This window comes from Clarias gariepinus, chromosome 21, assembly GCF_024256425.1.
Source record: "Clarias gariepinus isolate MV-2021 ecotype Netherlands chromosome 21, CGAR_prim_01v2, whole genome shotgun sequence".
Lineage (NCBI taxonomy): Eukaryota > Metazoa > Chordata > Actinopteri > Siluriformes > Clariidae > Clarias > Clarias gariepinus.
In genome coordinates, this window is record NC_071120.1 from 22385656 (window position 1) to 22529834 (window position 144179).

At 39.3% G+C, this 144179-nt stretch overlaps 3 protein-coding genes and 1 long non-coding RNA gene across 5 annotated transcripts; 1 reads left to right on the plus strand and 3 right to left on the minus strand.

Moving 5' to 3' along the window:
- Window positions 1–5771: 5771 nt before the first annotated feature.
- zgc:162952 (PKc_LIMK_like_unk domain-containing protein) lies at window positions 5772–46268 on the minus strand. Its single transcript, XM_053480529.1, has 10 exons — window positions 46163–46268; window positions 43843–43933; window positions 28466–28659; window positions 20480–20601; window positions 18620–18668; window positions 16938–17087; window positions 9300–9467; window positions 9081–9164; window positions 8791–8877; window positions 5772–6450 (listed from the first exon to the last, which is right to left on the minus strand). Exons 2-10 carry the CDS (start codon window positions 43871–43873, stop codon window positions 6346–6348), a joined length of 990 nt encoding a protein of 329 aa, XP_053336504.1. The 5' UTR covers window positions 43874–43933; window positions 46163–46268; the 3' UTR covers window positions 5772–6345.
- A 1653-nt stretch (window positions 46269–47921) lies between these two features.
- b3galt8 (beta-1,3-galactosyltransferase 8) lies at window positions 47922–49458 on the minus strand. Its single transcript, XM_053480541.1, has one exon. It carries the CDS (start codon window positions 49127–49129, stop codon window positions 48125–48127), a length of 1005 nt encoding a protein of 334 aa, XP_053336516.1. The 5' UTR covers window positions 49130–49458; the 3' UTR covers window positions 47922–48124.
- A 1207-nt stretch (window positions 49459–50665) lies between these two features.
- On the minus strand, window positions 50666–98069 carry tncb (tenascin Cb). Of its 2 annotated transcripts, XM_053480669.1 has the most exons (29): window positions 97708–98069; window positions 86613–87168; window positions 84284–86527; window positions 83923–84186; window positions 83688–83803; window positions 82727–82880; window positions 80900–81169; window positions 80546–80731; window positions 78922–79011; window positions 77981–78244; window positions 73848–74123; window positions 69498–69764; window positions 68478–68600; window positions 67866–68009; window positions 67607–67729; window positions 65387–65530; window positions 65177–65299; window positions 62376–62519; window positions 62158–62280; window positions 60782–60925; window positions 60224–60343; window positions 58804–58947; window positions 57462–57592; window positions 57165–57297; window positions 56166–56317; window positions 54649–54745; window positions 54325–54486; window positions 53863–54026; window positions 50666–52251 (listed from the first exon to the last, which is right to left on the minus strand). In XM_053480669.1, exons 2-29 carry the CDS (start codon window positions 87082–87084, stop codon window positions 52141–52143), a joined length of 6885 nt encoding a protein of 2294 aa, XP_053336644.1. In that variant the 5' UTR covers window positions 87085–87168; window positions 97708–98069; the 3' UTR covers window positions 50666–52140. The 2 variants fall into 2 exon arrangements, with proteins under 2 accessions (XP_053336644.1, XP_053336645.1); XM_053480670.1 differs by lacking the exons at window positions 69498–69764; window positions 73848–74123 and having other exon boundaries at window positions 97708–98068.
- On the plus strand, window positions 97204–106027 carry LOC128509101 (uncharacterized). The gene is made up of 3 exons (XR_008355992.1): window positions 97204–97400; window positions 101239–101323; window positions 105006–106027. It is a non-coding gene; the product is annotated as an uncharacterized LOC128509101 (long non-coding RNA).
- Window positions 106028–144179: the final 38152 nt, after the last annotated feature.

Sequence of the window (144179 nt, forward strand, 5' to 3'; positions counted from 1 at the left end):
GAGCCATTCAGAGGGTGCGGTTCAATTGCAAAGCCAGATTAAGGTCATGGAGCTTTTTCCAGTGCCTCATATTTCAGCTGTTGTCACAAACCTGAATCGCTAATCATGTGTTTATGATTCATCTACGTTTTCGTGTATCTGTAGACTACTTAACTTACGTACTTGTATTAGAGGATAGATTTTTACTTTTACTCTACTACATCTTACAACAATATATCTGTACTTTTACCTTCACTACGTTTGTGCATGGTGTTCTCTTACATGACATAATATGGTGTGTAGTATTGGAAGTGGTAATCACAATTTGAAGTGGGTATCACAAACTCAACCAAAGTTTAAAAAAAGGTGGCAGAACAATTCCTTCCTAGACTTGTCCCATTCCTCTGATCTTACACCACCCGATGCCTACTTGTGGACAATGTTAAAGGAGAGTGTGTTCCACTGTTAATATTCGCCAAGTACTGTGCCTTCAGGCGGCATGGTGGTGTAGTGGTTAGCACTGTCACCTTGCACCTCCAGCGGTCCGGGTTCAATTCCTGGCCAGGCTCGATTCCCGTCTCTGTGTGCATGGAGTTTGCATGTTCTCCCCGTGCTGGATTGGCACCCTGTCCAGGGTGTACCCTGCCTTGTGCCCTAAGCCTCCTGGGATAGGCTCCAGGTCCCTGTGACCCTGAATACAGGATAAAGCAGTATAGAAGATGAGTGAGTGAGAACTGTGCTTGCATTATGTGCACAAATCCTCTCCTTTTGCAGGAGTCTGCAGCAAGTCCGGGTTGAGAATCTGCATGAGCGATATAAACACTGTCTACAGCAAGGCGGTGCACACACACTTTGAATACTTACAATATGCATACCATGATAAATCAACATGCTAATTGTGTGTGTGTGTGTTTATTTTCTTTCAGGAGAAAAAAAATTAAGATGACAAGACTAAAAATATTACCTTGTCATTTCAATACTGTATATTTTATTGCATATTGTAATTTTTCTCAATTTGAAATGTAAACAGAGCACTTCTACTTGAGTAATATTTTACCTGGGGTATCTCTACTTGTGTACTTTATCCCTCTGGTTAAATATATAACATATACACTATATGTGAAATCTATTTCTAAATTTCTGAAACACTGAATTCATAATTCATAAATTCACAATGTGTTCAGTTATAGTGAGATACTCCAGCTTCCTTATGTATCTTTGCAGATAAAATCTCTTATGCATAAAATACATTAGCTTGACTAATGGTTGGTCCAGAAATGATTTTAACATCACTTGAATTGATTCAAAACTGGTTCCTAAGAATTTTTTTTTTTTAATTGGGGCATGCAAAGTGATGTATTTGCATAAAGTTAAAATTTATAGGAATGCATTAAATTTATTAGAAGAAATAAATTAGCTTCTGGTCATTGAAAGCCTGGCAACTGGATTAACTTCTACTCTTGAAAGACACTGCCATCTTCTGGAGACATTTAAGAACAATTTGTATTCTTCACCAACTAAGAAACCATGTATCGTGTGCTGTTATTTGAATTTAGAAGGTGGCATCACTGTTGCCTTGCAACTCTAGGGTTGAGGGTTTGATTCCTGCCGCAGGTCTGTATGCGTGGAGCTTGCATGTTTTCCATGTGCTTGATGGATTTCCTTTGGGTACTCCAGTTTACTCCCACAGTCCAAGGACATGCACAGTACAGTAGGTTGATTGGCATTCCCAAACTGGCCATATTATGTTTGTGTGTGTGCCCACATAGTGGTTAATTGGCACCCTGTTCCCCAGGCTTCCCATGACCCTGTACAGAATAAGTCTTGAGAATGAATAAATGAATTTTTAAGAGTTTATCAAACAATATTAAATGCTACACTCTTATAGATAAAGTGTCATTTCTGAGGCAGCATCACAAATCTGTCATAATTAATACAGGAGGAATTGATGTAGTACACTCCTAGCACTTAAAAAAGGCCCAAATACAAAAAGCTCAGAAAGGGACTGCTTAATTATTTAGGGTTGTTGTGTAATCTCTGATTATATCTGAAGCTTTGATCTTCTGAAGCCTTTTGTGTTCTTTCAAGTCATAAGCTTTAAGAAGCAGTTTTGTGCAGCTTTAATCATTGGCTGGAATATAGGAAAATGAGCCTACTGTAATTTCCATTAATAGCAAGTGCAAAAGATTTAATTGTTTAAAGTCCCCGGAATTAGGAGAAATGTGAACTGGATAGATAGAGCCTGCTCTCAGAATAGGAATTGCATGAGATGAGAGTTAAAAAGTGAACGGGAAAAGTATCACCATGGCTTACATTTGGTCAAATGGTACTGCTCAGTCAAACCCCACAATACCTCACCTCCAACAGCAGTAACTCTACTCTGCATGCCATCTGTGCAAAAAAAGTCTTATGATATAGTGCTAAATATGGTATTTGTACATGTACAGTAAGTTGAATTCTTGTATAAGTTGAATAAAGTGATATCGCTTCTGTTGCCGAAGAGCTTTAGAAATTGAACGGAATACAAGTAAATACTTGAAGTTATAAAAGTCAGGAATAATATGAGTATGACTTGTTTGTTCATGATCAGTAATCACTAGGGAACAATGAAGAGATGTCTGTTCACTGCAGGGCACCATGCAATTTCCACTCCCCAGTCCACCTACTGGCATGTTTTTGGGATGTGGGAGGGAATCAGAGAACCTGAAGGAAATTCATATGCACAGAACATGGACAGATATTATGGACTCCGGACTGACTCAGAAACCCTGAATCTCTAAGACATACAGTAGCACTACAGTATGTTGTGTAGTTTATACTTTACCCTGGCAGTGGTGTTGGAGGAGAGGCTATTAAAGTTTTTTTTTTTCCTAGCCAAAACTAAGAGCCTGAATTCATAAACTGTGATTTTTTCCCCCTCTGTTCTTTGTGTTTAGTAAGGTAGTTTTGTGAGGGGAAAAAATGCAGAAGGCTTCAAAAATAAAATTTAAAACAGTTTGGGAAAGTTTGGCAGGTCCTTAGATCTCGATACAGTATCTACAATGGCTTCTATTAAGTTTCTTTTCAACGTGTTACAACTTCATAATGATAAACTTAATTGGTTGTCATGAAAAAAAGAAGTACATATACTTTTGAAATTAATCTGTTCTGTTTTGGAGAAAATTGAAGTGCACCTAGTGCTTAAGATCATGGAGACGTGTCCTTTCTGAGGCTTGTGGCATGGCTGGAGCAGAAAATTAATATATATATATATATATATATATATATAATATATATATATATATATATATATATATATTCTTTTTTTATCAACAGAGCAGTGAAATGTATGTTGTCATAAAATTATGTTGCCAAGTTAAATCATTTGCTATAAATCCTGAAAAGAAGAGAGCTAAGAGCAGATCCCAGAGGGACCCCATGAGTGATGGTGCAGTGAAGAATATGTTTTCCAACTGATAGACTTAAATATGGTCTTTTAATGAGAGAGAAAGTGGAGATGAAGGCCGATGGTGTCAAGAGGTGACTCAAGCCCATAAATGTCAGCATATTAGGGACATTAGAGTCAATACAAAAGTCCTTAATGATCGTTTGTCTGCGCTTTGAGACCAGGGCTAAAGTAGACTACTGAAAATTCAGTGACCTTTTCTCATGCAATATGTATAAGAATTCAAGCTAATGAGCAAAGGGGAATGTAAATAGTTTTTTTCTTTTTTCCATGTAAAGAAATGATTAGTAACTTTTTTTCTATTTAAATCCAGGAGTGGTAATTCAAATTAATTGGCAAGCCTGGGATCATGTTGCACTTTCCATAACAAGCTACAAGACCGAAACTGTCTGTAATTAAAAAGCTCGCTAGGCTGTTACCAAATTAAAGTGGCTGTAGCACTTTTCAGCCAAGGCAAAGACACAAGAGGCATAAGAGTCATTCCTCAAATGGGAAGTGGGAGCATTTGCTTAAGACATGAACGTTAAGGTCAGCTTTTTGTTTAACAAATGAACAGTATATTCACTTACTGTACTAGCCACTTCAATAAGAACCCCTTTACCTCTGTTCATTTATGCTTTTATACAGTCTGCTATGTGGAGGAAGTGCAATGCTTAAAGTGATGCAGCTACAGGTCAAGAGCTTTAGGTAAAAAAATTCTGATTCGCCAAAAAAAAGGGAATTTTAGGAGCTCGGGAATCTTTCTTGGTGCTTTGTTAATAAGATAAGAGAAGTCAGAGGAGAATTATACATCTGATTTAAGCTAAAAGAATCTCTACAGCCATGGGCAAAATTTTTAAGAATGACACAAATATTAATTTTCACAAAAACAAAAAAAGGTTTTTTTTTGTGTGTTTTTTTTTTTTTTTTTTTTTAGATCTTTTTGTTAGATGTTAAGTGTTTAAAAGGCTTTTATTGACAATTACATTAAGTTTATGCATTAAGAGTCAGAGGTATTCTTTGTCAAGACCTTCCTTTGTAATTTGTTCTTGCATGCTATGTGTTATCAGTCAACTTCTGGTCCACATCCTAACTGATGGTATCCCATTCTTACATAACCAATGCTTGGGGTTTGTCAGAATTTATGTGGTTTTGTTTGTCCATTTAACTTTTGAGGAGTGACCACAGGGATTAAGATCTGGGGATTTTCCTGGTCATGCTCCATCATGCTGCAAAAGGCATTGTTCGTCACCAAACTGTTCTTGGATGGTTGGGAGAAGTTGCTCTCAATGTTTTATCCTTTATTCATGAGTTATCCAGAAAAAGTCCAGAGAAGAAAAGGTGAGCACTACCATCAGCAATAGCAAACCATCCTGACACCATTCATTTGTGGTGTTGCTTCTCAGCCAAGGGAGTGGGCTCACTCACAGTTTTGTCGAAGAACAAAGCAATAAATAAAGAATGGTACAAAAACATCCTCCGAGAGCAATTTTCACTCAAGAACAGTTTGGTGAAGATCAATGTCTTTTCCTGCATGATAGAGCACCTTGCCATACGGCAAAAGTAAAAACAATTTTTGGGTCCATGGCCAGGAATCTCCCCAGACCTTAATCCCATTGAGAACTTGTCAATCCTCAAGATGTAGGTAGACAAAAAAATCCACAAATTCTGACAAGCATTGATTATGCAAGAATGGGCTGCCATCAGTCATGATGTAGTCCTTAAGTTGATTGACAGCATGCCAGGGCAAATTGCTAGAGGTGTTGAAGAAAAAAAACAAAAAAGGGCCACCACTGCAAATATTCTATAAACTTGATGTAAACTTGACTTATGAAATGCATGTAATTAAAATTTAGTATATCATAGTAACATCTGACAAAAAAAAAAATCTAAAAACCACCATAAGAGCAGAATTGTGAAAGTGAATATGTTTATTATTCACAAAACTTTTGGCCATGGAATGATAAAAGGGTCTTTTTTATTTAAAAACTAGATCATTATCTGGATAAAATGCAAGCCTTTCAAATAGTTTCACTCATATCAGTATATAATTTATACTTTAATTTAATATTGTGCAATATTCATTAAACAAAGACTTTCTCATTAAAAAAAAAAAAGAATATACATAACAATAAAATAGGGAGCTGGGATGATAAATAAGGTGCTATACAAACAGCAAGAGGAAGGTCTAGCACAGTTTTTGATCTTACCAAGTCTTGATTTTTGTAACACACAAGAAGTATGAGGTTTCCTGCGCTGCAAACACACACAACTAGGCAGAAAGTCATTTTTGTATATTTTCTCTTATCATATAAGAGCTGTTACAGACAACTCAGTAAGCACACTACAGTAAAAGGAAATAATAATAATAATAATAATAATAATAATAATAATACAATATGGAGGATTGTGTACCAAAATACTTATTGTGTATACTGTATATGTACAGAAATTTACAAAAATATCAAATAGATTAACCTTTGTCCCAGAATGGATATAGAAATGTTATTATTTCCATTTGCAATCCTTTATGTGTGGATTATATTAAAATAAGAGGTATAAACCTGCGCAACACAGCAGGTCCAAAAAACTGTCACTGGTTAAGGCTTGAAAAACAGTTTCCCACTAAAGAAAATATCAAATTAGAACATACTCTCCATGAAATATATAATCAAAATTTGGTGATAGATATTTTGTGTCTACTGTATCTTAGTCCATTTAGCAGCAGTTCTGATATTCCTGCATAAATGTATCGAACAGATCTCAGGTCAGCAGTGGAACTCTGAGAATATCGTACGTCTTTGTTTCATTAACGGTGCCAATCCGGTTCACAGCTCCGTCTTCTTCCGTCTGTCTGGCTGGATTCTGGAAGAGATTTTGCCCAGTCGCTCGGGTGTATGTACAGAAGCATGCAGTATTAGCACTGGTGTGCATGATGGAGCTCAGCCAGTGGTCAGCTCTGTGAGTGTAGGCGGCTCCAGCGTCTCTGCGATCTCTGACAGCTCATCTAGCACCTCAGTAAACGATGGCCTCCGGAACGCCTCGATCTGAATCAGAAATTTAACAGATATGCAACTGGTGTGAACAAATACACCCCGAAGAAAGGACAGTGATGTGTTTATTTTGCTTTGAACCTCACTACAGATCCAAACGGCCACATTTTAGATGATGACTCAATCAGATGAGTCTGATTGGTCGGGAAAGGGGTTGATTAATTTTCTATAATCTTATGTTTTTTTCTGTATGCAAATTATATTGCTAAATAAAATTTTAAAAAGCTTTATTCAACAGGAAGTTTTCTGGAAGTAGAAGTTTATTTAGCATTTTTGGAAGGACTCTTCAGTGTCAGCACTTTTGTAACAGTCAGTGGTAAGGCTGTAACTTTGTATTTTGACATGGGAAAGTCCAAGGACAGAGGCCAAGCCCATTTGTTGTTTCTCATTATTATGACTTGCAAAACTATATTTTAAAAAAGAGGCTGATGAGCAAACAACTGTTTATAACAGATGTCATCTAACCTGTTTTGCAAACATTCAACAACATCATGTGTAATTAGAGTATATATGGATAATGATGTCATCGGTGTAAAATTGCTGTACTGTAGTCAGATTAAAACAGTGGATGTTCTTTTATCGGAAAATAATCAACTTCAACGTGGGAATAGTATTTTCTCAATTACTCAAACACTTAACTCAATAACGTGTAGGCTACTATGTGGATCAGAGATCAGAGATATAAAGGTTGTTATTGGTCTATACATAAAGATCATTACAGTTCTTTACTTATTCATGTAAAAAGTCACACATACAACATATAATCTTTTTATGAGTTTAAAAACAAAATAACAAAAACCAAATAACAAAACCCAAAACTTTTTTTTTTTTTGGGGGGGGGGGGGGGGGGGGGGGAGGGGCAGTTTTGTTGTTTTGTTTTTGTTATTTTGTTTTCGGATTTGTTAATTTGTTAATTTGGTTTTGAATTTGTTATTTTGTTTTGCGTTTTGTTAATTTGTATTGCACTTCTCGGCCACTCAGATACAAACTGGAAAAGGTAGGTATAGTTTGCGAATAAAATTCTTACCCCTGATTGGACGAGACATCTGTCACTCAAGATATAAAGGAAGTAATAACTTGTTTCTTTATCTTTGTTTCTTGTGTGTTCTGCTTGACTTTAACTATGATGGCCGTGAAGTGCAAAAAAAAATTAACAAAACTGACTTCAGGGCCACCGTAAGAACGCCATATCAGAAACAACAATAATGTTTGCACATTCATACACAAACGAATCTACCGCTACTTCCTGTATATCTTGAGTGACAGATGTCTCGTCCAATTAGCGGTAAGCATTTAATTCGCAAACTATACCTACCTTTTCCGGTTTGTATCGGACTGGCCGAGAAGTGCAAATTAAATTAACAAAACGGTTAAAGAAATTAACAAATTCAAAACCAAATTAACAAATCCAAAAACAAAACAACAAACCTCCCTAAAAATAGTTTTGGGTTTTGTTATTTGGTTTTTAATTAGTTTTCCATTTTGTTAATTTGTATTGCACTTCTCGGCCAGTCAGATATTAGTTATTTTGTTTTCAGTTTTGTTAATTTGTTTTGCACTTCAGGGCCACCGTAACATTCGTTTATTTTGCTATTTATATATACAGTATATGACATATTTTCATGGCATAAGTACCAGGGTACTCTGATGGTACCAGTACCGTCATATATAGTACCATGATATTTTTGACAGTATCATAGTACTTATTTGCTGATGTGGTGTGGTACATTGTTCTATTATGGTACATACTTTGGTACAATAGTACCTGTACTGTAGTATAGTTCTACAACATTCTTCTAGAACAGTACTATAGACCACATACGAGTATACTGTCAAAAACATTTTTATGCATGTGTATATACTTCAAATATATAATTTTGGTAATATTTATTTAGAAACCTCTGGGTACTGTGGTAGTACTACAGTGTATTATGTACAGTGGTGAATACTATGGTACATATTAGGTACATAATCAGGCATCTAATATTGTACTGCCTGTACTATACTATACTAGTAGTATGAGCTTACATATACTGTATAATATGTCAAAGTATGTAAAAACACACCATATTAGATACCTAATAATGGTAGTCACTGTTGTACCATCATGGTAGTCACACAAAGGTATTGCAGTAAACACCATGGCACTATCAAGGTGAACCCACTGAAATGTCACAGGACCTATCCTGGTACTCTATAAAGTCCTGTGGTGCTGACCATGGTAATGCCTGAAGTACTAGGGTTATACTATGGAATATTATGATATGCACTATAGTTGTACTATAGTAAAATGTACTGTGAGTTATGGGTGTGTTATGAAGGCCCAGTACATACCAAACAGCAGTTAACTGCCAGGTCGAGTACACGCTCTGGACATCCAGTAGTCATCTTCTTAAATGCAGAGATGTCCAAGCCATAGTCCTGAAACACACACACACACACACACACACACACACACACACACACACACACACACACACACACTGTCAGACCTAAAAAATCAATCACAAACTTTTATATAAAAAAAAAAAATAGGTTGCACTTATATATTCATTCCTTCCTATAATCCAAATTCATAATAGTGATTTGACCCTGGTAGAATTTTTAGTTATTTATATATTTACCTGAGTTCTTGGAAGTATTTCTGGATCTGCTGGGACTCTGGCCAGGATTTCACACAAAACTATCCCAAAGGAGAACACATCGACCTAAATGTATCACAAAAGGCCACATCAGCTTCAAGAACATAGTAAGTTTACATTCCCTTCTTAAAGTGATTTTTAAAATGGTCAGTGGTTCTTACAGTAAAAGCTTTATTTATGTGAGTATTTGTGTGTCATCACCTTGCGATCATAAGGTTCCCCACGCAGCATTTCTGGTGCCATCCAGAAGGCTGAACCGACTAGGGACAGCTTCCTGTCTTTGGCAGGAAGTTCGACTACTTCCCTGGCCAAACCAAAGTCTGCGACCAAAGCCTCTCTGCCTCGGGAAGTCACCCTTATCAAACAGTTCTATAGGGGAAAAGCAAATGGAAAAGTACATCAAGACAGTGTGTTTTGTTTTGCAGGATGTTGAATTAATGTTGGAAATACTTAATTTTAAGCCTTAAATTTCTCTGGTGATGATACAGTAGAGATAATATTTAGATGGCTTCTTGGAACTATATGATGGTATTGTCTTAACCAAAGAATCCCTGGTCACTTTTAACCTTAATAATTTTCAGTGCATTACTTATTTTACACCAGAAGAGGGCAATGTAAGCCAACTTCCCATCTCTAAATACTGTCAAACTCAACCATACACAGCACTTGAACTAAAGTTGTCAAAGAGGATAGCAGACATGACTTACACTTACTCTCATTCACTCATCATTTATACCACTTAGAGACTTAGGGTACAAGGCGGGGTACACCCTGCACAGGGTGCCAATCCATCCCACACACTCACATTCATTCACACACTACAAACAATTTGGGAACGTCAATTAGTAATTTACATGTCTTTGGACTGTGGGAGGAAACCGGAGTACCTGAGGAAATCCCACCAAGCACGGGGAGAACATGCAAACTCCATGCGGAAGAGGAGAGCCTGCTGGTCAGAAGGAACTGACAGGAGGTCAAGTTAGGGAGAAAATGCTTGCCTGGATGGTATACAAGGGAGTTCGAGTATAAGACACAACAAAATCTTTAAACAGCATATATCATGCATGCAAGACAAAGATAATTTGTATTAATTAACAGCACTAAGTGATGTACTTTCAGTATTCCTAATAACCCTGTTCAGGGTTGTGCTGGTTTATATTAGGCTAAAAGTCTTTCAAGAAATATCACTGTGGGAAAAAGCTTCTCCATTCCACATTAATACTGAATACAGATCTGGATATTTGGAGCATTAAACAGATCCAGCAAGAAAAACGATCAAATGTAGGTCATTTTGTCTGGCTCTGTAAATGAAATCCAGTAAAAAAAAAAAAAAAAAAAAAAAAAGCAGAACTGATGCCTAAGAGAGAAGTGCATCACTGATAGCTATTACAGAACTCCTACACACTCCCTCTGCCAGCCGGGCTCAGTGAAGTCTGCCGTCATCACTCTCTCAGCTGCATAAATTATTCAGCCCTGACCCTATATGCCTCCAGAGGGTCTCACTACCCATCACCCCTCTGGTTTATCTCTATTTCCCTGGGCTTCCCAAAGGCATATTAACATCCTCTATCCAAGCCGTGTTCCTTGCATACTCTATTAAAGGCATGTCTAGACACATGACTCATTTGAGGTTTTCGACTCACAATCAGTCGTGATGCGTCTTTCTAAGCCTGATGACTCTAAATCATGTCAAAAACAACAATAGTGTGGCAGAGACACTGGCATGGCTTAGAGGAGAACTCTGGTCCTGTCCGATAGGAAAATGGAGACCAATGGGATATGTAGGGCAACAGGTGCTGTTTAACAGGCCAGACACAAAGCACAGCATCTGGTCTGCATTAGTGTCTCCAGATCACACAGATTGCCTTATATTAGGTAAGTACTTTGGGAATCTGGCTTGTAGCCTTGCAAATGCTAAATTTAGCATAACCTTGTCAATTATTAACATAGTTTCCTGCAATATTGAACACACACATGTGAGTGAGGCAAGAAATAAATTGATTAAAGAGCCCATTCATCCATCTAGGAACCTCTAGTCCAACGAGGGAGCGTGGAGGTCAATTGTGACCATTGTATTTATTCCCATTTTTACAACCATGGTAGGACCTCCAGGCAACATTCACATGCGCATTCACACACTACAGGCAATTTGGGAACGGCAATTAGCCTAATGGCAGCATGGTGGCTTAGTGGTTAGTGTCACCATTCACCTCCAGGCTCTGGGGTTGATTCCAACGTCACATCTGTGTGCATGGAGTTTGCATGTTTTTAACGTGCTTGTTGGGTTTGCTCCAGGTTCTTCTATTTCTGTCAAAGACATGTAGATTAGGCTAATTGGTGTTTCCAAATTGCCTATAGTGTGTAAATGTCAATGTGAATGTTGACTGGATGTCCTCCCACAGTTGTACAAACTAGGAATAAATACAAAGGTCACCATAGGCCTCCGCATTCCCTAGTTGGCCTAGATGGTTCCTAGATAAATGGATGGAGTTATAATCTTTATGTCTTTGGATTATAGGAAGAAACTGGAGCACCCTGAGGAAACCCACCAAGCATAGGGAGAACATGCACACTCCATGACCCTGAAGTGGTGATACAAAACACTACATGGGCTTGGTTTGCAACTCATTCCTTGTTAATAGGATGAAGATTTTCCAGGAGCAGAAGCTTTTAATATATAATGAATCTGGTGAATACACCTACTGTACAGATGTAACCAAACACTGTTCATTATTCACAAAGAACAGATACTTAACAGGAGTTGCACTATTTATTTTTCATCTTAAGAATTCACAGGGCACCCAGAGGTTTTCATAGCTCTCGTGACAAAGACAGATGACAAGCCGATGTAAATAATATATTTACTGTAATCTATTCATTCTCTTATTCTAAGTAAATGTCTGGTGAGTGTTCAAGTGGAAATAGAAACTGATACAGTTTAGGAGCTTTTCATTACACCCCTAACATACCGGTACCCATACATTACTGTACATAAGAAAAAAACTAAACAGACACTGGGAACATGCCTAAAAACAGCAGAGATTCTATCATTATAAATCCCAATTATTTATAAAAAGAAATAAGTAGTAGCTTTCTTTTTCTCAAAAAAAGTCCCACTGGAAACACCAGCTAATAGAAGCTTTGAGGAAGAAAGTGCTGATGAATGGATTTCACTCTGAGCTCAGCATCTGGTCTGCATTTGAGCCTCCAGCCTGACTGTTATTTTACTATTTCCAGATGCAGTGGCCTTTGATTATGTGACCATGCGGGAGAACCTTCCAGTCCTTGATTCAGTAATCGGTAACCGAATGAGAGAGAATACGAGAAGAGGGGAAGGGGGGAAAACGTAGTGTTAAAATCTGATACTCAATCCATCAAACTTTTAGCCAAACTTTATAGCTGCACACATGGGCAACTGGCAGAAAAAAAAAACCTTAATACTTTATTCCTCTATTACAGTAGTTCTTTTCCAGAGTAGTAGGCTAATGCCTACTGACTGGCCTGAAGTTAATTACAGGATTTTGTTCTGCAGCCATGCGAAAGAAATTTTACACCAAATTACAGCTTATGTTTGGCTTATTGCTCCAATGTAATGCATTGCTCTTACAGCAGACCATGGTCCTGATATTGATCTGAGCTTAGTGTTAGTCTTCAACAGAACTCTAGCTCTCAGCTGTTGTTAATTATAATTATAATAGTTAAATAATGATTATAATCATTTAAAAGAGTTTACTGGTATAATATTTGGTAATGCTACACTAAATTTAACAATGACACATGAGTCCTTCTATAGAAATGATGTCATCATGACATTTAACATACTGTAACCTGGAAAAAGAAATATCTTTCATAAAGACAGTTATTTTTTATGTTAAACTGGCCTAAGAACTAAGTTGTGAAGGTTTTTGTTGTAAGAAATAAAAACACCAATAAGCATACTGTTGTCAGAAAATTATGTGCATATAAATAACAAAAGCAGGCTGTTATGACTTTAAAAACATTAATACTAATAATTAATAATGTAAAATTATATTTATTAAAAATTATACTACTAGTATTTTAATATTACTGCTGTCAATCGGTTAAAACATTATCTAGTTAATCATAGTCAGATGGTGATTTATCCTGATTAATCAAAATTTTAAAATACTCAGATTCACTAGTATTATAAATGTACAATGTTGAAATAAAGAAATGCATGTCAAACTGGTTGGACGAAACAGATTATACAGTTTTATTATATCTCAAACATTACCATTTAACAAATGTTAAATAAAAATCTTTTAAATTGTAAACCGCTTGCAGCAGCAATCATATTGTAAGCCCTTTCTGCTCCTATAGTGGGGACCATGTCTGTGATCTCCTTTTCAACTTGGCCAGTGCAATTGGCTAGTGTATGCTTTGGCAAAATACCTTTCTTTTGTTTTAAGACGCCCAGAGTGAATGGGTGCAGTTGCCATTTGTCATCGATTAGGTGTCCTTTTACACAGAGGTAGTTCTGGTTACCTACTGATGTCTAGTGGTCTACAGTAAGTGCAATAACAGTAGCCTCTGCAAACTGCCTCACTCTCAGAGCCTTTTACAATGTCTTACATTTACGTACTGTACAGTAATGCATTCTTATGAAAATGGCTCTCCTCAAAGTTAGCTCGAGCTCACAGCTTTGGTTTTATCCAAACTTCAATCTAGAAGCCGTTTAAACATGCGATGTTTCCTCAATCATCTTATTATTTGTGTTATAGTTATCATTACACGGGCGGGTAACCACACTGTGATTATGGGAAGTTATTAGGGTCAAAACTCGGTCATATGATTAATTTGCGTAAAAAATAGTAAAGCCTTAACACTTCTAGATGAATCACATGTTAACGCATGGATATTGACAGCCCTTATTAATACCCACTACATGCTTGAATTCTTGATTCTGAATGTTTTTTTATTTAATTTATTTGTTTTTGATTTTCTAGAATCCAGCTTGAACAGCAATGACAGCCATATTTTTAATCAAAGGTTTATTTTAATGCACTTATTTCGATATGTTTATGTTTCAATTATTTGTGCCACATAATACAAGATAGATAATAATAATAAATAGATAAATAAAGAGTTGCAATCGGTGATATGGTGAATGTCTTTGAGGCCATATTTTTGTGACCTTTAGGAAAGGAGTCTCCAGTGTATGTATTTTTTTCCGACATGCTTCATATTTTCTGGAGTTTATAGTGTAAAAATATAGTGGAACTTATCTAAATGTTATCATATATTGACAAAACACCCAGTATGTATTTGGAATCATTAAAAATTTGCTGTGAGAAAAAGGAAATAAAAGAAAAAAAATTCTATTGTTACAAAAACTTAATTGTTGATTTAAGCTTCTGTGGCAAAATGATAGAGATTTAAAAGTATACTGTAGCCATAGCCAGTTTATTCATTTACTGCCCTATTTTTCCTAAAAGGAAATTTAGCATTTTCACCACTTCTGTGGCTTATTTTTTACTATTTTGATGTAGAATAATTTGATTTTAATGTTTTTAACGGTGAATTAATAGCCTGAGGTTACATACAGTACTGTGTAAAAACCTTGGGACATCCCTCATGTAATATTAAATACAATCTGCCTAAAATACTTTTTCAAATTGGTTGTTTATGTAAACAGTCCCAGCAGCAACCTCATTTCCCCTCTCATCTGTTCAACCACTCAGCAATCTTCAGTATACTAATCTAATCAATAACCTGATCATCTGCACCTGTTTCTCACTGGTTCATGTCTTATATTAGATGTTTGTATAATTTGAATAATTCATAATAGCAATAATAATATGAGGCCAAAATTTTGCTTTGCATCTATACGTACTGGACCAGGTGTCTGATAATATAATGTAGTCAGTCATGAATATCACTGAATATTGGGAAAATATATCATATTTTACATTTAATATGGTTATACTGATTTATTCTCCCACAAGATGTATATTCTTTACTTACAGAGCTGGCCAGGTATTAGGGCAACACACTGTATGCCATGTGTTTTAGTTCTCCCTGTACACAAAACAGGTGATTTCACTGATTAGTTCTAGCTTATCTGTCTAAATAGTTGTGCTAATTAACTGAAATAGTGAAGAACTGGTAACGTGACAATGGTATTCAGTTTCTAGAGCCATGGCCTTGGGTTATCTTCAGGCCTAAACTCAATAGCAAGCTGTTGGACAATGCTGAAGAAGGCAGTAGAAATCATACACCAAAGTACACGAAGATGTCCAGATCCTTTGGGTTTTGAAGAATAAAGTTCTTCATAGTAAATTCTTACTATTTTCATTTTCGTCATTTAAAAAAGTGTCATTAATTTTAATTTTGTCTCAATGCTTTTGGCCACCACTACATGTAGTAGTAGTAGTAGTAGTAGTAGTATTAGTATTCTTTCAGCCTTAGGTCCTGTAGGAAATAATTAGCTTTACTTAAAGAACAATACAGCAGAATTTTTTTATTTAGTTTGTTTCGGAGGCGAGTTCAAAATGGCGAAAATCCGTATTGTGATACAGATAATGTAAATATTATCAATTTCCCAACACTAATTATATTTTGCATATAAAAACAATATAAATATTTTGAAAAGACATAAATAAAGTAAAATATGAAATATTATATGAAATAAAATCCATATATGCAAACAAAATCTGAATGGCTCCCAGGCGTACGCACAACTTAGTCAGCGTTTAGGTTATTTTTCCTACCTGATGCAATTTTCATAAAAAATTTCTAAATTTAAAGCGAAAATTCATAGGGAAGGGCATTCAACTGCTAAGGTATCAATGATGAGGTACATATTTGGCTTTGTGTAGCTTTTACATATTGAAATCATGTCAATTTTACTAAAATGATTTGCATTTGTAAATGTGCTTGATTCTACATAACATTGTGAACATATAATCAGTGTATAATCATTGCCCTTAGATGATGCATCAAATAGTTTAGTGGTATTTTGCTTAAAATCACTTAAACTGGACCTATTATTTGAAATGCAATGCATTTGAAAAAGCTTGCCTTAGCAGCTACAAGTCCTTTTTCCAACTGTTTAAACTTTTATTGCTCAGCTATTCCAAACTTTGGAAGAAAAAATGTCTGTCACTTCGAAATTCAGCCATGGAGGTGGAGACAAGCACAAGCTGAGACTATTCTACAATACACATTTGTGTGTGTGTGTGAGAGAGAGAGAGAGAGAGAGAGAGAGCACTGCCAAGGAAAACCAGAGTTCACATATTTCACAAACTGGCACAAGTTTTATGCAACTGCGCAGCGCGGTGTGTGAAAGGCACCTATTCATTGTGTTAGCTGGAGTGTTGGACAGCACAGCGCTGTGTATGAGCTCTGTGCTCAGTTTTGTTCCCCGCTGCTCAATTGTTCTTATCTAAACGGCTGACAAATGGGCCGCTGATCTCACCCGAGGGCAGCGTAAACATGAAAGGCGTGGGTGGGTGAACAGACGAGGCTGGACTATACACTCAGCAAGCCTTATGCACTTTAAGATGATGTGGGAACGGCCGTGTCCGTGTGTGTACGTGCGTGAGAGGGAGAGTTTAAAAGTAGGAGAGAGAGAGAGTGTATTAGCATAAGAATTGTGTAGCCTTGTTGCTTTAGCTCTGCTGCTCTTCACCGGAGGCTTGGTAGGCACTTGTGGGAATCCTGGCAACTAATGACCCTCAGACACAAACACATGCGCGCACACACATGCGCATCAACAAAGCTCAGATGTGAATGCTACCTCTGTTCCATGGATTTCTATATAAAGAATTATGGATGACCAAAAACAGACAGAAGGAAATAAAAAGCTCTAGGGCTTGCCTTGGAGTTGAGATCCCTGTGGTAGATGTTCTTATAGTGGAGGTAGATCATGCCTCTGGTGATGTCTGAGGAAAGGTCCACTTTCTCCCTCCAGCACAGAGGAACATCTTTCCGGGCTAGCAGCTCCTCAAGACAGCCTCCGCTTACATACTAGATAATAATACACAAATAGACGCAGACAAACATTATTTTATGGGATAATAATTCATTTGTAATAATCATAGGGAAAGAAAGCTGTATAAACCTGTGCACAGGGATTCAGATGAGCTAAATACAGAAAGTGGCACAGTTTTGCTACTGGGCTAGATAAAAAACTATATATATGGAAAAGATGGCCATGGTGTTTTTTCCTAATCAAATGTATATATGCATAAACTTTGTTCTACCAAAAAGGGGAAAAACTGACCTCAAACCACACCCACAAGTATGCTAAAAGTTTTAATTATATCCCATTAACTGTATTTATTTTGTTCCATCACACTGATGGCCTCGAGAGGAAAAATAGCTTACAACTGGTTCACCACTCTACTTTGAAGCATCTGAGTTCCCGGAGCATTTGTGGATTTTCCTTTTGCACGGTTTTCAGTTGTTGCATGACGGCTTTCCTCTGATCAGTTCACTACATGTTGCATGTTAGTTTAACAAATGGCCAAAACACAGTATTAGTGCTGATTTTATTTTGTTATACATGTAATACAGAACATGTGTGTGCTACTTCTGAATTTTATGCAACATGGAAGTGACCAATCTTGCTTCCCTAAAAATTTCAAGTTGCTAACTTCAGCCGTTTTAGAGAAATTATTTTATAGGTGCCCCCAAAATGGCTATTTTTCAGCGTTATACTGTCTCTTGCTTAATAAATAATCATTTAAAATGCCTATTATTAATATTTTTTTGAATATTGATACTAAAATTAGTGTAAGCTCGAAGCATATGACCTGTAAAAAGTTTAGCATTTTAGAATAATACACTTTTTTCAGGTTTATGTCTTTTCATGTAAAATCTAAATTGCCCAAGTTTCATCTTAATGACAATTAAGATCATTAAAAGATTTGAATTTGAAAAAGTTACTGACACTACATCCTGTTAAAGGGCATGAAATTGTATTTAGCAAATGTGTTTCTTTTTATCTAATGAAAAAAAATATAAATGTGTATGCATATTTACAAAATAAAGAAGCATGGCTCAAGAGATAAGAATCATCAAGAACTATCTAAAAATGAACTTTTTTTACCTAGGTGAGATACTTTTTAAGCACCAATACCATGTTTTGGCCTAAAGGTTTCATAAAATGAAAGCAGATAAACTGTATAAGAACGCTCTAGTTGTATAATCAGCCATCAGACAGTACAAGTGGATAGTATAAGGAAGAAGTAATATAACTTATCCTACTATCATGTGGCTTGAAAATATGCCTTTCCACATCCTGTCTAACTTAGAAAAAAGAAAATGCAATTCCGTGTGATTGGTTTAACACGGCATGGCACCTTTTGTAAGTTTACAGCGTTGCATTATGCAAACGAAAGGGCAATCAGATAAAGAGTTACATAAAAGGAAAGACATTTAAATGTACGTGACAAAATCTTTGATGCCAATCTCAGCGAAAAAACATTAGGGACATGAGTCGACAAAATGTGAAATTTGACACATTAGACGATATAAAGAGAGACGTGGACCTTTACCTCTAGAATGGGATACAGCTTGTCTTCTTTTACACAGATACCAAGATACCTGAAAGAATGACAGAAAAGGAAAAATAATATATGATCGCTGATTATACTCCTGACTATAAACTTTATGCTTTGTGTTTTGTCCATGTGCCTCAGTTTCAAAAGAACAAAATGTGGACATCAGCTACTACAGCTGTCAGGAGAGCTAGAGTAACTCAAAGAACTCTTCAACTACGGTGAGAAAAAAAGCATCGCAAAATGCACAAGACATTATACAAGAGGTAGATCCCAGGAGATCATTTCTCAAATCTCCACATCAGCATGTCTGGCAACGTGCAGTAAATTGTCTTATGCAAAAGTTTAGGCCCCCTTGATAAATAACAGATTTTAGTGATTTTTTTTATTGAAAAGATGTTAACACAGTCTCTCTTGGAAATGGAAAAAAAATGCACAATATTTTCCGCGAACGTTGAAGCATGTCATAAATTGAACAAAGATATAAAAAATAAAAAACTTATTGTGGCACTGTGCAAAAGTTTGGGCACCCTACATCAGTACTTCCTCCTCTGGCAGATATCACAGCTTGCTAATGCTTTTTATAGCCAGCTAAAAGGCTTTTATATTCTTGTCTTCTCTCATTCTTCCTTGCATAGTTCTGTAATATTCTTTGGTCATCTTGCATGCACAGTTTTTTAAAGATCTACTCACAAATTTGCAATCATGTTTAAATCAGGGGACTGTGATAGCCACTCCAAAACCTCCATCTTACTGTACCTTCTCTTGTGGTTTTTACAAATGGTGTGATGTTTGTTTCCAGAATTTGCTGGTATTTAGTGAAATCCATTCTTCCATCCATCCGTGCAATGTTTTCTGTGCCACTGGCTGCAACACAACCCCAAAGCATGATGGATCCACCCCCATGCTTAAAAGTTGGCAAGGTGTTCTTTTCATGAAATGCTGCTCTTTTTTTTCCTCTCCAGACATGCCTTTGCTGATTGTGGCCAAAGAGTTCTATTTTAACTTCATCAGTCCACAGCACTTGTTTTGAAAACGCATCAGGCTTCTGTAAATGTTCTATTGCATACTTCTGATGCTGGATTTTATGATGGGGATGAAGGTAAGGTTTTCTTCTGACTCTTCCATGAAGGTCTTGTGGACTGGTGCACCACCACTCCTAAGTCTGCTAAATCTTCCCTTTAGGTTTTTTTTCACCACTTGCATGTTTATTTTCAAGTCCTCATACAGTCTTGAACTCGCTCCAAGCCATTTCTACTGTACATGTTTGGATTATTAAAGGAGTTCCTGGGCGGCTGGCTGTTTAGACAGTCCGATCATGTCTCTGGTGCACCGAGAACTTTCTACCTTGATTGTAGTTCAAGCAATATTGAAATTGCTGTATATTGAGGAAATAACAGGAGTCCCAGTTTAAATGGCCGTAGGAAAATATATAATTCTTTTAGAATGCATTGCAACAGAAAATGCATTACAGCATGATAAGCTTTGTGCCAAGTACTCCTGGTACCAGGTAGCTTTAGAGCTGTGATAGAATTGGATAAGAGTCTTGCAGTTTCACAAGACACACGAACAGACCAGATTGCTTAGACAAATAAAATGCCCCATGACGTCATGCCCTTCAGACCCGATACTGGCAGTGCTGAATGTCACAGGCTCTGTTTGTCCACATGTATCAGTAACTTAGAGACAATGACGCCAGATAGAAAAAAAATAGGTCGTGCTGTAATGGATTGATGTAAAAATAAAAATAAAAAAAAAACTGGGCCAAGTGTTGATTAAATCAGGAAAGTTCTAATCGAATGGCTCACCTTGCGTATGAACCGTTCAGGGCAGAATGTAGTAGAGAAGAATGGTTACCTGACTATGTTGGGGTGAGAGAGTTTCTGTAAGAGACTGATTTCTCTGACGATGCTATCCTGATCCACATCATTTTTATAAATCTTCACCACCATGACCTTGCGCGTGTTGTTGTGCATCACCTGGAAGGCGGGACACACAAAACCACGACGTCAGTATACAAATAACACAATATATGCAGAAATCCCATATTCAAATGATGGATGTTTACATATATTTACATAACAGAGTTCAATCCCAAGCTTTAAAAGCCACGCCCTCAAAACGCAAATGCATAACAGCTGGATTGACCAAATTATATTAATTAATTACGCATAGTAATTAATTAGATTACTAAATAAATAATTAATAAATAGATCACATGAAGTGATCACATTTTTATTATTAAGTCTAATATATATATACTGTATGTATAAAGTCTAACTCTTATTTATTTTATAAATGTTCTATATCATAGGTCGGCAATTAGCGGCCCCCGGGCCACATGTGGCCCGCAAGCAAAAACATCTGGCCCGTGAGATTGTTTAAACTAGAGAATGAAAATAAATAAATTATATGTTTTTTTTAAATCGGACTGACAGTCTAAAAAAAACTCTTAGTTTGGAAACCTCATTTTTCAGAACAGAAATATTTCAATCTATCTAAATTCTTATTTGTTATATCTGGATACGAGGGTGAATAAGCGCATCAGCGAGGTGCAGAGCGAACGCTCAACATGCAAAAACCAATGACGTCTTGTTGTGCTTTGCGAGCACCCAGGGGTCCGTTCTTCGTCTGTCTCTAACTCAGTTAGCTGGATTTGATTGATGTGAATTTGTCCTGATCTTGGATTGTTTCGTTCTTCGATGCGCTTCTCGCATTTGCTGTCATAGCAACATATCCGTAAGCTTGAACCTGCTCGGAAGCAGGTTTATTTCATGTAAACAGGATTTAGCCCGCGCTCCTGGTGGGTTATGATTGGTTGAAATGGCGAGGTCACATCTGATTGGTTAAAGAGCACGACTGACGCGGACTGACTCACGTGGGAAAAGAAAAGGATCTTGCATATATCCTTGCATCTTGCACATTTATTTTTCAGGGGTTTGTCATGAATATGCAAATAAATAATTATATATAATAAAAATAAATATTTTATAATGATAAATTGTGGCCCCTCCTCATCTATGCTGTTCCAATTTCTACTGTTGAGATCCTAGAGAGGAAAGTCAGCAACCACCTGCGGAGATGGCTTGGGTTGCCAAAGAGCCTGAGCAGCATCGCACTTTATGGGCATAACAACATACTGCAGCTGCCCTTCAAATCCTTGGAAGAGGAATTTAAGGTAACGAAGGCTAGAGAAGTGTTGCAGTACAGGGACTCTAGTGATCCAAAGGTGGCTAAGGCTGGGATCCAAGTGAGGACAGGCAGGAAGTGGAGGGCAGAGGAGGCAGTCCAGGAGGCTGAGGCAAGGCTACGGCAGAGGAGCCTGGTGGGAGTGGTCTCAAAAGGCAGAGCTGGCTTAGGATCCTTTCTAACTTCCCAAATAAACACCAGAGGGAAGGGTAGGCGGCGTCTTGTTCAAGAGGAGGTAAGAGCAGCAGTGGAGGAGACGAGATCCTGCAAGGCTGTAGAAATGAGGCTACAGGGGGCTTGGACAAGATGGGAGAATGCGGTTGAGAGGAAAGTGACCTGGACTGAGATCTGGAAAGCCGAGCCGCACCGCATTAAATTTCTTATTCAGGCAGTGTATGATGTGCTTCCAAGTCCATCTAATCTACACACATGGGGCATTGCAGAAACACCAGCATGCCCTTTGTGTTCCAAGAGAGGCACCTTAGAGCACATACTCAGCTGCTGCAGCACGGCACTTGGAGAAGGGCGATACCGGTGGAGACATGATCAAGTCCTGAAGACCATCGCTGAAGTTATCAGCACGGGACTGGTGTGGGCGAAGCAGTTTCGTCCCTCCAAGAAAACAATCGCCTTTGTTAGAGCTGGGGAGCAGGTAACCTCAGTCAAAAGAACTCCAGTAGGGATCCTGACCTCAGCTAGGGATTGGCAGCTTTTGGTGGACCTTGAACGACAGCTGAAGTTCCCCAGCCACATTGCTGTTACCACCCTTCGACCAGACATTGTACTTTTGTCTGAGGCTACTAAGCAAGCTGTGCTGTTGGAGCTTACAGTCCCATGGGAGGACCGCTTGGAGGAAGCCTTTGAAAGGAAGCTATCCAGGTACGCGGGACTGGTCAGTGACTGTCAGCAGGCTGGGTGGAGAGCAAGGTGCCTTCCAGTGGAGGTAGGATGCAGAGGTTTTGCGGCCCGTTCCTTAGCCCGAGCTCTAAGTAGTTTAGGCATCATTGGAGAGCGAAAGAGAAGAGCTATCCGCAGTACCACCGAAGCGGCAGAGAGGGCCTCAAGATGGCTGTGGCTTAAGAGAGGCCAACCATGGAGTCATGGTAGCTAGTTAGCCATCTGGACACAAGCTAGGGTCTGATCAACCCTGGCTGGGTCACCTGGTTGAGGGTGTATGATGTTGAAAGACCCGAAACACCCAATGATTCCAGGAATATCACTGAAGATGTGTCCAGATGCATCAGCAGATGTATTTACATAGTGTACACCCTGAGACATCAGTGACAGCCAGGAAAGACTGGATGACAACCATGAATAGTGTGGTGACTACTGGAGAGACAGTGACAGCTTGGAGAGACAGCAACCGGGGCAGAGTGGGCTGGCAACCCATTCTGTGTCCACCGAGAGGAGGACACCAATCTAGCTACTACGAATTCATTAGGAAAATACCCCCAGGGGTGCCCGAGAGGGGGGGAGGATGAGCATCCCAAACTGATGGACACATTGGTAACAGACACAGGCAACGGACAAACGACAATGAGCAAACAGTGTACATGTGGTAAAGTCTGCAAGAACATCCATGGCTTAAAAATCCACCAAACAAAGATGAAGTGTTTGTTGGGAGCAGGAGCAACACAACGCACAGGTGCTCAACCTGGTGAGACGCAGGAGGAGCCTGGCCCGGAGTCACCCCACAGTGCCCGGAACCTCCAAGTGCTGTCGACTAATCCCTTAAACATCAAGTCAGATCGGAGGCGGATTAAATGGCCTGCAGCCACCATGACGTCATTGTGGAAACAGTTTGACGATGATGTTGACCAAATGCTGGAGATAACAACAAAAGGAGAGGCTGACCGGAAACTTCAAGTTATGACTACCATTATTGTCAGCATTGCAGCTGAACGGTTTGGTGAGGAGGAGAAGCGAAGCTCCGGGACTTCTTACATAAAAAATCAGAGAGCAGCGAAGATACATGACATCAGGAAGGAGATGAAAGCTCTGAAGTCCCAGTATAAGGGGGCAGGAGAGGAGGGACGCATTGGACTTGCCCAGTTAATGTGTATCCTCCGGAAGAAGATTAGGGTTCTCCGCCGGGCAGAGTGGCACAGGAGGCGACGCCGCGAGAGGGCACGCAGACGAGCAAGCTTTATTGCCAACCCTTTCAAGTTTACTAAAGAGCTGCTGGGGCAGAAGCGCAGTGGAAGACTTGGCTCTTCTCAGGAAGAAATTAACCACCACCTCACACAGATGTACAGTGACTCCTGTAGAATGCATGAGCTGGGAGAGTGTAATACTCTCATAGATCCACCAGAACCAGAGGTGCAGTTTAATACATCAGATTTGCAGCTAAAGGAAGTCAGAGAGGTTGTACACAAAGCAAGGGTGAGTTCTGCTCCGGGACCTAGTGGCACTTCATACAAAGTGTACAAGTACTGTCCCAAACTCCTACAGCGTCTGTGGAAAATTTTGCGAGTCTTCTGGAGGAAGGGAAAGATCCCAGATCAATGGCGAGTGGCAGAAGGGGTGTGGATTCCAAAGGAGGAAAACTCCACTCATTTAGATCAGTTCCGCATTATTTCCTTGCTGTGTGTGGAGGCAAAGATCTTCTTTAGTACCATTTCCAAGAGGCTGTGCACCTACCTTACAAAGAACAAATATATTGATACATCAGTGCAGAAGGGTGGCATATCAGGTATGCCTGGCTGTGTGGAGCATACTGGTGTGGTGTCACAGCTAATTCGGGAGGCCAGAGAGAACAAAGGCAACCTGTCAGTGTTATGGCTTGACCTGGCAAATGCGTTCGGCTCCATTCCACACAAGTTAGTCCAGCTCACTTTGATAAAACATCATGTTCCAAATAGGTGCAGAGACCTCATAGCTGATTACTACAACAATTTCAGAATGAGGGTCTCTTCAGGAACAACCACATCAGTTTGGCATAAGGTGGAGATAGGTATCATCACAGGTTGCACTATCTCTGTGATGCTGTTCTCCCTGGCCATGAATATGCTGACCAAGTCCGCTGAGTCAGAGTGCAGAGGGCCCCGAATGAATTCTGGACAACGGCAGCCATCCATCAGGGCGTTCATGGATGACCTAACAGTCACGACAGAATCGGTGCCAGGCTGCCGATGGATTCTAAAGGGACTTGAGAAGCTAATGGAATGGGCCCGGATGCATTTCAAACCTTCCAAATCAAGGTCTATGGTGCTGAAGAAAGGCAAGGTGGACGATAAGTTCCGGTTTTACATCAAAGGTATAGCCATACCAACAATCTCAGAGAAGCCAGTCAAGAGCTTGGGCAAGGTTTTTGACAGCTCTCTGAAAGACTCATCATCTATCCAGTCAACTTGTGCTGAGTTGGATGGCTGGCTGAAATCTGTGGACAAGTCTGGTCTACCTGGAAAGTTTAAAGCCTGGGTCTACCAGCATGGCATCCTTCCCAGAATCCTGTGGCCCCTCCTCATCTATGCTGTTCCAATTTCTACTGTTGAGATCCTAGAGAGGAAAGTCAGCAACCACCTGCGGAGATGGCTTGGGTTGCCAAAGAGCCTGAGCAGCATCGCACTTTATGGGCATAACAACATACTGCAGCTGCCCTTCAAATCCTTGGAAGAGGAATTTAAGGTAACGAAGGCTAGAGAAGTGTTGCAGTACAGGGACTCTAGTGATCCAAAGGTGGCTAAGGCTGGGATCCAAGTGAGGACAGGCAGGAAGTGGAGGGCAGAGGAGGCAGTCCAGGAGGCTGAGGCAAGGCTACGGCAGAGGAGCCTGGTGGGAGTGGTCTCAAAAGGCAGAGCTGGCTTAGGATCCTTTCTAACTTCCCAAATAAACACCAGAGGGAAGGGTAGGCGGCGTCTTGTTCAAGAGGAGGTAAGAGCAGCAGTGGAGGAGACGAGATCCTGCAAGGCTGTAGAAATGAGGCTACAGGGGGCTTGGACAAGATGGGAGAATGCGGTTGAGAGGAAAGTGACCTGGACTGAGATCTGGAAAGCCGAGCCGCACCGCATTAAATTTCTTATTCAGGCAGTGTATGATGTGCTTCCAAGTCCATCTAATCTACACACATGGGGCATTGCAGAAACACCAGCATGCCCTTTGTGTTCCAAGAGAGGCACCTTAGAGCACATACTCAGCTGCTGCAGCACGGCACTTGGAGAAGGGCGATACCGGTGGAGACATGATCAAGTCCTGAAGACCATCGCTGAAGTTATCAGCACGGAACTGGTGTGGGCGAAGCAGTTTCGTCCCTCCAAGAAAACAATCGCCTTTGTTAGAGCTGGGGAGCAGGTAACCTCAGTCAAAAGAACTCCAGTAGGGATCCTGACCTCAGCTAGGGATTGGCAGCTTTTGGTGGACCTTGAACGACAGCTGAAGTTCCCCAGCCACATTGCTGTTACCACCCTTCGACCAGACATTGTACTTTTGTCTGAGGCTACTAAGCAAGCTGTGCTGTTGGAGCTTACAGTCCCATGGGAGGACCGCTTGGAGGAAGCCTTTGAAAGGAAGCTATCCAGGTACGCGGGACTGGTCAGTGACTGTCAGCAGGCTGGGTGGAGAGCAAGGTGCCTTCCAGTGGAGGTAGGATGCAGAGGTTTTGCGGCCCGTTCCTTAGCCCGAGCTCTAAGTAGTTTAGGCATCATTGGAGAGCGAAAGAGAAGAGCTATCCGCAGTACCACCGAAGCGGCAGAGAGGGCCTCAAGATGGCTGTGGCTTAAGAGAGGCCAACCATGGAGTCATGGTAGCTAGTTAGCCATCTGGACACAAGCTAGGGTCTGATCAACCCTGGCTGGGTCACCTGGTTGAGGGTGTATGATGTTGAAAGACCCGAAACACCCAATGATTCCAGGAATATCACTGAAGATGTGTCCAGATGCATCAGCAGATGTATTTACATAGTATAAACGAAACAAATTTTATAACAAACAATATAAAAGTATACATGTATTTCAAAAATATTAATATTTCTATTTTTTCATATACAACATATTTATTTTCATATTGCTTATTTTATTTCATTGTCTCATGTAATTTGTAAAGCATTAACCTCTAAATTTATGTTATAATATAATATTTAATAGCGATTATGTGGGGGGGCAATCCACGGCAGGGGGCATTTCTGCGCATAACACGTGTTACAAAAAAAAAAAATGGAGCCACTCTTTTTCCATTTCGTCAACCAATAGCAGGGCTTGTGATCAGTGAGTAGACAACTCAATCCAGCCATACTAATCATCAACAACAGGTGTGCTCGAAGAACTAATTTAGCCGGATCGTAATTAGCACGATGATCTCATCTTAGATGCGTCAGTTTATTTCGGTTCTGTCATTTTACGAGCGCCTACCATTCATCCTCCCCTATTCATTCAATAAATTAGCCAATGTTTTGGTCGTGGCCCGCCATGTAATGGCTTGGAAAAAATCTGGCCCGAGGCCAAACTTAATTGCCGACCCCTGTTCTATATGAAATGGTATCATAATGTTAAATACCAGGTTTATCAGTGTTCTGACTCTTCTAACTAGTAAGCATTCCACCAAATATCTTCACCGGCCACTTTATTAGGAACTCATGCAGTTATCTCAGGTAGCTCATATATGAAGTTATTTAAATAGCCAAACAAGCAGCAGTGTGAAAATAAAAATAAAATGCAGGACAGGAGCCATGGTTGGTGGGTTTGAGTATGTCAGAAATTCTTGAAAAACCAGTGTATAGTTTGCCCAGAATGGTGCATAAGGTGTTAAACCCATAACGGCTACAACTAGCACGCTATAATTCCATGTCAGAGGACGGTTCATCTCAAACTGGTTTGGTGCCTTCAACTGCCCTACTGTATGTGTCGCCCGATCTGGGTCTAGTGGAGCGTTTCTGGAATGTAGTAGAACGGGAGGGTTTACAGCTTGGATATGCAGCTGACAAATTTGCAGCAACAAAGCAATGTCTCCAATACTTTGTGTAATACGTACACTGATCAGCCATAACATTATGACCACCAGCCTTTGCCATTTAAACAATAATGACCTGTGTGTTCTGACAACTTTTTAACACAACCAGCATTAACCTTTTCCCTGAATTTTAGCTACAGTAGCTTTTCTGTTGGAGCCGACTACACGGGCAAACCGCTCCCCATGTGCATCAGTGATCCTTGGCCACCCATGACCCTGTTGGCAGTTTAGTTTTTCCTTCCTTGGATAACTTTTGGTATGTCCTGACCACTGCAGACCGGGAACATCCCACAAGAGCTTCAGTTTTGGAGTTGATCCTATCCTCGAGCAATCACAATTTGGCGCTTCTCAAAATAGTTACATTTCCAATATCTGGAAATGGGTGGAATAGTTTTAGTTTTAGGCAGCAAGTGAATCTTTTTTCCTGAAGTTGATATGTTGAGCATGCATAATGATTTGTGTGACTTTGACGAGGGACAGACTGTGATGGCTAATAATTAGCTAATAATTCCTAATAAACTAATAATCAGATACCTAATAAACTGCCTTTTTTTCCTTATTTTCACATTTCTCAACTAAAGGTGGGGACATATTTTTATTATTATTAATTTATTTACTTATTCTTACTTATTTTATTATTTTTTTTAAAAAGTGCGAGCCATCTGAGAAAACACACCAAACATCACAATATCCATGACAAACCGCACTTACCTTATAGACTTTGGAGAAGAAGCCGCTCCCGATAAGTTCATGGCTGAAGTTCTCCCAGAACTCGAGTTTCCTCACGGCTGTGCGCAGCTTCTGCCAGCGGTCCACGTGGTAGTACGCATCTGATGACTCATTGTACAGTGTTGGACTGCTGGGTTCAGACGAAACGTCCACTTCACACATCCTGTGGATCTGAGCTACAACACAGATGTTGTAGAGAGAACGTTAAACATGTGCATGCTGCAAAGAAAAAAATCCTGCTCATCTGTGTGCTGCTTTTGAGCAGAGTGTAATTTTCAGCTTATACAGTAACATACTTTGACAGCTCTACTTTTCCAATACGTTTCCTGCTGTTTCCTGTAACTATCACTTAAAGTAAGTTAAGAATTGAAGGAAAGCAGCTGTAAGCTTTTATTGAAGCCAGGTCCAAAGGTAGGCATTGTTTTCATCCTTCATATTTATAAATTAAATATTGGATTTATTACATGTCAAGGTAAAAATCAATTCAATCAATTTATAATATAGCACTGCTGAGTTCTGTATTCTGATTGGTCAAATTGTGTTGTATTTTTATAACAACTCCACATAATTAAAGCATATAACAGATTTAACATTTCAGTGTGTCTTGCCATCAAATTGAATCTGTCTTATTGGAACATGTAATTTAACATTTGTGAAAGACGTTGCATGTGTCAGTATGTTTTCTCAGTCGTCATGACAGGGGACTTCTATGGTTCTAGCAATTCAGCACAGGCTTAACGTTTATATTCAAACTAATATATACCATCAGTTATCTCACTGTCTACTACATTTAAGTACACCTAGCTAGTACTGTGTTGGACCCCCTTTAGCCTTCAGAACGACATGGATTCAACAAGATTCTGCAAAGATTCCTTAGAGATTTTGTTCCATATTGACACAATAGCATTACAAAGTCTCTACAGATTTGTCAGCTGCACATCAGATCCCGTTCCACCACGTCCCAAAGGTGCTCTATTGGATTGAGATCTGGTGACTGTGGAGGCCGTTTGAATACAGTGAACTTACTGTCATGTGTCATACTCACCACTTATGTTATCCTCACTTATCATCTATACCCCTTTAATCTATATCCAGGGTCATGGAGGGCCTGGAGCCTATCCCAGGTGACTTTGGGCACGAGGCATGGTACACCCTGAACAGGGTCCCAATCCATTGCAGGGCACACACACACACTTACACACTGGTCTTTGGATTGTGGGAGGAAACCAGAGTACACGGAAGAAACCAACATACCAAGCACGGGGAGAACATGCAAACTCCATGCACACATAAAAACCTGGCCTGAATCGAACCCGGACCCTGGGGATGCAAGGCAACAGTGCTAACCACTACACCACCGTGCCCCCAGTATGTTATCCTCTGGATCATAAAGGGATGCAGATTGTCAGCAACAATAATCAGGTAGGCTGTGGCATTTAAACAGTGCTTAATTGGTACTAAGGGGACAAAATTGTGTGAAGAAAATATCCCTGACACTATTACACCGCCATCACCGGCCTGGATCATTAATACAAGACCGGATAGATCTATGCTTTCATATTTTTAAACACAAATTCTAAACCTGGGGAAATCAAGACTCACCAGACAATCAGAATATATATATTTTTTTATTATTATTTTGGTAAGTCCATGCTAATTGTAGCCTCAGTCTGATGCCATCCTCCTCTGATCTCTGGCATCAACAAGGCATTTTCACCCAAAGAACTGCCGCTCACAGGATATCTTCTCTTTTTCAGACAGTTCTCTGTAAACCATAGAGATGGTTGCATGTGAAAATCCCATGAGATCTGCAGTACTCAGACCAGCCCGTGTGGCACCAACAACCATGCCGCGTTCAAATTCACTTAAATCATCTTTTTTCCTCATTCTAATACTCTGGTGTCAGGGTGATTTAGATATTTGTGTTAAGTAGTTGAATAGGTGTACCTAATATAGGGTCATGATGAGCCTGAAGATCTCAGTGAACTAATGTCATGGATGGCATGCACACAATCACACATACAGTACATACTGTATGCTAGGGGCAATTTGGAAATTTCAACCAATCCAATGTATGTCTTTGGTCTGTGGGAGGAAACCAAAGTACCTGGATGAAACCCATCAAATATGGGGAGAACATGCAAACTCCATACACAAAGGCAAGATTCAAACCCCCAACCCCTGGAGCTACAAGGTGACAGCGCTAACCACTGAGCCATCATATGACCTGAAAAATTCTATACAAAATATAACAATTTCACCATATAAATTGTTTTCCAAGGGTGTCACGCATCAACTGGACAGTCATTAAACTCTGAAGTCATTCAAATCATTTTCATTGCTATAAGAATAGTGTGGATGATAGCAAAACATATGTGTCCTTATGAAAGGTTAACAGCTCATATTTGAGTTTTTTCGTCCCACACTACTCTGTATCATCTGAACCACTTCACATGAAAAACACAAGCCTGAATAATCATCGTATTAATAAAGCAATCCTGAAGCGTGTTCTAATCATAACCCACACACAGACACTGCATTCATGTAGGTGGGAGTGTGGGAAGATGAAAGCGAACTCGCACAGAAGCCTGATTTTGATGTCAGGAGTGCTCAATTAAATTTATTTTTTATTTTTTTGTATATACTTTTTATCGGATTTGTGTGGAACAAAATGCTGGAGGATAATGAAGTCTTAAAATGGTGAGCAGAGCTCTGAACAGGTTCACATTCAATGGGCTTTCACTACCTTTACTACATTCACTGGTACATAAAGGAAAAAAATATGATGCATTTTAGGATTGCTGTGAGAGCTGAGCAGGTATCTTAGCAGCTATCACAAGGAGATGTTGTTACAGTAATGTTTACCATAAGAATTTCATAATAGAGACATTGTTTATGGGAACATTGATGCTTTAGACTCTAGAGATGGGTCGTTCATGAACGTTTCACAGTTCGTTCTTTTTGAACAAGTCTTTAACATGACTCAGAAGAATGAGTAATCTTCCAGAGTAATTAGTTCATTTTTTCCTGGGCACGTATGTATAGTAAACAGAAATTTGTAGATTGTGTAGGTTTCATCCAAATCGTTCGTTCTTTTGTCACGTGACTCCCATAGACTGCATCACACAGAAAACAAAATTGAGCGGTTCTTTTCATGAACAAACGATTCGGACCAGAAGATATGAGAAGTGAGCTGCTCATTCTGTTTATCATAATATGTCCTTAGCTGCATTGTAATATTTTTATAACTGGAACCAAAATTTCTGTATGTAGACGTGTTGGGGGCCTGTTTATAAAAAAAAAAAAAAAAAAAATATATATATATATATATATATATATATATATATATATATATATATATAGAGCACTGGATGGACTAAATGACTAAAGTAGTGCTGCACCACTGCCTATTTGTAGAAATGAAGCAAGGGGAATTTCAGCAGATAGACAAATGACAGATAGACAAGTGGGGTATTTTGAAATTTGTTAAAAAAAAAAAAAAAAAAAAAAAAAACGGGTTAAAATTATTGGTTGACCCAATGCTTTATAGGAACCTATGATAATCAAATCTTATAATATATTGTAAATGGTAATTGTGGGGCCTTTTCCTTTAATATATATTATAAAAAAAAATAATACAATGAATGACAAGAACTGGTCAATGGTCAGTAAAACCAAAACTCAAAAAGTGCCACTCCCAAATTTATACAAGTCCATCTTTCTATTTATGTAGCATTTACGGGAGGAGTCTCCGGCACAAGTATGCTTTTTTTGACATGGGAAAGGCTTCAGGACATGGTACTCTATGGAGATTATGGTGTAAAACGTGTTTGCACAATACTGTACAAATGACTTGAGCCACTCATCATTTCTTCCAATTCAATTAAAGCAATGGGAACAAATATTTTACTGTGACCGGCTGTAAAGTGCCTTAAGATACAATTTTTAAAAATGGTTGTTTCATGTAAACTCAGCAGCAATCTCATTTCCGTCTGTTCCACACAGCATTCAGCATCACCAGTATACAGTACTAATCACCGGTCTGATCATCTGTCATAATCTACACCTGGGTCTTAAAGTTAGATGCTTTTTTTTTTTTCAACAAACTAATAAACATTAATTAGAAACTGCTTCGATACAGGGACTGGACTGAATATTAGCTCTAAAATCTTTCCAAAAATGTCCTTCAGGAATCCTGGAGATCTATTCCTCAAGACTACTGTACATTAAAAATACCAAAAAGTCTGGCTCTTATAGAACTTTAAAATTATGAAAATCATTTTTAAATGTAACATAATATATACAAAATGAAATAGCAAACAGGCATTTAACAAATCAGTTATTTATAACACTGACTTAATGTCGCTGGCTTTAGTTTGGATGATAGACTTTATTTACGCTACAAAAATAAGTAGAGAAAATAGAGTTTTGGTTACAAGTGTTATATCTACAACTCACACCAGATGGTTCATCAGCATGTTAGTTCGAGCATGTGGACAATTTTCCCACTACAACCTAGCGTGTGCAATATTACTCACACTGATTGGCAGGATAGTGCTGGTTTATACACGTGTTTACCCCACAGGTGTTGCGAGTGGAGTTATCAGTGTTATCAGGGAGGAGCTCACTGCAGAGGAAATGTCTGGACTGGCACTTTTACATGAGTGGTGTGATTTTGTGGCTGTGGATGAATAATCTACTGCGCTTCATCATAACACAACACACTTGTAGAAAACTCTTGCAAGTTCTCTCTCTCTCTCTCTCTCTCTCTGTTTCTCAATCTGTCTGCCTCTTTGTTTCCATTCTGTCGCTCGCTCAATTTTTTCTTTATTTTTCTCTCTAGCGCTCTCTCTCTCTCTTTGCATTTCTCTCTCTTCCCATCTGTCTTGTGTTTGTCTCTCCTGCTGTCTCTTTCTCTTACTTATCTTTATTTCTTCTCTCTGTCTATCAGTCAGCATCTCTTTCACTCTCTTTCTCTCTCTCATAATTCTCAGGTGCAATCCCCCCCACAAACAGACTTTACAGAAGTGTAAAAAATACCCAAAACAAAACACACAGCTTATAATAGGCTAATAAGGAAACGAGCAGTTCCTTGTTTTCTCTTGCACTAACGTTCCTTTGGCAGTACATACAGGATGACATCAGAGCTAATCTAAATGACATTTCCGGATCATTAGAATTTACTGTATATTGATTTCCTCATGAGGCGGCGCGGTAGGCCTTGCACCTCCAGGGTCCGGGTTCGATTCCCGTCTCTGTGTCCATGGAGTTTGCATGGTCTTCCTGTGCTTGATGTGCTTCCTCCCACCGTCCAAAGACATGCAGATTAGGCTAATTGGAGTTCTCAAATTGCCAATAGTGTGTGTGAGGGTGTTCCCCGCCATGTGCCCAAGTCTCCTGGAATAGGCTCCATGCGCAATGCGACCCTGTATACAGGATAAAGTGGTATAGACAATGAGTGATTTGCTCATGGAAGCACTTTCACCTTTAAACTCCAGGGTTCGGATTCGATTCCCACCTCGCGTCTCTGTGCATTTTTTTACCCATGCTTAGTGGGTTTCCTCCGGGTTCTCCGGTTTCCTCCCACAGTCCAAAGACAAACAGACAAGCAGATCCCAAATTGCCCATAGTATCTAAACACCCATGTGTATACACCTCATACCCTAAGTCTCCTGGGATAGGCTAAAAGCCCCCGGCGACCCTGTATACAAGATAAAGTGGTATAGATGATGAGTGAGAGAGTCAGTTATTTCCTTATATATGGCATGAACCAGCATTTGCAGCATCTGACTAATTTAGGCACTACAGTATGTAGAAGAGTCGGTTCACCCGCAGTTTGTTTTTAGAATGTGACAAAGCATTATTTCTGGGTTTTACTCAAATATGGTTATTTAATTAATTATTATTGACACATACTATATTATACAACACTATACTGGTACAGTTTTAGAAATAGTTTTAGAGATAATAGACGACAATGCGACTTTGTCCGCCATCAATCTGCCAGATGTTTCTCAGCATTAGTCTTCACAATAGTTTTTTTTTTTTTATACACTTGGTCCTAAACCTTCACCGTTTTGCAGGGTAAGGGCAAACATTTACTCACTCAGAGTTTACACGCAAGTGTGTAAATTCCAACTCGGTGAGACGTCTGCTTTTGCTCTGAACCCACAGTTTACTTACTAAATTTCAACTTCTTCATTCCGGGCCTTCTGAGATGTCTATCTATGTACGCTTAATGATTACAAGCCTAATCTTTGGTAAACATGAACTTCCCTATTTGTTAAGTGTGATATATGGTTTGAGACATGTTGGGCCTGTGCTGTTCTCTCTGTTAACTGTGCACTTAATTATTGAATGTTTTTAATCAGTTTCTGTTCATTTAAATATATATATATATATATATATATATATATATGTATATATATATATATATATATATATATATTATATATATACAGTATATATATATATATATATATATATATATATATATATATATATATATTTTCTGCTTATTTTATACCAACGCTCTGTTGGCTATTTGATTCTGACTGGACAGGAAGTGTTGACATAGTAACAAGTTACACATCCGCTCATTCTATGGATGTTCTACTTAAACGGCTTACAGCTACATGCATGCAATTATTGACATGATAACGTTATCAGCAATTAAATGGCTTATTTAATGTTTGGTGAAGGAGGTGTCAGTACTTAAAAGACATAGGAAATGGTTACTTTATTTTTCAGTTTGTGCCTTTTGAGGTTTGAAAAGATAAAAAAAAATGCAAATGACTGGCGTGTAATGACCGTCATAATAGATACAAAGTATGTTGTGTTTATTCTTTATTAAAAAAAAAATATCCTTGGTAATTGGTTCTTGTATAACACTTCAGGGCATAATGTTCAGAACATAATCATCCTCAGCATAGTAATCATAACTTTGCTTCATATTACTATTCAATTTTACCCTAAACATAAATGAACATCCAGTCTGAGGGACTAAATGGAAAAAACAAAACAGACGGCAGACATGCATAAGGTTTCCAAGTCAAGCCTAAGATCCAGTCATGTAAAAGCATGGTGTCATGGGAAAGATGTGCAGAATTCACATATACCTGAGAGGCAGCACTCTGACATTCCGGTAATTCACACTGAGAGAAAACCGCGTCAGCAATGACGGATTCATTTCTGCTCTAGCTCAAGGAACATGTTTGTCTAACAGTCATGTTTGCTTGAAATAATTGCTCGTACGTCACATGTGCATGAATATCTTACAAACTGTGCAAATCTTTTGATTCATGTCTTCACTCTGTGCTTCAACAGTATGTCATGTGAATTTCCTTTCATCCTGATGGAATGGGATTTGTGGATGAATCTGATGTGGGGAAACATTAGAAAGATTTTCCTTCTATCATTGGCATCGAGAGACCTAAATATCTAATGATGCACCGGCACTCAAGTCATACTCAAATCACACTTTTTTTGTTGTTGTTTTTATCCTCGAATGTCCGTTGCATATATAAAATGTGCTAATGCGCTCTATGAACTTCTGCTCATTGCTTCCTCTTTGCTGTTTTTGTACCTCTGTCTCATCCAAAGAACTTTTCTGATGTCCATCTATAGTAAGTAGTAAATAGTTGAGTAGTTTGGGTCGAATTAAGATTGTGGTTATTATTAATTAAACCTTAACTTAATCCTTGATACATTATTAGGTACAGTACACGCATGCATGCACAGCCGGTGAAGTGCATCACACAAACTCCTAATGATGTATCAACACTTAAAACAAGGATCGCAAGGTGCAAACACATTCTTGTGTGCAATGAATAAACAATCTAAATTAAACAACTGCTGAATAGGAGCTTATTAAAACTTCAGTTTGAGATTTTACAGTAAAAGTGGCCTAGAGATACCCACGCCTTCTGTTTTATACCAATACTAAAAACCTACTGTATATAAATGCCACACTCAGTGTGCAAACTGTATTAGATACCTTTACAAAACACTACGATTTAAGTTTAACTGTACAGACTATTTATTAATATATTTTTGAAATTTCTTTAATCCAAAGTCATGGCAATATTTCGTTTACCCATATTCGGACTCGGATTATGTACATGGTAAGGTCAATTTTTGCACTTTAATGCAATGGTATGTTTTGTAAAATAGCACTTGATTCAGCGCACCTGTTATTTTCTTATTTGTAAAAGCTTAATGAAGCTTTCGATTTGCCCAGTGTATTTAATTAATTTAATTTTAAGCTCTATTTTAATTTGTCAAATCGATAAAATATATGTTAATATATGAACTTGAAAAAGATTTTTTTTGGTCCTGCTCTAATATTCACTATTTTTATTACTGGTAGTGGTGATTTAAAAAAATTAATTAATTTAGAGCAGAACAATAATATTCATCACTGGAAGTGGTGATCCTGACCCAAGAAAGGATGAATGTATGTATGTATGTATGTAGATGGACGGATAAATGAATGACAAAGTTATGGTGGTAATGGAGCTTGGATTGTGTGGCATGGTTTAGCCCAGATGTGTTTGAGAAAGCTTTGGCAAAGGACTCAGTGCTCTCCCCCTCAAATTCTCTCCCACTTCAGCCCTGCAGAAAAGGTCAAACCAGTGGGCAACATGACAATCCGAATCACTGTGGCAAATTTCTGTCTCTCTTTTTTCCTGGGTATGTTTACATCAAACAGATACTCCTAGACAATGCCTTATCTGAAAACAATGTGTCATGTCATTACATAAAATAAATGAATGTCAACTATACACTGTAAACATGTAAACACAATGGCAAAGAGGAACAAAAGTCCAACATACTGTAAATTAGATGCAAACAATTGTATACGCTGCAGTTGTATGCCGTTCCCCTTTACTGGAACTAAGGGGCAAAACTAAGACTGTTCCAGCATGATGTAACAAAATCCCTTTGCACAAAGTGATTCATAAAAATATGGTTTGCCGTGGGCTTTCCAGATGAGTCCAGGTTATTATATCAGCAAACATGGGGACTTACCCTGGAGTGGGATGTTTAAAAAGCACACATGGGCATGAGGGTAAAGTGCTTCACAAACATTGTTTCATAAATAAAATTTAGAGCTTATTTCAGAATAAACAAATGACACAATGTGTATGTAAGAAGGCCGTTCAAGTCAAACTGGGACTATGTCTCGTATTACTACATGCTCACACTCATTTTTCAGGCCATGAGAATTGCATGTTAAGCAAAATGGGATGCAAATGTTTTTATTATTATTATTATTATTATTATTATTATTATTACTCATTATTATTAGGCAATCAGAACAAACTGAAAGGAACTGGTAAATGATGTAATCAGTAAACGTAAAAAGTGCATAGTATTCTGGTGATAGACCTCTGGTGGTGTGGGGTGGAACTGTCAAATAAAATGTTGCTATTACAAAATCACGACTTTGCCATGCCTAAGCATGAGACTAATCGTAATTAGAAATTATAAGGGGCTCCATACAGTCAATAAATCGGATAAAGGCAGACATTTTGCAGTAGATAATTTAGTTAAAGATAAGGACAGCTGTAGAGCTGCACTATATTGTTGGTATTGTTAGCATGTTGCTAACGGTGCAGGTAACTGTTTTTTATATTTAGAAGTTTTTTACAGGTAGACATGAGTGGCATTTCAGTGCCAAGGCCTGAATTGTCTTTTACATACAGTATTCTGTCTTAGTTATTTAATAGTAGCCAGAACTGTCTTTTTTAAACACTTCCCAAAATACACTTGTAGGCGGATTGGCTAAACTAGGTGTGAATGTGCCTTTAGTTCCTGCAACAGACTAGCATCCCTGCAAGGGTGTATTCCTGCTTCATACTCAGCGTTTCCAGGATAGACTTCAGATCCACCATGATTCTGACCAATTTACTTAGCAAACAAATTAATTTAAAGCTACCGGCCATCGGTTATCTTTGAGGTTATTCCTTGAGATCCCAACCTCCCCTAACCAGTTTCTCACCATCATGACCAGACAAAAATGTTAAATAGAAAATGATAAGTTCTTCACATAGTTAACAAACTTAACACCAGTCTAAATTAGACTTAGCCATCATGGATGAGGTACCACTTACTGTCACTCACTCATTGTCTATACCGCTTTATCCTGTATACAGGGTCGCGGGGGGGCCAGGAGCCTATCTCAGGAGACTTAGGGCATGAGGCAGGGTGCACCCTGGACAGCGTGCCAACCCATCGCGGAGCACACACTTACATAATTTGGGAACGCCAATTAGCTTAACCTGCATGTCTTTGGACTGTTAGAGGAAATCAGAGTATCCGGAGGAAACCCGCCAAGCATGGGGAGAACATGCAAACTCCATGCACACAGGCTCGAGGCAGGAACCGAACCCGAACCATGGAGGAGCAAGGCAACACTAAGCCACCATGTCGCATAGAGGTAGTACCAAAATAAAAAAATAAAAAATAAATAAATAAACTCTTACATTTTTGAGTGTGGATCTACTTAAAAACATTTCCGCTCGACTTGATAAATCTCATATCAGATGCTTTTTGCAGTCCATATACTGTATATCTGAATAGCAAAAATTCCTGCGGGCTCCCCCTTCTTCTCCAGTACAAGATTAATACACTTACACTACACACACTCCCTCAATACGCTCTTGTCTGCCTATAGATTTACATCAGCCAGCTCGTAGCTCACCACTCTTTACAACACATTCCCACAAAACCTTCTTTTAAAGCTCCCTGTCCAGTTAACAACAATGTGAGCAGCTAAACATCCCCACTGGGGATCAATGGTGTGTTAAATGCTTTGTGCTCCTGAGAATCATGCAATGTGTGTGGCCCTGGAGCAAGGCCGAAGATCCTTCAATGACGAAAGGTCCTTCAATGACGTGGGAATGCAGCCTACACTTTCACTGGCTTTCAAATGAGTGGGAGCGTACTAGAAATGCGAACCGAAAAAGTTGAAGTAGTATCAGTGGAAACATACGAGTCTTCCTCTAACAGACAGAAAAAGAAAGCAAGATCTTAAGTTTTTATAACATGTTTTTTTAAATCACCTTTAAACAGTTTGTGGTTTGGTCATTATGATGCAATATACTGTACTTAATTTATAAATGAATGCTAACATATTGATAATAATAACCAGTACTGTATATTCCACTGTATGATAAATTATTAACACTTTTAATTAACTTATGCATAAGTCATGGAACGACTGTTCCGCATGATGCAATTAATTCAAGAGCTCAAACGCAGCCTTATCATGTTACAGTATCACTGATAAAGGAATGAAATAGAAGGTGTATTTGCTAAACCTTGGCTAGGCCAAGGATCTAACCCTGGGAGAATGAACACAAACCAGTTGAGAAGTTATTCGTTATACAGGAATATGGTGTGTGTGTGTGTGTGTGTTTATGGTGAGGAAAGGGAAAGTGTGCCAGTGTGATTTCCTGCAGTACAGGGACAGGCTGTCCAGGATACAGACAGGGAGGCTCTCCCACACTGACGAGTGAAATACTCCTTACTCTTTGCCTCCATTAATTACGCCTTAGAATAAAGAAATATGGCATACAGATGTTGAAAAACAAACAAAGAAGGAATGAGAGAGAATTAAGGAGTGTGTGTAGAATACAGAATCACTGGCACTGACTGAATTAAGTCGCTAGCTTGGTCTCAGTGATGAGGTGAAAGTCTCTTAAGTCCTGCTCATTTAAAACCTATTATGTTACATAACAGTGGTTTTTGAATAGCTGTGTAAAGTTAACATAACAGAGGGTGTTAAAAAAAAAAAAAACAGTCCTGTCTTTAAAAAAATGCCTAGGGACATAAATTTGGAGCTTTGAAGTAACTATGTAAATTTTGTAAAGTAATATATTTATTTTTTTTATTTCTTCTTTATTAGCTCATTTTAATTACGTACAGTCCTGTGTAAAGGTTGGTGCAGGTCTTTGTATTAGGCAAATACAACCTCAGATGAACAACAAAATAAAGTATAACTTTTTTTTCCATCTTGACTCATCATCTATACCGCTTAATCCTGTACAGTATACAGCGTCACGTGGGGCCTGGAGCCTATCCCAGGAAACTTGGGGCACGAGGTGGGGTACACCCTACATATCCTTCACAGTGCCAATCCTTCGCAGGGCACGCACACACACATGAACACAAACACACACTCGAACACTCATTTACACTCTATAGGCATGGAATGTTTCATTTTATTCATATTTATAAAAAACATTTTGACTTTTAACTTATTTTACATTTTGCTTTGTAACCTAACAAAGCGTCTTTAATCAGTTTATTATTAGATTTACATTATGTAAAGTGTCTAGCATACACTTCAATGAGAATAAGCTAGTAATACAGGGAAAAAATGCCTAATATTTTACAATGAGCATATTAATATAAATCTGTAACTTGATTGACAGGTGGCACTACTGTCAGCGCTGCTTCTACAGAAAGTGAATCAGCCCCATTTTGCCCAATCAGAATTAAAATTCATATATAAAACCATATTAAACAATTACCTATGCTATATACAGTACATACTGTGCAAAAGTACAAATTGGTTATTTGTCAATCTGAGCAGCAACCTGTTCCAAACACTCATCATCACCAGTGTACTTGCAGTATAACCGGCCTGATTATTTGTCATCATCTTGGTCATGCTCACTGGTTCATGCCTTAAGTTAGATGGGTTTTATGCTTGAATGAGTCATAGGTCACTGTGCGGCTTAACAAACAAAAACATTCCTCTGAAACTGGTCAGGTACAGGGACTGGACTAAAAATGGGAGAAAAACTTGCCAGTCTTGTCATTCCAACAGTAAAGTATCCTGAGGCCATTTATGTGTGGGGTCGCTTCTCAGCCAAGATAGTCAACTCACTCACACTTTTGCCTAAGTGTACAGCCATGAATAAAGAATGGTACAAAAATATCCTCCGAGAACAACTTCTCATAACCACCCAAGAACAGTTTGGTGATGATCGATGCCTTTTCCAGCATAAGGCAAAGGTGATAACTAGTGGGCTCGGGGAACAAACCATTGAAATTTTGGGCTGAAAAATCCCCAGAACTTAATCCCACTGAGAATTTGTGGTCAATCCTCTGTAACTGGGTGGACAAACAAAACCCCACAAATTCTGACCAACACAATACTTAAAACACAAATACATTCAATGACTAGAAGGTGCTATAACAATAATTAGGGATTCAACAGAGACTTGTTATAGTGCTTGTAGGTGTTTTTAATGGTGTTTTTCTTTCCACATTGTCTTCTCCCTGCTGTCTCAATATGAAAGCACCTTGCAGACATCACTGCCTTTGTATACAGAGCAGATATTGCTGTTTTATATCCTACACTACAGTGGCAATCATCTGCCCTTTTGCTCTTATAGCTGTTCGTCAATATTTCCATCCACAGCATGACACTGATACGCTTCCTGGCCTTTTATTAAAGGTGATGCAGGCGACAAACCACATAGGATATGATACTCGCAAACCTACTGAGACAACACTTCCGAGTAACATTAGAACAGAGCAGCGCTGACTGTGCTTTTACCTGTACCATGCCAGAATGACACCTACTGTAGCCTGTCTAAAGAGATACACACACACACACACACACACACACACACTAAATTATGTTCAAAAATCTTGATCCATAGGCATTTTTCCTTGTTTTCAATTTTCAATTTTCTTTTTTATTAAAGGCTTGGAAACTAACAATAGAAGATCTAACAGAACTTATTCTTATGTCCCTAAGATATGATTCTTTACATACCTGCTGTCATGTTTACAACATTTTCTTGTCTGCCTGTGGATCCAGACTTTAGGACTACTCTGTGTAAATATGTACATCTTGTAGAGACAGGTTTATGTGGTGTGCTTAGCTTACAATATGTAATTGGAAATGGAAATACTATAATTAAATACAAACTACAATTCTGGAAATTATTTATCATTGGAAAAGTTTCTGCATTATAAGAGAAATAAAAAAATTTAAATAGAAAAACAGGAAATGCAACCTTGCATTTTTAATTACTTTTCCCATAACACTATGCCAGGTTACATATATTAATATTATGATATATAAAATTATAATAATATATAAATTATACATAATTTTCCTGAAAACCTTGCTGTGTCTGAAAACATAAAGTTACATGTTTAGCCTTTGACTGGAGACTCCTTCTAAAAAATGCTAAATTAAAATTTCTAACAGAAAAACATTTTTTTTTTAATCTATCGATGCAACGCCATAGAAGTCCCTGTGTAAATGGTTACCAAAGAAACATCAACATTCTACAATGTGTGCATGAATATAAACCTTGCTACTGTCCGAGCCAGTGTTATACAAAAGCCATTCAAGTCAAAACAGGCAAACTGATTGGCATTCAAGCACTGTACGCTGATGAGACTCTTAGTCGCAGTAAAACATCTGAATAGTGAAAACATTTTTAAAGAAGGCCAAACGTTCGTGAATGACCATCCCGGCCAGGGTGGCTTGAAGCTCACAGTCATTTCCGTAAACATTCAGCGAGTAGAATGCCTGATCCTTAAACATCTGCAGATAACTTGTTACCAACTTGCAGAAGAGTTGCATCTGTCTGTCGGAACTCTACACACAATCATTCACCAACTCTATCACCGGAACTCAGCTGGAAGTTTTTGCCACATCCCCCGTACAGTCCTGACCTCGCTCTAAGCCTTTTCTTACACATGTTTGAGCAATTAAAGGAGTTCCTGCTAGGCCAGTGTTGCAAACATGAAGCAGGCAGTCCGATCATGGGTTCAGTCTACTGAGAAAACGTTTTACCTTGATGGTATCCAAGCACTAGTGAAACACTGGGATAAGTGCATTAGGCATGTAGCAGGGGATTATATAAAGAAATAAAGGGAGCTTTAACTCTCAGAACTGTGACCTGGTATTGTGCACAAGCAAGAGTCACTGTTGATCTTGAACATCCCTTGTAGAAACCTATTTACGATCTTCTGACCAATCAGAATACAGAATTTAATAGAGATGGGATATAAGGATAAAAAATACTTCGATTATGCTGCAGTAGACAAGTCAAATAATGAACAAATATTTGGTTAAATGTTACTTTAGGATAGCAGTAAACCATGAAATTTCTAAATTGGTATTTATAAAATGTTGTACTATTTAATGCATTTATAAAAAATTAAAATAAAATAGGTCAACTTCTGTAAGCAAAACTGCAAATGCCATTAAACGTGCATCAATCATTAGTCAATTATTGAGCAAATTACAAGGATTGAAGCCTAAAATCAAACTGATCAGCAATCAACTTCAGTTGTGAGCGATTCAAGTGTTTATTACTTACTCCATTTGTTTAATAAGCTATGCACATTCATCTCGAGGCTGGATGGTGAAATAGTCTGTCAGTGCATTACAGTGTAGGATCTGATGGAGTCCTAATGAGAGAGCGCAAAGGAAAAGAAGACGTATCCAACAATGAACATGTACACATACTCACAAACACAATGCGCAAGCAAAACAATTGGACACAACAATAGAACACAAGGATGAAAAAGGAGCAAAAGAAGCAATAAAACCCGACTACATGAGAATATGACTATAGCATAAAAGGTGAGATTGATGTTGATGTTGAAAATGTGACCATTTGTGCTTTACACATTTGCTGTTAAACTTAATTCTGAAAGGATGAATAGATAGAAGAAGAAGAATGTCCAATGCAAGCAGGAGTTTTATTCCAGATGATAAAGAGCACACAATTATCATGTCTACTCAACTATCCTGGAGCAGGTGGAACTTAACTCATTTAATCCCCCTGGGCACAATTATAAGAGCTACAGTAAGGGAGTGGCGAAAGCTCTAAGAGTTGTTGATGTATTTTTATACCCAGCGGTTGTTAAATATAATATTAATTAAATGCACTGCAAGGTTTATTGATTTTATTTCAACATTATATTGTAGTGTAACTGGTCACATGACCAGAACCATTTACTTCATGCATGCACTCGAGAAAGAAGAAGAAATGAACATAATTAGTGCATACAAGGGTCTTTAAAGGGTGTGTTATAGATAATAAACCTTGCACTGCCAGATTTATAGCTTCTTTCTTTATATAGAAAACTAAAACAAGAATAGAGACAGGTCCCACTGGGAGAACATATAGCTTGTTGAAATACCTACAACAAGAGTAATACTTTTAAAATAGTATTATTCTTATTGAAATTTTTATCAGCACAAATTATTCACTTTTTTATTTTAACAGTAAAAAGAAACATGATCTTACTATATGGAAATTGAGATCAGCTGTCGTTCGAGTTACTCAGACAGATAAGACTGGCTAACTTTTTTGTTTTGCCAGTGCTGTTTTTCCACAACGATTTTATTAATGTTAACAATTTTTGTTTTTTAAAGAACGACATACTGTGCTTTTTTTTTTTAATTAGTTGATAGATATGTTTCATGTTGTGAAACATAAGGAAGGCAATTTTGTTCTTTTCATCGTTGTTATACTCATAGCTATAACCAGTTTCCGCACTTCATTTCAATTTTTTTTTTTTTTTTTTTTTTTTGCTTGATGGATATGTAAATTAACAATTGACTGTCTTACTAGTTATGGTATGTATTATTATTATTATTTTTTTTTTGGTTCTATAGTTTTTTTTACATGCCAATGTAATTTTTTCTTTAATTATTAAAATGTATGAAAGTTTTTCATTTATATTAATCCATTTATCATTTTTTAATATTGTGTTACAATGAAACAATTACATTTCTAAAATAAATGATGTTTAAACCCTTAAAACGGTTAAAAACCGGGAGGCTTCTATAACATATAAATTTAGCAAATTCACTACCGGAATATGGAAGTTAAGTCTCAAAAATTTGAATTTGTATTATAAATATTATTATTATAATATTTTCAGTCACAGAAACAACAGAAAAAAGGAAGAAAAAAACGTTCTCTTTTGTTGTTGTTCAGTCATGTTTGAATATATAGGTTTTTTTTTTACAGCAATTTCTCAATGGTGGCTTTTTCATTGGACAATAATAAGTCATACTTCTTTTTCTTTCCTGCTTCTTGTTTAACTCATTTCAAGTTGTTTACAGTCTTGTCATGAAACAACTTGGGTAATGTTAGAACTTTACAATGAAGTCTCTCCTTGTTTTATGGCAGAATATCTCAGATTTGTTTTCAGAGTAAAGAAGAAAAAAACATTCCATATATATTTATAGTCAACCTGCCATCAAATAAGTAAAGTTATGGCTCTTATCAGTTAGGTTTATTTACTCTTGTATTATTATTATTGTTGTTGTTGTTTATCTTTTTCCCAATGCTGACTTTTTCAACGGACAATGATAACACACTTTTTTTTAGTTATTTTAAATTGTATACAGTCTCATGGCATGACCATGAAACAACTTCGGTAATATAAAAGTTTATCAAATCAAGAATTCTTTCCTTGTTTTCTATTGCTGCCTAGTAAACATTTTTATATTAACTCAGTAAAATTGATCAACTGAGGAACTTTTTTAAGTCTCTTTTACCAGTGTGATCAAGACCACCACCTAAACATTCACTACTTACATAAAAGCATGCCTTAATAGAATCATGCTCCTTATACATACAGAAAAGAAAACATTTGGGATCAAAGCAAGCTGTCACTTACCTTAAAATACAGGTTAAGTGTGAAGTACCGTGTTTAGATGAAAGATACACAGTGGTTAAAGCAGCATCGCTTCAGCGCAGCAGCTCACACACACTGCCTCTGTCTTCCTCTCTCTCCCCCTCACACACACACACACCACTGCGGAGGTGGGGACAAATATGCTAATGAACATGCGCTTTTGATTGGTTGTCATAGAAACCAGTGGAGAGAGAGCTGAGTTTAGAGTATTTCTTTCAAAAATGGATTTAATTCCATCATTTTCAACTAATTTTTAAATGGGCATGACACACAGACGGGGGGATAATTTTGAATATGTTTTAAAACAAACAAATAAATACATGAACTGATAAATAATTAGTGCATAAATAGCACATTCTCGTTTGGCTTGTGTTTCCTTGCTGTGATGCATCGCAGTGTTATAGCCACCTGTTCGGATTGACACATACACTGCAGTGCTAATGATTCATCATGCTATTTCTGCCATTTCTAACATTCAGGAAGCAAAAGTATAAAGAGACATGCTTTTATCATTACAATCTTGCCTGAGGGTTTCTACCCATGTGTGCGTACTCATATATAGGGCAACATTATACATGCATGCATCATAAACAATCCTAAACGTTCACCATTGCTTACAGGAGATAAATAAACAACACTCGTAACAGTAGCAGCAGCAATAGTATATGATAGACTTAATTTACTCCAGGATCTTTAAGTTCATTAGAGCCGCAGCCAAACCATAGACTTGAGGCACTAAAGGAAAGAAGATGCTTTTCTAATTGTTGGATAGCAGTGCACAGAGATGTGAGCTCTCCTAAGAAGTGTAATGAGGTACACCATTTCTATAGTGCTTCAATGACAACTGGGATAGTGTCAGTTTAATACAATGTGTTTGGCTAATTCTTATTTCCAAGTTTTTGAAAACTTTGTAGAAGGTGTAATAAGATGAATCGAAGTGTAGCATACAGTACATATTATTATTATTATTATTAGTAGTAGTAGTGGCGGCACGGTGACCTAGTGGCTTAGTGGGTGACTAACTGTCACGTAGCACATCCAGGGTCCGGGTTCGATTCTCACCTCGGGGTCTGTGCATGGAGTTTGCAAACTCTTCTCGTGATTGTTAGGTTATCTCTAGGTTTCCTCCCACAGTCCAAAGACATGCAGATTAGTCTAATTAGCGTCCTCAAATTGCCGTAATGTGTGAATGAACATGTGAATGTTGACTGGAGTGTGATGTCTTGTCATGGTTGTAAAATAGGAATAAATACATTGGTCACCATTCACCTCCACGGTTCCAAAATGTATGGGTGAAGTAGTAGTACTAATAGTATTTAGAAATCAATAAAAAGGAAGTATAACAAACCAACAGTAAAAACAAAAAAAAAATCCAGAAACATTGAAAGAAAAATAATTTCTTATTAGATAAGGCTAAGCATCCTTGTGATAGAGTGCATTTTAATGCTTAAAAGCACTTGTAAATTGTATCAACTAATTTTATATAATAAAAAGAATCATTATTTAAAAATTAATAATACAAAAAATTGATTGTTGAGATTTGTTTATATTATTATTTTAGTGCAGTTGTATTTCACTACAGTTCATGTACAGTAATACATACCACTGAGGCATTTGAAAGAGAAAGAGCGCCCTCATGTGGTGGACAGCTGCAATGTTTCATAAGTTTTATGTTTTTGTTGTTACAGAAATAAATAAATAATAATAATAAACACAAAAAAAAACGAAATATTCCCTAGAATCCAGTATAAATAACTATATATTTAATAAGGCACATAAACATTTACTAATAATAACTTATCCTGATATTCTCTTAAGAGCACAGTGATTCTCCATGATGTTTCAATATTGTGGTTAACAAATTAACTCTATATACTTTTAGAAAGGCCACTTTTTACTAAGAGATCATTGCAAATGTCTTTGGTTAGGCTTTACATTCATAAATCAGTGCATCACTAGACTTGAGAAGTAGCAAGAAGTTGCAGCACTCTTGAAATCAGTCCAAATGTCCATGAGGTTCTTGGGGGTGAAACCTGTAACTATGATGCGCTTTGCGAAGGTGCATCTGTCATAGTGCAAACGGTAGACCTCGAACAGGTTCCTGTAAGGCATGAGCGTCCACGCAAACTCAGGCTGTATGCCTAAGAAATGTAGGCACAAGCCAACGTAAACATCCTCCAGTGGGATTGGACGCACAAACTTGGAGGCCATAGATATCTTCTTGGCCAGGTCGACTGAAAAGACATATCCAGCTCCAGACACGTACGGTGGAAACGCGTTATCCGGGTACAGTTCCTCGGAAAGGTGCCACTTGCTGTTTGGATCCCTGCGAGGCCGGCCATCAGTGATGACTGACCCGGTGATGTAGTTATGCTTCGGCTTGGTTTGGAGGTAATGTACAAGATAAGGCACGTTGAGGAAGATGTCCGCATCGATCTTCATGGCGTAGTCAGCAGAACGGCAGAAGTTGGCCACCCAGTTCATGATCATCATGGTCTTGATGGTGAGGTTGTGATAAGTGTCCAGAAAGTCCATCTGCACAATGTCTCCGTGGGTCATACCCTCTTTCTTAAAGTCCTCCTCAAGTTGTGGATCATGCTGTCCCGGTTTCCCGACAAAGAACACCCTGGCAATGTCCACATGTGGGACCAGGTTCGGTTGTCCCCATGTTTTTCTGATGGCTGTCCTGGAGTCGGAGTCGCGCATTGACACAGGGATCATAAGAACAAGAAAAGGATTCCTGTTGTTGCACAGGTCAGGCTGGTTGAGGAGATATTTATAGGTCAAGGGAGAGATCTGCCTGTAGAACTCCTTCGGTAGAAGTCGGGACGGTTTTTGTGGTAAAGAGACGACATTACGTTTCTCAAAAACATAGAGGGAAAGCGCGATGAGAGCGGCCAGGACGAGGAGTCGGAGCAGCACCCCGGAGCGCAGAAACTTCGGCGGCATTTCTGGGAAATCTTCACAGACTTTGTTCGCTTCACAAACCTCATATCAGCCCACAGTTGTCTGCCTGTAAACACCGGAACATTTAATGTCCCCGTCCCGCCTTAAAGCCTTTCTACTGTCCGCACACAAACATCCCCATGCGTCTCCTTATAAATAACCAAACATCCGAAACATGGATGCCTTACTTCCCTGTTCCATGGGTGCGGCTTTTAAAGCACTTTCAAAACATCCCCGCCACATTTAACTAACATAAATAAGCAACAACGCTCGTACATGTTGTAAATACAACGAAAAAAAAATACTCACTCTGCTTATTTATTTTATATAAGCCTTTTCCTTTCTCAACCGATAGGCGGGACTTAAAAGAAGACGAGCAAGAAAGTCAACGCCTATTGGTCAGATGGACCGCACACTGGCACGCCCTTGGACGCTCTAGGCCACGCCCACTCTGCGATTCATGACAGTGATCGGAAGTTTGAATCATTTTAGTGACTCGGTTCTTTGAATCTCGTTCATCAAAATGAACGAATCTTTTTTTTTTGAGTCTTTTAGTTCATTTCGTTCTTTTGATCAGAAAAAAAAATTAATGTTGCATTTTCAATAAAAATATATAGTTCCAGTAATGAAAATATTACAATGCAGCTAAAGTCATATTATAATTAACAGAATGAGTAGCTTACCTCATATCTTCCAGTCTGAGTCGTTCGTTATTTTGAATCTATTGCACTGAATAGCGTCTATAGGAGTCACGTGACAAAAGAACAAACGACTCCGAGTAGAAGAGTCATTGAGAAAGAATCGCTCAATTTTGTTTCAAAAAATACAAATACAAAAATTGTTTTGCAGATAATTTAAATAATGATAAAGATATTTTTTTCAAGGTGTGGACAGAATTTCTTGGCTCAAAAAAATGTATTTTGTTAAAGATTTCAGTAAAGTTCAATCCTAGTTGCGTATATTTCCTTGTAGGATTACAAACAACATCTTCAATCAGTCTTTAGTAAATCTTCATTTGCACTTTCATTTCTGGTATTTTACACGCCTTCACCTCGGCTTTGTTTGGAAGTCTAATTGCAGTTGGCAGAAAAGACTTCCTGTAGAGTTTAAGCATGCTCTTATTGAAAGTGCTCGACTGTTTAGCCAGTAGGTCGTGAGGGGTGTGAGGTGGTCTCCATGATGGTTAACAGTTTGTGTAACACCCTTCTCTTCACTACAAGCTCCAAACACTTACTCATCTTCTATACCGCTTTATCCTGTATTCAGGGTCACGGCGGGCCTGGAGCCTATCCTAGGAGACTTAGGGCACAAAGCGGGTACACCGTGGACAGGATGCCAATCCATCGCAGAAGCTCCAAACACTCCTGAGATAAACAGATACAGTAGTAGGATGTACAACTATACAAAATATGTAGAATTTAAAACATTGTGTTTGAATTCCAAATCTAGGCCAAGCCACTTAAACTTTGTATGCAACCGTTGCATGTACAAGTAAAAAAAAAAAAAGGTAAAATAATCACTATGCACACTATTTTTTTAAAAACAAAATCCATTTTATTGTAATATGGGTTACAGAGAAACACCCGTTGTTCACCCAATTAAAAAAAAAAACGAACAAACGAACAAACAAATCATATTCAAATACCAAACAAGAGACTTTAATTTACACAGGTATTTTATAGGGTCAGTGGTTTAGTCTATAGCAGGAAAAAAGTTAGGGTTAGGGTCAGGGGAGGGGCGTAAAGGGAAGGTGGCATGGTCGTAGTGGGGCGGGGCGGGTGGGGGATGGCGGGTATGGGGGTTGTAGACACAGGGACTCAATCTGTATATTAATTCATTTTGTGTACAATACCTTTTATATAAATGTACAATGTTGATTACAAAATGAAAGTGGCCTTTCTTGAGTATTCATCTGCTGCACGACATTAACCTTATGGCTCTCGTTCATTTTCCTACTCATTATCATAATCTGCCTGTGTGGTCTTGAACTTACTTACATCAGCGGCGTACTGATATAGGTCCTGCCTTTACTTCTGAGCACACACGGTTGCTAAAAATCAAACGAAACTTGTCTCTGTGTGTCCAAGTGGCAGCACGCTCCAAAATCATCAGTGTGAAATGAACTCCAGGTCATCAAGGTAAAAAATTTCAGCACTGGTCATTTCAACATAGCATGCAATAGGTTAAAAAAATGACACACATACGCACACATACACACACACCACATTATGTGCTGGGACGATAATGGAGCTGTGTCTGTAGGTCTGAAAACAGAGACTTGTATACGGTATGTCTGTTGCAGTGCAACGTGCTACATGATAACATTCGTCTTGTCTGATTAGCTGAAACGATGGGGGTAAAAGGATGCGTCACACCAAGGCTAATATTTACAAAATGGGTTTAAACGACTTGATGATGGTTAATTGTGGGGTGTTTTAAAGCAATGATGAAGCACCAAACATAAAAAAAGAGATCACACATACACACACACATATATTCTACCCCTAGTTGGAACGCAAACCATACTTGAATTACCATGGCCAGATGGGATACAGAATTTTTAATCTTGGAAACTGAAAAGCTTTTCAGAGCTACCCCTCCCACCAGTGTGCTTTCTAAAAGATTTGCTAGACAATAATTTTACTTTATTTGGGTCTTTGGTGTGTGTGTGTGTGTGTGTGTGTGTGTGTGTCTTTAAGTGTAAGAGACTGTCAATGTTTCATGTATAGACAGTGTATGAGTGAAGCTGTGGACCAGCACTTAAGCTATTGGCGCCTCACGAGATCAATGGTGGGTTCTTGCCTGGAATGAGGACACATAGACGTCGGGTTATATCTGGATTATTAAATGAAGGAAGCAAAAGTGAAATGGAGAAAGACAGGGAACATAGTGTACGGCTAAACTTCTGCTTTGGTAGCTGAAAAAGGTTGAACTGATTTAGTAAGGGCAGAATGGCAGAAAGGAGGGCGTTTTTTTTCTCTCTTCATTATTTAGCCTTGTTTGTTGTTTTTTTTTTACGATCGTTTTCTTCTTCCCTCAAAGTTTCTGAAGTTGGACGGTCTGATCTTCATCTCGGCAAACTCAATGGAGTGCTCGTGACCCTTCCAGTGGAACCAATTCACACCCTGAGAAAAAAAAGGTAAGGTGTTAATTTCATAATAAAGTGGATAAAATGAGTAAATAGTTAAATATATTTGTAATCTTTTTTTTTTTTCCAGATTTTCTCCCTAATTTAGTTGTGTCCAATTCCTCCCCGTCACTAGGGGGCTTTCACATTATGGCTACTACTAACACTCAGTCGGGAGAGCCGAAGACTATCACGTGTTTCCAGGAACGCGTGACGCCAGCCGACTGCATCTTTTCAAACTGCTCGCTCACGCACCGTTCGGGACGGCGTAACACACTTGAAGGACAGCGCTATACGCTCCTTTCGCTTGTGCGAGCTCACAGATGCTCCTGATTGACTGTAGAGCCATGATTAATGTGGGAGCACTAAGTACCTCTCATTCCTTATCCCTGTTGGCTAATCAGCTCTCTCTAGACCTCTAGAGTGGTTACAGCATCACCCAGGAATCGAACTCGCAATCTCCGGATGATAGGCCAAGCATTTTACCTTTTTACAACACCTGATTGGAATTCACACACTATGGAAAATTTGGGCACGTCTTTGGACTGTGGGAGGACACCAGAGTGCTCTAACCATCCGGCTAACGCGAGCTACAAAGCTAACTAACACAAGGCTGAACCAAAAAATCCCTCTCTAACCCCTGTTTAAGGGTACAACTTGGTTTACGGAACAAGGGATTGTACCCCCACAGCACACTAGCTTCAAAGTTTTAGCTTTAAATTTGGCATTCCACTTGAAACCCCCAAGTTAGCTGATATTCCAAAGTTCCACCAGTCTTGGAAGGATATGTTTTGGTGGAGCAAAATAGCTGGTGCAAATCATGATCTGTTAAATAAATAGTGCATATGAAACTGTTGTATTACATCAGCACTCACTCTTGTGTGATATTGATGAATTATTAGAGTTATATCAGGGATTATAAGAGCCTGTGAACATGCATACAAGGACTCACTACCAACATACAAAATATTATAAGCACTAATATGAGGACTTATGAGTATGGGTAAAGTATTCAAGATAAAGTATTTTTAATGAGTAGTTATGTAGACTGTTGTGACAAATTGTTATATAGCAGGCCTGCAGGGCCAGTGTGCAGAACAGTGTGATATTTCTGCTCAAACACAGTTGATAATTGGTAGGCTTTGTGGGTGTGTATGTATACTGAGGGTGTGTATGTATACTGAGGGTGCTGTATACTGAGGACAGCCCTGTTACATATTGTATATAGGTTTATAAACACAGTGTTTTAAATGTTATGCATATTGTATAGTATAGCCTTTCTATAATGATCACATCCATAAATCATTATAAATGTGCTGTATTATTTTGTTTAAAAATGTAAAAATACTCATTAACTATAGTAGTGACATGAGACATTCATAGGAATAATGAGCTATAAATATAGCGACCATATGTTTATAATAATAATAATTTATATATATATATATATATATATATATATATATATATATATATATATATATATATATATGTTTATATAGGTTCATGTAGGTGTTTATAGCTTTTTTTACATGGTCTAAAATGCATGCATTGATCACTGTGTTATATGTGTTGTTTTAAAGAGACAATCGTCAACCAGGTGTCATACTTTGCTGTGACTGTTGTCTCCGTATCGTCCCATGATATTGACCCGGTGGCAGTTCTTATACCAGAAAGCTCCCTTGTATGAGAGGGCACAGTTGGTAACTGCTATGTCATTATCGTGATCATAAGTCGAGAAAGGACGGCCGTTGTGGTATGTCATTGAATCACCTGAAAATGAGAAAAGAGGATTTGTAAAGAATAATTATTTTAATGAGAAATTATTTATATTTAGGACACTGGAAAAGGGATAATATTCCAGAGTAGTGCATTTAGGAAGGTTGGAACACATTTGTGTCAGAAAAGATCTGGTTTATTGTTATTAAATTCACAGCACTTTCTTTATGTTTTTGTATGTAAATAAAGTGCTGTGAATTTATCAGTAACAATGAACCAAAACTTTTTGTATTATTGGCTATATAGATTTTTTTACAAGTTTTTCACGTTTTTTCATTAGAACGTCTAATACCTGCCGTGCCGCTGTAGCCCCCTACGTGCACCTTATAGCGACTACGTGGCTCAGACACTGAGAACTTGTCGTATTGAGCATATGCATGCTCGCCCTTATCACTGAGATCCACTCGCAGCTCGTATTGACCAAGGGAGGTGATCTTATGCAGGTTCGACAGGCCTGGACACAATGGCAGCAAAATGAGTCAGTACAGAAGTTTACTTTACTTCTACTAGTTCACAAAATGTGGCACATGCATTCATTTTTAATGTTGATCACTTTTTTTAGTAATTTATAATAGTGTATTGTGATGCATAGATGTTCTTTTCACACGATCCGTACCGAGCCAGAATTCATCATTCATATCCCCGAATCCTGCAGTGTAGTTCCTCCAGTTACGGAAGAAATCCACTTTACCACTCTGCCTCCTGACAAACACCTGCAGGCAAGTAGCACATTAAACCACACCACATTTCCAAATGTTCTGTTTGGTTTGTTTGAGTAAACACATTTTAAGAACATCTAACCAAGACAGAACTATAATAACATCACGCAATTTCAGTGTAATAAATACATATATATACATATATATACACTACCGTTCAAAAGTTTTAGAACACTTTCTAACTCCATGATGGTTCCTGATTTTTATTTCTTTCTACATTGTAAAGGAATGCTGAAGGCGTCCAAAAAATGCATTAATCTCCTTTAAACAGTTGATGGTGAGATGTTTCTGCTACTTCTGCTCTGTAAAGTCTTCATAACGCCGCTAATCTGAGGAGCTGTTAATTGATAATTTTTCAGGCTGATAACTCTAAATGAGTTTCTCGTCTGCGGCAGAGGTAGGTTTTGGTCTCGCCCTCCTGGGATGGCCTTCATGAGAGCCAGTTTCATTATGGTGCTTGATGGATTTTGCAAATGCACTTGACAATACTGTTCTTGCAAGAACTATTACAGAAAGGCTGACCTCTGTGTCTTAAAATAACAACTAACTGTTGTTTTTCTTGTTGTTATGTAATTACCTAATCCCATATGTGTTATTTTATAGTTTTAAAATCCCCAGTATTGTAGAATGTAGAAAATAAATCACTTAACATAAACAAAGAAATTTGCAAGTGACCCCAAACTTTTGAACGGTAGTGTGTGTGTGTGTGTGTGTGTGTGTGTGTGTGTGTATAATATTTAATGCTGATGGAAAGGATATGTCACTCTATACTGAACTGAAGTAAATGTCGAGACCAAAATCCTCAGGCCCTTACGGTTTGCTGTGCCTGGTTGCTTCGGCCTCCAAATTCCTCAGATCTCAATCAGGACAAGCATTAATAAAATGGAATGTACAAAGTCTGATCCATGCGGGTCCTTTGTAACTTTGCAATTTATAGCACGTAAAAAAAAAAAAAGATCTGCTGATAACGTCCTGGTGGCAGATACACCTGTCTGACGAGTCTGTTTAGGTGATACAATGGGAACCTTTTAATATTGGGCTTAATGTTTTAGAGTTTTAATGTTATGCTGATTAGTGCACAGTAAGGTTAAACTCTTAAATCTGATTGATTCCCATGGTCAAGATTCATCTTTATTAATGCTGACTGAAAGGTTGTAAATTAAGAGAACAGAGGTCATGTTTCCCTGTAAACCAATAAACCACACAATATGTAATTGTGTCCAAAAAAAGGAATCGTTGGCATATACTGCACTCTTTTTGGAAAATGATGAACGTTGGGCAGTACCAGTAACTCCACTTCACATGACCATGCCGTTTATTGTTTAGCTTCTGTTTTTACACGCCCAGCTATGTTATGTACTTCCTGTTCTGTTTTATTCCTTCCTTCAGAAACAGAGTATAATTAATTACGTACAATCCAGCCGCCTCCGTCTGTCGTCATATCACAGTAGACCTGCAAGGGCTGGCTCTCGTCCCCACGCATGTATATCGTGTAAAGGCCCGAGGTGGTGTCGCCGTTCAGCAGAGCCTGGGAGCAGTCTTTAGGGTGTCTATAGAGAATTCCAACTGTGCCACAAACACACAAACAAAACAAGATACAAAGGAAGATTTAACACAATTCAACACCGAAGTGAGTGGTGTGCGTGATCTACAGTAAGTCTGTCTATACAATCTGGTAATGTTTAACTGTACAAAAAATCATAAAGCATATGAAGTGGAGTTAATTAATTACAGATGGGTGCATGTCAGAGGTGAACCCATCCCCCATGTTCTGCTAACTAGTGCAGAATCATCACATTAGATTTCACAAATACCATTACATCATTATTAATCAGCGTGTGTGTGTATATATAGTTTATTTTTATTTGTATTTTCCTGATGTATCAACCATTCCTGATGCAAGTTTTCCATTTTATCCGGGCTTGGGACTAGCACTACATCCAGTAGCTGGGGTTTGGGTATTAACTTGAAATCGAACCCGGGCCTTTTACATGGTAGGCAAGAAATCTATCACTGAGCCACCAATGTACCAAATATTTATGATTGTATATTTAGAACCTTTTAGTCAGTTTAAGTGCTGACCTGAATAAAGCAGGTTCAATCCAAACCAGACATCTAACAGTGAACAGTTTAAAATGAAAAAGCTGTATAACTCCAGTGAATAGACATATCCAATCATTGTATGCCTTTACTGTAACTAATGAGTCATGTTTAAATAGTATTAATAGTAAGATAATGTGCTGAGACATTTATGGAATTTTACAGTTAGAAAAATCTTATGATTCCAAATATTATGGAAAAGTGTGCAACCTGAAAATTCTGGGTATAATAATGGACTTGCTGATCGTTTCATTATTAAATAATGCCGTAAACAAGAAGCTAATGAGACTGTTTGTACTGAGTTTGGACTCACTGGTGGTAAAAACAGTGGAGATGATGTGGCTTCTCAGGGGGCCGGAGATGGCCTGCAGGCGCGCTGTGTACTCGGTGGAGGCACTTAGCTGATTCATGTTGTATGACGTGGATGTGGGGCTGAGGATGACCTCCTGAAACGAGATACCCGGCAACAGGATGTTACAAACACTACAGTACACTTTTCTGAGACACTGCACAGCTCATTGCTGTTTTACAAACATAGACGGGAATATAAGAACTTAAATATGTACTATAGTATCATCAAACACAATATTAATGTATTTGTTCCACTGACCCGGACTATACCGTCAGCGGACTCATAGGTGAGGATGTAGCCTGTGATTTGGGCTTGTGGTGCCCTCCATGTCAGTGTGGCGCTCTCAGTCTGGATGTTACTGGCTTCCAGGTCTTGGGGAGAATCAACATCTGCAGCAGAAGAACGGCATTAAATCTGGCTTTCATGGAGGCATAACTATGCAGAAATGGGTACAGGGTTAAGCATTTAAATTATTATATTACACTCTGCACCATATTATTTTTTGTGCCAGTGTTTAATTCTTCAGCAGATACTCTTTGTTAATGTGTTGTTACAAATATAAAACTATTTAAACTAGTTAATGAGTAATATGCTTTATGAATGACTGAATAAAATGCAAATAATACTGGTCATGTTTATAATGTAATAAAGTACAGTATAACATTCACAGTATATGCAAAGAAAGGGATAATTCTGAATATGCCATAGTGAGATACAGACCTTGACTTTCACATCAGTCAAATCATTCATCAAAAAGTCAAATGATTCATAAAAGAAAACATTTTATTTATTCTTAATATACTTATAAGTTAATTGGTGTTATTATTTTGTATGAAGTTTGTTGTTGGCTAATGTTGGCTAAGGCAATAAATAATGCTCAGATGTATGTACAGAGTTTCCCATATAAATGTCACCCAGTTAATTAAATCAGGTACAGTATTAAGTCACATTTTTGTGATTTGAGTTGTGCATAATGTATGTTTAGATTCCTGGTTCAACATGCTCCATTTTGATGCCAAGTTTATTATTGTGTCATGTCCGGTTCCTGAGAGATGGCCGGTGTGAGTTTATCTACAAGGAGCACTGCTTACGAGGGAAAAAAAATTTAAAATCCTCTTTTTAGAATATATAAATGAGGATCTCATGATGGCTCATTTTGACCAGAGGATTTCCCTACTAAACCCTACAACTAAAACAATTTAGCAAGAAATGCATATTTTTCTCATTCAACCGGAGTAACCAGCTCGGGTAGTGTTCATTAAAGTGCTTTAAAACAATGCTTAGGGAATAAGGTATTTATTAACCGATTTTTCTCAAAATTTAAAAGTTGAGACATTTTACCCACTGCATTCGATTGGCCAAACTAACTAACCTACTGTACTAACGCTTAACTACTGTAACTTGTGCAACTTTAATACTTGACTTGATATGACGTTTTACCAATGCTTATGTACTGTAGGCTTTTTATGCAATGTGTATTTAAAAGCATGAACAATAGGTCTATGTGGAAAATGGAGCATGCAGATAGGTTGCATGTTTAGTGTGTGCGTGTGTGTGCGTGTGCGTGTGTGTGTGTGTGTGTGCGTGCGTGTGATTTTACCAGTAGTAAACTGTGTGGTGGTGGCAGCGCTCTTGGCAGCCTCTTTCACTGCATAGACTTTAGCAGTGTACTCAGTACCAGGGTAGAGAGAGCTCATCTCAAACTCCACAATGTTTCCAGAAACTCGCTCTGTTATTGGGGGAACTATCAGAGAGAGAGAGAGAGAGAGAGAGAGAGAGAAAAGCATTAACAAAGAACTTTATGAAGTTGGAATGTCAGTACAATTTATTTAATGTAAAACACGGGTGGACATACAGTACAGCAGTACTAGCCTGAGCCAATCAGATTTCATGTTTTTTGGATTATTGCTTTTTTATTTGTGATTGCCTGGCAGACAAATACATTATGAACAGGGAGAAAAATCCTATGTACGGTATTCATGCTCAAATGTATGGCACGATCTTTGGTGCGGCTTGATGCTGTGACTATAGTCAAATGTTTGCTATTTGTTTTCCAAATCCCACAGCCACTGCTGCTCTCCACAAACACACACACACACACACACACACACACACACACACACACACATTGGCTGAAGCACATTTATAGACGGGTGTGTACGTAATAAATAAGAAAAATATTCATAAAAATAATAAGTGATATCTTGACCTTGCACATCTATATATAAAACATATTATTTTCTGTGCAGCCTGTAATTTTAGTATGTTAATTAGGCCCGACCTCCCTTCTGTAGCACTGAGAGCTGAGATCACATGACCTGAGAGCTCATTATAACAAACATCATGGCAGACACAGAGCCAACAAAAAAAATACGCACAAAATCTTTCAAATAGTTTTGACACCTTGTCATGTGATCATTGCATTTTCGTGCCCATTTATATTAATTAGCGTCTACCAAAGATGGGCGTATATACAGGATCTGCCTTGTCTGTGTTCAATTATTCCAATGTTAATACAACATGTTGTATTTTCTATAGTGACTTTATTTCATTTTTTCTCTTAATTTTAACATACATGTGTAATATAAATTTTGAGAACTATGTGTGCTAATCTTTAATAACACAAAACTTAAAAAATAATAGAGAGTTGTTCAAACATTCTTATTTGCGTAAGAGGGAAATAATCACAAGCAGAAATCTAATTATTATTATTCATTTTTAGTTTTTTATGTCCAATACGAGTATACTGTAGGATACTAGAGCTTATACTGTAGCTGAAACACTGACATACGTTTTAAATCATTAGTTTCTTTAAATCTTTACTATTGAACTTAGCTAGCAAACCAGCTTGCTAGCATTATTCTATTATACTAACTATTACTTTTTAATCTTTTAAAATTAAGATCAAAGTATAAAGTTTGGCAGCAAATCCATTTTTTTGTTTACCCCTGCTAGACACGAACACTTCTTGAAGAAGAGCATGGGATTTAGCTTATGATTTGTGTGATGTGATTTGTTACTTGATTCTGCACTGTAGATGATCACGTATCCGTCCACCGTGGCGATGGTAGGCTGCCAGTGCAACAGCGCCGTGGTATCCGTGATATTGACTGCCACCAAACCATGAGGCTTGTCCAAAGCTAAAAAAAAATAAATAAAAAAGTCACGCTAGCTTGTTTCATAAGGAATGGAAGTTTCATCAGATATGTTCATGAGAGACACAATCTTACCGAGATTACAGAGATTATACTATTGTAGAAGCCGAAATTGTGACTACACATGGAAAATTACTCTTACAGATGAGGATTGAAGTCTGGATTGAAATGCAAGTTCATTTATGCAAGTACAAATACAAGAAACTACAGCATAGAAGACAAAGTTAAGAAAGGTGGGGCACTGATGGCCTGAATATTGAACCCTTTAGTCAAATGATTTTGCAAATGACGCTTTTTAGAGTGACGGTGTTGGACGAAACTACATAAATAAATATTATTAAAGTTTTTGAATTTTATGACATATACAGGAGTACAAACATTGAATATTGTGTTTGTTGGTGCGTGTGCATGTGTAAACTGTACCTGTTGTAACTGTATCAGACGCTGGCTCACTCTCCTCCCGACCCTTCACTGATATGACGCTCACTTGGTAGGTCACCCCCGGTGTCAGGTTGGGCAGAAGAGTCTGGGACTGGCCTCCGTCCACTGTTATCATCATAGGTCTTCCTGCAGAGAAGGAACAAAACCATGGAGGGAGTTAAATGGATTCGACTTCGTGGCAACAGTTTGTTGAAGGCCCTTTCCTATTCCAACATGACTGGGCCTCATTGCACTAAGGACTATAAAGATATGATTTCCTGAGTTCTGTGTGGAAGAACTTGACTGGCCTGCATACACAGAGCCCTGTGACCTCAACCCCATCGAGCACCTTTGGGATGAACTGAAATAGAGATTGCGAGCCGGCCTTCTAATCCAACATCAGTGCCTGACCTCATAAATGCTCTACAGAATGAATGGGCATGAATTCCTACAAAAACACTTCAAAATCTTGTGAACAGCCTTCCAAGAAGAGTGGAATCTGTTAGTACTCCATATTGAAGTATATGATGTAGCTACAGTGTCACTGCAAGTTTGGACAAAGACTTTTGTCCCTATAGTGTAAGATGAGTTGGATTGTTGGATTATGGGTTTGGTCAAGATTGTGTCTCTGCACAGACGATATCGATTAGCTTGCAGATCTACTACCTCTAGAATTTACAAAACCTACACTGCACATCAGCTGGAGATGCACGTAATACGAGGGCCATTCAAGCCAAAATAGGACTCATGAGTGAAAGCGCTACTAAGACTCTTAGTTGTCGTAAAACATTCGAACTGTGCAAACGTTTCAAGGAAGTCTGTACATCCCTGAATGATGATCCCGACCGAGGTGGCTTGGAGACCACTTGCACATTATAGGAACTCGGCTGGGAGATACCTCCATGTCCCTGTGCAATCCTGACCCCCCTTCAAGCCTTCATGTTGTGGGTCATAAATGGAGGTCATTGCTTCATCGTACTGAAAAAAACTTTCTACCTTGTTGGTATCCAAGCACTAGGATAACTGCATTAGTGTAGCAGGGGATATATAGAAAAAATAAAGAGTTTTTACTTTTATAACTTATAAAATTCCCTGTTTGACTTGAACACACCTCGCATATAAAATATGAATCTCCATAGAATGAATGTATTAGTACAGATATGGGCAGTGGTATAATCTCTTATCAGTACCAGGTATCTTAAGTGCTACTTCCGAGTGTAGTACTGATCCTGTACTCAGACCGCAATTTATACCAAGCTGATTTATGCAAAAAATTAAGGAAAAAATAATAATTCACTGTATGTACATAGGCGATGAGAAGAATTATTTTCTTTCTTTTCTTCTAATAAGTCAGATTGGAATGAGAGTGAAACACCCACCTCCATGAATGGGCACGTAGGTCACTCTGTAACTGTCGACGCGGTATCGAGGTATAGTCCAGTGAACGGTGGCAGACGTATCGGTGACATCAGAGAATCGAATACCTTTTGGTGTACCCAGACCTTGCAGGAGACAATACATAACAAGCAAAATAAAGACTCACACACATGTATGCTGAGTATTCTATTAACGTTCAGCACAGACTCACTCACTGTACCTGTCGTAAATGAATCTAATGCTGGCTCACTCTCCTCCAGACCCTTAACTGAGATGACGCTCACGTCGTAGGTCACCGCGGGTGTCAGGTTAGGCAGAAGGGTGTGGGATTCACTTCCGTCCACTGAGACTGTTATGGAACTGCCTGTAGATGGGGGTGCAGGACCAAGTTTAGACCAGAGCCATAAGCCACCACAAGAGGGCAGCATCACTTAAAGAAGACTACACATGTACAGTACACTGTACAGTTTGACTGGTTTGGAAAAAAAAAAAAGCAGATAATTTCTGTACATAAACGAACAACAACAACAACATAAAAAATTGCGTTTCAAGATTTGAATTTCTCGTTTTCTTATAATAGGTGGCTTGATGGTTAGCACTGACGCCTTGCAACTCCAGGGTCTGGGTTCAATTCCCATGTTTTTTTGAGTTTGCATGTTCTTCCTGTGCTTGGTGGGTTTCCTTTGGGTAACCCACCAAGTTGTGAGTAACTACTAACTGTGAGTAACTAATTTATTTATTTATTTTTTGTAAGCTACACACAGACTCTCTCTCTCTCTCTCTCTCACTCACTCACTCTTACTCTCCATCAAACACTACATGCATTTAGGGCACTCCTCAGCTATGTCTTTGGTACTTTGGGGGAAACTGGAGTACCTGGAGCAAATTCACAAAGCATGGGGAGAAGATGCACACCAGCGTTTGAGCTTTTAAAGTACAATGATACTGTAATTTACACATTTGGATTATAAAAAAAAAAAATTAAATAAAAAAAAAAAAAAAGGCATGACCTGCTGAAGCCAATAAAAATGCCAATGTTAATGCACAATTGTTTCCAATTAAATCAACTTTCACAGTAGAAGGAAAAAAAAAAACTAACTGTGGCATGTGCAAAAGTTTAAAGAACCTTCCATCTGGAATTCTTTATCATTTAAGTGACCTATTAGGCGTTTGTTGATTCATTAGAGCTTGTTAGGAGGTCAAGAATCATCATTAAGAACAACAATTCCAGAGCATAATAAATCCTTTGGCTCTGAAACCTTGTGCTCATGTGCATCGACAGCCATCGGCTCGACCGAACAGTTGACTGAGGATATAAAAATAAACTGAATTTATGAGTACAAAGCAGAGGAAGTACATCGAGCTCACAATTTCCACTGTCATTAAGAAATGTCAATTACAGGAAACAGTGAAAGTAACAGTAACATCTGGAAGACTAAGAAGACCTTCTGGGAGAAAGGTATGTATGCTAGCCACGAAGGCAAAGCACATCCACCATATGATATTAAGGACCTGTAGGACGGTTATATTAAACACAGGAGTGCAGAGAAGTGTTATGTTCTGTTCTGTAGCATTGCTTTAACAAATCCGGTCTGCACGGAAAAGTCATCAGAAGGTAATCTCACCTGTGACTTCATCCCAAATGTAAATGTCTGATGTATGCAAAAGAATATGTAGATAAGCCAGACGCATTGTTGCAAAGTGCTGCTGAGGAGTGATAAGGAAAATTTTTTTTTTTTTTTTCCTTTCAATTCCCGAAGTTATGTTTAAAAAAAAAAAAAAAGAATGAAGAGAGCCTGATTCATTCATTCATTTATTCATTCATTCATTCATTCATTCATTTAATTAGTATGTTTTTGGGGGTTTGCACCTGCCAGTGACGCATGAAACATTGCACATGTTAATGCACCAATGGATTGGACTTAATGTTGTAAATCCTGGAAGCAAATATAACACAGTAAGTCAAGGAACGGAAGCTAAAAGGAGACTGAACAATGATCTAAAACATACCACATAATAAAGGACATAAAATGTTCTTACAATGCCAATTGATAAGCAAAGTACCAGTCAAACAGGACCTCAGATTAGAGCCGTTATAAAGGCTCTACTGTATACAGTGTAAGTAGCAGATACATGCAAATATTAACTGTTCAAACGGTTCATGCATATTTTGGGTGTTTTACAATGTAGAAAGAAATAAAAATCAGGAAAGACCATTGACTTAGTACAGGTAGGTGTGTCCAAACTTTTGGATGGTAGTGTAGGTAGATGTTAAAGTTGCTCTGCATTCAAAAAATCTCAAGAATATCTCAGAATCAGAAGTGTGCGTGGCATGTCTATTTGGCTACAAAAAAAATTGTGTTTGCAAGCTTTAATATTTGCTTAAGTGTTTCTTACTACTGTAAGTATCAAACAGGAGGGCCGAGGACTACCACGTATTTCCTCCGAACCATGTGATGCCAGCCGATCGCATCTTTTGCTCACAGTAAGCTCACAGACGCCCCTGATTGGCTGTAGAGCCGTAATTATTGTAAAAAGCACTAAGGACCTCTCATCCCTCCCCTCTGAGAGAGCTCGGCCAATCAGATCTCTCTAGACCTCCGGCTGCGAGAGGTTGCAGCATCACCATCACAATCTTCGGATAATTTGGGGCAATGTCCAAACTTTTGTGACAAAATCTCGATTTGACCAGGTGTGCCTAAGTTTTAAATGGAATACTTAAATAATTATAAATCCCATATTCGGAAAAGACCAAAAAAGCACCGATATTCCAGTATCAATTTATAAGATCAGATAGATTGTAGAGACTCTAATTATATGGAAGGATTATGTCGAGGTTGTGTTGCTGCACAGATGATGGATGATTTGTCCAATCCAACGTGCAGATCTATATACTTTTATTATTTATGTCCTTTTATTATAGTAGTAGCATCCACTAGTATCAAATATTTAGATCTCCATTGAAGTCTGTATAGAAATTGGCATTTAGCCAGATTGTTGAATGACAAAAGCAGCACTCACCTCCGTGAGCAGGTGCATAGGTGACTTTGTAGCTGTCGATGTGGTAACGTGGGACAGTCCAGTGGACGTTGGCGGACGAATCGGTGATATCAGAGAAGCGAATACCCTTTGGTTTGCTCAGACCTTGCAGAAGCCAATAAGTAATGAGACAACACCACAAGCAGAGCAAATCAAAGAATCATGAGTAAATCATGAGTGTGTAGGTGGTACCTGTTTTAAATGATTCAGAGGCTGGCTCACTCTCCTCCAGACCCTTCACTGATATGACGCTCACTCCGTAGGTCACCCCGGGTGTCAGGTTGTGGAGGACGGTCTGGGACTCGCCTCCGCCCACTGTGACTGTTATAGGAGTGCCTGTAGTGGGGTTACAGAACCAGGTTTTGACCATGCATGTGATGGATAAGACCACAAGAGGGCAGCACTACCAGACTATGGATACCAGACTATAATGCATTGCATTAACATGCTGATTGTTCTGAGAGAAAAAAAAAAAAACTATTGTAAATATTGTGTTGGTTTTTGAATGAAAAGAGGTAAACACAGCTTTTGCAGCAAAGTATGTTAAACAAACTTAAAAGTTTAGAATAAAAATGTGAAAAAATTGGGGAAATGTTTTTGGCCATCCTTATAGCTGTAAAGTCTCAGAACTAAATAAATTATACCTTATATAATTCTTCATAAAAAGGCCTTTATTGACTCATTACTTATTAAGTGCTCATTTCCTGGCTCACTGGAAATCTGTAAATAAATATATTTGATGAGTGGTTGGGATATAATTTGCTTTTGGGGATGTGCCATCGTCGCTTAGTGGTTGGCACGGTCACCTTGCACCTCCAGGATGTGGGTTTGATTCCCATCACTGGTCTATGTGCCTGGAGTTTGCATGTTCTCCCCGTGCTTGGTGAGTTTCCTTTGGGTACTCCGGTTTGCACATGCTGATTAAGCCAACTGGCATTCTCAAATCCATAGTAGTGTGTGAATGAGTGTGTGTGCCCCGCGATGGATTGGCCCCCCCGTCTAGGGTGTACCCCAGCTCGTACCCTAAGTCTCCTGGGATAGGCTCCATGCCCTAGTGATCCTGTATACAGGATTGAGCAGAATTGACGGATTGAGTGAGTGAGGGTTGTTCCAGTGGCACAGGAAATATTTCAAAAGTAAATATGCGAACGTATTCTAGTAAATGTTAAACGATCCCGCGAGCAAATGTGACACTTTCAGGCAGGAAATTTATCCTGACAAGGGGTTGGCTTCTACAACAGGACAATGATCCAGAAACTATCACAAAATCCATCTCACAATACTGAATGAAATGCAGACTGAAGCTTTTTGATCGCTCCCTTGTGGTCCTATGTGACTTGAATGTCTTTTAAAAATATGAAGGTTTATCTTAAACACGGTGTGCCTGTAATAAGGTCCAAGAATGTCTCACAACTTGAAATGTTCCACCAGGAGAAGGGATTGACATTTAATTAAACCAGAATGGAAAAAACTTCTAGCTGGCTACAGAAAAGTATTTGCAAGCACTGATATCTGTCAACGAGGGTGTTACTAAGTACTGACTTAATATGGTGGTCAAACTTTGGGAGCAAAAATATGTCCAAATATTTGCAGACAGTTGTATAACGTACTTTCTAAATTATATATTTAGAAAATGGATGAATGATTAGACTGTGTCAGGATTGTGTTACTGAATGTATGATAGATTAGGTGAGCTCCTCCTTTGAGATCTACAGTACTGTGCAAAAGTCCTGAGCCACATCTTATTTCTTCTTATTGAAATTCCTTCCGTCCATCTAGGAACCTCTGTAATCCAACTAGGGACCGTGAAAGGAATTGGTGATTACCATTTATTCCCATTTTCACAACCTCCGGTCAACACACACTATGGGCAATTTGGGAACTTTAATTAACCTAATATGCACGTCCTACTTTAGGAGGAAACTCACCAAGCACGGGGAGAACATGCAACCTCCATGCATACAGAGCCCGAGGCGGGAATCGAACCCGGATCCTGGTGGTGCAAGTGGACAGTGCTAACCATTAAGCCACCGTGCCACCAAAATAAATGGTATAAAACATTTAAAGAAATAGAAACAAGGTATTTGTAGCCTAAATATACTATTTAAAAATTATTTGTTTACGTACGAATCTCAGCAGCAACCTCATTTCCCCTCTCATCTGTTCCAACCACTCAGCATTCAGCATAATCAGTATACTAATCACCTACTGATCAGGTCATCTGTCATCATCTGCGCCTGTTTCTCACTGGTTCATGCTTTCAATTCAGCTGCTTTTTTATGTTTATGAATGATTTATAGGTCACTGTGTGGCTTAACCAACAAAAAACATTCCTGTGAAACTGCTCAAGTACAGGGACTGATCATGTAGAAAGTGATCATGTAGAAATCAGCATTAAGTAGAAACACTTACCTTCATGAACGGGTGCGTAGGTGACTCGGTAGCTGTCAACGTGGTAGTGAGGGACAGTCCAGTGCACATTGGCAGAGGTGTCGGTGATATCAGAGAGACGGATACCTTTGGGTTTGCCCAGACCTTAAAGGAAACAACACAACAAGCAAAACAAAAATTCGGTGATAATCACATATATGGTACACTTATGGCTGAGAAATGGTGGCGTATCACTTTAAAACTCAGCATTAACATAAATGGGTATGTGTGTCAATTGTACCTGTTGTAAACGTATCAGACGATGGCTCACTCTCCTCCAGCCCCTTCACCGAAACGACGTTTACTCGGTAAGTCATTGCAGGGGTCAGGTTGGGTAGAACGGTGTGGGACGCACTTCCATCCACAGTGACTGTCAAGGGAGTGCCTGCAGGACCAGGATTTGACCACAGAGTGGACCAGAGTCATGCATGAGCAATAAAGCACCACAAGAGGGCAGCATTATCAGTGAGAAGGTGCTGATCGGAAAAACAAACGTCTCTGATGGATTGCATTCATTAACATGCGGATTGATCTAAATGCTAGAGCAGAACTTTTCAATGCCAAAAAACACATTGTGTAAGTCTGGACGCTTGAGAGGGATTTTTAGAAATAAAATTCTGTGGCTAAGAGATAAGAATTATATAGGAATTATACTGAAAAAAAGATGATTGATGATTTCTGAGATCTACGCTTGCAGATTTACTTCCTGCATTTACAATGCCCAAACTACACTGAACTTCAGCTGGAGAAGTACTTAACACACTATTATTAAGTATAACTTTCCATAGAAGGCCAGGTAGCAATAGGCAAAAAGCCAGAATATCTCTGGACTACCTTAATGTACAGTACATACCTCCATGAATGGGCACATAGGTGACACGGTAGCTGTCGACGCGGTAATGAGGGACAGTCCAGTGAACGGTGGCCGAGGTATCGGTGACATCAGAGAAGCGAACACCCTTCAGTTTGCCCAGACCTTGCAGGAGACAACACGTAACGAGACAATAAGCAAAGCAAACACAAAGTGTTAGAGGCTGTGTGAACACAAATTGGACAAGTGTCATTGATGCCAGTCCAAGATGAACCCAGTCCAGTACCCAGATGGCTTCAAAAAGACACCGGCTAGCTATTTCAGGAGAAAGCAGAAAGGAATATCAGGCATGTGAAAACGTAAAAGTTAGTATAGCGTATAGAAAGACATAGTCGAAACAACGAGATAAAAAGAGCTCAAGCCTCTCGGCCATTTTTCAATGTCAGGAATCGTAGAATCTTGTGTGACAGACATGGGGAGATTAACTTGCCCCCATTACGTGAGGACAATGGTGTGACATGCCAACGTCAGACTCAAGAGGGAAGAGAGGCCCCCTGGGACAGAGCCAGACAACCAAAGACAGACACATATTCAGTTAAAACACAGACCCAGTTGCGCTGTCCAATGAGTAAAACCGCGTGACTGGGCAGTTGGTGAAAGATGTCAGATACAAAAGAAGAAGAAAGTGTAGAAACAAAAGAAAAACGTATATATCTGTTTTTTTTCTTCCCCTGTGCAAATCTATACATCTGGATCCACTTGATTTATTTTTTAAAAGAGGTTAGTATATGATAAAAGATGTTCATTTAGAAAAGACACAGACAAGACATACCAAAGTTGAGACATTGATTTTCTGTGACTGAAAGACATAAGAACAGGCCACAGCATCCCAAAAGCATCGTGGTACAGTAAGTCCCACCATATCTGCGCCGATGCTTTCGGGAAACTCAGCTCAGCAGGTTAGTACTTAGATGAAACCTATTTACTTAAGTTCTAAAAAAAAAAAGTGCGATGAAAGACTGTGATTTCACCGGCTTGCTTGTCCAAGACATATCCAAATACCTGTTAGAGCTTTCCCTGAAATGGGCTTGAAGTTCCGTCCTGCAATTGTCCCAAAGAGCTTAATTTTATACTCTGTAGCCTCATCGAGGCCAGAGATCACTTCTGTTCTCTTGTCTCCTGATACACTCATCTGCCTTTCCTTTCCAGATCCATCAGTGATTTGGATCATAAACATTTCAAAGATTTCTTCTGGAGCCGTCCACTGCAGCGTAAAACCGTCCGGCTTGTTGTTGGTGACGAAAAGATGCTCCAGCTCAGGTTCTGCCTCTGGGTGGACAAAGGAATACAGGCATTCGTCCATCTGCGCTTTCCAAACATGCTAAAAGTCCTTTTGGCGGCAAAGTGATCACAACTGATTATTACGAGGCATGCTGTAGTTAGTTTGGCGTAAGCTATGATTTAAAAAGTTGAGGAGATGCATTTCATTAGAGGATGCTAATAAACATCATCCAGTAATAAGAACATGCAAAGAGATGAGTTTGAAAGTACTGGAGGGAAAAGTATATGGTGGTTAGATTCAACCCTGGAACTAGCCTCTAGTCAGATCAGTTATATAGTTTTTCCCATTTGGACTAAAATCAGTAAACTACAGTCAGCGTTTTTAATGTTCATCAGTTCTGCTACAGTAAACAGCAGACAACAAGTATTCGGATGGTTCAAACTAAAACTCTTTGCTGTTTACACATCTGGAGCATGTTTTGCAAGTGTTTGGACAACGTCTGATTTGGTGGTTTCTATGCAACCGTATTCTTAAGTTCAAAATTTGATGAATGAACCTCCAGATCTGTCTGCCTAACTTCGATACGCTGGCTAATCACAATCACACACACGCACAATGGAGTGTCGGAATGTTCTCTGGTTTAGTCACTGGAAAATAGCTAAATAAGTCGCAGGCCAAATACCCTGATTATACGCATCACGCACATCTGCTCCTACTGTACATCGAAGCGCATGAGATATTCGCATGTTCTATAGAAATACAGGGAACTGAGGTGGATGCTTTATAAACATCCAGGTGGGGGTTGTTGTTTAACATGGTCAAAGGAAACCATCAGAAAACACAAACAAATATAATAATCATATGTGTATTAAAAGAGGTGGATTAGTGCTCAGCACTGTCGCTTTGCACCTCCAGGATCTGGGTTCGATTCCTGTTCAGGTTCGATTCCTGTCTCTGTGTGCATGGAGTTTGCATGTTCTCCCAGTGCTTACTGGGATTCCTCCGAGTACTCCGGTTTCCTCCCACAGTCCAAAGACATGCAGATTAGGCTAATATGAGACTGTATGTGTGTGTGCCCTGCGATGGATTGGCACACTGTCCAGGCAGTACCCCGCCTCATGCCCTAAGACTTCTGGAATAGGCTCCAGGCCCCCCTCGCACAACCCTGTATACAGGACAAAGTGATATAGACGATGAGTGAGTGAGAGAGAGAGAGAGAGTGTATTATAGGAGGGAGATTTTTACATAGGGTGGGATTTAATAGGAACCGGCTCCATTCTGCACAAGAGACTGTATTGTGTTTGTTGTGCAATGCTGCTGTTGGGTTGCAATCGATATTTTAAGAAAAATATCATTAACAAAACATCATCCAACTGTACTCCTGTGGGGATGTGGGCTGTAACACTGAGAACATTTTAGAACATGGTGGGTGATTTGACCAGATATCCAACCATGTTGTTGCCAATAAAATATGGTCATTAGTGGGTTCTGTTATTTTATTTGGTCTCCATTACATCATGCAGTTACTACCACTAAGCTTGACCATCCTGCCGGGTCATACCACCGAGACTCTCCACCACATGGGAAAAGGATATAGCATTACAATTTACTACATTTACATTTATTCATTTTAAAACGAGTCGTATTTGTGCAACTGTGCAATTGATGGATAAAATCCTTAAAAATCAGATCAGTGCCGGCATCGGTCAAAAAACGGCAAAGAAATTATGCATGTGCTTATATGGAAGCCTTGCTGGTGGGTGTTAACGGGGAGGCTTTAGACTTCAAACTGTGTATTTGGGTTTTCGGATATGTCGTGTAGAACAACATTTATCATTACTTACATAATGCCTAATGTTACTACTACTGGAATGTGGGAATGATGTCATCAAAAATGTAAAACGCTCAAAATGAGATTATTATTATTATTATTATTATTATTATTATTTTTCATCATATATACAACAATAAAAACGTGTGATCGTGTGTATCTGTTTTTCTTTGCCCATGTGACTCATTTTGAAATTTTTGTCAAATGTTTGTATAATTGGCTAAAATTAACTTAAATTCAGTTCTTCATATTTCATAATTTATGCAAAAAAAAAAAGGTATATGTCACTATATACTGCACAATCTTGAGCCCAATATGAATAAAACAGCAAAACAACTAATGGCTAAAATGCCCTGAAATTTAAGGGCTACGGGTCTTGCTTCAGTTCCAATCAGTTGCAGCTTAGCAGTGCTGGGATTTGAACTCCCAACCTGCCAAACATCTTACCCACTGCCCTATTTTCTATGCATGGAGGTTTGTAAGTGTTGAGCTGCAGCGCTTTTCCATTTTGTTAATAAGAAATCAGATGCTGTGTATATATGGCTTCCAGTAGACCCAAAATGACTTGATGAATAATTAAAACAACGTGCCTTTTTTTAATGCATTATGCATCATATTAAATGCGAAAAAGATTCCTTTGTATGATGGTACTGTAGAAAGAAGTGTAACAGTAGAAGGAAGGCTGGATGGATGTAAATCCTTTATACAGTAGTTGCTGTAGCAATTATGATCACTCCAGGAAAGGGAGAGCCTCAGAACACTTGATCATACTAAACCTCTCTCTCTCTCTCTCAAGCTTGAGCTTGAGGTTCGTTCTTGTTTTTTCCCTTTTTTTTTAAAATTCCAACGAGTAGAAGTGGTTGGAAATGAACTGGAGCGGGGACAGATCCCGTGGAGCCGTCACTCTTCATTAGCATAGCGCTAGCTGGAGGGTTTGTCAGAAGGAGTATTAGAGGGGGGTGCTGTTTGTGGGCGTTGTGAGAGTGCTAAAGTGGTAACTGCAGATCACTTTCATCAAACTGGTCTCTCTTAGGCTTTGGGCTGGGACAAAGAGCCATCTGTTCGTGAAGGAGCAACAAGGCGCCAGCTAACCTGCAGAAAAGAGGAGGTCATGCTACTGAAAGGAACGCTCAGCTCAGCTCAGTAACCTGACAGGATTTGGCATTCAGATATACTGGATGCTTATGGGCTAATAGGAGGATATGTACAGTAATTTTATGTCGGCCTCGATCCCGGGTCCCTGATAGATATTTTCGCTTTATGTTCTTATATTTATGAGTTAGTTTTAGAAAATAGTCTGACTTCATCTACCTATAGTATTAGCAAGCACTTTAGAGTATCAGCACTTGCAGCCGCAGCCTGATAAATGCCAAGAAGATGTGTGAAAGTGCCGGTTCAGAATGAAGACGGCTGCAGAGTTCGAAAACCGGGTCTGCATACTGACGAGATCTTTCACAAGAAGTGACAAAAACTCCTTAGGATCACTTCCCTGGCAAACCGCTTCTGCTCAGTCGGCGTCTTTATTCGGCGAGCAATCGAGCAAAGGCCAAACTACGATTTGGAGCTAATAACCAGCAGCAGTACTATTGTGGGTGGTGGAGGTATTACAGCTCAGCGACTGAGAATTTTTTAATCTCCTGTCTTTGGGAGGCGATGTTTTCCCTGACCGTAAACGACAGTTCACTGGCATGCTTAGCATATGCATTGTATATTATGGGTGGTTAAAAATAAAAGGGTATTATTCGCCTGACTTTTCTTTGGCTCGTAAGCATTAATAAGGCTGTGATCATAGAGGGAGGTCAGTGTGTGCACCTGCAGGCTTTGTCTGTGATTAGGCAAAACAGAACGTGCAGGGCTCCATTTGACGCTACTGCAGGTGTGCTCTGAATATCAGCATGCTCGGACACGAACTGTAATTGGCAGGAAAGTGTGGAGCTTTAAAACATTAGCACCGGATCTACAAAAGCGGCTCGGACATAAAAAAATAAAAAGAAAGACTGCTCGCGGTTTACAGGGTGTGGTGTAGTATACATCAAAGAGCGGTGCAATAGCATGTTTGGGTGGAAAATTGTTCATAATTGGCACAAAAGCACTGTGTTTTATTAGAGCAGAGTAGACTTTGAGCGGGATTTAATTACTAGACAAATTTCTATTTGAAAAAGGTTAGTTGTTAGTCCTCATGTGTAGCATCCACTGTGTTACTATTAAACCTGTTAGTATTCTTTCGTTCTGCTTCCTGAGAAGATGTTAGAATTTTCGAAGGAGAGCCGATGCGCCGGCGCTCGTCGGACGGCGGTACCTGTTAAAGCTTCCCCAAACACTGGCTCTAAGAGACCTCCTTTGTACTGGCCGTAAAGAGTGACCCTGTAGAAAGTGCTAGGAGAGAGATCAGTGATGGCCAAGTTGTGCTCCAGTCCTGAAAGAGTGTGGTTCTGGCCCTTGGAGAGACCGGCAGGGTCAGCCACCTCGATCAGAAAGCCTTCAAGATCACCCCTCTTCAGCTCCCAGGATATATTGAAGCCGTCCCAGGATACCGCGGAGATGGTGATGTTGCCCAACAGGGGCTTTTCGTTGTCTGGGTGATAAAGAGAAGATTAAGCAACAGGCAGTGGAGCACTCGTTGAGCAGATAAGCAAGAGTATGAGCAAGACGACCGGAAATGGTCTTAAGAAGAGATCTTAGTGAAAAGATGAGGCACATCCATAAAGCAGTCAATACATTTAAGACACACATACTGTACTGTAGAAGAACAGAAACACTTACCAGACTGCCGAAACAACGTGATATTTTTTTATACTGTTTTCTAGAATTCTGGTTCCAAACTAGGTGAAAGGGTTCTATGCAGCCAAGCGTGGGAACCAGTCCTCTAGGCGATCTTCCACTAGTGTAGTAGTGGAAATGTCTTATAATGAATGTTGTGTTGGGAAATTTCAAAGATCTTTCTCTGACATATGCAACAGCAATTGTGTAAACCCATTTTTTAAACATCGACAACGATGTCAAACGTTTGAAGGAACAAGCACATCTCCTCTGTAAACAACACATTACAAACATCTGTCTCCGTCTCTGTTGATTTTTGGTCGAGTTCCATCTGTTCCATGCAGAACAAACATCTGCCCATGCAGTGGAAAACTGGCACATGAATTCTGCTGCAATAATAAACAGGCTCATTTGCTCAAGCATCCGTTTGGTTGAACCTCATTAATAAAAAACAAAAAAAACCATGCACCTAACTGCAGCACGGCGTGGTATTAATGGCTCAGAATGAAGCCATTAATTTTTGAAGGTTCTGCATAGCCTGCTTGAGCAGAAGTACGCAGATTGCTTCAAATAATGCAGGAAGCCATGCAGGGAAGCGCAACGCATAATTGAATATCTTTGCTCCCCATCAGCATTCATGAAGAGATGGAGAGCAAAGAGCTTGGAGATGCACCATAGGCTGCCATTATCCTCTTAATGCACAATCAAGTGGACACAAGCGTACTGCTGAATTGAGTGAAAGACAAAGAGGATGGAGTGAAAGACTTTCCCAGTTCCCAGGCATGAGAATTTAAAACTAGCATTGCTGGGAAAAATTTTACACTGTCAATTAGGGTCATTAAAGGATCCGAACGATTAATCATTCTCATGCAAGTCCATGATGATTGATGAAAACGATCATGGATTCAACCGTAACCCAAGCATACACTACAGAATGTGGGGGTGAATTTTTTTTTTTTTTGCACAAATTTCACCTTTCTAGCAAATAATAGAAATATTCATGCCAATCTTTTTCATTAGTTTTTTTGTTACAGCAAGCTTGACAGTCATTCTGGCTGTAATCCACAGGTTTATATAAATTAGATTACATATTATTATACTAATGCATTCTATTACATTATCTTTTCCATATTAAATCCATTATAATCATAATCCAAGACTGATTTTATATATATATATATATATATATATATATATATATATATATATATATACAGTGCGAAAATATATATAAAAACAGAATGATGAGGAGGCGACTGTTTATAGCTGCTGTAACATAAGTGATAACAAGAACTAGCTTGTTTCACAAAATAAAATGTGATTACCAGGTTATAATTTGATTAAGAAGAATAAAACACTTTGGAGTGGTAGCCGTGACTCTGCCGCACCGCAGGGACACATCACCATCCAGCTGATGCCTGCATGCTCTGAAGTGTTTTATTCTTTATATATTCAAATTATATGACCTACATAACTCAGTAAATTGAAAATAAATTTCTAAATAGAGCTCAATCTGATTTTTGATTGGATCATCTGGTGGTATGAGAAGGTGAACGAGTGCTACCTCCTACATGGGCATCCAAGACAAACCAGGACTGATCGACTAAAACAGAAACCAAAACTTAAAGCACAGTACAGTGATAGGAATCTTAGCCAGAGTAAAAGATTTGAACGGTGCAAACGTTTAAAAGAAGGTCATATGTACACTAAAGATGATCGGGTAGCTCCGAGCCTACTGAAGCTGTTTCAGCGAGTGGAACGTCTGATTAAAAATTACAGGAACTGCTCATTACAGAAACTCGGCTGAGTTATTTCCACATACTCTGTACGTTCCTGACCTCTCTGCAAGCCATTTCTACATGTATGGGCAATTAAAGGAGTTCCTGGGAGGCCAGCGTTTTTTAGACATGAAGCAAGCAGTCCGATCATGTCCACGGTTTACTGAACTTTCTACCTTGCACTAGTGATAAGTGCATTAGTTTATATATTAGCTATATAGTGTAGAGATTATATAGAGAAATGAAGTGTTTTTACAGTATTCTCATAACTGTGTTCTGTTATTCTGCATAATCAGAAGTCCTGGTTTGACTTGAACGCCCCTCGTATATGAAATTTTACTTTACTAATATGTAGAAAGGTACATAAAAGTGTCCTTCCATAGTCATTTGGCATGGATTATAATAATTAAAAAATCATTTTGTGTTTTTGTAATCTGTTGCACTTTTACAGACCCTGTAGTGTACAGTATGCTTAGCCTCATGTATAGCCTTCAGCCAGACGCAGCGGTGTTTTATGACCCTGACATCGGAGTCAGCCTAAGGACCTCGCAACACAGGCCTTGCAAATCCCTCGTATCAATTTCCCACCTGAATGACACTATTGTGGTAATGAGGTTCTATAAAACAGTCTGGAGAGACTTGCTCAGTGTACACTGCTCTATATTGATAGCACTATATTGGTCTCATGTGATTCTTCTAATCCCTCCATTGTACTCAACGTGTCTCTTTCAGGGGGGAAAAAGGCCTAAATCAAGAGGATTCCCTTCGCCACATCTTGTCCTCTCTCATCCTATAATGGGCCTGCGGTGAGTGTTATGCTCCATGTTTGTACTTCATGTTTGAGGCAGATAATGGCTGCAGAAATGAATCGGTGGGATTAGAGCACTGCTGATTTTTGGAGACAATGATTTAACAGTTGCCTCAGGAGGGGGGCCTATTTATTATCCCACCCCTCATTTTATCCTGGTCAAATCACACAAAACCAGAGGGAGTGGCCTCATTTTGACAATTATCACATGAATGAGGTGTGTGTGGGGGTGTGTGTATGTGTGTGCCTCTCTTCCATATACATACCCCTAAATTTAGCCAAAAATGTTCTCTTTTCCAAAACATGAATTTCCCCAAAATTGAGACATTTTTAACATAGAGAAAAATATTTATCATGTCTTCTTCTATATCCAGTAGCTACCTTATTGCTTGTTACTATCTGCCATGCTAGTTTCCCTTTCCTACTATATAAATCACACACACACACACACTTTGCCACTTTCCCCCCCAAAACTATCCTGTTACATAATAGTGTAATGAAATGTTTGGTTTGGACGTATAACCGACACTCCAACCCACAGAACCTTAAACAAAAGTCGTAATCATCTGAATTTGTCTTCCTCTTGTTGCTTTAAGAAGTCAAATAAATCCACATGTTGTTGCTGAAAAGGGACTCGAACAGGATGTAAAGCTGGAACATACAATGAATTCGATTCATGCCTGAGCTTGGCTCGGATGCCTGGAGGCAGATTGTATAGAAGGGAAAGATCTCCCTCTCTCCAAGAGGCAAGCAAACAGAAGGAACCTTAAATTAAATTTTATACAGAGCATTAAATTAAAATCTGCACACTCCAAAAGAAATATTGATACTTTTTTGATGGAAAAAGTACAGATAATTCAGGCCTCATTTCGGCTGTCATGCATGATAAAGTTACAAACCACATTAATCCGACTTTCTGTAGAAAAGAACTCAAGCCTGCAGAATCCAGAACTGCACCAATTTCAACGAAAAAAAAAAAAAAAAAAAAAACTCTACGTCTTTTAAAAGTCAGCAGGTTTTGCACAACCATCTGGAAATACTGAGAGCAATGCACTAGTTAAACAGCGGAAGTAGTGCAGAACTGACCTGTAGATGCCTGAATGCTGGCAGGCATGCTCTTTTTCCTCCCCCGCTCTGCAGTCAGGGTGATGGTGTACAGCATGCCAGGGTTCAGGTTCCTCAGCATGTAGGTGCTGACACTGTCGGGAACTTCAAACTCGGCCCTGTGGCCGTCGGCGGACACCAGCACAAGCTTGTAGACATCGATTTTAGCCACAGGTCTCCTCCAGATCAGCACCATTGTGGTTTCTGAGGTCTCGCTCACCTCCAGATCCTTTGGAGCATCAAGGTCTGGCAAAAAAAAAAAAAAAAAGTTTTAAAGAGTTTCATTTAATATATGTGGTTTTGTGTGGCATATGTGGCAATTATGTCATAGATTCCATTCTATGCCGCTTTAAACATTTAATCCTGGACCTGTCAATAATCCACATTCAATTTTAGTTCCTTTAAATGCAGCAATTATCAACGTACAAGAAATTTTATTATGGTATGTACTATGGTAAAATATAGTACATGCAATAATATACCATATTATTACTATGGTAGAAATTACCATGGTTGGCACCATATGACTTTATAGAATACCAGTGTAGGTACTATAGCACGTACAACATTACTTTGATAAATACCATAGTACTTTTTGGGTACGCCGGCATGTTTGTACATACTGTACCTTATTAGATATGTTGGTAAATACTTCTTGTATAGTATAGGTATTCATATTACAACTGATGAACTTTATGTACTGTAGTACTCATGGTATTCACCAAAGTATTATACCATACACGATAGTTTGTTACCGTACATGTTAATGTCGAACATACATTGGCACAGGTACCAATAAACTACCACGGTACATATACCTTGGTGAAAATCCCATGAAAGTCAGCTTTCTTGTAGAAAAATCAAATTTTGTTTTTTATTTATTAAAAGGAGCATATTAGAGCAGTCATATAAGAAATTCTTACCCGTGACGGCATTGGTGGTGGTAGGGGCACTTTCCTTCTCATCTTTGATTGCAGTCACTCCCATGCCGTACTCTGTCCCTGGTCTAAGACCTGCAAAATAAATAAATAAATGCAATAAAATGCTGCAATAAATAAGGTTACATTCCTAGAGCACCTGTGAGTTGTGAAAACCTTTGATGTGGTCAAAAATATGCCTATAAATGCTCATTATTATAGTTTATATTTTCATTTAATTTCAAACTCAGCCTAATACATTACCCTTAAAAAAGAATGTAAAGGTAAACTCGTATACTGTACTGTTCTGTACTGCGTCCCGCGCAGTGCTGGAATATAAAATACCTATGTTACCCCTATACTGTACGGACTGTAAATCAAACAAGTGTGTGTTCTTTAGTATACACAGGTTTCGACAAACAATTTGAGTTGGGTTCTAAGGAAAAATCTGAAAAACTCTAAACCGTGACTTTGGGATCGACTGCGAATTTATTTTTCAGAATGAAAGGGGAAAACCATTCAAAAACATAAATACAACATTATCTGTAAATTTCCAAAAGGGTTGTTTTGACTGATCAGCCCTCCCTTATGAGTTAATTTTCTATATAATTGGCATCGGTCATTTTCAATTTCATTTTTTTCAGAAATCCGAGGCTCTCACATTGGCCTAAAAGCAAAATTTTCTACCCTTCAACTGGCTCTTGAAGATGATAAAAGCCTCCAGCCCAAATTTATGTATTTATCCTCCTTATTGATTCCACTGGCCCCTATAAAGGTCAATACTCAAGAGGCTTTCAGCATGAAATTACCCCTAAAACAGAGGAATCACTTATTACCAATAAAATCACAAGCGTGACGGCAATTACAGATAATAACCGTGTAAAAGAAATGAGTTACTAGTGAAATGTGTGTGCGTGTGCGTAACGAGCTCAGTTTTTAAAATAGTCTTACTGCCTTATGTAAGACATAGAGCACCCAAGGACAATAGAGGCGACCAGACAAAGAATAGATCTATTCCTCATTTTTGATTTATACACATTTTCCTCATCCTGACTAATCTCTGTGCGCAGTAATATATGGTCTTACAGGACGAGACTGGCTCGAAGCAATGTGTCTAACAGTAATGAGATGGAACACATTTCCCATGTATAATTTTCTAACTCAAGCACATACTATTACTGTTATTTTGTTTTTGAGATTTACTCTGGATATTTTTACATAAAGATGGGCCTTCAGGCAAGCAAATATGTAATAGCGATTGCACATTTTAATCCACTTATACAACTATGTACATTTGCTGGTATTCATCGATCATATATACCACTTATCATGTATAGGATTGCAGGGGCCTGGAGCCTATTCCAGTGCACAAGGCAAGCTTTACCCTGCATTCGGATAAAGCCAATCAACTACTTGCACTGTGGGAGGAAGCCAGAATGACCTGAGGAAGCCTCCACGCACGGAAAGAATATGCAAACTCCACTCACGCAGCCCACAGGTGAGATTCGAACCCCCAACCCTCAATGTGCGAGGTGACAGTGCTATATACTTAGCCACCATACCACCTTATTTCCTAGTATTATTTTATGAATTCTTAGAATTTCTGCACAGATAATATGATATCTTTTACCTGAAATCTTGGCTTTAGTGATGTCCTGAATGCCTGACGGAAAGGTTAACTCTCCGTGTTCTCCTCCTGACAGTGGTCCGTATTTGATGCGGTAGCTAGGAACGTTGGCTTGGCTGTTCTTCCATTCCAGTGTAATGCTGTCTTCTGTCTGATCTATCGCCCGCAGGTTTGATGGTGCGTCTAGGTCTGGAGCACATTCACATCGTGGCACATTTTAATTCTTTATTAACTCTTTATGGGTGGTAATGCTTCAAAGTCAAGTCATTAGTCAAAGTTGACTGTATTAGATTAGTAGTTCGGTCCTTATTTTAATATTAAAAGTAGCTCATATGCAAAATGAAGGGATGCTCTTACCTGTGGTGAAGGTCTCAGCGACGGGTATACTGGTCATTTCCCCTCGGCGGGCCATGAGAGACACACTGTATTCCGTATCTGGGTAGAGTTCAGCAAGGTGGTACTGGGTGTCAACTGATGAAAGCTCTACTGTGTGGCTGTCTGATGAGCCGCTGGTGGGGACATAAGACATAGAGATGCTATCCACATGAGCTATGGGCTGGAACCAGGTGATCAGTGCAGTAGTGTCTGAAACGTCACGGACATCCACCTGGCTAGGAGCATCGATCACTGCATGGAGGAGGCAGAAAAGAAGCAAAGAAGTTAAATGAATGATCTTTGGAATTTTTGTCTCTTTGAGTGAATATAAAGTCACTTTTATATAGTATTACTGTATGTATTTCTATAATGAAGTGTGAAGCTCTTCACTTTTGGGGGTAAGGGGGATGGGGGAGGGGGTTGCTGTGGCTGGTGTTGGCCACATGAGGCAAAGTGGTAAAATGTGAAATGTCACTTTTTCCTTGAGCTGTAGATAAAACGGAAAATTTGCATTTGAGTTTGGAGCTTGTGGGTAAGCAAAGCTCTCATCCTCTCGAGGGAGGAACGCTTCTTGAGCAGCTTGAATAGAAGGAGGTGAAACCTTCCTTTCAAAAATCAGTGCTTCCTCTCTGGGCAGTTCCTTATTGGCACATATCTCTGAAATTGAGTGAGAGACACACTGGAAGATTTGTTCAGCTGCTATCATATGAGCACACAGTAGCCTTCTTTATTATAGCCTATGAATGGACCCTACTGTTGTATTTAATTAATTGTGTTCCTGCAGGCTCTTGTTTTTCTTAGGCACTTTCCTGAAATTTTATCCTGAAATAATATGCTACAAAAGGTTTACTGGTTGGTAGCAGTGACATTAAACGGATCACCCCAATGCAAGCATAGCATATTACCACCTAAGTATAAACCAGAAGTAGGAAAGAGAGGTTTTCCAGCCATGCTTAAGTCATTAAGGTTTATGGCAGATCCTGTGCCAGATTGGCTGGAGGACTTTAAAAAAAACAACATTTATTACTTAATTGAAAAACAATTGCACTACAATTCTGATCATCCTGTGGTAATTTATAGGATGACATAAATGCCTGTATAGTCTGTACCAAGAACACTGGGCATGAGATTGGAATATACACTGGATGTGTTGCCAGCCCATTTCAGGGCACCATAAACACCTTTTTATTCACACGCATTCACACCCAGGGGCAATTAACAGAACCAGTCCACCTACATGAAACTTTTTGAATATAAGGTAAGGTAAAATAAGGTCAGCAACAGGAATTTTTGTTTAGAATTTTTGTTTTAGTACACTTGCATGTTAGACACAGCAACACTCAACACAACATGGCAATAACAGGGGTAGCTCAGTGGTTAATGCATTGGACTACGGTTTGGAAGATTCCAGGTTCAAACCCCACAACCACCAAGTTGCCACTGTTGGGCCCTTGAGCAAGGCCCTTAACCCTCAACTGCTCAGATGTATAATGAGATAAAAATGTAAGTTGCTCTGGATAAGAGCGTCTGCCAATTGTCTAAATGTAACAAGGCAAATACTAGAAATACATACAAATTAATATTCAATTAAAACCAAACGTACATAATTGAAGTGCCAGTGGTTTGATATTCAACAGTCTAATAGCTTTAGAGAATGTGTTTCTTTTAACTTTGTAGGAGGAAGTTAGATATCCTAGAGGAAACTTGCAGTGTGAGGCAATGCTACCTTTCCCAATAAGTTACAGATTTTCAATATTCTGAAATAAAATGATTTGGAAACAAAACCAACATAAATTAAGAGCTGCTTACTTGTAACCACATTCGCATTTGCTGGGGGTCCATGAGTGTTGTTCTTCACCACCTCAAGTTTAACCTCATACTCCTGTCCAGGGCCCAGACCAGATTGTTCAAACGTGGTCTCGGGTGGAGACAAGGGATTCGAAATCTCCCCATTCTCTTCTTTCTGGAATTTCATAACACCACACAACCCATGTTAAATTGTGGCACATAATACTAATCATTTCATGCTGTCAAAGCTTGTCAAGTGAATAATGAAGACAATCTTTACTTCATTTCGTAATACGTACAGTATGTGGATTCTACGAAGCATTGTCCTGAAAGTAGTACAATGCATCTTTGTAGTACTAGATGCCAAATCCTTGCTCTATTTATGTGCAATTTTAACAAAAAGAAACCACAAATGGCACCATGGATATGACTCCAGGCTTTGTGGACTCAACAGTCCCATAAAATGCAGAGAAATTAGAGAGATCTTGAAAGTAAACACTTGGGACTTTCAATCGCATCCACTTGGATGTGAGTGCTGCACTTCAAAGTGAAGGGCTTGTTTGGCATGGACAGCCTCAAACTTGATGTATGAATAAAGCTGCCAAGTCTGAAAGAATAGCGTATAGGAAGACATGGTTAGCATGTCCTGACAGGAGCTATTTTTCTGAGTTTGCCTAAGCCCTTGAAAAAGAAAGGCATTGTGAAAACAGGGTAGTCCTGTTGCACATGGTCACCAGAGTCGCCGCCAGAAGCTTCTTAGGAGGTTTTGTGGAACAAAACCCTAGACTTTCAGACAGCAGCCTTTGCATATTGGCACCAAATAACTATTTTCCACAGGATACTCATACAGTTTCCCATCTTGAACACTTACTGGCAGGGCCCTTAATAAATGTGGTATTCCTACCACAGATTTCAGGGAAATGCTACCAAAACCATCATGCTGACATGGTTTGTGGCATACAAGAAGATGCAATGTACTCACTGTGTTTCTGAAGATGAGGTTCCACCCATCAAAGGGGACATTAAGAGGATCCCACTGAACTTCTACTGATGTCTCTCTCACGGTTTTAAACTTAAGGCCTTCAGGCTGCGGAAGATCTACCCATGTGTTCAAAGAAAGGAGGCACATGTTAGGTTTCTTTCTATTCTTTCTCAAGATGGTACAGCAGTTCCTAAATTATTTTCCAGCTTTTAAAGACCAGTAACTGAAGACTCACGTGTTGCTACTCTGGCGCTTACAGGAATGCTCATCTTATTATTTAGAACAGCATAGACACTGATTAAGTATTCCACACCAGGCTCAAGCTCCTTAATAGTAGCAGAACGTTTTTCACCAGGTACTCTCATATCTAGCTCCAGACCACCAGGAGCAGTAGGCATGTAGGTGATTAGGTACTCGGTCACCTGCACCTCATTGACCCAGGTCAGATCCACTGTCTCTGGGGTGACTTGAGTCACAACCAAGTCCGTTGGTGGGGAAACTGTGAATGGAGTGAACATAATGAAACATTTATGGGCTAAGCATTTAATGTGAGTTTGTATTTGTAAAAAAAAAATAATAATAATAAAGTGACTTACTTTCAGAGCAGTCTTCACCAGTGAATCCCAACTCACAGATACACATGCCATTCAAGCAGCGGCCTTTCTCATTGCAGTTTCCTGGGCAAGTCATCTCTGAGCAGTCGACACCAGTGTAACCTTCATAGCACATACACTCTCCATTGTCACAATACCCACGATCTAGGCAGTTGTTGGGACATGTTTTTTCACCGCAGTCTTCCCCAGTGAACCCTTCACTGCACACACATTGACCATTCACACAGAGTCCTCGGTTGTGACAGTTGTTAAGACATGTCAACTCACTGCAGTCTTCCCCAGTGAATCCTTCTTTGCACACACATTGACCATTTACACAGCGTCCACGATTGTGACAGTTGTTGGGACATGTTTTTTCACTGCAGTCTTCCCCAGTGAATCCATCACTGCACACACATTGACCATTCACACAGAGTCCTTGGTCATGACAGTTGTTGGGACATGTTTTTTCACTGCAGTCTTCCCCAGTGAATCCATCACTGCACACACACAGGCCATTCACACAGAGTCCTTGGTCATGACAGTTGTTGGGACATGTTTTTTCACTGCAGTCTTCCCCAGTAAATCCTTCATTGCACACACATTGGCCATTCACACAGCGTCCCTGATTGTGACAGTTGTTAAGACATGTCAACTCACCGCAGTCTTCCCCAGTGAATCCTTCATTGCACACACATTGGCCATTCACACAGCGTCCACGATTGTGACAGTTGTTGGGACATGTTTTTTCACTGCAGTCTTCCCCAGTAAATCCTTCATTGCACACACACAGGCCATTCACACAGAGTCCTTGGTCATGACAGTTGTTGGGACATGTTTTCTCACTGCAGTCTTCTCCAGTGAATCCCTCATTGCACACACATTGGCCATTCACACAGCGTCCCTGATTGTGACAATTGTTAAGACATGTCAACTCACCGCAGTCTTCCCCAGTGAATCCCTCATTGCACACACAATGACCATTCACACAGCGTCCTCGGTTGTGACAGTTGTTGGGACATGTTTTCTCACTGCAGTCTTCCCCAGTGAATCCCTCATTGCACACACATTGGCCATTCACACAGAGTCCTCGGTTGTGACAGTTGTTGGGACATGTTTTCTCACTGCAGTCTTCCCCAGTGAATCCTTCACTGCACACACATTGGCCATTCACACAGAGTCCTCGGTTGTGACAGTTGTTGGGACATGTTTTCTCACTGCAGTCTTCCCCAGTGAATCCTTCACTGCACACACATTGGCCATTCACACAGCGTCCCTGATTGTGACAGTTGTTGGGACACGTTAACTCACTGCAGTCTCTACCGGTGAAGCCAACGTGACAGACACATATGCCATCCACACACTCACCATGGTCATGGCAGTCATTGGGGCAGGTCTTGATGCTACAGTCCTCTCCTGTAAAGCCTTGCTTGCAAATGCATTTTCCCTCAATGCAGCGTCCACGGTTATGACAGTCGTTAGGACAGGAGAGCTCAGAGCAATCATCACCCTCGTATCCAGGATCACAAATGCATTGCCCGTTTAGGCATGTTCCCCTGTCATTACAATTGTCAGGGCAGGAGAGGATGCTACAGTCCTCACCTTGGAATCCAGGATCACAGATACATCTCCCATTGAAACAGTGGCCTTTTTTACTGCAGTCCTTTGGACATGTATGTATAGAGCAGTCTTCTCCGCTAAAACCAAAATTGCAGACACATTGCCCATTAACACAAATACCTTTATTGTTACAATTATCTGGGCAGGTGAGCTCACCACAGTCCTCGCCTGTGAAGCCCACATCACAGTAGCAGGTCCCATTGATGCAACGACCACGGTCAAAACAGTCATTGGGACATATAAGTTCTGAGCAGTCAAAGCCTGTCCAAGGCTCATTGCACAAGCACTCACCATCCACACAGCGCCCCCTACCCAGGCAGTTGTTTAAGCAGTCGGTCATGGAGCAGTCCTCACCCATGTAACCTTCCGCACATACGCAAGCCCCATCAATGCACTGGCCATATTCACCGCAATCCACCGGACACAGCTCAATTCCGCAGTCCTCTCCCCCAAAGCCCTCAAAACAGATGCACTTCCCATTCACACATCGACCTTGATCTTGGCAGAAACCAGGGCATTCTGACTCTGAGCAGTTGGGCCCTTTCCAGCCAGGCTCGCACACACACCCACAGGTTTCAGTACTATAGTTGCCACGACCACTGCAATATGGCTTGGTAGTGAGCTCACCTAGAAACACAAGGCAATCCTAAGGTCATAAAATCACAACCATAAACTTTAAAATGACAGAGGATTTTAATCCAATCATACTCACCTGTAACTTGAGCTCCACAGCAGCCTGCCCCACTGGTACACTGCTCCCTCAGACTGGACACTTCAGCTTCCAGCATCTCCAGCCTGTTTAGGAGATCTTTAAGGTCTGGCATGTGGTTATCACACCCACACGCCTGCTTGGGTATGTTAATTCTGTGCGTGAACACTATCTGGTTTTCTCCATCCACAGTGTGCTCAATGTGCTGCTCAGATGGAAGAGGCTTGGGTTTCATTGCCGCACCCCCAGGCGAATCTAGGTCCACAGAGCACAACGATCCAGTAGGGACATTGATGTTGTACACATGGTTAAAGACCACTGGTTGGTCTGGATTAGGTAGGGTCATGTTCTCGGGTTTGGGTGATGTTAAAGACTCTCGTCTGTGCCTGATCACTTTCCTCAGCAGGCCAGCCATGGAGAGATCCAATATAATGGCCATAGTTACACAGGCCAGGAGTAGGCCTCGCATCCCCATGATGACGCACTCACTCTGAAGCTTGATTCAGTCAAAAGTAGTGTAGAAAGTGGAACTTTTTCGGTTTCGGATGGAGCTTAAGAACTGGAAATTAAGACAGAAAAGGGAAATGTTATTTTTTGTGCTCCATTCTGGGGAACTTGGATATACCTGTTGTACATGCAAAGATTTTTATACTTTAACGTTATTTCGTGTCCAGCAAAACCCATATCAGTATCGTGGCAAATTCTCAGCTGCCAACCCTAAGCTCTTTCCCATCTACATTTCCTTTAGGAATTACCCCAGCAAATAAAAATGGAACAGGAATGCATAACCTTGTGTTTCATTTCCTAATGCTTGACAGGGTGTTTCCTTTGAAACCCTTCCGTGATAACAAATTAGGCAACACCTGGCATCTAGTCTCTCTCCTGGCTTGGTATTTAAAATCCAAGATGACAGATTAATACTGCTGTACAGAAGACTTTTGCAGTGCCCCCAATATCATAGCAGGTCAGGGTTCATGCTACTCTCAAATATTAGCATTTTGCGCTGTGACACAGTGAATCTCACATGAAACCATATATTTTTATTTATAAAATGTAATAAAATAAAATAATAAAAAGTATTTCCAAGAACAGAGGACATAGTTCTTTTATTAGCAGTGGTCCACTGGAAAATTATTTGATATGAATTGGAGAACGCTGTATTTTTGTTTTTTAACATTTTCTTTTTTGGGACAAAAAAAACCATGGCTTTTTGGAAAATCGTAAAAACCGAATTTCCATAATCTAGCTGGACATGCACCAAAGAGTTCTCAGAAGCATTTTAAACACTTTATGATCATTTTATGAACACTAATTAGATTTATTTTGCATGGTTTTAACCACCTAGTAAAATGCCTAATGCTATGTTATTTTGCCAATCCATCAAAATTCACTAGCATTTAATCCAAGTACATTAATATAACATATTTATAGCATGAAATTGACATTCAGGGTTCAGTTACACCTAAAACTTGCCATATTAGAATAACCAATAGGTTTAAAATAATATGTATTCTTTAGTTTTTAAAATCCAAGTCGGTCCAACTTGTATACATTTCTAATGAGATCATACAGTATACTTTTTATAGATTCACATAATTAGAAACCATGTGCCATGCATCCATCAATTACAAAAGAGTGCTGTGGATAAATAGCTGACTGAGACAGCATATAAGGTTTACGGTCTGTTCTATTCACAGCTAGTGAAGTCAGCTGCAGGTAATATGGTCTAAGATGCAGAGCTCTGAGCACAGATCCGTCTTGACATGTGATTAGCAGGAATGAGAGGGATCACACAGCTGCTACACACATCCCTGATTAGTCAGACAAGGATGACTGCCCCTGTGATAGAGAGCTAAAGCATTCGGATGATGGGTATTTCTTGGACTCTCAAGGGTGTCAGGAACAACCCCCACCACCTGTGCCTGTTTTATACTTCACCTCATTGATTAAATCAACAAAATAGGCAGAAAATTGCTTTGTGTCAGGACTAGGATTTTGGATAGATGGCATCTCAACATTAGCAAACCCCCTCCCCACAAACACACAAAACTACTTGAAAAGAAGAAGACGACGACATGTGATATTATACGTTGCTATATATTTGCCAGGAAAGCTGCGGACCAATTCCACAAAAGGTAGCAAGAAGCCTCTTGGAAAAATAAACCAAAAGCCATTCATCTCCGCCAAAGAGGAATTAAGAGGTCTATGGAAACTATACTAGTGGTTATGAATGAAAAAAAGAAATAGTAGTAGCAGTACTACAGCTTTTTTTTCCCTCTCCTTTTCTAAGAAAGAGACAAAGAAATCTTTCCTGAGGACTAAACCATGGCCAGAATGTGCTTTTAAATGGAACCAATGCAAATATTCCTTTCTAAGATCCTGCTGCTAAGCAAGTTGGCCGCCGTGATTTATATCCATCAGAGCTGAACTTCGAAGCAACAGCACAATATATCTGTATTCATACAATGCATCGGCATTCATTCAGTGTTGTGTTGCCCCTTTATTTTTATGACAGCGGCTAGAAAAGGAAAGACTACCCCGCACAGAGACAGAATGAAATCTTTAATACATCGTTACGCTTAGGAATAAAAGTTAATTAGATCTAAGCTCTACTGGCCACAGTCAGATGTAATAAAAAAGCTTATTTGCTTAACTTGCAGTTTGTTGGGTTCATGAAAGGAAACTGTTTTTGTGAGAAAAAAAAAACAGGTGATAAACTGAGCTCAGGGAACACCGTTATATATGAATAATTAACAGATTTGGATATCAGTTTACTTTCGTCAGGTAGTTACTAGCGGACATTATTTTGCAACCATAAGGAATGAAGCGGAAAAGTTTATATGGGTTTTGCTTCGTGCAAGATTAAAGAGTTATTGTGTGGATAAAATAAAATTGCTCTCGGTGGCATCAGTGTCTCAATAGCTATTATAAAATAGATTGGAATTACTCAAACAGTTCGTGAAATGGACAGATGGAAAAGGGTTCATGCATAAATTATCGGATGGGAAATGAAAGTCTGGTGTAATTTGGGGTTAGACAGAGCACCTCGTCTGGGCTGTTTTTTTTTTTGTCCTGGGCTTTTTAATGCACAACAGCCTTGAACCTCGTTTCATACCCGTGGTAACTCTTACGCATCGCATTTTATGATCTGTAAAAATGATTACAATTTTAAAACCCTTATTATATATTGAACAAAGCATAGATTACAAAGATACAGCTGTGGCCAAATGTTGTGAAAATGACACCAATATTAATTTTCAAAAGTCTGCTGCTTCAGTGTTTTTAAATCTTTTTGTCAGATGTTACTATGATACACTGAAATATAATTCCAAGCATTTCACAAGTATCAAAGGCTTTTTTTAAAATTACATTTATACAAAGAATCAATATTTGCAGTGTTGACCCTTATTTTTCTCTGCAATTCACCCTGACTGGGCCACATCCTGACTGATGGCATCCAATGCTTGCATAATCAATGCTTGGAGTTTGTTTACCTGCCTCTTGAGGATTGACCACAAGTTCTCAATGGGATTGAGGTCTGGGGAGTTTCCTGGCCATAGACCCGAAATGTCAATGTTTTGTTGCTTAAGCCACTTGGTTCTCACTTTTGCCTTATAGCAAGGTGTTCCATCATGCTGGAAAAGGCATTGTTTGTCACCAAACTGGTCTTGGATAGTTGGGAGAAGTTGCTCTCAAAAGATGTACCATTCCTTACTTATGGCTGTGTTCTAAGGCAAAATTGCAAGTGATCCCACGTCCTTGGCTAAGAAGCAACCCCACACATGAAGGGTCTCAGGATGCTTTATTGTTGGCATGACACAGGACGGATTTTATACAGGAAGTTGTGGAGTGATAACACTCAGAGGTATAACCTGAAGTTTTCCACCATGGTAAAGTCTTCTGGTGTGGTTTTGTGCTTATTAAGCTTAAGTAAAGAAAGAATAAAATGGAGAGACTGGTGAGTGAGGGACTGTTTATAGCTGTTAATATGAGTATTAACAGGTTCAGGACATTACATTTACCTTTGAATGGATAGCGTCTCATTCTTTTATTAATAAAAACCTGTAGTCCAACTGTTGTTGAATAAGATAACTAAAATAGTTCAGTATTCACTGTTATTGAAAAATGATGCCACCTCGTCGTTAATTATTTTCTTCTAACCCCGTAGCCACCCCCTCCTTTTTTCCATACTGTACATTGATATACATATGTAAGAAACTGATCTTTATTTGGGTATAAATGAAATTTCACTGAAATGAAATTATTTTGTAAATGCGCTTTCCCTCAGTGATTGGTTTTCTTACAGAAAGTGACCTGATTTTGTGCAGTGCCATTTTCTAATTCGTTCTGGGAGGCTGATGATTGATGATAAGGCTTTCCACTCTCAAAGTAATTACATACCCCAGGTGAGAACTAGTGGCTACTGAAATACTGATATACTGTGCTACAACTCAATCGTGCTAGTACTTTGGCAAAATGTTAAAGCAGCATTACACATACACAAAACACTTAGCACTACTGGATCGCTCTCTCTATATATATATACGTATTTAATACTAAAATAATTTCTTATTCTGATTTTAAAGCTGTGTTCATGGACACTAAAAATGTCAGGTTTAATCCTGAGAACTTACATTGAGGCATTTTGATGACCTTTTATCTTACTATACATCTCAGCAGTTGACAGTTAGGGGCCTTGCTCAAGGGCCCGACTTGGTGGTTGTGGGATTTGAACCTAGGACCTGCCGAACTGTAGTCCAATGCCTTAACCAGTGAGCTACCCCTGACCTTATCTTATTTAATGTGACAGATTCCAAGCTCGCTCGGTTTTGTAGGTCAGCCATGATAGAAACTCTCTTCTCTTAATATGGGTCACAGGCAGTGTTGAATGAACTGGTAAAGTCTGAAGATTTTAGTCACCTTGAGAGATACAGATTAATATAGTTTCTCTGACAGTCACTGTAAAGGCAAAGAAAAAGTCAGGTCATACTGTAAAGATAAGTCTTTCCCAAACCTATAGACACTACCACTGGGAACATAAATTTAAGAATACTTTTTAGTATTTATCAGTTCCCAAAGCAGTCAAGGTTAAAGACTTGAAAGGTCTAGCCTGGGTGAAACACTGAAACTGGACCAATCATAATAAAAAGAGCTTTCGCGTATAAAACAAACCTGCTTATCCACCTCGCGAAAGCTAGGTTTTATTGATCTGCCAACCTGGAAGGTCACACTCGGAGACAGAGTGCTGCTGAGAAGAGCACTATGATTGCGCCTCCTAATCATCAAACAAAGAGATGGATTTCCAGGCTAGCTCATAACGCTGTCCGCCTGTGTGTGTGCGCGTGTGCGAGTCTGGATCGATGGCCCAGCGAATAGCACTTGCTCATATTATCGGTTCTTAAATGGATTTTCACGTTGTCACTCACCTGAGAAATGAGCACAGACTTCCTTGTGCAAGGTTCTTTGCTCTCCATTTTCCTTTATTTTTTACTTTGTTTCTTTTTTGACCGTAGTCCTTTTTCTAGCCGTATTACTTTAACAATTGCTACACTGTGTAAATGTGGAGCAGTGAAAAATGAAATGTTATGTCTGTAAGAAATAAGTGCAGCGAAAGAAATAAAGGCGCTGAAATATTGGTGGGTTGCTGAGCTTTAGCTTATGGCTTGCAACAATCCACTGGATCCAAATAGCGCTCTTTTAGAAAGAGTGCCAATCCTTTCTTGGCACTTTATTTTATTTGGCTCAATGTGCTGTAGAAAAGACACTCATTTAAAACTTGGCCGGAGTCCAGTGGCCAGATCGAAGCAAATGAATATCTCGGGTGATGATAATCATGCATAAACGCACGTGCGCGCACACACACACACACACACACACACACACACACACACACACACACACACACACACACACACACACACACAGATAGAGAAACTCTCAGGACTTTTAAATGACATTTAATATATAAATTAAAAATAAAATCTGGAACAAATGTTAAAAATTCCACTAAGAATTTAACTAAGTGGAATTTAGAATTCTACAACATCAAACCTTTGTTTTAACAACAGGTAATACAATTTACGAAAATGACAAGCCAATAACATAAAAATTTCATTCATGACATTAATTCCCTGGAGGATACAGTATATTTCCCATCTGCACAGTAACTGGAAAAATGAGTGAAGGCTGTTTTTCAGCATGGAAAGGCTGATTTTCATGCCAGCCAAGCCCCATTTATAGAGCTTTAACGATGCTAGAGGCTCAGATGGCACCGATAAGCGGGGCTGGTGTGTGTGCACATGTGATAAGAAGGTGGGTGTATGGAGAAAGAGCTACGTCCACACTGCTCCAAGAGATGCTTTACAATAGCAATGTTAAAGCTAAACTAAATCGAGACTGGGGGGGTTGAGTGACTTTGTGAAGGAAATGGAAAGTTGGACTTAGACAGTTAAAACTAAATAATAGGTTTGCTAAAGGCAAAGTAGTTGAGTTGAATCCAGATGCCTTGACGTCTGGATCTGATGGTGTTTTAACATCAGCACTTAAGCAATTTGACTGACGCCAAGACTCTGCTTTATCTTTCAGTCTGCTCATCCGACAAACATTCTGACAATCTGAATACTAAAGGCATGTTGCAGGCTATGCTAGGTTTGTCATCTTTCATCAAAACGAACTGAACACATTCAAGCCGAGCAGCGTAGCATCTTTAGACTTAATGATGGAACTGATACGATTGACACTAACCATGACCCTGGAACTGAGGCTAACCTTTCTTGACCTGAGACCCATGTGCACCTTAAATTCTTCCCATATGGTATATTTAGGGAACATTTGTTACTTGGAGTCTGGTTTTACCCTGGTGACCTGATGTTTATTAGCCTGACCTCTGGAGCAGCCAGAACAGGACTCCTCAGATGTTCTGTTTACAACGCAGTCTATCCCAGATTTTTCTGAAAACTCATAACGGAACAGCGTTTATAAACCTCTTGCTCTCACTTACAAGCCAGAGCATTGTCCATAAAAATGTTCTCTTTAATTAGCTTGACGAGGACTATTGGAGTTAGGGTTTGCACTGGGTGTCCTGGAGAGCAATAAAAACCACAAGGAAAGGAAACCTTCCAGATGGGACGACTGCGAGAGGATCAGGTTACTCTGCCAGGTGAGGTCAAGTTTCTGCTGAATATTGCATGGGGCTCTTTTCTAGCTGGAGTATATACTGTATGTATCAGTGAATACACATTTAAACACCAAGGATCATATCCAGAGTTGAGTTAAGCATGTCTTCCTTGTCAAATGCCCTTTTTTAAAGACTGGCACAAATGCACTGTTTTCTACTGAGATGCTACTATTTCTGTTGAAGATTTATTTCATATTGCATTCTTCGCATCTCTTTATTCAACAGCAAAGAAAAAAAAAAGCCTGCAGAAATCTCTGTGCTTACAGATGTGAACGCTGATCACAATCCTAATTGTGTTCTTACAATATAATAATAAGGAGACACAGGGTAATGTGAATCTATCTAATTGACTGCTGGATGTAGGAGAAATTTCATAACAGCATTACACATAAAGTAAAATGTATTCCTTCAGCTATTCACTCTTGATGTCCAATACGATGACCTAAGAATTATGCATTGCTTCCTGTTTGAGTGAAGAGAAGTGAAGAATTTGCTTTTCAGCATTTACGGATAATGAAGCGTTCGCTGTCGGTCTGAGAACAGCGGAGAAACGCTTCACTGGCCTGAAACCACAGCCGCGTCTGTTCATTTTCAAGCTGGAGGACTTTCTCTGTCCTTGGTCCTGGTTCTACTCCTTTGAGCTGCATGGCTGTAAAAGCCAATGACTCCAGCATGCACACAATTCTGACTACAGAATAGCATGTACGTTTATCAGAAACGTACATTGTGCCAAAATGTCAAGTAGACTAATCAAAAAAGAAAAAAAAAAAAAAACACTTCCTAGAAGGTTTTAATCTTCAAATAGAAAAACGTGATGAGAAACACATGTTGGTTATGCCAATCTACTGCAGTATGAAGGCTGTGAGATTGTTCAAGTACATTGTAAAAAAATTATATATTTTTGCAAGCTGATGCATCTGTGAAAACCAGAAGTCCAGAATTAACTTTACTGCCTCAATCCTGACAGGAAAACACCCGTTTTCTGGCAGAAGGAATGTTGGCTGCAGGGTGAGAACATCTGTTTTGTCTTCTGTAGAGAAGGCACGGAGTTTGACGCACATCATGGCAAAAACCTCTGTCCGCTTAGGTCAATGAACTCTCGAGGACAGGTCAACAGTAACTGTATGCTTTGATTAATCTTTTCCATAACATTTCCAGACTAAACTGTCTGCTGCCTCGTCTTGATCACGGAATGGTGCACACTCCTGTCAGTCGGATCACTGGCGCTGAGTCAGACATGTGTGCTCATCTTTTGGACCTCGACAGAACAGACACTGGCGGTATAAAGAGCTCTGAGTCGGCAGCTTTTCACGAGACCTCTCGCATTAGCATCAGACAGACATTAAAACCATCTGGAGTTTTACTCATCAGAGCGTTTGAGGAAATCTTTTTGTTCGGGGATTCTCATGAATCATTTAGAGCGCCTTTGTGACTAATTTCAGTGGGGAAAAGGTGATTATTTATAGATTTTATTGTGTTTCTGACATGCACCGATGATCAATATCTAAACAGTGACTTGTTCAACAAGGCATTAATACTCGCGTGTGAAGTTAATGCTCAACAGTTCTTGATTAACAGGAAGTTCTTTAAATATTTTGACTTTTTTGTTGATTATTTTAGGTTTTAGATTAGTGTAGATTTTAGTTGTAGGAACTTTTCCACAATGTTAATATGAAACTTAGTTTGAGCAACACTCTAAGCACTGAATTTAGAACGCGTATTCTTTAAAATACTACACACTGTGCTACTTAAAACCTGTTAAATACTTAGAAACTTCCAATAAAATCGAGGTACCATCGTAGATGTCATTGGGTTTTGATAGTTTAAAGTTCTATCTAGCGTCGAACAAACCCCTGGTGCATCACTTTGAGAGACCTTCATGCAGGTTCTAGTACTTAGAATCCTACATTGCAAACATGCAGGGGTCTAAATGGAACCTTAACATTTGGTACCTGGAAATTTTTTTGGAAAAAAAAAAGGAAACATCCAGCACCGAATTGAGGCCCCTTGTGCTTCCTTCTGGAATAACCCCTAATAGTATTATGTAGAACCCTACAGTCAAAGCTTCATTAATTAGGGGGCTTCACAAAACCTTACAATTTGGTGTTTTGTTTGCTTGATCATTATACAGTTCTATCTAGCAATCTACAATTCTATTCTAGGTAGAACCCTGAATCAAAGGACTATGGTTGCTAAAACAGATCCTCAACATTTGTTAAATAAAACACACACACACACACACCACACACACACAAATGATGAAGTTCTGTCAAGCACCCAACAGGGTCCTCTGGTGGATCCCTCTGGAAAATCCTACATCAGATTGATGCTACAGCCTTATAATTTGGTATATAAAATTTCCATTATAAAAACGTCAAATTATAGGGTTTTATTTAGCATACAAAGATTCCATTTAAAACTGTACAGCTGAGTGGTTTTTCTTTTAAAATTAGTTACAGATAGAACCCTGTAATACAGTAAATGTTAAAAACATAAGACCATTCCTCCTGTGCAAAGAACCTTTGAGGCACCCTTGAGCTCTATCACTATACCTTAAACTATTTTTTTTTTTTTTTTTTTGGTTCAATCATTATTGAAACCCTTGTGGTTAGAACCTTTTCTCTGGCCAGTATGTACGTATCAGAGTGCATGGTGCTCTTATGCTACTGTAGCAGCTGTTAGAACAAAGCCTGCTTTCCCATTCATCTGTACCCAGTGTCAATGAATACCCTGTACATCTCACCAATAAAATATTTACAATCTATTCCTGGGAAATGACACTGTCTGACTCGCTGGCAGTCATGATTTAAACCTTAATCGTTAGATCGGAGAAGTTGAGTGGCAATAATGATGGATGAAAAAAAAAAAGCAACACTGATGGACTTGTGCTAGGTGGACTGCTGGACTGCATAACAACTAAAATCATAGTCTGGGTTAAAGATTCCCATTAAGATGTTTCCAAAAATCCAAAACATATCGACATGGTCAAGTTTGGTATGACATCATTATTTCAATACACGCTTTCTTATTACAAATTTCTCTAGGCAGAAAAATGAGTACTCTGCATCCAAGAAAGTCAATGCATTTGAGCTGAGTGGCATATAATGAATGCATTTTTTACCCTCTGTCCAATTTTCATCTATGATCCATATACAGAAATGATATTAATTCGATTCTGAATACAAAAGTAGACCATGCATGGATGTCTGTAGAACTGCAGCTGAAGGAATGAATAGCAAGTTATCTGATGACAATCTGTCTCTTTAAACCGAACCCGGAGATCCTGGGGGTCTCTGTCAGAACCCCCGCCCCCTTTCTCTCTCTCTCTCGCTCTCTCTCTCTCTCTCTTCCTCTTTCTCTCTTTCTTTTATAGAGTCACACAGAGGAACGAACCCTCTCTTAGACAAATCTCTCCCATAATGATGCCCTAAGCAGGCAGGACATTCGAACGGTCTCATTGCCGTGAAAGGATGTGAGAAGAGAAGTGGAATCTAACGCCCGCTGTTTACCAAGAGCTGAAAGGAGACTAAATAACAGTGCTAACACTAACCAGCTGACACTTTCCTGGCATGGATGAGCAACAGAGAGAAATCCAGATGCAGATACCCTGTCAGGTAATTTGCACTGCCTGACCCAAAGTGGACACAGTGCATGCATCATCACTTAAAAATGAAAAAAAATAAAAAATCCCATGTAAACCTTAGAAAGCAGTCTATCCAGTAAATCATCACGTAATGCAGTGGAAAATATGAAGCAGATAAAAAGTATACATCAAGTTGATTATTTTTTTCTCCAATGGATTGAAGTGATAACGATATTATTTCAAAAACATCGAGCAACAGCACACAGCACTTTAATTCAGCACTACTTAACACACTTACTCTTACAGGTCAACAGAAATGTCAGTAGATCTGCACTTACCTTATTGTCTGTAATGATGCTCACTTCTTTATCTACAACGTGGCACTCTGAGGACTATTTGAAAAACTTCAAATCGTTGCCGAAGCTTCTTTTTGTGACTTTTTCTTCCTCTTGTTTTTTTTTTTTTGTCCCTAGAGAGATGCAAGTTGTGTCATTTCTCTCCCTCTTTTTTTCCCTCTCAGCAGTAGTGATCCACAGAGGCAGGGAGCCTGCTGGCGCTGCAGCCGGAGAGAGGGAGCCAGTGAAAGAGAGAGAGAGAGGGAGAGAGAGAGAGGGAGAAAGAGAGAGGGAGGGAGAAGTCCTTTTCTCTTAAACAGTAGACACTTTGCGGTCAGACCCCACTCCCATCTACCATTCTTATATACCCCCCTCCTCTTTCTCCTCTCCCTCCTTCTCACTCTCTCTCTCTCTCTCTCTCTCTCTCTCTCAATGTAGAAGCTGGAGAACTGAAACGGGATGCCTCTAGGCTGAGCTGTATAAGAGAGTCCGAGAGAGTGTGTGAGAAAAAAAAATGAGTGTGGGGTGTGAGAGAGAAAGATTTTCGGGCGACGGGAGCTAGTGCGAGACCAAAAGTGCGTGAGAGAAAAAGTACAATGAGAGAGAGAGGCTATGTGAGAAAAAGAGAGAGAGAGAGAGAGAGAGTGTGTGTGTGTATGTGTGTGTGTGTGTGTGTGTGAGCATTAAGCTACAAAGTGGAGCAGCAAATGGTGGGAGGAAGCAACCCAGGGATGTATTAACATACATTTCAGGATTAGAATAAACGAGGGATGGAAAAAAAAAAGGGGCTTGTATATCTGTCTATGTCTTCGATGATGGTGATGACACCGCCAATGACAGGATTTGCATGCCGATCAGCATAATCCCAGTTCCACCAGCTCAACAAGGAGGGGGGAAAGTCATTTTAGTCGAGGTAGATGTTCCAGAAAGCTGAACTGTTTCTACCTCAGGAGGGCTGGATTGCATCTCTCTGGTGCGCTTCTGTAAACCCACGGCACTTAATCAGAGTTTTGAAACCCGTCCAGCATCACACACTCGCACACTCAGACACTGCAGGTAGAACGGAACCCCTAACCATGCTGGCTTTAATTACCATCCCACGCGGCGCCCCCGCGTTTCTAGTAAACAGGCTCCCCAGTTGAAATAAACTCACTAACAAAGACGCCCCGCAATCTCGGATCTAAGCCGCCAAGCAGAAATGCCCTTCAAAGATTTCCAACGAGCCTCATCAGCACTGGAGATGATGATGATGATGATGATGATGATGATTCACTCTTCGGGTGGAGGAAATCTGACCCTGCCTGGTTTGTGTGGGGTGGGGGCAGGTGGGGGGGGGGGGGGTTGTGGAGACTGGGAGGGCTTTCCTCCAGGGAAAAATTGGAAATGTGCTCTCTGAAGAAGGAACTCAAGCTTGATCAAAACCGACATGATGGATCATGCATTGCTGATGACTCGCACCATCCATGTGGGATTTTTAATCTAGGATTCGTTTTTTGATAAAATGAGAAACTGGAACACTCATGGAATTCACACCATTCTTCAACCAAGCTGCGCAAAAACCTTTAATTGAATGTTCGAATACAGTATCAATGCCAAACAAAGAAAATTAGAACAATATTGTGGAGTGTTTGTTACTTTTTCATCATCACCCCAGTTTCAACCCACACTCTCGTAATAAGCCATGTCTCCTGTCGATGGCCGAACTCACACCAAAAGGAGAACTCGACAGTATTCCCACCCACAGTAGACCACCTGCAAGAATGACTGGTTGTTATTCTGTGTGTGTTTGTGTGTGTGTGCCTGAGTATACGTCTTCAGGGGAGGTAGACAAGTTCCCTGCCCTCATAAGAACACACAGGAGCTCCTTCCATCTGTTCTACCTCTCACCTTTCTCTAACACGTTCGCTCTGCCCTCGTCCTCCATGAGGAACCATGTTCGGAGAAACACGTGTCCCAGTTCATCATGATTCAGGGATCCAGAGAAAGATGTATCCTGCAGCCCTGATTTCCCAAATGACAATGTTGCTCGCCACCTCCCCTTGTTTTCCACTTGTGTGATCCAGGTTTATTCACAGGAGCACCAACAGATAATGTGTTTTTTACAGCCAGACCAGGTGCAAGCTTTGTTTCAAAGCTGCTGAGACCATTTTTGTAGTGGCTTTTAAAGCAAAAGGCTTGATCCCAAAGCAACAGGCTATTACGCAACCGTATGTGCTTGATGCACTTTAGCGAAAACAATTACTACATCCGCTTTCTTCTACATTGAACTGGCTGTAACAAAGATCCATCTACAGGTATGTGTCTTAGAGTGAAAAAAAAAGGTTGTTGAGTTCAGGCAGTACTTTTTCCTCCCTGTAATTGGTAGCAGTCCACTGAATGAAAAGCACAAGGGCTCGACGGGTAGCAAGACACTTTCTGTCAGCGCTAGTGGGATCTAATTATAGGAGGAAGTGGCTCCTGCCTACGGCATAGTCGAGTGTCAGGAGCCGCAAGACTGCAATAAGAGAGCGGGGGACTGGAGGGACGTGGCCTCATCTCGCAGGCACCCCGGTGACCTGCGCAGACCTGTTTACCTCATTAAAAATAAATTCCCAGGTAATATTGGCATTTCTCCAACCTCCCTTCTTCCCTTTTCAGCCTTGCGGTCATCCATTATGCAGCAGGGAGCCCGAGTCGAGTGGGTTAACACAAGAAAGGTCATTTGGCCAGTTTTGCTACAAAAAACCTTCACTTCCTGCCACATTTATTACCCCGGTGTTGGATCATGTTCTCACATATTAACACTAATAGCATGTTTAAAGTGTAATGTCTGCAAATGAAGTAAAAATTGACTCTCAGCACCATGCTTTTGTAGACGTAACAAAGTAATCTTTTGGAGATTTGTCATTCATACTGTAAAACAAAAACAAGTATGAGAAAAACTAAAAAAAAAAAAAAAACAAGCAAGAGCCACATACAGAAGCAAAGAGCTTTTTCTGCATATATTCCCTTTTTTTATTAGACCTATATAAACTAAGCAATACATTTTTATTAGGTTTAGTTTCTACGTGGAAATCTGCTGTAAGCAGGAGAAAAATGAACATAAGTGAAATATATCTATAAATGTGGAAGATGCAGACCCAGGTTTAATGGCTAAGGCAGGGCAAAAGAGGGCTGAATGATGTCCTGGACCACACACAGGTTAGCAACCAACCAGCGTATGTGTGCATAAAAAGCCTGTAAATTTCTGCCGACTGTGACAGGAGATTAGAACTTTAGTGTGACCTCTGTGACCTTACGAGTCCAGCGTTCCTCAGGCTTAGGGAGCTTTATCTTGCTCCTTGGTGCTTCCATGTTTTCATTAAAGCTCAGTTTCTATTAAAGCACCATGAACTGGAGAAATTGGTGCATGGAGACCCATAAATATCACAGATTAATGGCTACGGCGTAGATTTGCACCACTGAGAACATGAAGCTTCACTGTACAAAACACACCACATTATTTTTTTTTTCAGCCCTTTGTATGATCTTTCATTCTTTTCCATTTGATCATAGGGGAGGACGGAATGAGATCCAGGTTTTCTAAGAACACCTCCAACAATGGATCATGGTGATTTAAGGAACTCATGAGTATAATCCTGTGGGTAAAGTAATGCACATCTTTATTTCTAATCATGCTCAGTATATTTTTAGTAAAGTTAAGATTTAACGTTTTCCCGTCACCGTGATATAGATGCAGTACTTTAAAACAAACATGGCTGAGCTGAACACACAAAGACAAATAAATGATTTCCTCTCGAACGGCTTGCAACAATGGCAGCTGAGTAAATGAGGCCAAAAATGGAAGTGCTGAAGGAGAACTTTATTGTGAGGAACGAGAAAGAATGTGAGCAGTTACTCTTAATAACTGCTTTTCACTGTTCCTCCAAGCAATCCTGAGACATCGCTGACCTTTGTTCCAAAGTATAGCCCTCTGTTTTTAGGAATCCTATCAATAGATTAGACAGGTTTAAGGGCAATAATTCATCTGTGTGACAGCTGCGTTCAACAACAGTGAGATCTGATTACGGTAAGATGACCGAACAAGACGCCTTCGATTGAAACCGAGAGGAATTTAAGACTTAGTTTTTTCACCTGCTCAAAAACCTGGCCTTAGGGACTGGAAAGCGTCACTTAATCTGATGAAAGCTGTGAAGTGTGGGCAGTGAGATGGAGGAATGCGAGGGAAGGCTGACCTCAGGGATCTGACAGACCTGACCTTGAGTTCAACAAATAAGTCAACTGTGGTGCTGCCACATAGCTTTGGGGAAAGTTTACACGGTGGCACTGCTGCATCATGGAAAAGTTGATGACTCAAAAGATACTGATCAAAATTTCTTGCCTTGATATTACATCACTTTTTTAATGATCAGGTTAAAAGGACCTTTCTCTACCATTTCTATCTCTTTTGATTCCACTCACTTATCTTGGATCATTATGCCTTAACTATGAAACAACCTGATATCCTGAAACTCCACCATTCTCCCGCAAGGCAAGTTGACTGGCACCCTTTGTAACTTCAAGTGAAGTCAAGGACAAGAGCCTTGTCTTTCTAAAAAGCATACAAGAATATGTGTATATTGTGGCATTTTCAATACAGTCGCACAGTCATTGTTTTCAAGTTATCCACCACATCCACGCTGAGACAAGCAGATTTGTTTGAAGAACCCCTCCGAGAATACTAAGCTGTCTCTGGCAGAGTCGAAAAACAACGTCGTATCTCTTTGCAGGAATGGTGGAAAGACAGGCAGACTGGTTTATTTATTAATGCTGTACAGGTAAAGCCTCCAAGCTGAGTGGCGAGGTGTATTTCTGGCGAGATTAAGATGTCCTAGAGGTTTACGTCTTTGAGTCTACAGGCCGCAAGCTTGTTTTCAGCCAGTGCCGACGGCACATTTGTAAAAAGCGACATAGAGAAGCCTTACAATGTAAGTGATCCTCTCGCCAATAAGGCAAAGTACACAGGGAATCACTTTGATTGTGAAAACCACCTGTGGACACTGAGCTGACAGGGTATCGCACCTGCCATTAAAAAAAAATACACAAGTCTTAAAGGATTTAAAGAACAAGCTGTAGTTGCTGAGTTCTCAGCAGGGTTGACAAATTCCTGGATGGTCTTATTGAGGAAGCGGTTTTTGTGCATCTGTTTTCCCCACCCTGTCTTTGGTGAGAGTCATGCCCTCTATGCCCTTTGTCTGCTCGCTGCGATGCATCGCTCCGTGAATGAATGGGACAGCCAGGCGCAAAACAAAGAGCAGATCGGGGCTCTTTGCTGGGACAGAGCAGCTTAGCCAAGGGTATTACCCTCTATTGCTGTCGAGAGCTTGGTAGGAGTTTCCTTTTTACGCTGACCTACAGTCGACTCCCTTCACCCAAACCTGTGTTCGCTGGTATACAATAGAACAGACTTTAGATCAGGGTTAATATTCCACTTCAGTATTTTTTAATTTATAAGAAACTATACAGCCATATCACCGTATCATGTTAAAAATTAAAATATAACAGTGCATCTAATCTTGGTATCAAACTTATACCATGTCGCTATTAAATGCTCGATTCTGATTGGTCAGACAGGTTTCATAACTTTATGAATGGCTAACACAGGAACTTTTATGGTGGAGCTTTTGCAGTACATAAATGTGTTACAAAAAAAATGCATCTACATACTTGCTGATACAGTGAGGTTTTCTGTTGATTCAGCATTTTGCGAAGGAGTCTCCACTGTCTGCAGTTTGTAACAGTCACAGGTAAAGTTTTCTGTCACTGGAAGGTTTTCAGGGCACATTCTTATTATATATTCACATTACCAGCCTGAAGTTGCTTAAATTCCGAAAGAAAATTTACCCTAATGTGACACAAATATGTGATACAGATTATTTTTTTTTATAGCTGTCTGTTTTTCAGATCGGGAGTCACTTTAGCATGTGGTCCTAAATGAGATTCATATCCAATATGGAGTCATGTGAACTGAATGAGGACAGTTGGATCGAAAGTCATGTTTTTTGCCTCTGTGCAAGTGGATTTCATAGCAGCGCTAGCAACAGCTGCTAAAACAGCTAAAAGAAGGCATCTGGTTTTCTTCCTACATCTGGACTTCAACAAATACAGACGACTAACTGCTTGCCGTCCTTTGGAGCGAACTTTCAATAATGGTTTTGGCCAAAATCGCATCCATTGTTCGAAATAAATGAGTGGTTGCAGAAATATGACAAATATGATAAAAACAGAAAGTCATAGTCCTAATGTAATTGATAACAGTAACTTTTTTTTAAAACAAGTAATTTTCTGTTATTACTTACATTACAACTGCTATACATTTGTTTTTTCACTAGCTATGTTTTTTTTTTCTTTTTCTTTTGTCAGCTTTTTATCAAAAAACTATGTTTACATTACAGGCCACATTATAAAATTCAGATTGGATCTGCATGTCAAAACTGTTCATGTTCATAATCACAAGTGACTTTTATCTACGTCTACGTCTGTCTGCATGCATGTACACAACAATCTTTGCTCATCTCACTCGGGTTAAAACATCATATTTTTGGCCATTTCATCTTGTTTTTGATAATATGTTCTAACATCTGGTACTTCCTGTGGGATCAATAACGTATCTATCTATCTATCTATCTATCTATCTATCTATCTATCTATCTATCTATCTTAGTTACTGTAGGTATATTGTTAGCTAGTTGTGTTTAAAATTGAGTATTTGACTATTTAATGATTAAGGTTAAACATCACTGATCATTTTAGTAATGTATGTACAGGTTTTACCCATCGACTTTAATTTTCAATAAAAACAAATTATTTTAAAGCTTTTTTGTGATACCCTATTACTCATAATTTGATGACTTGACATAAATCATGTATTACATAAAATTGCTTCAGTATAGTACTATTTTGGGTTAGTAGCTTAGGGTGTAGCATTAAATAACTGACTTTTCATGAACCAAAGCACATTTCTTGCAATCATGTGCTGATACAATTAGTCCTTGTCCTAGGGCTTATTCTGCAGCATAGTAAGAAATATATATACATATATGTGTTTGTGCATGTATATATGTATGTATGTATGTATATATGTATACAGAGTCAAAGAAAAAAATGTATACACGCTTCAAAGAAAAATAGTATGATATATATTAATATCAATTATATTATTAGATATATTAATGTATAATGTATCACTATAAATTTTGCATTTTGCATATATATATATATATATATATATATATATATATATATATATACAGTTTTACACACTCCTCCTACCTGTGTTTCAGATTGCCGTCTTCCAAGAAGTCAGATAAAGCTAAATCTCCAGAGAGACGTGTGTGTGTGAGAGATGGAAGCTGATGGGTGTATCTGCTGCTTTTATTCAAACAACATTATGACTTGGAGAAGTTGTGTGCTTTTTAAAGCAAATATAGATATATAGTATGTGGCTTGAGATTGATATTTTTTAGTGCTATTTGTACGGATAGAGGGATCTTTCATGGTCACTGTGGATAAGCGTATCAACCAAACACTATAAATGTAAATGCAAATATGCATTTAAAAAGAACAAAACATATGTATGAACCCATTTTTCCTTGGCTGGAACTTGCTGCAATTTCTTTCAATGTCATTTTTCAATGTAGCAGCATGTCATAAAAGGGGTCTTCATCTTTCCGTCACGTTTTCTCATCACTCCTCTGAAAATTACTTGCTTGGGAAAGCTACTTCAATATGCTGTCCAACCAATTCTCTCTCTCTCTCTCTCTCTCTCTCTCTCTCTCCATCCATCTCGTTTTCCTACCATCTTGCCCTCCCATCCCCTCTCGTTCTGCTGCTTATCACCACTTCCTTTCATCTGCACATCACCATCCCTCGTGTCAGTAATCCTGCAGGGTGTTAAATAGAGGACACGTCACGCCTCAACACCACCGACCAGGACTGGCAGCTCTGCTACACACACACACACACATATACACACACATATACACACAGAGAATGTGCATATTCACACATAAATGCACACATATTCGAGCATGCTTGCACACACAGCACACATGCAAATATAGCTTATCTCTGAAGACCTGCAACTTGGCAGTGTTTGGCTAGGTAGCAGTTGGTGTTCTGTGAATAAATCTTGACACCTCTCCAAATTTTGAAATTAATTTGAGCGGGTTTATCACATTTAATCGTTTATGCAGTTCTATCTCTGCCATAAAATGATGAGCAACTTTAAACACTTATGTAACTATGAAAAGTAGAAAAGTATGTAATGAAGGTATTATTATTATTATTATTATTATTATTATTATTATTATTATTATTATTATTAAATGATTGACACACATGTATCATCTTCCACTCAGACAGGCTCACATTACAGTATATACTAAAGAGGCAGGTATACATTTCTGCAGTGTTAGCTGTTTAACGACATGAAATTTATCAGAGGTGTACTCATCCATGGAAATGGATGGAAACATGAAGATAAATGAGAACTTCAAAGCACAGACTATGCAGTATAAACAATCACCATCGTATTCCATTTTGGCCCTAATGATCTCCTTCCTTTCGGCAATAAATGGATGTTAATTTTAACATCTAGTTTTAGGTTACTTCTAAATTAGCTTTAGGTTACTTCATAAACAGGTGCAAATACTTTGGGTTGAGTTTAATATCCATAAATAATAATATCCATATTATCTGAAAAAATTGTGTAAAAGAAAATTATATAGTACTTTTTTTTGGGGGGGGGGGATGATAAAGTCTTTTTGAATAAAATCTTCACCTTCGCAATACTGTAGCGTGACAAGGTCAACTCATCAAAATGATAAAACGTGCTATTTTACTGCAATCAGGTGTGCAGTAAAGTCAAGGTCACGGAGTCTATGAAAGCTATGAAATTTGACTAAAGCGTATTTCCATTTGCAAATTCATTCTTTCGGATCAGATCCAAATGTCTGCATCAGAAAATAAATGAAGGTCCATGATGTGTGCCGAGTTTATTATATCTATGTTCCATGCCATTCGCACAATAAATCCGTTTGCTTCCAGACAGCTTGACTTGCTCAGACTCTACTATGTGATCTCACCAGATCAGATTTACACCCAGAGCCAGAAACTCAATAAATTTAACCTACAAGCAGGCAAGGTCAATGTCTGTGTATTTCAGAAAAGATCTCATTCTGTACACCAACACTCCTTAAATAAGTGACCCTATGCTTTCTTTATAATAAATGTACTGTACTATCTAAACCAAAAGTATGTGGACACATGACCATCATACCTATAAGTGGTTCTTCCCCAAAACTTTCCAACAATATTAGAAATGTTCGATTTTGTGGGATTTCTTTTGTATGCAGTAGCATTTTATTTCTCTTTACTGAAACAAATTTGCTCCAGCTTTACAGAGCCCCTGAACACAGTGTGGGTGGGGATAAAGGAACTCCAATGTCCTGCATAAACCTATGACCTGAACGGATTAAGATGTTGCCGATGTTCACACTCCAAAATCTAGTGAAAGGTCTTCCCAGAAGAGTGGAGGTTTTTACAAGAGCAAATTATGGGACTAATCAGCAACCGAATGTTTAAAAATCCTTTATCATATAGTGTACGTACATTAAACGTTTATCCATGATAAGACAATAATTTTAATTACCAATTAAATGTACCAATTAAATTAGCATTTGTCGCCTTGCACCTACAGGGTCGGGTTTGATTCCCACCCTGGGTCTGTGTGCATGAAGTTTGCAGGTTCTCCCTGTGCTTGATGGGTTTCCTCCGGGTACTCCAATTTCCTCCCACAGTTCAAAGACATGCAGATTAAGTGTAAATGAGCATGTAAGTGTGTATGTGTCCTGATGGATTGGCACCCTGTCCAGGGTGTACCCCACCTCATGCCCTAAATCCCCTGGGATAGGCGCCAGGCGCCCGCAAACCTGAAAACAGGATAAAGTGGTATAGATGATACAGTAAGTGAGTGAGAGTAAGTCTAAGTGTAAGACCCACCGTAGGCAGTTACTATGGATTCCTGCATGTTAATGTACATGCCCCACTAGCTTGATTTTAACTGGTTTAAAAAGATGAGATTTCTGGCTACTTGTTTCTTGGAGAAATGCGACAACCTTCACTCTCTCTGGTAGTTGTCAGATGGCAGTGACCGAGTTAGGGGGGGCGGGAAGGAACACTACAGTATATGGTCTATATGTAAGTTCAAAAGGGGGGACGAATACTTATGCAAGGCACTGCATCAATAACTGTTGTAGCAAAACTAATAACATAAATAAATAAATATTGTGTAAATATACTTTCAGTTCTAAGGAACATAGATTTTTAAGGCATAACAAAAAAGCACTTAGATGCTAATGTTAAAGCTTGTCATTCAATGAAATAAAAAAAAACAAGCTAACAATTTCACATTTGCAGAATGTTCATAAGTCAACATTTCCCCAAAGATGTCTTGTTTCCATTGTCACCATGCCTGTACATTGTCATTATAAAAGTCTTAGCTAGCTGAAATCACATCTATATTTCCTAGTTGCCTAGCAACAGCTTTACGGTGGCCATATCATTTATGTTAATGTGTTCAAACAGTGCTGTGTGTTCCCTCGCTTGCGGTTTTCTCCACTTCGGAAATGTGGAAATGTTCTAATAGATCCGAGTTCAAGCTGTGACACGATGTTGATGTTTCTCTGAATGGTGAAACCCATGGAAATTTGGTTTGAGGTTGATGGGAAGAGTAATTACAGTGTAGTTTTGATCGTATGAAGTCCTGCCCACATATCTGAGGAAAATGTTAATATTCCCTACAGCGTTGTCTTCTTTCCACTCACTTACTATAGCTTGACAATTTCGAATGTATTTCTTCAGGTACCTAATGACAGTATTTTGCACAAAAAATTGAGTGTTGTTTTATATTTTTGGGGCCCAGGAGAGTCTGATTTGCCGTCAGTTTATATTTTTGAATAAAAATTAAACAATACAATGTGATGTAATGTAAGGAAAATAACTGACCTACTAATGACTAAGGATTTATTTGTTAATTCATATTCCGCACGGCAATACATTTTTCTGCATTATTTTATTTCCACAGATTAATTTCTTAATAATATACCAAGATATTGAGGAATATTGACATTTCCAATATAAATCCCATTTTCACATTGACTCTGCCTCGTAATTATAACTAGCTCAATTATAGCCTCAGTTATTGTATAGTTTATGGTCTGCTTCTCTACATCCCATTTTGTTCCATAAAATTGCATTGTCATTATTTTGCACATATTGGTGTCATATACCATATTGCAGTGCAATGTTGTTTCTTAATATCACAGCCAACAGTGCAACATAACTATTTTCACAATAATGTGTACATTAATAAGTGTTCTTAAAAAAGACTTTGAAACAAAATTGCACCAAACCTGAGGCCTGAGCAGTATTCGACATCTGTCCACCGCAGTGAGAGCACATGGTTACCGCTGTTTCATTGGGGAGCACACTGTTAAAGCTCTTAAATGCACATGCAGTACATAACAATGAGCGCTATAAAAGCTACTAGACAACAGCAATTTCCCAAAAGATTACACTGAAAAGCAGACTAAAGGGTTTAAAAAAATGTCTAATGTCTGAGATCTGTTGTGTGAAACCAGATGTGGAGCACTTTGGATGTTGGGCAAACACCATAACACAGTACTGTCATTTGGAAACTAAAATCCATCTCTCTGTAATATTTTAGGTACAACACTAATGCGTTTGTGCAGGAAGCTGTTGTTGTCCAATCTTCAATTGGAATTCTAAACCATGTTAAAAGTTATGGGACCACAAAAGTTGTGGTCAGAATAGTTAGAATGGATGTTAATCAGCATAAAAGCTTTCGTTGTTTTTAGGTTGTATTTGGAACATTATATTCGAATTCGAAAAGTTATCATAACTTTCAAAAACAATGATGTCCCAACTGTACATGTCATCACAACAGTTCAATTTACAGGGAAACCTCGGCATATGAATTTAATTGATTCTGAAAGTGAGTTCTCGAGATGAAATTTCTTATTGCAATACGAATTTGCCCATAAGAACTAATGTAAATGCACCCAGAAATATTACCAATATTACCAATGTTTAACACAATAATCATATTTTTTTGGATATAAAAACAATTAAACATTTTTAAAAAGACATGTAAATGTATATAAAATATCGGATAAAATCCACAGATGCAAAAAGTTTTTATTTGGTCCTGGACGTACGCGCAAATTAGCTGCCGCTCGTTTTAGTTTGTTCGTTCATATGGTCGAAATGTTCTAGCTTTGTCAAAATGATTTGTGTGCAGATGCAAATTTGTTGCAAAATTGAAACTTTTAAGGAAAAATTCATAATATTCGTATCACGAGGTTCCACTGTACATTACGATGGAGCTAGAACTTTTAATCAGAACTTGTATAAAGTAGCAATACACAAAACAGATGCAAGGCGAGCTTAAATAGAAAACTGATACACACAAATCAGGAAACAAACTTAAAACAAGTGACGTGATCCAGAGAATGTGGTTTGTGGTGGCTATTGAAAAATGCAGACCAGTGCCTCCATGGTGCTTTACTAGCAAACATTCACTGTTATCTGAGCGCAGGCAACATTTCTGACCAATATTCCTTAGCCTCCAGGATTAGTGTCAAAGAACAGGCAGTCATTAAAGGTCATACGGTGGTGGCTGAGGCACCTTTAGGACCTTTCTTCTCAGCTTGGCTTTATCATACATCTCCCCAACACTGTTTCGTGATTACCATAGAAGCCGTAAAGAAATTCCGTCCCTGGAGATGGCTGCAATTGAAGAAAACCTTCAATTAGGGAATCGGTTGTGCTGGGCTTTATGATAGCAGCTTTCCTAATAACTAAGTCAGTGCTGATCTGTGGAGAGAGAGAGAGAGAGAGAGAGTAGTTCTGCAACTTCAAACAAACAGACAGCTGCAGGGCAAAAAAAAGGGTCACAGGAGAGGGCGGGAAAGACCCTGGGGTAAATGAAGACGACGTCACAGAAGATCTGATGAGGTGCTTTCATGAGAGCCTGTGAGTGATGCCTTAACCATTCATTATGGAAAGGCAGATGGACAAAATGGATGCACCATTAGGTGCATGGTGCAAGATGAGGTCAAGATGCACAATGTGCTGTGGCATTTTCAAAGAAAGCACCAAGATGGGCGTATATAATCACACAAGAAGAATAATCTGCCATATGATCAATGATTGGATGTGTGAGCGCCTGTATGAATGTACAAATTATATTAGAGAAACGGTGCTTGCTGCTACAAATTGCAATCGTTGTACCTTTTTAAAAAAAAAGTAACCTCTTAAAAGATTCCTGATTTAAAGGCTACTGTCTTGCAGGTGTGCTGCCTTACAAATGCATACTGTGTAGAAGCGGTACATTTTTGTAGCCCGTCATCAAAATGCTAACAATGTTTGTTGCAAACAGAGATGTGCTTGAACAGCACCAGGTGTCCACCGTTCCCATTGTGCCTTTCACTTGTCCTTTTTTGCCATCGCTGCAGCCATTTTATAGTCCTCCCTCCTTCCTTTCTTCATGTCCTCACTCAGAACATAGAACCGGCTCCAGGCACCTCAAGTGCCAATCACTGCTATTGTTTGTGCTTACGTTTTCTCCGGAGAAATTCCAACCTGCAATTACTGACTGAACATTTTCCAGCAGTAATGCTCCGCAAATCGCTACAAAAATTCCCAATGCACCAACAGCGATGGCTTACACTTCTAATCCTGCATTAGTAAGGATTTTTGCACTCCAGAATGATGAGTAAAACCTTTAGCAAAATGCTGTTACGTTTGCTTTCCCCCCATGCGCATACCTGCTCTTTTTTCCCCCTCTTACAAAACCAGGTGGTGGTCATAGAAGACCTGATATGTTCCCTTACAATAAACTAAACAGTTTGAGATTCCTGCCAGGTTTTGAATTGTTTGGTCTGCTCTTTATTTTTTATTTTTTTTATAGCCTACATATGTTTCTTGGAAAAAAATAAAAATAAATCAGTCCACCCTCATGGTCTTCATATGCAATGATTCCGCAGTGCAGTTTGCCATTGTTTTGTCCGTTGCACATCTAGAGTACATGCATCTACAGTATCATGTACAGTATGTCAGAGAGAAAATAAATAAAGCATGTGAATGTCCTTCTGTGCAAATGCATATATTTTCAGAAATGAGCAAAAACATCAGTTGAAAAAGACAAGTAGGCCTTGCATAATTACATATATTGCAATGCAGTCTTAGACTATCATTAGACAGTATTCATCATGTATATTTGTTCTTGCTTATTCTGGCCATTCAAAATACAGGTTACTGGAACTTACTAGCATGTTACTTTTTCTAAATCGTTTTAGACGGTCCAAAGATATACAGATTAGGCTAATTGGTGTTCCTAAATTGCCGGGAGTGTGTGAATGAGTGTGTGCCCTGAGATGAATTGGCACCCCGTCCACCTCGTGTCCTAAGTTTCCTGGCATACTGTAGGCGATCCTGTATACAGGATTAAGCAGTATGGACGATGAGTGAGTAAGTGAGATCTACAGTAGAATATGATGCAAAATGCGCCCTTCTTTCCCCTCAAAATAAAGGATGCAATAGTGGGTCCTTTTTAGACCAAACTATCCCAAGAGCAGGGGGAAAAGCCCGGAAAAGGCGATAGTGGATACACTGTATATATAACTATATTATAAAAATAAAAAATGTTATATAATAAAACAAGGGGATTTACATGAAATCCGCTGCCTGAGAGGCAGTTTTTTTTTTTTTTTATGTTGTTAAGTGGTTAACCAACAGCAGGTCAGCTGCCAGTATCAGACTTATGCCCAAGCTTTTTCTTAAACAATGATCATTGTGATTTTCCAGAAAATATATATATCATATGACATTGATGTGATGTTAACAGTTGGTGATGCAAACAGGAAATCCTTTACAGTGCAGACCAACTCATTTTGTCTACACTGTAAAGCCTACAAGCCTATAAAGTCCTTCAGTTGATGGCGCTGAAATGACGATGGCCGATAGCCCTTTCTGCCAGGTGTACTGCAGCAGTTTAAATAGAAATGATTGGTACGTTCGTACGTTTAGCATGTCCTAGAGGAAGCACATTATCTTTAATGCTCTGAATTTGGTTGCTGACACACAGAGGAGAACTAGCTGGGGATGTATGGGTGGATGGGTGGATGGATGGATGGATGGGTGGATGGATGGATGGATGGATGGATGGGGATTGGCAGATGACCAAAAGAGGAGGAAAAATGAAATATAGTGTAGTAAATTTAGAAATGTCTAAAAGATGAACTGTGAAAATGGCTGACTTCATAAAACAAAGATGATACCATTCGATCACAGAGAGCCAGTTAAGGTACTGCCTTAGATGAAATTTTCGAAATGCTACAGTATATAACTGCATCAAACTCCCTATGCACCTAAAAAAAAGCTAAATACTAACATCACTGCTATTGATGGTCTGCTGAACAGCTTTTTTCAACAAATGAAAAAAGGGCAAGATGTTGGTAGTGGTATAACTTGGCTATCATGCAGCTGAATGGCATGATGGGCAAAACCTCCGGTAATGCTAAATTCCATTTAGCTGAACAACACTAACCAGTGTCGCACATGCTGGGAATGGGGTTTGGAAAAAATAATAATTCCAGCATCGTTGTACGTTACCTATCTAACTGCTAACGATGCAATATTGGTTAAAATTGATTAACACACCTTTACTGAAGATATTAAAAAATATATATTGTAGCGTTTTTACGCCGGGAAGAATGCTGGAGAGACAAGCGAGCTTATTTGCTGCCCAATGCAATGGCTGGGAGTACTTTATTCAGCATACAGCCGGTATGGCATGAGCAGCACCTTCACTCAGGAGCCTACATCTAATTCAGCATCAGCCTGAACTAGAGCACATTTCACACGTTACACCCAACACACACACAACAGGGCCGAAGTCACTAACCCAAACACCTTTCCCCATCATGGTGAACACACCGACATTCCCGCAAAGCATGCTGGTCATCAGCCGCCGCCCCGCCCACGCCACACTGCCCCCACCCGAGCTGTGACCGTCCCTGGTCACCATGACGAACTTTGTTTTGGAGGCGTGGAGGCGGTCGGCGCTGGCGGTGGGAACGCCGGTGTCCTTTGGCAGGTGAGGGATGAACGTGAACGTAGTCCTGAAGCGGTCCGGCCTCCACAGAGTTCAATGTTTCCCCGGCGTGCGGCTGGCAAGGCGCAAGACGGTCCCGGTGGAGCAAAACTCGTGCCCGCCCCGCCAACCGCACCCGGTAGATGACATCGGAGAGCCGGGCTATTACCGTACAGGGGCCCACCCAGTGAGACACACGCCCGGCCGAGAGCCCCCTCCTTCTCCTTCCGGAGGAACACACCCACACCTGCTCGCCAGAAGCAAAATCTCGCCCCTGGCCGTGAGTGTCCACGCCCATTCGCTCCATGGGTGCCCCCACCCGAAAGTCTTGCAGCGGTGCCCGCGAGCGCTGGGTGGGGCCCTTCTGCCTGGCGATGAGCGGTTCACAGTTCTGTGAGACTGGCGGAGCGACTGCGGGTGACGCAGGAACATGGCTGCACGCTGGCTCGGACGGCTGCCCACCATTGGAGAGCCTGGAGGACTGCACGAGGACAATGTTCGGCGACGAGGGCTCTACGTCGTCACGGCGCTCCACTCGCTCGCAGCACCGAGGGTTTCCCGCTCGGTCTGCTACCGGAAGTTCTGCCCCCCGGGTGAGTGCTGCTAACCTGTCCGGCTGTGGTTTGGGTCCAAGCAACCTGGCTACCCCGAAGTTACCACGAAGAGTGCCGCTGGACAAGTTCAGCACCGCACCCCATCTACCCAAAATGTCCAACCCCAGAATGCAGTCCTCCTCGACATTCCCCACAACGAACCCGTGGGAATAAGTCCGTCCACCCACCTGGACTCGCACTGTGCGACACGCCCTTACCTTCACGTAGCCCCCAGCAACGGTGCCGATGCTGAAGGCAGGATCAGGCCGTCCGCAAACACGCTTGCTTTGCCCCAGTAATCCAGAGCGCAGCAGCGAAACAGTGGAGCCGGTGTCCACGAGCGCCCGCAGTAAGACGCCATCCAGCACACAGTCGATGTAGAGCCCGGCGGGGCTCCCCAACCGTCCACCCGGCGCTAGTTTAGCGGCTGCTGGTGTACGCTGTCCCTCAGGCCTGAGAACGTTGAAGCGGTAGTCCGGCTGTCCATCAGGCCTGAGAACGCTGCAGTGGTAGTCCGGCGGTCCGTGGCCTTGGCGTCGTCGCGGAATCTCGGAAGCGATGTCGAGGCCTAGCCGCGACGGGTAGCCCTGTCCCCGGCTAGGTTCACCTACCAAGCGCCACTGAGCTGCGGGCGGTCGCTTGGCTCTTTCGCCGTAATGTGCCGCCATTATGGGCTCAGCGCGCTCGACCTCGCGCAGCGCCTCCTTACGATCACCCGCGCCGTCGCCTCGCCGCGAAACGTCGGAGAGCTGCTCGTTGCCTAGCCGCGACGGGTAGCCCTGTCCCCGGCTAGGTTCACGAACAGAGCGCCATCGAGCTGCAGGCGGTCGCTCGGCTCTTCCGCCGTGACGTACCGCCGATATGGGCTCAGCGCGCTCGGCCTCGCGCAGCGGCAGGTCGCTTTGCCGGCTAACAGCGCGCGGAGATGTCTCTTGCTCCGCCGCTTGCGCTGCGCCAGCCTCCGCCCCGAGATCCAGCGCCGGGATTTTCACTTCACCGCTCCGCGTTGGTTGCCGTGGTGTGCTCGCTTTAGCGCCGTCGGGAAAGCGCTTTTTCTTTGCGAGTAGTCGCTCCGCTACTCGGCGGCCCGCTTGGATTTTCAGTAGGTCTTCCGTTGTGCGCTCGAACCCGTTACTCTCCATCCCACTTCTGACACCAATTTAGCGTTTTTACGCCGGGAAGAATGCTGGAGAGACAAGCGAGCTTATTTGCTGCCCAATGCAATGGCTGGGAGTACTTTATTCAGCATACAGCCGGTATGGCATGAGCAGCACCTTCACTCAGGAGCCTACATCTAATTCAGCATCAGCCTGAACTAGAGCACATTTCACACGTTACACCCAACACACACACAACAGGGCCGAAGTCACTAACCCAAACACCTTTCCCCATCATGGTGAACACACCGACATTCCCGCAAAGCATGCTGGTCATCAGCCGCCGCCCCGCCCACGCCACAATATGTTTTGTAAAATCTCAGCTGTACTATAGTTCAGGATTTAAAAAAATAAATATATAATAAGCATAATTCATAAAAAATGTTCAAGCTCTGCAAAAGTGGCTTTCACCACACCAGAGCTTGCATTTTGGCAGTAAAGACTTTTACCAACCCATATGACTTTTTATCCACGATTCCTGCCAGAACCAGACCTGCTGAATCATACTCCTTCCTTTTTCCATTGTACATAGTGAAAAAAGTTCACCGAGGTCTAACACTGCATCCACAGGGCTTCTGCTGCTTAGAAACACTTTGAGTCATTAATCTCAAATTTCCTTAACCTTGCCTTCACTTCATTTCTTAGAATGAAAAAAAAAAAAAACAGGATCTCTTCATTAAGCTCCCGGCTTAAATATGAATTTGAGGGAAAAAAAATCCTTTGCTACTTTGTTACTCCTTGTTGGCAGCATCTCAAAAAAGGACCCTTTGTAAAGCATATCAAAAGGGGAAAAAAAGATGAGAACACAACAGCTTTCTTTTTGTATAGCTCTCATGGGATGCAACACACGCTGTCATCGTATATTCATTTCTTTTACTTTGCAGTTCTGCTGCTTCTGTGTTTGTTTAGTGAGGGGAAAAAAGAGGAAGTGAATCGTATTACAGATGTGACTATGGTACAGTAATAGGGAGTCGACGTTAATGTACTCCTTGAGGCGATTGCTTTAATCCTGAATGCATTTAAATACACAAACGCAAATGTCTATCCCAGGTGACACATGCATCGCTAGTTCTATCTTGCTAGAGTGATACAGGATTACAAATAACACTGCCTGTTTTTCATGATAAGTTATTCCCTACACAGTACCGTCTATCCATATAAATCAAATAGATCTACGTATATCTTTGGAGATTATTAAAAGATTTGCTATAATCTACCTTCAGTTCCCACCACTTTCTGGCCGGTTCACTCCGTCCCGGATGACTAGGAAAAGCCAGCGAAAGGTTGCAGCCTCGTCTGAGAAGTGTCACAATTTATAGCAGGTATAGTCCCTGCTGCATGTTATAATATATAGCCATCTGCTGAAAACCGCAGGAGTTCATTGTGCCAAAACGTCGAACACAGTTTGAACAGAACAAAGAGCTCACATTGGCCAGATCAGAAAAGAATATGCGATAGATTACACAATAAAATCTTTATGAAATGAATGAAATCACCCTTTCAGATCATAACCCCTACTGAGTCAGATGTAAAAAATAAAAAATAGTGTTGCCTCAGAAACTAAACCCAATGACTGTAATGCTTAATAGATTTTTTCTACAAATACACTTTGCAAATTTGTCAGTTACTGTAGCATTTGCGCTCTTGAGTCACAGCTCCAGAGTCCCTGGTTCGATCTTGAATGATGACTTGTTCTACCATATGTTGGGTGTCCATTGGGTTCTCAGGTTCCCCCTCACCTCCTCAAGATATCTGGATATATATATATATATATATATATATATATATATATATATATATATATATATATAGATATATATATATATTGCAATGAATACAAAAACCATTATACTTAAATGTATAATTGTTCTATTGAATCATTATTGAAACATTATGCATGTTTATGAATTATACACACACTTTTACTTTGTTGGTGTGCTTTGATTAATGCCTATAAAGTGCATTTTATTCGAACTACAATAATGTATAAGCATATTGTAAAAAAAAACATAAAGAAATATATTTAATCAAATTCAATATATGACGAAGTATATTATTAAATATAAAATTATATACATTAAGATATATTTTAATATATCCTCAATATATAAAAAGCTGCAATTCCTTGTGTATTGTTCAATATATTGTAATATCTGTATTAATACAATATAATATTCTGTATATTGTGAATTTCTTTTTTAATATGAATCTTTTTTTTTCTCTCTTAATTATTAGTTAGTATCAGTTAGTGTAGCAACATTTATAAAAATCTTTTCAATTTACCGGTAGATCAGAACACTAAATCATTTAATATATTGACAGTTAATTTATAGAGAAATATATTTTCTTCACATAAGGGGTAACAATCCATTAACACTAAATTTAAGTTTTAAGGGATTGTTGGTCAAACCCCCTGGCAAAACAGGGAAGGCAGAATACTGTAGGTTAATGCCGATGAATAAAGAACTAAAAAGGGGCAGTTTAGAAACACATTGTGTTTCAAGTGTTTTAATGAAAAGAGTGCAAGTGATAAAATGCAGGAAGTGCCTGAATATGGATCAATCAGGATCAAGAATCTGGCAAATGCAACCATACATACATGGTTAATGAATATAAATGGTAATATCTTGTATTGAGTTAACTTTACCTAAGAAGGAAGGATATTTTAAAGAATGTGTACAACTCAGTGTTCTCTATGGTACAGGAAGAAAATCCAGTTGGAAATGATTTTATATATATATATATATATATATATATATATATATATATATATATATATATATATATATATAGGGGGGAAAGCGCAAATGAAAATTTATTGCAGAAAACTATCGGTCAGTTATTCAATCTTAAAAAATATGATGTTGCTGCTAATGCAATTACAGTGCGATATAGCACCTAGCATGGTTGCCAAGGCAACATGTTATTACTTTTGCGCTTGCCTCGATGGAGGCCATCGGTTCAGATGGTGGATCTTTTGTGTAAGAGTATGAGAACCTTCACTTCTTGTGAGGCTAAGGCTTGTAAGGATTCACATTTCAGATATTGAGTTGCTGTAAAGGTGTTTCTTTAATGAAGGTTAAAACATTTTATGGAAGGCACACAAAAGTGCTGCCCCCCAAAAATCAGTGTAATCTTAGATGCACACTTACCAGAGCAAGCCGCTTTCAACCAAAGTACTCTCAAGGGCACGAAAACAACAACGCACCCAAACAAATGCAATTCTATTTCATATCCATTACTCCTGTGGACTAGTCATAACAGACAAACTAAACTGGATATATTTGTGTCCCGATGTTGATGGATCTCTCGTTGCACGTGTAAGCCGAAAACGTTTTTTACCAACTTGTTATTTCATGACATCACCCTGGCACAGGACAGGATATTTGCCCTTCAAAATGCCACACTCATAGAGCACCTCTTTAATTTAAGAGTGTTTAGTTTATAAAGCTGAGGTTTGCTTAAAAGGGAAGGAAACTCCTCAATTTTAGCCCAAAAGTATAACACACACAGTCCAGCTGGGTTACAGCCCAAGGCCTGTCCCTGTCACCTCAATAACTGGCAATTTGCACAGATCTCTGTGGCAGCGAAAAAAAAAGAATTAAACCGGATAGATTTCTCTGACTGTGCTCCAGCACACATCATCAAATTCAATTTAAATCAGCTTTCCTTCTTAAAAATCCATATCGTTGTTATATCCATATGCTCAGGTTATAAATGTACATCTGATCATGAAATGAACTGAAAATATTTAAATAACATTGAAACAATTTTTTTATTCCAAGTTACCATAAAGACCTAAAAAAAAAGATGATCTAGTATTTATGTTGAATAGGCCTAATAAACTGCTCGTGTTTTACAGGATAGCTATTAAATATGGAAGTTAGTGTGCATACTATTTAATATTTAGTTTTGTTCTACATCTTCAATAAATATTAGTTTTTTGATCAGTGTCGTGGTGGATCCGGAGAAGATCCCATGACCAATGGGCATGAAGTGGAAATCCCCCCTGGATGAGACTTCAATCTACTATAAACACATGCTGTACGTAACCACCTGGATGCAATTTGGCCCAGCTAATCCAGGAACATGTGTTTGTGATGTAGAGTTAACCAGAGAACCTGGATGAAACCCACATGCAGACATAGGAAAGCATTACAAATTCCGCTGAGCTCAGGACCAAACTGTGGGATCCTTGAGCAATGAGATGCAATACAACACACTGCACTACTGTACTACATGGTTATTCATCAGCTATTGCTATGCATTACACTGAAATCAAGGACAAGCAACAGTACTAGGTCATTTTTTGTGGAGTGAGAAATGGGAGCCTGAACCCACTGAAGGAGTCTTCGAAATTAAAGAAAGTATCTCTGATAAGAACTAAAGTACTGTAACGACTAAGAGCCTATAAATAATACTCAGAAAGCAGAGTAAATGATAGCCTGGCAACAGGAATTAAGGTTGATTGAGCACAGTCGACATTAATGCCTCCGGCTCTCACTTTTTCCTTAGCACTTGTCAGCAGTCTACTTGACCAGATCTACGATTTTCCATCAATAATAAGACCTGACAAACAAACTGCTGAGCTGGTTTACAGGCCACTCCATGGATATATTATACTAAAATCCAAAATAAATATCTGATCTTATGGTGTGAAATTGCTTTGAGGATTTGGAGTCGTTAAACTGTGGAACTTTTCTTTTAATTTAAATGCATTAAGACTTATACCGGTCTCACTGTCATATCTGTTCCTTGTCCTTCATCTATCTTAATATTTTCTCCAAAGCATGAAGAATGACTAAAAGGCTTAAGCTTGCATGATTTGTTCGTGTGTGACTGACGTGCACAGCAGACTCACAATCCCATTGTGGGTCTAAGCTCTAGACGCCTGCAAAGTCCATTACTGAAAAGAGCCAGTGCATTAAAATGCTGAAGGAGTATCATGAGGAATGAATGGGCATGGTGGTCCTCTTGTTTTCGTTTCCACCCGTAACCTCTGATGTGTGTACCACTGGGCAGGATTCAAAACAAAGACCACAGTGTTCCAGACTCAAGGTGTAAGATCAACCAATAAAAGCACACCCCAGCATGTACTTATTCTTGCAAACACTTTTTTTTTTTAAGGGAAAAATGCCATGGAGACATTTTATACACTTCCATGTGGTGCTTGTTGAAAATTAATGTGAGCTTTATGTGCTATCGAGGTTACCAAAATACAACTGTTGTTGATTATGTTAATTCGGAGACTGAGTCAAACTTCCAAACTGCCATAAAAAGTTAACCCGGGGTGCCTCTAATAAGACCGACGTCCGACTCTGACTTAAGAGTCTGAGACACCACTATTCCAAAGCTTCTGCCAGCCTAAGTGTCTTATACAGTATGTTTTAAATAAATAAGCACTCTAGAGCAGAGTCTTTGCTTGAAATTATCATAGTGAGAGATTTCCGTTGTAACCCAGCACTCCAATCAGTGCTTGGACCCCTAGAACACTAGAGCATAATCAAAGAGAAGATGATGCCTTCAACACAGGCTCTATGACATGTCATACAGTTCGGGTGGATAGACGGATAGTCATGTGTCTTCCAAGCGTCCTGTCTCTAATAGCCCAGAGAAAGAGAGAGAGAGAGAGAGAGAGAGAGAGAGAGAGAGAGCAATCATTTTCTCCTCTGCTAAACAGTCACCTGCACAGCAACCGCATTTCTACACACTGAATGGTGAATGGTAGTAAATCACTCAGAAATATCATCCTCTGCTTATACGCTGCCACCGCGCTCTCTGTCCTTCTCTCCATCACTCATGTAGAAGAAATAAGAGGTTGTTGACTGGGTGATTGTCCCCCCACAATCACCCCGGCTGCCTGGGCATCCTTAAGATACATTTATTACAAGAGCCCTCCTCTGGAGGCAGACATATGGCTGCTTATTACATGAGACGGAGATGTGGCCAGCTATTGAAAAACAAAGCTGATGTCCTTCAGAATGTTGTCCAATTCGCTGTAAGCATGTAGACTACAGCAGGCACGTTTAGTATGGTACATATAGGACCAAATAAATGCCTAAAGATGAGACACTGAAAATTGCAAAGAAATATAGTTATGGATGCGATGTTTCATGTTTCAAGAAAAATGGTGTTGGAGTGCTTGTGTCTTTCTGTGTCAAGGGTATATCCACATGGTGAAAAACGATATTATAGCGATTATGCTGTATTTGAAAGAAATTTACTACAGGTCAAAAAAAAAAAATGCTGAACCACTTAAGGCACATAGGAAGGGAAGAAAATTATGAGAGATATAACTAGAGAAGAAATGCATAGAAGACAAAACAAAACTGTTCTTCAAGATGGGTGAAAAAATCCAGGGTGGCTTAGTGGTTGACGCTTTTACCTTGCACATCTGGGTGACCTCTAGGGGCTGGGTTAGATTCCCTCCTCGGGGTGTGTGTACATGGAGTTTGCATGCTCTCCCCATCCCACAGTGTTCCCAAATTGCCCATAGTGTGTTTGTGTGTGTGTGCCCTGCAATAGATTGGGAACCCATCCACGGTGTACCCTGCCTCGTGCCCTTAAGGCTCCAGGGTGATCTGAGGCCCATGGAACTCTATACACAGAATAAATCGTATAGAAGTTGAATGAATATATGAATGGTTGCAAGAACTTTTAGCAAGCAAGCTAGTGTGAGCTGTTATTGGTTTGGAACCTAGATCGTGAAGGCTTTCTTAAATCATGTTTTTCAGCACAGTTTAAAAGCCTTGGAGGTATATGATCTGCTCTGGGCTGTGTGAGATCTCACTATTTTAATTATTTTTATCTACATATTTTAAAGGATCATTTTTGTTTCCATGTATGCTTTTTCCTTTCATGTCCCTTTACATTTCTTTGGAGAAAATCCCTTAAAGCAGATATTCTTAAGCTTTTCTGCATCCAGTAACTCCTTCCAGAATTAAAGCATAGCCAAAGACCTCATTATGATCACAAGACAGATTTAATTTTAAGAACAGCAGGGACAATATTACATTATTAAACATATACTGTAGCTCTTCTTCATAACAGACACAATGTTCCCAATCATATTATCTACTCATCAGGTATGATAATCTGCTATGGCCTTCATTTCCTCAGTCTTGCACCACTCACTTTTTGCACTGCTGTCACCTTTTAATTACTGTAACTCAAGTTGCATTTCTATCCACTCAATATTCATCATCAGTTGATTTTACTTTGCACATATTCACCACATTGTTTATATATTTTTTTATATATTATCTAAGCATTGGTTATCTCCCACATGTGTACTATGTGGTTTTTATTTGTAGTTGCAACTATAAGGCTGTAGTGTTACTATTCATATCTGAAATTTTCTTCCAAATCAATAAAGTATATATATATATATATATATATATATATATATATATATATATATATATATATATATATATACACAGTCACCTAAATGATTATTAGGAACACCTGTTCAGTTTCTCATTAATGTAATTATCTAATCAACCAATCACATGGCAGTTGCTTCAATGCATTTAGGGGTGTGGTCCTGGTCAAGACAATCTCCTGAACTCCAAACTGAATGTCAGAATGGGGAAGAAAGGTGATTTAAGCAATTTTGAGCGTGGCATGTTTGTTGGTGCCAAACGGGCCCGTCTGAGTATTTCACAATCTGCTCAGTTACTGGGATTTTCACGCACAACCATTTCTAGGGTTTACAAAGAATGGTGTGAAAAGGGAAAAACATCCAGTATGCGGCAGTCCTGTGGGCGAAAATGCCTTGTTGATGCTAGAGGTCAGTGGAGAATAAGCATATGGTTTCGTTACAACCGAGGTATGCAGCAAAGCATTTGTGAAGCCACAACACGCACAACCTTGAGGCGGATGGGCTACAACAGCAGAAGACCCCACCGGGTACCACTCATCTCCACTACAAATAAGAAAAAGAGGCTACGACTTGCACGAGCTCACCAAAATTGCCATCCTCTGATGGCTACTTCCAGCAGGATAATGCACCATGTCACAAAGCTCGAATCATTTCAAATTGGTTTCTTGAACATGACAATGAGTTCACTGTACTTAAATGGCCCCCACAGTCACCAGATCTCAACCCAACAGAGCATCTTTGGGATGTGGTTGAACGGGACCTTCGTGCCCTGGATGTGCATCCCACAAATCTCCATCAACTGCAAGATGCTATTCTATCAATATGGGCCAACATTTCTAAAGAATGCTTTTAGCACCTTGTTGAATCAATGCCACGTAAAATTAAGGCAGTTCTGAAGGCGAAAGTGGGTCAAACACCGTATTAGTATGGTGTTCCTAATAATTCTTTAGGTGAGTGTGTATATATATATATATACACTATTTTGTCAAAAGTATTCGCTCGTCTGCCTTCACATGCAAATGAACTTGAGTAACATACAATTCTTAATCCATAGGGTTCAATATGATGTTGTCCCCGCCCCATTTGCAGCTATAACAACTTCAACTCTTCTAGAGAAGGCTTTTCACAAGGTTTAGCAGTGTGTTTACAGAATTGTTTGAAATTACAAATAAAAAAAATTAAATATATATATATATATATATATATATATATATATATATATATATATATATATATAGTATATTTACGTTTGTTTTATAGATATTACGTTGTAGATTAACATTTCCATTTTAGTTCGATCATTCAATTAGGTTTAAAGCTATGACAACTAAATAACTACCTTGATACTATTTGATAATAACCTCCAGCACAGTCATGTACATTTTTAAAAAGTCGTACATTCATGGACCGTCTGGACCTACAGTACGTTACATACCTATTATACCCCTGTAAATGTAAATGTAGGTAGAGTCGCATAATCTGTTTGCCTCATTTCAACCACAGCAACAGTTTGCTTTTTGAAGTTCTACCTAGATGAAGAGCTCAACATCAGACCCGTTTCCATCGCCTCTGGTTAAGAACTAGCGCAGCTTCTGTGAGCAATTTTGATTGTGGTTAAATGATCTGCCGTTGCTGCATTCTACTCACTTTAGATGCAAGGCGGCGTGCAGACACACATGGGAAAGTGATTACTTAAACCCGCGAGTCAACAGGGTGGTAATGAGTGTATTCTTATCCTGACTTGAACTTTATTATACTTGAGCTGTACTGTTGGCAAAATCTTTTTCCTGTAGCATCAACTGGGGGGTCTAATAGGAATGTACATTTGGGCTGAGTTTATTTTATAACACAAATTGGGATTTCTGCTTTGCCATTTTGTTATTAATGTACGACAGATTGTGGTTGGTGAAAAGAAAATGATAATCAGGAAATGAGCCCCGGCGTGATTAGATCTTATTTTCACATCATATAATTGTGTGCACAATTTAGTAAAACAAGCAAGCAAACTCAAAAAACATGCAAAAGTTGCTTAGACTGTGTGCACTACTTTTGAAATGAGGGAATGAAGCTGTCTATATACAGTACACTGTTGGGTCAGGGGTAGCTCAGTGGTTAAGGAATTGGACTACGATTTGGAAGATCTTAGGTTTAAATCCCACAACCACCAAGTTGTCCCTGTTGGATCCTTGAGCAAGGCCCTTAACCCTAAACCGCTCAGATGTATAATGAGATGGAAGTGTAAGGTGCTCTGAGTAAGAGCGTCTGCCAAATGCCTTAATATACACTAATGAAAATGTGTATGCTTAGTATTAGGATGTATTTACAGTGACTTTAAAGCACTTTTGTACCGTAAGTATTTGTGGATAAAGGACTTCTGTCAAATGCCATACTTGTAAATGTAATAAATGTAACCAGGGGATTATTCCTTTAGGCATATTGTTAAACTGTGTACTTGTAGCAGTACTTATAGCATTATTTAAATGTCCTTACAATATTACTTTTTACACTTCAGGGATTCATACGTTGTCCAATGACCGAGCAATGGAAATATATATGCGACAGTATAGTCGCATTGTAAACCTAAATTCCAGCATGAATCTATCTGTGATATTTGAACCTATTTTTCTACCCTGGCCCAGTATTTTTTATCACCACTGTCTCTAATCCCTAGTCTGGTCTCTGTAGCATTTCTCATGTCTCATTGTCTGAGTTTATGAAACAAAATGTCACCACATTTCTCAAATATCAGGGCAAATATTATTTCATAAAGCTTGTTGAAAAGGAATGCGAAAAATTATATTAACCTTTTTAATGAAACTCAAACAAGCCTGAATAATCCCTTTCGCTGGTTTTAACACACAGACTATGGCAAATCTGCTGCAAATCATGCTTAGGTGGGGATATAATAATAATCATAATCATCATCATCATCATCATCATCATTATTATTATTATTATTATTAATATTATTACTACTAAAAATAATAATAACAATAATAATAATAAGAAGAATAGATTTATATCAGAACACTTGATTGGTCATTATTGGTCATTATTGGATTATTATTGGCCAGGTAGGGTACAACCTGGCAAGGTTGCCAATTTATCACAGGGCACACACACACACTACATGCAATTTGGCAATGCCAATTAGCCTAATTCCGCAGGTCTTTGGACTATGGAAGGAAACTGGGTACCCAGAGCAAACCACAGGAAGAACGTGCAAACACAATGCACACAGAGAAGGTAATTAACCCTGGCCAGGAATTGATCCCAGACCCTGGAGGTGCAAGGCGACAGTTCTAACCAATACACCACCATAGACTTTTTACTCATACTATGTGCCATCCATAGACAAGCTACTGTAACTAAAAGTTTAACGCAGACACAGTTGAGTAATATCCCAATGACAAAACAGGTGGAAACAGCTTGTAAGAGCATAGTGGCTAAACCATAATGGATGAATACTGGTTCCATGAATATTCCCCACCGTCACTATAACTAATTATTGATTATACATCAATGTAAGAGTGGTATAGCAGTTAGCACTGTCACCTTGCAGCTCCAGGGTCCTGGTTTAATTCCCAGCCAGGTCCGAGTCCTGCCTTTGTGTGCATGTTCTCACTGTGCTTGTTGGGTTTCCTCCGGGTACTCCGGTTTCCTCGCACATTCCAAAGACATGCAGATTAGGTTATCTGGCGTTCCCAGATTGCCCATAGTGTGGGAATGAGTTTGTGAGTGTATGTGTGTGTGTGCCCTGTGATGGATTGGCACCCTGTCCAGAGTGTACCCCGCTTTGTGCCCTAAGTCTCCTGGGTTTGGTGCCCGCCCCCCCCCCCCCCCCCCCCCAACGACCCTGCATACAGGATTAAGCAATATAGATTACATTAATATGTGTTCTGTTCTTTAATTAAAAAAATTAATTTCATTGTTGGAATTATTTGATGTGTGCTATAAGAAAGCAAACACCAAAAGATGTGCTCTTCATGAAAAATAATCACCTTCAAGGTGGTAAGAGTAAATCTGTCATTTATGGGGCCACATCACACCACCCTGAAACTGATTATTTTTCTCCAACACCATGCCTGAGAGTGATTTATTCTTTACATAAGGCTGGACACTTTTTAGTGGTTTATTTAAAAAAGTCTTTACTTTGCAGCATGATACATGAACTGCACATGGGAACACAAACCAGCTATAACAGAACTGGGCAAATCAGTTCGGAGTGATGTGTCTGTCACTGCCTTTTACATGTAAAAATATAGTGTTTCAATGTGGTCTAGGTTAAAAAAGAGAATTTGAAGAAATACTGTATAATGTGATGCGCTGCCAGTGATTATATCCAACTGTGTAGCACTATGAGATTTGGTAAATTGACTGGGAGAGAAGTTTATATGAGAAATTGCACCAACACCCAGCGGGGTTACAGTAGGCTTTAATAATAATAGCTTTCCATTTATTTAAAAATCCAACAAAATTATGGTGTGTTGTTATAATTCCTGAAAATTCTACAACAGATCAGATTGCACCACTTACGATTGCCAAAAGAAAGTCGAGTAGCCATGGATCCCTTTGTTGTTAAGAAGAGGGCATGAATCCATGTCACGCTAAATCCTATTTTGGCCTGCAGTGAAGACTAGCCAGTGTCTGGGCATTAGCATTACTTACTGAATGAAGCAGAACAGACGCCAAACACAGGGCCAAGCACACGAGGACACGATTGTACCACGTAGGGTCTTGCTCCTGCATATGCTCATTTGGTCATTTTGCCAAGGTGAAGAACAATTGTAATGCGAGAATGGTCGCGTAAGACCTGACTTACAACAATGCTATGCGATATAAATTGAATTCAAATTCATCGTCTAGACTGAAATTCAAGACAATATCACCAGGGCTAAACTAACTTAACCAACTCATCCAGATTATCAATAAGTAGTTTATTTAATTAGTAATGGGAGTGATGTTTTTTTTTAACCCATTTTTTATTTTCATTAATTGTCTTGTTTCTGCTACATAGCACATTGAACAACGCTGACTAATACCAACAGTTTATTTTATAGAATCGAAAAGTGCTGATGGTCCAGTTTATGCAGAAAGAGAAAAAAAAGTGGAATCAGCCTGCCGGCGAGAGGTGAGCAAAAACATTTTCATGCTCTGCCGAGACTCTAGATAGTCAACAAATTAATACAAAAAAAATGAGACAGGTATTTAATTGAGCCCCAAGGACCTTGAGGTGAGACCTGGTTTTGTTTTTTAGAAAAAAAAAAGATAGTGGCACAGCAAAAAATATACTACGAAAGGTGTTGTTTGGGAAGTAATTGGCTGCCAAATGCACTTGACTGTGAAAAAAATGAAACCCTCTCTCCATGCATACTGTGTTTGATTCACAGGAGTCGGAGCCAAATGAGTTTCGTCCATGCCAGTGCCCAGTGGGGAGCACACGGACAGCTGGGTGGTGTGCATTCAGTGGCTTTACGTAGCCGTTATGTGTCACGCTAATGAAATTCCTCAGTTTGGAAGCCAAATGGAATTGTGACCAGTGAGAAATCTAATTGAAGAGGATCACAGAAAAATCTGCCCAGCATCACTATATAAATATAGGCTTGGGCTGTGCTTATGGTAATGTGATTGCTTTGTTACTATTTTTAATAGTGTGTACATCAAGTTTGTTATGTAAAGCTTTAAACAAGCACAATCACTAAAAATTCCCTTCTTTTGGGAATAAAGTGCTAAAAATGTTTATTTTGGTTAAAAGTAGTTTTAAATTCTTACTCATACTACGTAGCCAAAAGTTAAGGGGAACAAACCATGGACGTGTTGGACAGTCCTGTAAATCTTGGAAGTTTCTCTTTATGTTTCCATTTATTCTGCTTTAGAATACTGTAGCTTCAGCTAACTAACTGTTTTGGGGTTGAATCAAAGTAACGTTAAATAGACAGCCAGTGCACTATGTACTGTACAATCCCTTGTTCCATACACCAAGTATTGCCCTTAATCAGGAGATAGAAAGAGATTTGGGATTCAGCCTAGCTCACGTTAACTGTGAACAGAACAACACAGGTGCTGATTTGTGATGTGGAAATCTGTGGAAAGTCAAGAAAAGTTAGTTTACTTTTTTTTTTTTTTTTTTTAAGATTTAGTTAAAACATATCGCCATAAGTCCCAAGAATGTTATTGAGGACAATGGTGGAAAACAGAGCAAATTTTAGTTAAAGCAGCCTGTGCCAAGAGGAATAATAAATTAAGGTTAAGTGGGGTTTAATGTCCATTTATTTCATATTTTACTTCATTTACATGTGTTTTTTTTTTTAAATGTTTAATTGTTTTTATATGAAAAAATATGATTGTTGGAAATTGGTAATATTGGTAATAGTGGCTGGAACGGATTATCAGCATTCACATAATTTCCTATGGGAAAATGCGTTTCGCAATATGAAACTTTATCTCAAGAACTTGTCTCTGGAACGGATTAAATTCATATGCCGAGGGACCATCGCTTCGTTCCACTATTTTTGTTAATTATATGTTTGTAAGGTTAAATTTTTTTTTTACAGATTTGTAAGACTACGAATATTATCTAATCTGCTGCTAGAAACTATTTGTATTTATCACGGTAGATCATGTTGTTAAAGCAAACCATTAGTCTTGGACAAATTTGCATCAGATACTAAAATTTCAGAGACAAAGTATAAATATCTGTTTTTAGTTTCTAATAATTGTTTATTGGTGAAAGAGGGACTCAATAACCATAAGTACTTACAATTAATGTGTGTTCTGAAGAGATTTTCTCTTTCTATTGTAGACGTCTCTTGTAGATACTTTACCCAAGACCCATTTCTGCTTAAAGGGAAATGATGCTAGAAATAACACAGGCCAAATAGACCACATGGAATGCATTTTGAAAGATGCTCACGTGGCATTTTCACTAACAATTTTAGGGTTAAAAGCCCCATGTGACATACAGTATGTCACAACGTTATTTTCTACATTTGTTTTATATCAATCAATTTGTTCAAGAAATGCAGGTGATGTTATTACATAATTAAAATTGTTAAATATGATGAAATTTAAATTTTTTACTGTTGGTAACAAAATACAAGCTTTTTTTAAATGAGCCAGTTTTGTCACATGTGCTACCCAGACACACAACTGTTTTGGAAATGATCTCATGGATACATAAGTTCACAGATCGTCACATGACTGCACCAGGATGTGCATTAGATGTCATGTAGGGACGTCAAGAGTCAAGTCAAGGGCAAAGCTGAATACGGACTTTAAAGAACATATAAATGGTTTGTGACACCTGTTTCACGATGGGTTCTCATGGGTTTTGTAAAGATAACTTTAACAGTAGTGAAGAATTTTAAATGTAAACAAATTTGGTGGCTTATTGGAAGGTTTCTCGCCTGCCATGCTGAAGGCCTGGGTTCGATTCAGCTGGGTTCAGCCAATGCCCAAACTTCAGCCACTGGACTCAGGGCTGGTCCCAAGCCTGGATAAAATAAGAGGGCTGTGTTAGGAATAGCATCTGTGTAAAACTGCTCCAAGTTCTTGTGTGGATCAGATGGTTTACTGTGGGGACCACTTGACGGGAACAGCCATTGTTTGTGTCCTGATTACTCTGACCTTTTCACCCATGATTGGTCTATGCCTTTATGTACTTGTGGTCCTCTGTTCTAGGGGTACATACTCTATGTTTTGTGGCAGTTATTTCCAAGCCTCTGTACCTGTTTGATCTTGTTTCTTGGTTTCCACGTCTTGTTCTTGCCCTGCCTAGTTTATACCTTTTATTAATTGCCTGACCTCTGCCTGACTCCTGATAACGACTTTGGTTTACAGGTATGTCTTTGTTTTGTCTACCAAATCCAATAGATCTCTCGGCCCTTGCACTTGTTTCATCCTGACACAAAAGGTTAGTATAACTTGCTCTCACTAAAATAAAATGACTCATATGTCACTCACTCACTTACTTATCGTCTATACTGTTTTATACAGTATTCAGGGTCGCGGGGGGCCTGGAGCCTATCCCAGGAGACTTAGGGCACGAGGCGGGGTACACCCTGGAACAGCTGCCAATTCATTATAGGGCACACACCCATACACACACTTACACACTTATTCAAGCATTATGAGCAATTTGGGAACGCCAATTAGCCTAATCTGCATGTCTTTGGAATGTGGAAGGAAACCAGACTACCCGGAGGAAACCCACCAAGCACAGGGTGAACATGCAAACTCCAGATTCATATATCAACATATTTAAATGATGGCCATTCATTTCCTCTCATGTAAAATATAGAAGTTGAATAATGATAAAAATTGTGTTCTTGATAAACTCATTAAATAAAATTGGGATATTTACAAACTTAATGTAGTAAAATATGCATAATATTAATATGTAAATAATATCAATATGGAATATCAATATGTTAACCCTGCACAAGCCCACACTCATTTTTTTGACTCAGAGTGTCGCTGGTGTGGCTCTGTGTGCATGGAGTTTGTATGTTCTTCTCGTGCTTGGTTGGTTTCCTACATTTACTCTAGGTTTCCTCCCACAGTCCAAATACCTATTGCCGAATAGGTTAATTGGTGTTTCCAAATTCCCTGTAGTGTGTGAGTGACTATTTTAGTATATGTGTGCATTTGTGTACTGTGATAGATTGGCACTGCGTCCAGGGTGTACCGTGCCTCGTGCCCGAGTCTCCTGGGATCGACTCCAGGCCTCCTACGACCTTGAACAGGATAATCAGAGTAGAGGATGAGTGAGTGTTAGTTGTTAGTTCCTTTTGCCCAGGCATTACCTGCTGCATGCATTACAGCTCAGTCTCATTTAAAAACACATGCTCAATTCAGCCTAATGTCTCTTGTACTGTTGCAAGAGACTCCAATTCTCCATTTCCACTTGTCATTCAAAATGCTGGATTTCTGTAAACAGTATTGACCTGGACCGACTTTGCTTAGAACAAATTTTCTGACGAATATTTTGAATTGGCATTCTGTTTACAAAGTCATGTCATTTTTTCACCTTTAAATGCAATCATCTCCTTGATTCTGACTATTTGGTCATTCCATTGTATCAGCCTACAAGCGAGAGCCCATGTCTGCAAGAAACGTGGTTTGGACATTGAGTAGCCGAGGAAAATCTTGGCTCATGAGCCCATTAGCTTTCAAGCTGTCACTGCTATAACCCATAATGATTTTATGATCCTATTTTTTATAGGATAGTTAATTTAACGGGAGTAATATCTGTTTTAATCTTTTATACCGTGTTACTGCTTTCTGTAATCTTCACAAGAATGAGCATTAACGCTTTTCAATCAATGGTCTTCCATCATTTCCACAGACAGTTCATGGTAACCTGCCCATTTCAACTACACATGGGCTGTTCATTATAGTGGAATAAGCAGGTGAGCAATTCATTTTTTTCTACTTCGTAGCAACATATCATTACATGCTCTTGTAACTGATTTCATAGAGAACTGATTTTCAAAGAGCAGTCAAGCTCATCATTCACCATGTACTGGTTTTCACTTTGGAAATGAGAAATAAATGAACTGCAATGTTTAAAAAAGGCCAATTGGCAAAAAAAAAAAAAAAAAAATTGTAACCAAAAACGTTTCAATGTAGAACAACTGAATCTGCTATTCATTATTAAATATGCCTTCCAACAGCTTCAGAACTCCAAAGCTTCTGAACATATGTCAGTGAATATTTTGTAGCCAGGTATGGTCTTTATACTGTATATTTCTTCATGCATGCATTTTGCTTTCATCTAATTGATGCTGCATGTATATGTTCAACAATTCCTTCCAGAGGGAGTTCATACTTATTCAAAGCACACACATGAAAAAGACTAAAACAAAATTCCTTCATGCATTAATGCCAGAGGGGCAAAAACACCAGGCTTAAGTAGGACATAGAGAGTGAGAAGACCATTAACATGACAGAGATGAGTGTTTGCAAACATTGAAAACCTTTTAAACATGATATGGTAATAATACCCACCCCTCCTCTGGTTTATAACAAACCCCCTCAGCCTCCTCCCAGAGGACCGGAACCTGCATGCATACCATGGTAATGCAGGGGTAATGCAGTTAAATGCTTTGGAAAAACCTCTGGTCTCTGGTGAGCAGCTTGCTGAAGCAGCTAAGTTCAGGCTTTCAGCTGACTGTTATCTTTGGGAACCCATGAGCCACATGAGTGTGTGTAGATTCCCCTGGTGAGTTTCAGCCTCCTTCTCATCTACTGTATTTGTATTAAGCTCATTATGTTGTAGGAATATTAACAACCATCACATTTCATCTTTTATGCAAATGCTGATGGTTTTAAAACCTAACCTTAGTTCACCTTTGCACATTTGTGACAAAAAGTGTAAAGAACGTGTGATGTTTTTTTATTAGAAAGAGAAATTAGGATGAGGAAAGCAATTTTCTTAATTCTCTCACAGTTCTGTCACTGCCGGTTCTCACCCGCTGATCAAAAGCATCACTGATGTGTTTTTCATTAAAGTGTCTAACTAGTAAAAACTTTAGCAATTGCAGTACCCACTAAATGATGCATACATTCGAAGAATTTTCCAATTAAGTAGAGCTGATTTTTATTGTTACATACTATCATCACTAATCATGTTAAACTAAAAAATGAAACCAAACATCTGGAGGCAAACCTAAAGATTGGGCTGGCCATTACAGTCACAGCTCTATTCTCTGTCTATATAAATAGAAGAAAAGTTTTCTTTGTAGATTGGTTGGAACTTGTTTTTTTAATAATATAGTTATGTTTTATACATCGGAGGACCTAAAACCCGTCTCAGAAAAATTTCTGTCTATTTATATGTCTGTTCAGCCAGATTTTGTCACAGCATCAATCAAAACTGGCTGGAGAAAATTTTATGAAATTTTGTCTTTCGTTAAGTATTAGCCTGAAGTTTAACATGCAAAATCAAAACGTTGACTAAAAGGGACGTTATAAATTCCGTGCCAGAATAGAAAGTGAAGTTTTGACAGTGCATTGCACAATTGTGTTTTAAATCGACTACTTCCACAAAATTGAGTAAAAGCGATGTCATGAACAGTTATGTGCCAGATTTAGTAGCTACTTTAAAATAAGCTACTAATAAACTACTTGCTCAATGTAAATAAACACCTGCACTAATAGATATTAATTAGAAAAGCTAAACTGAACTGGGATTAGTTCATATTTTCACTTTGGCTGAAACAACAGCACTGAAGTGGTATAAGTGAAAACTTTAACTCACTGGAGTTGTTTTAAGACAAAACTTGATTTCTCATGTGTGATTCGCTCTCCGATTACCGAACGGGAAGTGTATTCGCCTGATGACGTGAGAAGTACAACTGTGTAATTTCTTACACCCTGCGTAAACAGGGGATACAAGATATTCAACCTTACAACATGTGATTTCTTTGTATTTATAAGTTATGCAGAAAGTTCTGCTGTACAGAAGACAGGCAGACATGTACGTCAAAATTACTAATTACATTGAAGCTGATCAGATTATTTTTAGTTTGAACCTTTTAACTCTTTCTTTAAACTCTTTTCCCGTTAACGTTGGGTACTAATGCTAATAAATAATCATCCTCACTTTATCATTTCTACTAAACACATTAGTCAGAGACTTGTATGATGGATGTGCCGCATAAACAAAAGAAAAGGCCAAAACATGTTTTTCCTCTTTGTGGAAACATTCATTCTGCACAGTTTCACTGTGACTGTCAGACATGAAGCAATTTATTAGTAGGTCTTGATTACTGTAAAAGAAACAAAAAAGAGAGAGACTGGAGATGGAACAACTCTTTGGACCTGTTATATTATAAGAGTTTTTTCGCACGTTCCTCAACACTAACACTTATATGACATGCTGTCATGGGAAAGTTATCAACTTTGGGGTGGTAAAGAAAATGTCTCCGTATGTCAAGCCGAATCATAATCCCCGAATTATTGGTTGATTTTTTTCTCAGCAGCATCCTCATTTCTGCTCTTGTTTGTTCCGACTATACCAGCATCACCAGTATACTAATCACCAGCCTGATCATCTGTCATCATCTGCACCTTCATTAGTCACTGTGTGTCTTAACAAATTCAAATATTCCTGTGAAACTGGTCACATACAGGGACTGGACTTAACATGTGAGCCAGAAAAGTCCATCAAGAAGTCTGGAGAACTATTCCTCAAGGCTGTATTTAAAAATACAAGAACGTCTGTCTCTATGGAAGCAAAAAATGATGAAATGAGGGGTTGCTCAAGACTTTTACCCGGTACTGTATCGGCATTTCGCTGTAAAAAGAATAAATGTGACAGTTGTTGGAACATTTCTAAGTATTTATGCAAAACATATTTGTGGAACGATTTCATGCCGCATTTTGCTAAAGCTCTTTGTTCACTCTTAGAATAAACAATTCCTTATGGGTTCTTTTGGATAGTTGAATGTCTTATTTCCCTTAAGGGGCTATATGTGGGTCTACAAGGCTTCTCCCAGTTGGAGCACACTTTAGAAAGCTAAATGTTTGATATATAGGGGGGATTTTTGCCTAGGCATTACCAGGTGTTGGTAAGATTTACACTTGCTCATTCCTGCAGGCTTGCATTCTCTCTCTCTCTACATATATTAAAAAATGCTCACATAAACTGACAGCTCTGTAGCTTATAACTTATTTGCCTTGCCATCTTTTTATATCTCTTGTGGTTATGTCACAATTGCTGCATTGAGTTCCTTTAGGCTAAACTTCAGGGGGAAAACAGTTTATTCACTTTGATGAAAATTTAACAGAAAAGTAAACAGAAAATGATGACAGATCAATACTTAATTCTAATACGTTAAATAATAAAATACAATCTCATTTGTAATCCAGTGGCAGTTCTTAATGTCCCATATTATTAAAATTACATCTCGGTGATCCTGATGCTGTAAGGGTTATGACTTATTTCAGAAACATAACATTATAAGGCTGTTAATCATACACTACATTGTATTTTGATCGTGCATTAACTGTGCTTGACAGTGAAGAGTTTTCCAAACGAAGGCAAGCTTGTGTGATTACAGCCGTCCTTTAGGATTGACTTGGCACACTGCATGACATGATGCAAATAAAAATCTTGGCTAAGTTCTATAAAAGGCTGCTATTACATGTGTTTATTATACATGTTAGATTATACAGTGAAGATCCTCTAATGATAGACCTGTGCTTCAAGCAGATCTGTGACCAGGATCCATCCAGACGCCTGCAGAAAATGAATCAAACGAAACATTTTTTCAAATCGATCTTGAGACAATAAGAATATTTTACCATTATCATGTCTTATTTCATACTCCTTTATTGCCTTAATAAATATGGGTAAATAAGTCTGCTGTTGTGTTTTCAGTACCATATTTTTAGCTTTCTCATAAGTTTAGTAATTATTCCATTCCCCTATAGACATAGCAGTGGTCCTCTTAGACTTTAATTTAAAACTGAAAATTCTAAATCAAACAGCATTTGTTCATTGGATGTCCTTAGTTGATCCAGCACTAAACATCTAATAGTGAAGTCTTAGACCACTAATCCTATCTCACAATCAAAGAATTATTTTACAATGTGCGATGTTTGTCTTCAACACCTAAATCAAGCCAGACGTTCCACAGTATATTCCCAGCGTTAGATATTTCATTGGGTTTAAAGATATTTTCCTCCATAATTGTGTATCTGGTTAAACTTGTTATAATCCAAAACATATGACATAAACATGATCTTCATATAAACGGTTTGACAGCAAAATGAGATAACTCTGTTTGTGCATTTTATTTTTTTATGAGTTTTTCTTTCCTCAAACAAACATGAAGTATTTTAGATGCAAACTGTTAGAGAAAATTTTGTGCATGGTTTATTTAAGTCAAAGGGGTGATAAAAAGAAAAACACAAATGCCAAAATTTTGTTTGAGTTATTTTTTACTTTTTTCAAAACGCTGTAAATCCATTTTATCACAGTGGATAAACCAGCAGTCTGCAGTTTTGTTTGTGGTTATTAAATTCATTTAAGTTTTAATCAATTTCCCTGTAGACATTCATTTTAAATAATAAACACCATGGCGGACCACGGAAAACAGAACAGCAGCAGTTCAAGACAGTAATACATTCAGTCTTGAAGAAAAACTGTTGAAATGTTAATAATACTTCTCAGGATGGAGGCAGAGATGTGTCAAAAACGAGACTAAAATATCTATATTTGCATAAATACAGGGTTCACGCCAAGACTCAAACCACTTATAATATTCAAGAATAGAGCAGCTAATTTAAACAAAATAGACTACTTTAAAACTTGAGTGGGAAAAAAAGCATCTATTGCTCCTAATCCAAAGTCTGCCACCTTATCTGTGAGACATGATGACTTGAGCATGTCAGGTTACCAGTGGAACTGACTCACTTATGTCAATTTAATGATTCGATGCCAACAGAAGCAGAAGGTTGAAGTCTAACGTGAACAGAAGCATTGATGTAACCAAAGGCTTCAATTTATTTATTTTTTTATCCTGGTTAACTAAGGACCCCTAACATACTACTGTGGGTGCAAAAATCTATTTAAAAAATAAGTTTTTTTGTTTTTTGTTTGTTTTAGTATTTACAGAATGCATTGCATATGCATTTGCAATTCCACTTTTCGAATAACATAGCTAAGGAACTTCATTTAAAACTTTTGGCAGCTTTAGAGAAATCTGGAGGAAGATTTAGATCTTTAATGATCCAAACAGAGGCAAAAAACAGAGGAAAAACTCGCTGAGATGACATGGGAAAGAAACGTCAAAAATGGAACTCATCCTCTTCTGGGTGACACTGGAGAGTGGAATTAAAAATTTGTTTACTTAAATCACTTATTTAAATACTTTTTTGTAGCTGTATACTAAAGTCAACAGTACTAAGTACATTAAATGGATGTATATATGAATCCCGAGATGAGCACAGGACACTCAGTGTCTCTAATTACTGTACAGCAGTACAGTAGGTCTCCGAATGAGATTATCCAACGTACCAAGATTGTCTTTTTTTGGAGTTTAAGTTGTAATAGTATCCATGTCGGGTGACCTACAAGAGCAGAAAGTGTGTCAAAAGTACAGAAGCTTCAAGCAGAAGTAGAGCATCAGTATGGATCAGGCATGTCTGGAGGGCAAGATGAGCCACAGCAGGGTAAGTGTGTCACGATCGGGCAGCAGCACATTACTAACACAAGTTAGTCATTTAGATTTTACACAAGCCAGAAGCAGGCAACCTAAAATAAACTCATAAAAGGTCATCTGGGGCTGTATTTGTTAGAAAGTCCCATAGATCATATTAATGAGCAGTCAGAATCGCAGACTCCCGTTTCCGAAGCTACTGAACTCCAATGGCAAATGCACGTCAAACCTTCCGTGCCTGAAAATCTCCAGTCCTGGACATCTCTCATCATTTCAATCTCCACCCAGTCTCCATGGCAACGTAAACAATTCACTAAACTAAAAACTTTAGCATAAATGGAAATTCTGGCTTTTTCTAACATGATCTGAAAACGGTTTGTGGTGAGGTACGCCTCGAAATATTCGCTAGATAAGTTTTAACTTTGCGTGTTATCATCCAATTCATAGGAAACCACACAGCAATTTTTAGGAGTTACTTCATTAAGGAAGAACAAACCTCATACAAGTCAAACATCCAGGCTGGTTAGTACACATACGCAGTGACATCTGCATTGCACCAATAACTGTTAATCATAAATCCATGGGAAAGTGTTTAGGGCTACTGCCTTCAAATCTTCCCCTGCTGTCTCAGACTTCTAAGCCCAAACCCAGACAGACTGAATCCATCTGAATTCCAACCACAGCACAACTTCATCAAAAAGTTAATTATGAACCAGAGCCCTGTGACCCTACAAAGGATACACAGTTTGCATAATGACTGAATGACAGAAAATTATATAAAATGATGTATAAACTATTTTCATGATTAGATTCCAAGGTAAGGTACAATTATAGTTGGCTAAAAAGTTTGTATTCATGTTTTGCCATTTATTTGAGACATGCACATACACTAATCAGCCATAATGTTAAAACCATTAAAGTTAAAACTACCTACTGTAGTTTTTGGGTTCTGCTTGCACCACCATTGCAGCTTTGGCACCTTTGGCCATGGCTCTGCAGGACTTATAGTGGTGTGCTGGGGTGTCTGGCCTCAGGGCGTGAGTAGCAGATTGTAAGCATATTTTAATTAAAAATACTTGTACCTTGGTTAAGACTTATAGAGGTGAGGTGAGGATAACAGAGTTAAGGCAAGGACAATGTGATGTCACAGTAACAAGGATTGGTATGTACCTAACAAACCTTGGACTTGCAGCCATCTTAGATATGAGATGCACATGATGTCATAGTAACCTAGACACACCACAAGCTCAGCAGACCTTACTGTGATGTGACAGGCATTGGATACACGTGCAATATGTCAAATCAAAGAGACACAGACAAATAGCCAAAAAATACACACACACACACACACAGGTATAAATAAAAGGTTTAATAAGAGTAGACACAGAAATAAAATAATATGTGCATCTACATAGTAAGAAATATAAAAATACAAAGTTTAAGGCCCAAAATAAAAGTACAAAATATAGGGGGCCTGGGTAAGCATTAATAGCATAAATTTTAAGTATCTGACCTCCTTTGAGGCAGGACAAAACCAATTTGAAGATCAGTGAGAGGAACAAAAACACCGCGATTTAGAATTGGCATAGGCACGGGAGTAGAAGCTGTTTGGGTGCCAACAGACACTTTAGAATCGGTCTGGGTACCAACATTAACATGACAAACAGGTTTTAGGACCGACGGAGCCGGAGTAGTAGACTCGGGCCGTACGGGCCTAAAAGAAAATGGAAAAGGGCTATCCACACGAGGTCTTTTAGAAGGACCAGGTTTGGAGTCATCCGTTTTACAAAAAGTAAGCCCTGTCTCTTCTAGAAACTGCAATAGCGATCCAGATGGCTCGGGCTCATCCTCAGCAAAACTCACCGAGGCCCGGTCCATGACAGGTTCAGTAGGAGTGTAGTCAGTAGGAATGTGAGCCGGGCTGCTTTGGCTGTCCGAGTCGTTTGGAGGGACGTAATGATCATTCGTGCAGATGCGATTAGCTATAGAAAACAAAATAAAACACGTAAATACAACAAAATTTATAAAATAAGACAAATAGTTAAAAATAATGTGAAGGAGATGCTTACCCATGGCCTGTGTCTTGAAAACTGTAGATAAACCGGAAGCACCAAGAATTTATAGTTGGCGTAAGCACCACCCCATATTTTTTAAGTTGAACAAGAAAAGTGAAAAGATAATAGAAATCTATTTATACAAAAAATAAGTTATAATGGAAAATAATATCAGTAGGAGGTGGAGTCAGATGACGAGGTATATGACGTAGTATAGAAAATGTATTTTTATTGGGTAAAAAATTGTTTGATAAGAAATAAAAAAAATTGTACAAAGGAGGGGGCTAGGTGAGTGCTCCGCCCCTTTGAAATTGTATAAAAGAGGTACCTATGTCGCAGTTAAATCAGTCTGTTTCTTGGCGATGCTTGGAGTTACATCCTAAGCATTTTCAGGGCTGGCTCACTTTGTTTTGTTGCTGCAATAAAACTTATCCTTACTTCATCTAGATCTGCACAGAGTCTGAAGTCTTTCTTTGATTTCTTTTACTACAGTTATAGTATTTGTTTAGTATTTTAAATTAAGGCAACTTCGATGTGGGGAGACTAAAAAATCCACCACAAGATCCTGGGGTGTTGTGGGTTGCTGGGTGGGGCCTCCATGATCAGACTTGTTTGTCTGGTGCGTCCCATGGGTGCTTAATGGGATTGGGATCTGGGAAGTCTGGAGGTTGGGTTAGTAGCCTTGGGCCCTGTGCACGGCGAGGCTGTGGTGCACCAGGTGTTCTCGTGCCCTTCTATTGTGGCCATCATTGTTTTGTTTTTTGCAATTTGTGCTGGATTGGCTTTTCTGTGGCATTGGACTGGATGGGTTACCCCTTAATCCCTCCGGGCATGTGTGAGCCTTGGGTGCCCTTGATACTGTCACCAGTTTACTGGTATATAACTGATAATTAATGTTAATGTGTTAATGCCGTGGCTGATCGGTAAATAGTACTCTAATGTAAATGACTTAGGCACCCTATAGTTTTTTTTAGTACCAAAAGTAGTATCCCAGCCAAAAAAAATATCTTACAGCAAAATAGGAAAGAAATGCAGCATATTACGTAAAAGACCATTTTTCAGACAAAATGAAAAAAAAAAAACAGCTTCTGAGTTTTAAACGAACGAGAAGATCCTGTGGCTGGTTATACAGGATGTTCAGTAAAACTAAGCAGCCTTCCTTATAAAACTGCACAAATTGTACCTGAGACTATATTTTAAGCAAAGGGTCATCACGCCAATTATTGACTTTGTTTCATTCATCAATACATCAATACTGTTTAGAATTATTTTGCAAGTAAAAATATTTTTTGAAGACATCCTTACTCTACAGCAGGTATTTGCACGTGCACAGTATTATTTATATATAATGTATATAGAATATATATTTAGTAGAGAGAGAGAGAGAGAAAGAGAGAGAGAGAGAGTAATTTTTTATTTTATATAGAAATAAATAATTAGATAATACATTTTAAATTATAATACATATGTAACCAGGTGGTAAATAGACGTTTGGTTTTTCTTTTCTCTACATGGTGATATTTCCTAGTTTGTGGTTGTTGGTTGTTTGAGATATGCCATGAAGTCAAATTCCCGTCTTTCCCTTAAGTGGCCACTTGGTGGTGCTGTGTGTGTCAGGTGCGCTTGCCAGGTGCGCATGCGTTCTTGTCTTCAGACATTTTGTGTGACGTGCAGTGAGCCGGAGGAGCTGCATGCTCTCTGTGGAGTCGCGTCATGGTTGAGGCCATCCAGCGGTAAAGATATTATTTCTCATAAATATTCTTGTTGAATGTTATGCTTGGATGTATATTTTGTAGTTATGTTTCCAGGAGAGGTAATATTTGTAAAGTTTGTACCATGTGCAATTTTGTCCGATGGTATGACGCTACATGTGGTGTAGGCCTGTTCAGATGTGAATCTTAAAAAGTGAGATACATTTAAATGAGCAAATGTTCCTCTGTTTTCATGTGCCTTACACAATATGTGACTGTTTACACAGCGTGTAAACAGAGATTTTAGCCTTTGTAAAGTGAACAAAGTTAGAGGTTCATGGTTATGTAAGTGTTAGTTTTTAATTTTATTTCTACAAGAAATGTGCCGAAGAGTAACATAACATAAGGTGTACTTATAATGTTTTTATTTTGCACAGTGTTCCCACTGCCGTATTGTCCCGTACTGTGCTGTATTGTGCCGTATTGTTCTGAGTAGCAACGCATTTTTCTTGCGTGGTGGGTCTCTGTAATATTGCGGCGTTTTGCTTAATATTTTTCTTTAAGTTAAATTTTCCCTTTTTCTATGCTCACGACGGCTGTATATTTACTGTCCGTGTGCTGATGTTGGTTATTTTATTTATTTTTTTGTTTCGACGCCTTTTCTAATGAAAGCTTTAAGGCCGCATATACTTTTCATTGAATTGTGTTAAAATAATTTCTGTTGAGAATTATCTGAATAAACTACAAAAGAAGTGAATACCGCTCAATGTGTTCCTGGTGGTAATTCAAAATCCCCGGTCACACATTTTGGTACCAGGAGTGGGGTAGTTTATTCAGTCTGATTTGGTTGCGACGAGCGATGTAGGTTATTTAGACAATACGGCAGTGGTGAATGTTTTACAGAGGTGGAGGACGTCCCGAGCAGAACTGGTGTGGAAGGGTGCAGTTACAGCGGATGTTGCCAGAGCAGGATGGATCAGAGTTTCCAGAGTGACAGCGGCTAAGAAGATTTATTCAGCGTGACCAGATCCTTTCTGTGGATCTGATAGCTTCTTGGAGGTTGCAGCTGTATCCAGGAGCTGCACATCAGTGGAGTTTGTCTGAGGTGCTGGAAGACTGTGAGGTTTGGTCGAGTTTGCAGCAAGGACCGTTATCGGGGACTGAGTTGTTAATTTCGAATAGTTTTCATTTGAACCTCTTTGGGTGAGAAATGTCGAGCGCTGACGAACTGTCTGCAGTGGGGGAACAAGCCCCCGTTGTCGAAGCTGGGGGTAATGATGACTTAGAACAAAGGAGGGATCAACTTCAAGAATCAAGGGACCGCAGGAATGACACTTTGGCCAATAGGGCTGTTGGTGGGGGTATTTCCACTCGCTCTTACATTCATGTTCCTCGTGAACGTCAAATTCAACCTTTTTGCGGGGAGTATAACAAAGATGGGAGGTCTGTCGAGGAGTTTATTGAGGAGGTAGAAAGGGTTTTACGGGCCAGAGACCAGACACCAGATGAAGAGGCGGACTTTATTATTTCATTACTGAGGGGATCTGCACTAGAAGAGGTACGATTATGTGTGGGGAACCAGTCTCGACAGGCCAGTGATTTGTTTATTTTTTTGCGTGAAGCATTTGGGGAACGGCGGAGTGGGACGCAATTGTTACAGGTATTTTACAACCGCAAGCAATTGGAGGGGGAAGACCTTCGACATTACTCTCATGCTCTTTCTCGTCTATTAAGCTCTATCACAAGACAGTCACCAGACAGCTTGGCTAACGAGCAGGGGATTTTGCGTGATCAGTTTGTGGAGGGTGTACGAGACGCTGTGTTAAGGCGAGAGTTGCGTAAGATGATCAGGGAAAAGCCACACTTGACCCTTCTTGAGATTCGTAATGAAGCCCTTCTGTGGTCTATGGAGGAGAGCAAACCAACTAGAGTTGCGGGTAGCCGACCTGTCCATTCAGAAGTACTGGGGGAAACCAAAGATAGATCTGGTCCTGAAACCCATACATCTGCTGTTTTAAGTGATATTTTACAGGTGATTTCCCGGCAGGACAAGCGAATCAGTGACCAAGAGCAAACTATTTCAGAGCTCACTAAGGCTGTCAATGACTTGACTGCACGATGGTCCGGGGCAGTTCAGCCGAAGTCCTCATCAAAGTTAATCCCTAGGTTTACAGAGGAGGGAGAACCTATCTGTTTTAGGTGCAACGAGACTGGGCATGTGGCCAGGCGCTGCA

Coding starts and splice junctions, on each gene's coding strand:
- zgc:162952 (XM_053480529.1), bottom strand. CDS start 43,873: ATGAATGTGCATAGCTTATTAAACAAATGGA. Junction 28,660..43,842: donor TAGCTTATTAAACAAATGGA/GTAAGTAATAAA, acceptor TCTGTGTTGTAG/CTCAGATCCACAGGATGTGT. Junction 9,468..16,937: donor ACAGGGATCTCAACTCCAAG/GCAAGCCCTAGA, acceptor TTTCCCCTATAG/AACTGTTTGATAAGGGTGAC.
- b3galt8 (XM_053480541.1), bottom strand. CDS start 49,129: ATGCCGCCGAAGTTTCTGCGCTCCGGGGTGCTGCTCCGACTCCTCGTC.
- tncb (XM_053480669.1), bottom strand. CDS start 87,084: ATGGGGATGCGAGGCCTACTCCTGGCCTGTGTAACTATGGCCATTATA. Junction 68,601..69,497: donor TTCAGGGAAAGCTCTAACAG/GTATTTGGATAT, acceptor GTCTCCTGCAAG/GTCTGGGCAAACTGAAGGGT. Junction 65,300..65,386: donor CTCTGAATCATTTAAAACAG/GTACCACCTACA, acceptor GGCTTCTGCAAG/GTCTGAGCAAACCAAAGGGT.